Here is a 142,441-nt window from a genome sequence, read left to right as displayed (position 1 = left end):
ACAAGAATAGGTATAGAATCATAGCTATGGAGATCATTTGGAAGTTTATCAGGTAGAAAGGGGAAGGGGAAAAATGGAGGAAAGGTGTAGGCATTCAGAATCATAATTTGTAGGTATAAAAATAGACAGGGGGATGTTAAGAATAGTATAGGAAATGGAGAAGCCAAAGAACTTATATGTATGACCCCTGGACATGATCAAAGGGAGTGATTGCTGAGGGAAGGGGTATATCAGGAGGACCAGGGCAAAGGGGGAAATATTGGGACAACTGTAATAGCATAATCAATAAAATATACTTTAAAAAAATAACAAAAGATTAGTACACAGGTATACAAAAATAAGTCCTATAAATCAATTTGAATTCCAATACAGAATAGACAAAGGCACAAATAGTCATTTTTACCATGAGAAAATATTAGTGGCTTGTAAATATATGAAAAGATCCTCTAGACCATAATAGCAAGAGAAACATAAATTAGGATCATAGGAGGTATCATTCTAACCTCCTGTATTTGCAACCCCTTAAAAGTGTGACAACATCCAACATAGAGGAGGATAAGGAGCACTGGGAAGACACATTCACGGATAATAGAGACATAAATCGGTGCAGCCACTTTGGAAATGTTTGGTATTTCTCAATAAAGTTGACCATGTGCATACTTTATAACCCTGCAATCCCACACTTGGGCCAATATTCTGAAGCAATGGTTCTCACATATTAATGTGTATTGGAATCACTGGGAGGGTTTGTTAAACACAGATTGCTGGACTCTTCCTTAAAGTTCCTAATTCAGGGATTGGGGCCTAAAAATCTGCATTTTTAAGAAGTTCCAGGTAATGCTAATGGTCTGAAAAGATGCTATAAATTAACTCTTGTACTTATACATCAGGACATGTACAAAATATTAATAATGTATTCCCTGATAGGAAAAATGAAAAACAAAACCCAAATATCTTTTAACAGTAGGATGCACATACTGGCATAATCGTACACTGAGATATACAGCTATGAAAACAAAGGAGATCATGAAGAGGCAAACAGGGCTTCCAAGATACTAGTGATGTTCTAGTTTTTAAGCTAGGTACACATTTTCACAGGTATTTTAATTACTCTTTAAGCTGTTAAAAAAGAAAACTGTACATACATTTTTACATGTTTATTTGTTCATATATTTCATCACAGAATCATTTAAGTTGTGCTTCCACCACCTACTGGCTATTTTTCTATAGCCTGGCCCAACACAGCACACGTCACCTCAGGACTTGAGTAAAAAGGGAATAGTTACTGGATCTCATCTCTGCTGACACTAATGGCATACATCACCCCCCTACACACACACACACACCAGTTGCTTTAAACTACTTCTCAAGATATTTTGCATCCCCTCAAATTCCTCATCGCTCTTCCTTGACTGCAGGCCTCAAAATCAACCACCAGAAGTGAATACAAGGATCCCCTGTGGTCTGACAGGCAATTTATTAAAAACTACCGCTGGCTACCAGATTCAGTGTAATCTAAATAAAAAGTGTGTTTTTGCAATGGTATCACACTGGTTACTCATACTGACTTTGCCTTATCTACTAAAACTTCTAGTGCTTTTTGATACATGATGTTAAAGATATACATCATAAAGATGGCCTTTGGACCAAAAGAATGGGCTTAATTTTATCCTAGATTCAGCCCTTATGCCTTCTTTAGATAGGTATGTGCTTATTCTGTCATCCATTATGAGGAGTCCTCTGCATTTTACACTTCATAAATTGAATGAGTCATCAATGATATATAAATCACTTACCAAGAATTGAACAAGATTAAGTCTTTCTTCCAAGTTAATCTATATCCAATAATGTACCATTTAGTTATCTAATAATTCTCTCACATATTCCCATTTTCCACAAGAATATTAAAAGAAACTGTTATAAAGTGTATCACTAGCATCTAAAAAAAACAAGTATCTAGCTCTCTCTGGTCTTTCAGTCCAGCAACACTATTAGAAGAGTGTCATCTTGGGCCATGATGATGATTCCCTGGGAATGACAGAATGGGGAATGGAAGGAAGCTGCTTCCCAGCAACTTTGGGGAGCTGCCACTCTGCCCCGGGGCTGCCTACTGCCAGAACTATCAACTGGATAAGAAATAAACTAGTTTGTATAAGGGAAAAAGGTGGTGGGGTACTACTCTAATCGACTAAAGTGATCCTAAAAACCAAGAATCCACGCCTGGAGAGAATGAAGCAGGCCAAACAACAAGGTATTATTATTTTCCAAACATATTTAATTCTGTTCCAGCCCCAAAGAAGGGGATAAACCTAAACTTTAAAAATAAAAATAAAAGTTGCTCAAAAACCAAGCCATTATAAAATTAAGCCTCCTCCCTTAGCAATAAATACTGAAATGATATATACACATGAGGCTCAGGAAGAAGGCAAGAACAGGAACCCTGGGGACTCTGTCCCATGGCAAGATCCCAACACTGTGACCAGTGCCATGCTCTTTACCTAAAACATAGAAGAGCAATGAAAGACACAGGAGTATGTGGCCCCAGAGAGAGCTAGAACCTGTTAAGAGGAGAGAAAGAAAAGAAACACAGCATCTTTCAGGGCAGAGGAAGGGAAGGTCATCATCTAACAGTCCCCCATTCTGGGTGAGTCACTGGCTGTGGCTGGTCCGGCTGACAAGTGCCCCAGAGCTTATCTCCGAGCCTCCACTCCCTCTTTCGTTTGCACGGTAAGTAAGGTCATTCACACTGTGGCTGTGAGGCCACTGTAGCAGCAGCCTGGCTGCTGGAGCCCTGAGGCTTCCCATTCACCACCAGCAGGAGGGGTGTCTCCACACGAACACTGAAAAAGGAATAGTCCTAGAAAAGACAAACATACAGAGCTGTTCATCATATCATAGACCCTAAGATGGAACAAACTCCCACATGGGGGTACACCACCTGTGGCTTTCCCCTCCTCTCCCCGCCACCAGCACTACCACCTTACCTCCATCTCACATTCAACAAAGCTGAGCTAAGAAAAGGGATATAATTTTCCCAAAGTTTTCAATCTTCAGAAAGAAAATCTGGGGCAGGTAGGGTGCCAGTAATGTCACTACAAGAATGAGACAATTCTCTAATTCAAAAAAGACAAGTTCCTGGCACTGCCTAACAAAAGGGTGCTGCCAGCTCTCACAGAACCTGCCCTTCCCACAGTGCTGGCTGTCAATTATAACTAGATGCACATAGCAGCCAGCCAGGTGGAAATTCTGCAAAACTCTTAGTCCAAGTGTTTATAAGGGCCTAAATTAACCTGCAAGCTGTAAGTTAAAGTTACTTCTCCCTTTATATCGGAAGAAGAAACAGAATGTGTGGTTTAGACATCCTCCTCATAACAGAAAACGTATCAGCTCCCTTCATCAGTTCAAATGTACTTTAAGTTGTAAAAGATGTTTTTAAAAGATCTTCATCCAAAAAATATTGTCCCACTAGGAGTGTCCCACTAGGGAAGAGGCTCATTTAAGTCACATCAAAGAGATAAATTAAAGAGTTCTCATAAATCAATCTTTTAAAATATCCTAACAGTAATATAGGCAAGTGATTAAAAAAATGGCAATTTATAAAAGGAATATAAATAGTCCATAAACATACGATAAGATGTTCAACCTCACCAGTAATCAAGAAACCAAAGCCAAACAACAGTGATGATATATTTTTCACATAAAATCAGCAAATAATTTTTCAAAGGTTTCTATGCTAAGTTGAGAAGAAAACTACAGGGAAATAATTACTCATATCCACTTTTGGTAATAATTGGTACAACCTTCCATAAAGTTATTTGGCAATACATATCAAAAAAAATCTAAGAATTCTGCACACCCTTTAGAGCTAGGATTGTACGTCAGAAATTCATTAAGGACATAATCATGGATATAGGCAGATAGAAAAATATCTATTATGGTGCTTTTATAAGAGTAAAAAAAAATTAGGAATAATCTAGGTCAGGGGTCAGCAAGTTTGTTCTGTAAAGGGCCAAATAATAAGTATTTTAGACTTTGTGGGTCATATGGTCTCTGTCACAGCACCACTCAACTCTAACACTGTGGTGCAAAAGCAGCCACAGACGACAGTAAACAAATGAGTGTGACCTTGTTTCAAAACAATTTACTTATGAACACTGACATTTGAATTTCCTGTAATTTTCGTGTATCATAAATTATTCTTTTTCTGATTTAAAAGTATAGAAGTTATTCTTAACTTATAGGCCACACAAAAACAAGCAGTTAGCCAGATACAGTCAACAGGCTGCAGTTTGTCCACCCCTGACCTAAATGGTAAACAAGTGGTTAAACATACGATAAGATGTTCAACCTCACCAGTAATCAAGAAACCAAAAACTCTCAGAGAGTTTTTAGGAGGATTAACTGAGCCAGTGCAGGAAGTAAAACTTAGCAGTGTCCAGCAGTCAGTTAAGTGTTCAATAAATTTGAGCTATCATCATAATTTTCATCACCAACTCTAAGTGTGAATTTGGAACAATGTTGTAAAATCCTTAAAAACACAGGACATGTTCACAATGTCTGCATATACTATTTTATTCATAATTTAAACTATACATATAAATGTGTGCATATGTATGTATGAAAAAGAAAAAGACTGGAGGTATACATATCAAACTGTTACCAGTAATAACATCTCAGTAACAATATTTTAGTCCATTTTTTAAAATTTATTTTTATTGAGATAATTGACTTATAACAGTGTGTAAGTGTAAGGTGTATAACATGTTGATAATTCATATACTGTAATATGATTACCACCTGGTTTTAGCTAACACCTCTATTGTGTCACATAATTACCCTTTCTATTTGTGGTGGGAACGATTAAGATCTAGTCTCTCAGCAACGTTGAAGTTTATAATACCATTTGGTCTATAATCAATCACTGTGCTATGAATTAGATCTCTGGGACGTACTCACCTACTACTTGGAAGTCTGCACCCTTAAACAATGCCTCTCCAGTTCCTCCACCCCACGGTAACCCCCCATTCTATTCTCTGTTTTCTACAAAGTTCAGCTTCTTTAGATTCCACATATAAGTGATCATGTGGTACTTCTTTGTCTGTTCACTCCATTTTCTCATCCATTCTCTTTACCAGTAGTTTCCCTATTTAGTAAAAATTACATAAATATAAGTGTTTATATATATGATATCATACACAAACACATAAATGAATTTCTTTACATATTTTTTAAAAGAGATAAAGTTGGACCTACTTCCAGAACCTGTAAGTTGAAAGAGAATCCTAGCCACCACTCACCTTTCCTTTATGCTGAATCTGGTGAAGCCGAAGGCTGGGCTCAGGGATGGCCACAGAGTCGCCAATGAGCACGCCCCAGCTCTGCACCATATTGTACACCATCACTGCATAGCAAGGTCCATCTGAATCTACCAGGCCAAATGTACTGCCAAGTTAAAATACATTAAGAGAAGAGGGGGGAAAAAAAGGAAAATGGGCAAGAAAGATAAGTAAGTGCTTTCTTAGTAAAACTCATTTAGAAAACCTATGGCAGGTACCATCATCCACTGTGGACATCTGAGTCCTCCTTTGTTTAGCACACATGCACACTGAGACCATTCAACAATTATTAAAAGTGAACTAGCTCAAAATGCTGCTGCTGAAACATTATTCCCGGTCTGTCAATTTAACTATCACAACCTTCATCAAACTCTCTAAACATAACTGTCAATTTAGTTTAATTCCACAAACTTTTGCTGAACTTTGCATCAAGCATTGTGCTCAGCAGTGAGACACCAATCTAGCTATGAATGAGCTAACAGTCTAGCCAGAGTCAGACAGCTAACCCAACACTTTATACAACACAACTGTGACAGGTGCTAGAATAACTCTTCTCTTGTGCCAAATTCAGTAAAGCAAAGGTTAGGCACGGAAGAAATATCCAGATCAAAATGCAGGAAAGGTTTCCTTGAAGAGACTAAATATTAAAGGAATGAAAAACAGCTGGGTCAAAACAGGAAAACTAATCCTCAATGGGGGGGACAAGAACAAGGACTGACTGCAAAGGAGAGAGAACTTTCTGGAAGTGAGTGAAGGACTAAGGAATGATGGCACTGATAAAACCCTAATTTTTCAAGAGTTAAAAATTTTCTAAGTGATTATTCTTAACTCATTTCCTCTGCTAGACTATAAGCACCTTTTACTTGAGTCCTGTACATTTCTCTCTTCTTACTCCCTACAACACATATAGCTGATGTTTAATAAATATTTGTTGAAACGGGGAAAAATGGGTGGTAACAGAATCTACAGAGATTGTTAGACATCACCAGCTCATGAGACAGTCACAGAAGGGAATCAGAACTCACTTATCTGTGACCACTAATTATGTCTTTAACTGTCAGGGAAAGGCCAGGAAGGGAGAGCAGTAGTTCAAAAAGATAAGAGGAAATTCGGCAAGAGAAACTCACAAGGGGACTTTCTCCTCTGTGGTAAGGCTGAACACCACCTTCCCCAGGACCACTGTACCACTGTTCACACCAGGCTGCAGTGCACTCAGCGGCTTGAGCTCCAGGGTCACCTTCTGCCCAGAGGCTGACTGGTAGCGCCCATCACCACAAGGACCTAGATGAGCCGGGCGCAAGTTTCCCAGCATGCTCTGCAACTTTTTGGTCTTCACCTTTCCCTGCAAAGGAAGGGGATATAGATGAGAAACTGGAAACTAGTCACTCCCCCTTGAGAGTGTAACCCTTCCCTCTCACCTACCCACTTCTTAGGGTCCCTACTGCCAAAGCCTATTCTATTCTAATTTGATAGATGTACAGCAGCATAAAAAAGCAGGATTCAGCCTTTAGACATCTTTACCTTGCTCTCAAGGAGGCTGGTTAATCTATTCAGGAATTCTAAGAGTTGTTGCTCTCGTTGTCGGGGCTCTGGCCAGGCAGGGTCCAGTGCTGCCGCCCGAGAGAAGCCCTCCAGGGCCTCCCCATAATTCTCTTCATATTTATGTAACTGCACAAGAAGTCACCAACACCTCCAATTACAAGTATATTTAACACAAACTATGCTGGGGGCAGGGGTGGGGGTGGTGGGGGAAGTAATGGCACAATGGATTAGGACAGTGTTTTCCTGTCCTACAGTGAACATCCTAAAGAGATCATAAACACCTTAACATCCTGGCCATGGCGATCACAACCCCCAAAATGGAGTCATTTCAAAGAAGCTAATTTCCAAACTCTAAAATAGTTAAGTTGCATATATCGGGTCATTCTACTTTTATATTTGCAATGAAAATTTCAGAAAGTCTTCTAAACTATCCCACCCTAGCCCCTACGTACATTCCCTCACCCTCAACCCCTTCTCCTCTCCCTCTAATGGCTCCACCAGATACTGAAGTTAAACTGAGCTAGTTCTTCATAGAAGTAATTTTACATTTCTCTTACCCCGTCCTGCCCCTATGAATACTCAGCTATCCTCACAGGCTAAGACCTAGATGTATTAGACTTGCAGACAACCCCCCTCTCCCCACAGGTCTTACCGTTGCCCTGTTCAGATGAAGATCAGGATTGCTGGAAGCGGTCCTGTCAACCTTCTCCTACAGCAGGAGAAAAAGATCGCCAGTGCATCCTGTCTCAGCCTTAAGGATGGCCATGCCCAGAGTGTCCTGAACTTCCTCTCCCTGAAAATACTCAAGCTTCTTCCTTGTCAACACGTTACCTACACCCACACTGATGTACAGTGTGTGGTATATTACACAGTCCCTGAAAACTCAAGAATGCTAAGGGTTTTGTATGTGCATGAAACTTTAACATATGATTATACTTTATCCATTCAATAGTACAAAGAGAGAAGAAGTGTGTGAAAGCATTCTTATTTAAAAAATATTTTAATAGGGAATGATGGTGTATACATTAGGAGAGACTAAGAAAGAACTGATGTCTTTATGACCACAAAAGGCCCCACATAGCAACAGTGATGCTGAGAAAGATAAACAAAGTTGGACAAATCATTCTACCTAATATTAAACTACACTATAAGGCTATAGTAATTTAAACAGCATGGTACTGGCATAAAAACAGCCACATAGATCAGTAGAACAGAATAGAGCCCCAAAATAAACCCACACCTTTATAGTCAATTAATATTCAACAGAGGAAGCAAGCACATACAATGGGCTAAAGATAGTTTATTCAGTAAATTGGATATATTAAAATTGGATATATATATCCAATTTTACACCACACACAAGAATATATTGGATATATTAAAATTGGATATATATATCCAATTTTACACCACACACAAGAATAAATTCCAAATGGATTAAAGACTTAAATATTAGACCCTAAACCATAAAAATCCTAGAAGAAAATATAGGCAGTAAAATCTTGGGCATTGCTCCTAGCAATATTCTATCTGATGTATCTCCCCAGGCAAGGGAAACAAAAGAAAAAATAAATGAGACTAAATCAAACTAAAAATTTTTGCACAGCAAAGGAGAACACCAACAAAATAAAAAGACAACCCACAGAATGGGAGAACATATTCGCCAATATACCTGATAAAGAGTTACCAAAATTTATAAAGAACGTACACAACTCAACACCAAAACAAAAAATCCAATTAAAAAACGGGCAAAGGACCTGAATACACACTTCTCCAAAGAGGACATACACATGGCTAATAGACACATGAAAAGATGCTCAACATCATAATTGTCACAGAAACACATATTAAAACCGCAATGAGATATCACCTCACACCTGTCAGAATGGCTATCATAATAAATCAACATAAAAGTGCTGGTGAGGTTGTGGAGAAAAAGAGAATGCACTGAGAACCAAGATGGCGGCGTAGGTAGACACACTGCGCCTCCTTGCACAACCAGAACTGACAGAAAATCGAACAGCAAGGAAGTCCGACACCAAGTGGATAAAAAAGAAACATACATGCAGACCGGTAGGAGGGGCGGAGATGGGCAGCCAGGGCAGAGAGGACTTGTGTTGCCGTGGTGGGACCGAGACTGGCGGAGTGTGGGATGAACAGGTCAGGCAGTCTGACCACTGGCAGACCCTGCGGCCCCACGTTCGCACAGATAAACCGAGAGGGCCGGACTCAGAGTGGCAGAGTGCGGGGCAGGCAGAGCGGTGGGTAGCACCCCGTGGCCCCACATTCACGCACAGATAAACCAGGACGAACGGCGGGGAGCGAAGCAGACCACGTAACCCAGGGCTCCAGTGAGGGGAAATAAAGCCTCAAACCTCTGAGTGAAAACGCCCGTGGGGGTTGGGGCAGCAGCAGGAGAGACTCCCAGGCTCACAGGAGAGGTCGTTGGAGAGACCCACAGGGGCCTAGGGCGTGCACAAGCCCACCCACTTGGGAACCAGCACCAGAGGGGCCCAATTTGATTGTGAGTAGCACAGGGAGTGGCCGAAATTGGTGGAGAGTGGAGCGGGCGCCATTGCTCCCTCTCGGCCCCTCCCCCACATACAGGTCACAGCGCAGCGACCAGGGGTAACCCGGGGAACACCTAAGGCTCCGCCCCTTTAAGTAACAGACATGCCAAGACAAAAAAAAAAGCCCAAATGACAGAACACTTCAAAGCTCCAGAAAAAATACAACTAAGCAAGGAAGAGATAGCCGACCTATCAGATGCACACTTCAAAACACTGGTTATTAAGATGCTCACAGAATTGGTTGAATTTGTTCGAAAACTAGATGAAAAATGAAGCCTATGCTAAGAGAAACCAAGGAAAATGTACAGGGAACCAATAGTGATGCGAAGGAAACTGGGACTCGAATCAACGGTGTGGACCAGAAGGAAGAAAGAAACATCCAACCAGAAAAGAATGAAGAAACAAGAATTCGGAAAAATGAGGAGAGGCTTAGGAACCTCCAGGACATCTTGAAACGTTCCAACATCCAAATTATAGGGGTGCCAGAAGGAGAAGAGGAAGAACAAAAAGTTGAAAACTTATTTGAACAAATAATGAAGGAGAACTTCCCTACTCTGGTAAAGGAAAGACTTCCAGGAAGTCCAGGAAGCTCAGAGAGTCCCAAAGAAGCTGGACCCAAGGAGGAACATACCAGGGCACATCATAATTACATTACCCGAAATGAAAGAGAAGGAGAGAATCTTAGAAGCAGCAAGAGAAAAGGACACAGTTACCTACAAAGGGGTTCCCATAAGACTGTCAGCTGATTTCTCAAAAGAGACCTTACAGGCAAGAAGGGACTGGCAAGAAGTATTCCAAGTCATGAAAGGCAAGGGCCTACATCCAAGATTACTGTATCCAGCAAAGCTTTCATTTAGAATGGAAGGGCAGATAAAGGGCTTCTCAGATAAGGTCAAATTAAAGGAGTTCATCATCACCAAGCCCTTATTCCATGAAATGTTAAAGGGATTTATCTAAGAAAAAGAAGATAAAAAATATGAACAGTAAAAATGACAGCAAACTCACAGTTATTCACAACCACACCTAAAACCAAAACAAAAGAAAACTAAGCAAACAACTAGAACAGAAACAGAACCACAGAAATGAAGATCACATGGAGGGTTATCAATAGGGGAGTGGGGGGGGAGAGGGGGGGGAAAGGTACAGAGAATAAGTAGCATAAATAGGTGGAAAATAGACAGGGGGAGGGTAAGAATAGTGTAGGAAATGTAGAAGCCAAAGAACTTATAAGTATGACCCATGGACATGAACTATAGGGGGGGAATGTGGGAGGGAGGGGGTGGGCAGGATGGAGTTGAGTGAAGGGGGGGAAACGGGACAACTGTAATAGCTTAATCAATAAATGTATCAAAAAATAAAAAAAGAGAATGCACTGTTGGTAGGAAAGCAAACTGTGGTGCAACCACTGTGGAAAGCAGTATGGAGATACCTCAAAAAATTAAAAATGGATCTGTCTTTTGACCCAGAGACCCCACTTCTAGGAATATATCCAAAGGAACCCAAAACACTCCTTTGAAAGAACATAAGCACCCCTATGTTCACTGCAGCATTATTTACAATAGCCAAGATATGGAAGCAGCCCAAATGTCCATCACTAGATGACTGAATAAAATAACTATGGGGCATTTACACAATGAAATACTACTCGGTCGTAAAAGAGTAGAAAATTATCCCCTTTGCAACAGCATGAATGGACCTGGAGAACATTATGTTAAGTGAAATAAGCCAGTCAGAGAAAGACAAATACCATATGGTTTCACTTATACGTGGAATCTAACGGAGAAAATGAATTAATAAGCAAAACAGAAACAGACTCATAGATAGCAGGATGACAGGTATTGGGGGATCTAGGGGGTGGAGGGATTGAGCTAAAAAGAAAAAGGACACATGGACAATAATGTGGTGATTGCAAGGGGGGGGGGTGTGGGGTTAAAAGGGATTAAATGTAACGGCACAAGCACAATTAAAAAATTTTTAAAAAGAAAGAAAATAGAAGAGAAATAATGTTGATTTAATACTTTTCCTCTGGAGCCCAGCTCCAGACAGAGACAGAATCATGTTTTATACACAAGCCCCCTTAACACACACATGGAAAGCCCAGTTCTGATTCTCTAATTTAAACAGACGGCCAGAATCCACATGATAGTGCAGACCAGTGTGCTGTGAAGAAACTGCTGGTGACATTTATGGCTTATGGTCATTTCATTTTTTTAAACTCTATTCATTGCCTGGCACATAGCAAAAGCACAAACAACATGAATTAATACTGTTTAAATGCTTGGCTCAAATATATTTAAAATGCAAGTTTGGATGAAGAAATTCAGGGTTAAATTTTAGCAGAAGCCAAATATAAAATTTTAAAGGAAGTACAGTATACTATTCTTTAAAGTATAAACATTAATCAAATTAAGAAATTAGAGTTAAATATAATCCCTCTGCCTAAAAGCTCCCTGATTGAAAAAAGGACAGTTCCTAACCTGCAAATATGAATATAAAGTAACTACATTCTTTATTCTGCCACACAGAGCAAAATGAGTAATGGTAAGTTAAAAAGCAACTTTGTGTCAAGAGAAATGAGAAAGCAAATGAAGAAAGGTGAATATAAGGCCTAAATAAAAAGTGCTCAGAAGGCCAGTAAGTATCTTTTAATAATGAGTAACCAGGCACTCACAGCCTGAAGGAACCCCATGCAGGTGGTCACTGACACAAACACGGCCTGAAAACCTAAGCAAAGCTTGAGGTCCAGTGAAATAATTCCTAGAAAGTGATGCAGAATGAGTTATATGCTATTTTCTATTTTAGCCTGTGGGAAATCCAGAGCCATAGTATGTAATGGTTAATCTGGGGATAGCACCTAATTTATAATTAAGTATTAGTTTTCATTTCTTTTAAAATATACACACAAATATTAATAAGCATTACTTTAATACAGACTTTTTCCCATTTAAAAAGATGAACATGTTGGCACAGGCTCTGTGATTTGGATACATGCCTATAACAAAATCTACACAGCTCAAGTTGCTATCTAGCACTGAGGCACCGCACTGCAAGGGGTTGCTAATACACAAGCAATAAGGAGAAATAAGTCACCTCTGTAGACACAGCTTTGCAAAACCACACACATTAGATGCCAGCAAACACTGCCATCCTGCTTGCTAAAGAGCCACAAGGAAGACTGAATGACACTCCTGCTTCTGTTGCTGCCTCTACTCATCTGGCCAGGGCAACCATAAATACTTACTGCTTGGGCATAGGCACTGAGGGCTTGCTGGGAGATCTTAGGGTTCTGGCCAGTATTGAAGTACAGAGAAAGGTAAGCATTCCCCAGAATATCTGAAAGAGAAACACGGGGTTTACATTATACATGTAAGGAGCCTGGAAGTCACCATGCCATCCTAATAAGTAAAGAGCAGAAGTGACTACAAAAATCACAACTCTTCTTGGATCTGTTACAGAGGGGACAACAGTGGGCAAACCACTGCCCCCAAAACTGGAGGGACAGACAGGTAAATACTAGGAGTTATGGCTTATCAGAAAAGAAATGCACGAGCTGCCACAGAAAACAGTGCTGGGGCATGAAAACCTGAACTGTAATTGATGAATTACTGGAGGCTCAGCATGGACATGTCTGGAAGTTAAAAACTGCAGGGGTCCCAGTCACAAGGAGGCCCCCACAATATTATAAGATCAACCTCCAGAAGATCAACCAGATCCCCACAGCAAATATCAGAGAAAAAAAATTCCCTTGTTATTCCAGCAGAAGGATTGAAAATAGGAATATTCTGAAATATGTTAGAGCACTCTGTTCTTAACAAAAGTGAACAAGGCTGCCCTCAGGGAACTAGTTAACCAGGACCTAGCCGTAAAGGGAAATAACTAACTCCACTCCACTCTAGCCATCTTGTCCCACATACAAGAGGAGAAAAAAATGAAGTAGTGGGGGATTATCTCAGAGCCCAAGTTCAAGAAATGACCTATTCTGGTCATCCTGAAAAGTCTACTAGAAGGCCTGACACAAACTACTGATGACACTATATTTAGTGCACAGCACATTCCACTGGGATAAAGAGGCAAACATGGACCTGAAGGAAAAAGCTGAACAGACTATACACAAAAGCCCTGCCTTGCTTATGTGAAAACATAAGCCTCCTCTCTTGAATGAAAAGATCGAAGAGTTCCTAGAATAGTGGTTCAACAAAATATCTTTTGGGCTTCTTCAAAACAAAGATGCCCTTCCCTGACCAGTGTGGCTCAGTAGGTTGGGCGTCACCCTGCAAAGCAAAAGGTTGCAGGTTTGACTCCTGGTGGACACATGCTTGAGTTGTGGGTTTGGTCCCTGGTTGGGACATGTACAAGGGGCAATAGATCAATGTTTTTCATATCAATGTTTCTTTCCCTTTTTCTCCTTCCCATCCTTAAAAATAAGCAGGTAAAAATCTTAAAAAAAAAAAAAAAAAAGGTGCCTGGCTTTAGAGACAGACTCTAGTTGGGCTCCAGATGACTCTGGTGTGTGCCAGAAAGATAATGGCCATAGTCATTAAATGAGCTCTAAAAACCAGTTAGAGATTTTTGAGAGCACTCACACCAGGAGCGGCCATCGTGGATATCCATCTGCACAGCCAACTTAGCCTGCCGGACGCTGTCCATGACATGGCGAGAATGCTCATCGCCAGAGTCAGTCCGCAGCTGGCGAAGCACCATTGACAGGTTCTGAAGGGAGACTTTGTTCTTGCACTGCAAATGGAAAAGACATATATACTCAACCTTGCTGGTTCAAGTTCCCTTTTCCAGATCTATTCTATCCCCATCTTCTTCTAAATACAATTTATCACCTTAATTCTTACTGCCATGTGTATATTAGACCCACATCTACAAGCACCAACTTGGTGACTAACTTTTCTTCACTTTTCACTGCCCTTGAGCCTGATCCCATCATCTTCCTTTCTCAGTCCCCTGACCCTGTTTTCTTCATTCAGTTCTGTTCCCCTACCCTTCTTCCCTTCTAATTCTTTTCTCCAAGTCCCAACACAGCTCTACTATGATATTCTTATCCCAGAGGGGATAGTGGGAAGCTCACATGGGTGAGGGCTCCTGAGAAGCAGGTGTGGGCAGCTGCAACATCCCCTTTCTTCCAGTACACCTCCCCCAGCTGGTTCCAGGCTTCCACCAGCTTGGGCTCCAGCTTCACGGCCTTTGACAGAAGCTCCTCGGCTTTAGGGCTATAGTCAGGAGTCACATTCAGTGCCTTCCCAGTTAGCATCAGAACCTGGGCCTTGCCCTGAACAGAACCTAGGAGAAAGGGGAAAAGATACAGGAGAGTGAAATAACCCAGGCGGTCTTCCCGATAAGACCAGGACACTTTCTCTCAATGAATAACCCCATGTCAGATCTAGAAACGAAATACCTGAGGAAAATCTTTATGGCCGAACCACTTATTGAAAGCCTACCATAGGCAGAGAACTACGTTAAGAAATGGGGTAACAAAGAAAGCATTACCCCTACCTTTGAGGGGATTACAGTCTAGTGGAGAAGACAAAGCATATACATAGACAATTAGAACAACAGTGAAAGAGACCATATGCATCTAGCCATGAATGGGCTTTAAAAAGCGCAAAGGAAAAAAAAGACAAGACCCTCCAGGTAGAAAAATGATGTAAACAAGGACAAGGGCAGAAAACATGTGGCATGTTCATGGGAGAATGCATGATCCAACAGAAAATGGAGACCTGAATACCAGGTTAAGGGATTTGGACTTTAACCACTCAATAATAGCCATCTTTGACTTGAGCAAAGATTGCAAAGCAATCAATACTTGAGAAAAGAGGCAGACAATAGTATAAAATTAAATGCTTGAAGTAATGATTAAGAAAGATAATGGCCACAGTCATTACATAAGTTGATTTGGAAATAAAAGAAACTAGAGGCAGAAAGGTCAGTTAAGAAGATTATTGTAATAGTTCAAGCAACAAGTATGCTCTTTTATTTCATGGCATTTGCTATACTCAAACTTTAGAGAAACTACTTTAGAGGACTGAAAGGTTGCCATCCTGCAGAAGGGTCCTGAGAAGAAATACTCTGTTGCACTGTGCTGTAGCAACCACAAAGAGGACAAAAGAGGATACAGAGAGAGAAAAGCTATCACATTTCAGTGATGAGCAGGGGGTTGCATGTTCTTTTGGAACTCATACCCACTACTTCCTTCATCTGCTGCAAGGTCTTCTCCATCTCCTCCTGCACGTCCTGTTGCTTCCTCCCAGCATCCTCAACACTATGTGTCTCGAAATAGCACTCTCGAAATGAATACAGCTGATCCACCAGTTCCTAGGAAGCATAAGGATGTTATCATTAAGTGGACAGAATACCAGACAAGAAAATTTGAGACTGGCTAGCTATACCAGACCTTGCCTAAAAATATTGATTCTCTATCTCTACTAGGAATAACACAAGAGGCAAATAGACAGGTCTAACAAAATGCCACAGATCATAAGGGGCAACAGCCAGTATCCCAGGCCCACTCTCACGTTGTTCCATGCCAGTCTCTGCACCATGATGATAGTTCTCTCTCTTCCAGCCCCAGCAGTGCTTCTAACGTGGCTTAGCAATTCACATACCACAGTCAAAAAGTGGGAAACACTTTGCAACTTGAGACAAGATAAAAGCTAATAAGTTAATCCTATCTGATACTGGTTCCCAAAGTATAAAAGTTTTAAATTTACCTTAAAACTGGACTTCTAACAAAAACATTCTTATCCCTGATAACTTCCTATGCTAGCATCTGTAAATATATGACCTCTGTGACCTTGATAAAAAATGTGAGAGTGGTTGGTTCCCAATGACAAACAGACCAATTTAAGTTTGATAACCTTGGTATTTTTGCAGGATTTTGTTTTGTTTAGTATATGTGTTTTTCATTGTTTTGTTTTGTTTTTGTCAAGTCACCTTCTGGATCCCTTGCATTCTTTCCAAGTAAATGTTCTCTCTTAAATACTTCTGTCTCTGAGTATCCCTGTGACACCAAAGGCTTCCCATTATCTAGTCTTTCCTAAAACTAGATTTATGTATTCCTGTAACAGAAATATACACTGTATTTCCCTGTATAATGCACACCCACATTTTTGTGCCCATTATACATGGGATTATTATACCCATGGTATGTGTTCATTATACCCATGCATAATGCACATCCTTATTTTTCCCTAAAAAATTTGGGCAAAAAAGTGCATATTATACATGGCGAAATTGGGTAATACTATTCCATCAAGTCTTAACTATCTCTACAGCACATCCTAAATCCATCTACCTGTTTCCATCCCACTGTGACCATCCTGGTCTAAATCAGCATCATTACTTGCCTGCACTAGTGCAATAACTTCTTCTTACCTGGTCATTTTGCTTCTACTCTCTCCCATTCTCCTCACTGTAGTAAAGAGTAACCCTACAAAAATGCACTTCATATCACTTCAGATAGTTTCCCACTGTAGATAGAAGATAGAATAAAATCTAACTCCCTGCCATGGCCTAGATGATTGTATGACCTGACCTCCTACTACTCACCCTGCCACAAACTTCACTTTTTACCACTCTCCCTCCTACAAAACTCAAGTCGCATGGACTTTTTTATTCAGTTTCTCAAATCCACCAAGCTCAATCCTGCTTCGGGGTCTTTACACATGCTGCTCCCTGTGCCTGGACATTCTTTCCCCAGATCTTTGCAGGGCTCATTCGTCATCATCATTTAGATCTCAGTTCATATATCCATGTCTCAGAGAGGCTTTCCCTGACTACCCAATCTAAAGGACCCCTTCCTCCTCTGTCCACTAGTATATCGTGCTCTTATTTTTCTTCATAGTACTTATCATTTGAAATCCTGTGGCCTATCATTAACTGTCTATAATCTGTCACCACCATTGGAATGTAAACTCCATGATGGGAGGGACTTAATCTGTTTAGTTATACCTGAGCACCACAACAGGGCTTAGGACATGACAGGCTCTCATTAAATATGTTAATTGAATGAATTAATTAATCATCCCTGTCTCTAACAAATACTTATGTCCTACACTTAGTTTAAAATCCTACCCAAAACGAAGAGAATGGACTATCACCCTATGCAGTAGTGCTTATCAAATTGTATTGTATTTCCAGGACCTGGCCTGAAGAGATTCTCATTTTAGTAGTTTCAGCAAAACTCAAAATTCTGCACTTTAAGAGGCACTCTATAGATGACTGTAATAAAAATAATCTGTAACATACACTTTGAGAAATATACTTTTATACATTACTTGTACCCTAAGATGTCTATAAGAATGAAATCACAGCTTGCCACCATTCCCATGGATAGCAACATCACTATTCTTTCCCTCTCCTCTATTCTATTCCTGCATCTTCCCCATCCACTCTGAGATACTCCAAGCATCCTCTACCTAGCTGCTTAGTGCATCTACCACAAGTGAGCCCAGGAAGACACCATTCTCAGCAAAAATTATAACACCTTTCTTTTTCCCTACAATCAGCATAGGTGCAAATTAGGAGTTTTAGAGAGGGTCTTATTTATTTGTTTGTTGTATCTGTTAAAGCAAACATGCAAGACATTGCTTGGTTTTGTTGTTTTGCTGGAATGAACATTTTTAGTAACTTTTGTCTCATGACTATATATCTATAGATAACTATATAGGTATATAGTTAAATTTAAGTAGGTACATGTAAAAAATACAAATAAAAGAAATGCCTCATCACCCCCAACAACCTCAGGGATAACCACTATTTAGTATACATTTTTAGGTTTTCATACATATATGAATTATCATTAGTGTGTATAGATACATACACACACTAATATATATGTATATATAAACATATACACACTACTATTTCTATATTTCAGCCAGCCACACTAGGAAATATAATTAAGTTAATCTAAGTCTACTGGAAGTGAAATAAAGCTTACATTCTAAAAAGTGTTATTTTAATCTGCTCCAAAAAACCAAAATCTCATCAATGTTTAACTTCTGTATTAAAAGTCTTAAACAAGTTACCAGCCTGTCCCAGGTCTAATGTTTAAATTCCAGGCTGTCTTAGAAAACAAAGAACTGTTTCTGAGATTTAAGAAAAATATGGGGTCACTAAAAGAAAGATAAAGAGCCGAGCCAAGGAGTTGGCTCCTACCTACACTGTACAAAACACTAGTCCTAGCCAAAACCGAAGTCAACTGTGGACTGGGTGGAATCTGGTCTCCCCTGCATCAGACCCTCAACTGGGATTGCGCAGTGTGCAAAATATTAATTAATTAATTTAAAAAAACTGTTAAGTCCTAAGGGAGTAACTAGGACACATGCGGTGCAAGCCATTACTGTGATTGTTGCCAATTTCAAAGCAGAGGAATAAGGAAGAAACGGCCTTTGCGGGTATAAAAACAACCTGTAGTAACAACTCCTGGAGACCTGCCATAAACATGTGTATGCAATCTGTTATGAGTGAATCGAGGGGAAAAAACTTCATAAGAATGTGCAGGAGTAAAGTTAGGAGCAACAAACCCTCTAGCATACAGGGTTGAAATTAGGTCAGGTCCGCAGCAGGAGGTCCCAAAACACAGAGAGGCTGCGCCCCCGCCAAGGCCAGGAGGCTGCCGGGGCAGGCTGAGGCAGCACCTTTGGAAGTTGTTATAGTAACCGCACGGAAAAACGCTGTGTCCTCCAAGTGCCAAGGAACTCACAGGTACTGCATAAAGTGGGTTCCCTGCTTCTCCTCGATAACAAAATAACATACAGGTTTTAACCTACGGCCCCCACCTGCAATTTCTGCAAGATCCCTTCGACTTCTCCGTCTTCATCAGCCATCATTTCCCAGGCACTCTCACTACTCCGCCCCCAACTTCATAACCAGAGAGTCTCATCCCTACCCTCACCATGGACCCACAGCGACATCTAGGGCGCCGGAGGCTTACTTGCGCCTTAGAAGAGAAGCTGGTTTTCATGGGTTATTGCTCCAAACCAACTCAATCAAAGGAGATGCTCTATAATCACTTGAGTTCATAAAGATGTCTATTCCCAAAATCCTGGAAACAAGATGTTCTCAGCTTAATTGTATGTATATTTTTGTCTCATATTTTCCTACTTTCTTATATCAGGATTATAATATCCCCCCAAAGGAAGACAGCTTAAGACAGTGGATGCCTGTGTTACAAGTTTAAAATTTGAAGGAAATGTAGTACAATGGTAAGGGAACTTGCCTGAATATTCTCCAAACTTTACAGTGATTCCCTGTGTATGAGGGATTTTATCATTCTGAACACACTATGCTAATAAATCTACTACACTTGGGGTGGTATTATGAAAGCCATCACTAATACACTAATAGTATATAAGTACACTAGTAATACTTATTAGCAGGCAGTATATATGCAGGTTACATAAGAAACAAAGTCTCTGGAGAGGGGAACAGGGGGACTGAGAGTTGCTGGTGGGCAAAGAAAATTTTCACTGTGTACACTTTTGAATTTTTTATTATGTATATGTATTAGCTACTCAAAAATAAGCATAGCCCTGACCAGTGTGGCTCAGTTAGTTGGGCATCACTTTGTAAAGCAAAAGGTCGCTAGTTTGATTCCCACTTAGGGCACATGCCTGGGTTGCATGTTTGGTCCCTAGTTGGGGTTTTGTGCAAGGAGCAACCGTTGATGTTTCTCTCCTGCATCGATGTTTCTCTCCCTCTCTCTCTCCTTTTCTTCCCCTGTCTCTAAAAATCAATAAATAAAATCTTTTTAAAAAATAAGCATAATCTCTAAATAAAAAAAATTACTTCCACATAGACTATCTCTGAAAAAGACACAAGACACTGACAGCAGTAACTGCTTCCAGAAAGGGGAAGTGAGTGGCTGGGAGACAGGTGCCTTTTCTTCACTTTATGAATTTATACCATATGAATATATTAAATATTTCAATAATAAGTAACTTTCTTAAAAAATAGCATGTAATAGTCCTAACATTTCTCTTTACTTTTTAGTTTTAATTATAGCTTACTTGTACTCCAGACTGATTCTGTGAACTTAAAGGAAGAAACAAAAGTTCAAGAAAGAAATCATGAATGTACATAAAAGATCCTCACACCATTTTCCAACAAAATTTAAAATTGTGTATGGAAGAAAAATACTTTGTACTGTAATCTATAAAAATCTGTGTGATTGCTATGAAATAGGGAGGGATATTTTAGAAGTTTTAACTCAAGATTTTTCATCCTCTTTCTCAAGCATGTCAACCAATGGTCTTTGGCCCCAGTTCAACACCAACAGGAATCCCCAATATGGGATGTGGTGAAGAAGGAAACTTTACTCAGTGAAAAACAGCTGAATTGTGATATAGCACATTCATGAAAATAGCACAGTTGTAAGGCAGCCCTGGGGTCAGGCCCCTCTCTGATTAGACTTCTCTGCTCTGACCTCACTGGTCTGCTCTGCCCTGTGCTGGTCTACTACACTATGCTCTAGGGAGACATCTCTGTTTCAGCTCCAATGTAAAAAAAACAACTGGAGCTAAAGTCTTTAGTGCAAAGGGAAAGTGCGCTTCAGAGCCCCAGGTGAACTGGATAGAAGTCCCACCCCTGGTCCGTGATTGGTCTGTCTTGATGCAAATGAGGACTCCAAATTCTTAGTTTGATTGGTTCAAAAGGCATTGTTCTGATTGGTCAAAATTGAGCCATTCTGATTGATCAGTGAAGAAGCTGATGGGGATATAGCTCTGCAGCTCCAAGGGGACAGGGAAAGCCTCAGTCCTATTGGTTGAAATAGAATTCCAGGAACTCCTTTATAAGGGCTGGCTCAGATGGTGGAAACACAGTACAGGCTAGCAGTTCAAGCAGAGGCAGGTATTTAAGCAGGCTTCTCCCTAAAGTGCAGTTTGTGTGAAAGGTAAATGGCTGCTAGACTCTGGGTTTTTTTTTTCTTTTTAATTTGCGCCCAGTTAGCCACCAGGAACCCTTCATAGTAGGCATCTTCTTTTTCAGGGTCCACAGGCACAATATTTGGGGGGGGGGGTTAAAGTATATTTTATTGATTATGCTGTTACATTTGTCCCAATTTTTCCTCCTTTGCCTCCCTCCACCTGATAACCTCTTTCCTTCCAATGATTCCACCCCGTTTAGTTCATGTCCATGGGTTGTGCACATAGGTTCTTTGGCTTCTTCATTGCCTATACATCCCTCAGCCTATTTTGTACCTACAATTTATGCTTCTAAATCCCTGCGCCACTTCCCCATTCCTCCCCTTTCCCCTCCCAGCTGATAACCTGCCAAATGACCTCCATATCTGTGATTCTATTCCTGTCCTGCTTGTTTGCTTGTTTGTTGTTGTTTTTTTAGATTCAGTTGTTGATAGTTGTGTATTTGTTGTTTTAAGGTTCATGGTTTTGATCTTCTCTTAAATAAGTCCCTTTAACATTTCATATAATAATGCTTGGTGGTAATGAGCTCCTTTAGCTTTACCTTGTCTGGAAAGCGCTTTATCTGGCTTTCCATTCTAAGTGATAGTTTTGCTGGATAGAGTAATCTTGGTTGTAGGTCCTTGCTTTTCATCACTTTGAATACTTCTCACCAGTCCCTTCTTGCCTGCAAAGATTCTTTTGATAAATCAGCTGATAGTCTCATGGAAACTACTTTGTAATTAATTATATGCTTTTCTCTTGCTTTTAAGATTATCTCTTTTTCTTTAACCTTTGGCATTTTAATTATGATGTGTCTTGGTGTGGTCCTCTTTGGGCCCAACTTATTTGGGACTCTGTGCTTCCTGTACTCATATGTCTATTTCCTTCACCAAATTAGGGAAGTTTTCCTTCATTATTTTTTCAAATAAGTTTTCAATTTCTTGCTCTTCCTCTTCTCCTTCTGGCATCCCTATGATTTGGATGTTGGCACTTTTGGATATGTCCCATAAGTTCCTAAGCGTCTCCTCACTTTTTTGAAATCTTGTTTCTTCTTTCTGTTCTGGTTGAATGTTTATCTCTTTCTTATGTTCCAAATCGTTGGTCTGAATCCCAGCTTCCTTCCCCTCTCTGCTGATTTCCTGTGCATTATTCTTTATTTCACTAGTGTAAATTTTATTTCCTCCTTTATTTTTTTACCATACTCAAGCACTTCTCCGAGCACTCTGATAACCAGTGTTTTGAACTTTGAATCTAATAGATTGGTTATCTCCATTTCTCTTATTTCTTTTTCTTGGGTTTTGTTCTTTCATTTGGGCCATATTTCTTTGCCTCCTCAATTTAGCAGCCTCCCTGTGTTTGTTTTGTTTATTAGGCAAAGCTGCTTTCACTCCCTATCTTAGTAAGTAGGTGGAGCCTTAGGTAATTGCCAGGGTGGGGAACCCCCTTCACTGCTTTGTGGCTATATGCAAACAGCTCAGGGAAGGGACAATGGTGCTGCTGCTGGGCTTCTGGTGGTTAACTTGGAGCTCGCCCCTTTTCCAGTCATTTCATCCCCTTCCCGTGTGTGACTGGTGCCCTTCCAGCTGCTGTCCGGGTGGTGAATCCCAGAATGGGTGGGTTTGCATACATTCTAAGATTGTGCTGGCCCTTCAAGCTGTGAAAATACACTTTTAAAGAAAACATTGCTTGCTTGCTATTCAACTATGTAAAGCAAGGATATTCACTGGCCTTTCTACAATAACTAAATATAAAATATTCTCAAATTATTTCAGTAGGACTTTGTTACCTAAAAACAATGGGATTTGACATTTAGGATAATTCCATTGTCATTCCTCCCAAACCAATAAAAATAGATCCTAAAGTTAAGAATTACAAAGGGCTTACTAGATAATTTAACTCAATCATTTTATGGATATAGAAACAAAAGCCCAGAAAATTTAAACTCAAATTTGTAGAACCATAAAAGCCATAATTAGAATCCAGATGTTCTATCTCCCCAACCAATCTTGCCTCTAATAGAACAAAGTTACAGAAAGTATCCTTCAAATTTCTTTTATAAGTTTTTTGTCAAAAAGATGCCCACTATTTAATATAGAAGAATAGGGAATAAATCTTTAAAAGTATTTTAATATAATCTCTTGGGATCAATAACATATTGAAAGTTTTCTACAGTGGAAGTACATTCCTAAATAAGTAAACCCAAGATAACAGCTGGCAAAACAGTAAAGAAAGAGCAATTTTATTTTTAAATAAATGGTCAAAAATCATCTTCACAAAATAACTTTTATCAATGTAAACTATTTTTAAATAGAAATAAGGACTGATCATATGTATATCAAAGTGTACTGTCATTCACTGACATAAGCACAAACACTCCAAACAAGCTAATACAAGGGCAAATACATAAATATATAGAAATAAATGTATAAACACAAATAACAAACTACAGACACTCCTTATCATTTCCTGAGGCCAAAATCTTCACATAAATATATTGGCAATATAGCAAAATATCAACATAAAAGAACACATATATAGGCATAAATGCCAAAACCCAAAGTGACATGTATATATATGATATAGGTGCTTTTATGCATATGCATAAACATGTAGCTCAGTCAGAAATAGCTCAGACAGAAACATATTGTGATCTACAAAATATCCAATAATATTGTGACCTTTCCACTACTAGTAAAAACTCAACAGTTCCCAATGAAATTGAGTTTCATAAAATGCTCATGCTCTTAAATAATGGAAACAGAAAAAGAAATCAGACTGTAAAGCCATCCTCAGTGCCACTGAGTTTCTTAAAAATGTGAAGACAACTTCAAAGACTTAATAGCTCAGAGAAGTTGGTGACTCCTATCTAAAATAAAGATTGTTTGCTAAATGAAGTCACTGAAACTAAACAGGGAAACAATCTGTAAAGTGAATTAAATTCTTTTTACTTTAAAGGCCCTGCTAGAGACTTGTTGCTGCTCTAATTCACGACTTGGGGATGCAAAACTAAAAAAGTTGTTGCTGGGTTCAGGTGCTGTGGGAGAACCCACAAAAAATGGTCTGAACTGAAAATCTCCATCTCCACCACCACGATTTTGAACTGGTGTACTGTCCAAAGGAAATTTGGATTTGTTCCCTAGAGGAAAAAAAAAAGAGAGGTAAAAACTTAAACATCTATTTACTTACAGATATTTAGGGCCAAAAGACAAAAGTCATTCAATAGATATTTTAACAGAACTACTCATACAAGATGGATAAAATATAAAACTAATGTTGGATCAAGAAAGGACCATTAATGGCCCCCAAACCCTCTCCCTGACCACAGGATATATTATTATACCTTCTTCTGTGATGCAGTTTCTAATTATAACCATCACCTCATCACCAAAAGTAATTTGACACAATGAAATATGTTTTTAGTAGAGCTAGAATTTACAATAAAATAATTTTATTTGTTATATAATCTAGTTCAAAGGAATAGAATATATGTGTGTATGTGTGTATATAAAATCTTTTGTCCCAGGTTCTTTAACAGTAATTTTTTTTAAGATTGCCATAAATACTCCAGAAGATATATGACAACTTGAAAAACTGGCACATACTCATGACCTGAGATCAATTGGAATAGCCTTAAGAAAAATCGGACAATATATCTGATTAAATAAGCATTTAACAACTTCCACTGGATCCCCCCTGGGTTTCCACAGCTTTTAAAAGGAACACATAACTAAAGGAGAATGCTGACTATATCTGCTTCAAGCCAAAAATGGTAGAAAGAGGTGAAAGTAAAAAGGTAAGTGTGCACAAAAAGAGGAACAGAAAAGAACTGGTGAATATGAAAGAAATCAAAATAAATGTGGATAGTGACAAGGAAAAAATAGACATACAATGCCCATATACAATAATATTTGATTCACTGCATCTGCAAAGGCACCTAACAGGCAGAAGAGGGCTAATAGTATCACTTTAGAATGTGCACTTCCAGAGGACACGAATCCTATCTGCATAATCTTTACATCCTCATTGCCTAGAATTATTCCTAGCAACCTAGAACATAAAACATGTTTGATAAATAATTGATGAATGGATGACTAAACAAAAAAATCAACCCAACAACCCACAATAACTTAAGAACTGTGCAATCAGCATTACCCTGCGAAAGCAAGTGAAACATGGCCTTCTTGGTGGATCACAAATGGTTAAAAGTGTGGGCTCTGAAGGGAGCTCTGTGACCTTGACCAATTTATTTAAACTTTCTGTACCTCAGTTTTTTTATCTGTAAAATAGGGATGATAATAATATTTACCCTACAAAATTATTTAAATAACATGAATACATATAGAATTATAACAATACCTAGCACTTGGTAAGGAATCAAAAGGCAGCAAATACTATTATTATTACTACAACTAAATAGCTCTCATTTAGAGTAACAATTTACAACATTTTATTTTGAAGAGATATACTCTCTGAAACTGTGACTTAAACATAAGCGAATGCAATAGATAAAGCAATGATGTACAGAATGAGACATAGATGAAGAATCCAGAGTCTTTGAAGTCTCCATTGACTACTTGGCAACATGCAGAACACAATGTAAAAAATCACTGATTTAAAGAACAGATGATAGATAATTAATTACATGTCTTTCCTTACCTAATGGGAAGCCAAAAATACCAGATTGTGAAATCATGGATGGCTCAAGGGTACCTTCCTGGTTAGCAATAGTGATGTTTCGTAGCCTAAGGCTATCATAGAGGCCTTGGAGCTTTTGATACTGACGATTTCGCTCCATAAGTTTCTCAGAGATGTCACTGAACTTTTTCTTATATTCTTCGAGCACTTTCTTCATGGAGGTGACCTCTCCTTTCATAGAGGTCAATTCTACATCCTTGCTCTGTATTTGCTGAGTATATATCTTCTCGATCTGCTTCAGATGGCCCTCAGCCTTGCTGAATTTGTATTCTTGATAGAGACGCTCCTGATGTACCTGTCCCAAGAGAGGGAAAAAAAGATTTTTAAGGTAACAAAACAAAAGTTCTATATTGTAAAACTTTACACAAATGCAAAAAGAAAAAAATGCTTATCCTGGAGTATAATTAATGTTTAGAACCAGGTTAAGAAGGTTAATCAGGATATATAATAGGATGATTATTATAGAAAATAATACCTTATGTCCCTAAATGCATAGGAGAAAATCTGGAGGAATACTCTGAAACCACTACCATTACACCAACAAAAGAAGTGGGTATTTGTCTAACCTCAGCAAGTGATATATAGTCCAAAAGTTTTTAAGAAATACAATCCTATGTTTCAAGTAAACCATACTGTGGAGAACAGATTATAAGTATTATCCAATTCCAATTATCCCTGCCTCTTGGTACTTATTCTGCCCCCCCCCCACCAAGAGTGGATGGGACCTGTGACTAAAACACAGAAAAAAAATGACAAATGTCATTTCATGAATACATTACATAAGAATATAAGATGTGTCTTACTAGCAACCTCTTTCTCTTGCTGGCCTTGTGGAAGCATGCAACCAGCTGGGAAGGCCAACAAGGCAAGTAACTGAGAGCAGCCTCTGAGCAATAGCCAGCAAAACACTGAGATCATAATGAATCTACTCATAGATGTTACACCCTTCATAAAATTAACTCAAAATGGATCACAGACCTGAATATAAAATATAGAACTATAAAATTCCTAAGTGATAACATAGGTGAAAATCTAAATGACCTTGGGTCTGGTGGTGACTTTTTATATATAACACCAAAAGCAGCATCTATGAAAGAACTGATAAGCTGGACTTTATTAAAATTAAAATTTTCTGCTCTGTGAAAGATAATGTCAAGAGAATAAAAAGACAAGCCACAGACAATAGAAATACTTGCAAAAGATATATCTGGTAAAAGACTGTTACCCAAAATATACAAAGAATCCTTAAAACTCAACAATAAGAAAATAACCCAATTAAGATGCACAGATGGCAAATAGGAAAATGAAAAGATACTACACATCGCCTGTCACCAGGGAAATGCAAATTAAAATAACAATAAGATACCATTACACACCTACCAGAATGGCCAAAATCCAGAACAATGACAACAAATGCTTGTAAGGATGTGGAGCCAAAAGAACTCTTCATTCATTGCTGGTAGGAATGCAAAATGTTACAGCCACTTTGGAAGAGTTTGGTGGTTCCCTGCAAAACTAAACTTACTCTTACCATTCAATCCACCAATCATGTCCCTTGGTATTTACCCAAAGGAGTAGAAAACTTCTGTCCTGTATACAGATGTTTACAGGAGCTTTATTCATTAATTACCAAAACTTGGAAGCAACCATGATGTCCTTGAGTAAATGAATGGATAAATAAATTGTGATGCAATGGAAAATTACTCAAAGAAATTTTGAGAAAAAGAAACTGTCACACCTTAAAGGCTTATTTCTAAGTGAAAGGAGTCAGTCTGAAAAGGCTACAAACTGTATGATTCCGATTATATGACAGTTTAGAAAAGGCAAAACTACAGCGACAGTAAAAAGATCAGTGCTTGAGGGTAAGAAGGGATGAATAAGTGGTACACAGAGGATTTTTAGGGCAGTGAAACTACTCTGTATGATATCATCATGGTAACATACATGTCATTATACATTTGTCCAAACTCATAGAATGTATAACACAAAGAGAGAACCCTAACGTCAACTACGATCTTTGGATGATAGTGATATGTCAGTGTAGGCCAGGAAACGTCTGAACCTCAATTTTGCTATGAACCTAAAACTGCTTTAAAAATAAAGTCCATTAAAAACAACAACAACTGAGTCCCTCAGTCTAATAATCCACAAGGAAGTGACTCTTGGCAACAACCACTTGAGCCTGGAAATATATCCTTCCTGAGTCAAGGTTCACAGACTGCAGCCCCTGTCAACATTTTGATTACATGTCAGACCCTGAGCAGAGTCCAAGCCTGAACTCTTGATCCACAGATACTAAGATAATAAATGCATGTAATTTTAAGCCACTAAGTTTGTTACATAGCCAAAGACATAACCAAAAACAACTTACTACACATAGAAACCAATTTTGGCATATCTTTGGATTCACTATCCTTTTAAATATTGAAAGAAAGTGAAATTTGAATGCTCTCCTTTTTTTTTAACCATTTGAATTTGTCTATTTTATATAGTTGGATATAACTCCACCAAGTCTGGATTACTTGTCCCTACTATGTGGTCTCACAGCACTCTATACTTCCCTTATTATTGTAGACATTAAAAGTATATTGTAAATGTCTGCTGTTTTTTCTTAATGTTCAGCACCACCAAACTGTAGCATTCTTGAAACTCACGCTTTGTTCACTATTGTATACCCAGCACTTAAGAAGGTGCATGAAATATAAATGTTTCAAGGGACTCAAAAAATATGTTGAATGACTAAATAAAATAAATAAATAAATGACGTAAAGAAAATTCATTTCTAGCTACCTTACTAACCCATTCACTGGTTTCCTCCATATCTGAAATAATGGAAACAGTATCACATGTACATGTTCAACAAATACTAACCCCCAAATACTAATCTACTTTAATATACAAGGTCTGTTCATTCAGTCAACTATTTACTGAGACTTAAGACCAGTAACTATGATAGTAACTGAGGACCCAGTGATATACAGGAATTCAAACCTAACCTAAAGAACTCTCCCAACTAGAGGAGATGAACAAGTATGTAGGTAATTATAATATAGTATTAATAATACAATAAAGGTAACCATAAGATGATACAGGAATATGTAAGGGACACATCTTGCCCAAAATAATATAATGAAACTATTTACCTCACAGATGACAAATAAAACCTTTAAGAAGCATTATTATAAATACACATGAAAGATATAAAAATATAAATCAAGGATATGGTTAAAGTTCTCCATTTCTTTCTCCAAGGAAGGTTTTTCTAAGGAGGCACCAAAGGCAGATATCATAAAGGGAAAGAATTACAGTTGTGAATTTGATGACAAAAATGATGATACACCATTTTAATAACCTAGAAAAAGTATAATATAATACAATCATTAAATTATGATTACATAGAGCCCTGGCAGCTGGCTGGTGTGGCTCAGTGGATTAAGCGCCCACCTGCAGACCAAAAGATTGCAGATTTGATTCCCAGTCAGGGCACATGCCTGGGTTGCAGGACAGGTCCCCAGTTTGGGCACATGCGAGAGGCAACCAATCAATACTTCTCTCAGACATCAATGTTTTGCTCCCTCTCTTTCTCCCTCCTTTCCCCTCTCTCTATAAATAAATAAAGTCTTTAAAAAAAAACATTGAAATGCCATGAATTTGATGTTAAGAATGTTCATCATGCCCTGACAGATGCAGCTCAGTTGGCTGGGTGTTGTTCCATAAAGCAAAAGGTTGCAGGTTCAATTCCTAGTCAGGGCACGTTCCTGAGTTGTGAGTTCAGTCCCTGGTCAGGGCACATATGATCAATGTTTCTCTCTCACACAGATGTTCCTCTCTCTCTTTCTTCCTCCCTTCCCATCCCTCTAAAAATAAATAAATAATATTTAAAAAGAAAAGAAAAATGCTCACCACAGCATTTTTTAATAACTTGGAAATAATTTATGATATAATGCAACCATTAAAATTATGATCATAGAAAATTTACTTTAAAATATTCAATACAATTTTCATAATATGCATAATATACAGTCAACTTCTGGCCACAAAAACAGCATGTGTGGTATTATCCTATTTTTGTAAAGACAAAAATATATAATTATATTTTAAATACAGAAAAAGTAAAAATACACAAAATATCAACAATGTTATCACTGAGTGATGGAATTATGGTTTTTTAAAATGTTCTTTCTTTTGGATTTTCAACAATAAACATTAATTTTGAAGAAAACAATTTATTAACAAGAAAGTTTCCCATTGATTCATAAAAAATAAATACAAAAACAAGTGAAGAAAAAAAATTGGAAATTTCCACATATGCCTCAAATCACACTCTCCAAAGAAACTAGCCTAAGCACCAACCTGGTATGTCCAGAAGGCCAGTGCTCGGGAGCTAATGTCCAACACAATTTCAGGTCGGAGACCGGCCAGTACCATGGCTTTATATTCCTCTGATGGACTGAGTTCCGTGCGGACAATATCTAGCTTTCCAGAAAGGGTACTGTTGCAGGCAGGGCAGATAGCTGGTGAACGACTAAACTCACCACTGCCATGCTGATCACAGAAAATGTGAGAGCAGGCAGTGACCCATGCATAACCAGAGAGTTTGATGCGACATTTTCGATAATTACAAAGCAGCATGTCTTCACACAAAGACATAATAGATATCGAGGTCCCAAATTCTGAAATGAATCCTAATAAGGAGTAAATGAAAACATCAAATAAATCAAATTGCAGTAAAAAATATATAAGCAACAAAGAAAGTTCTAATTTTATGATAATAATGCATATTTGTTTTTGCATGATAATTAATATATTATTAATATATTGATTTTAGTCACTCAACCATATTAATGGTACTCCTTTTTGCAAACCACTACAAAGGTCTTGAAAAAATTTTAATGAAACAGTCAAAGACATAGGTAATTCCAAATCTTAGTAAAATCAAAAATAATATGTACATGGGGGAAAAATGTTTAGGAAAGTTTACAAGGAACAAACTAATAAAAAATTAAATTAGTGCTTTTTATCATTCTCAATACATAAACAAAAATCCAAATTTATTACCCATTCATAATTTGCAAGAATATTTTAGTTTTACTTCTCACACTTGGAAGATATAAAAGTCCAGGAACTGATTTCAGCATTCTTCTGTGAAAACTATTTTAAGGTTTTTCATATATGCTGATTTCTCAGATTCTTTACCTACATAGTAGTAGTAACCCTATAGTATTAAATGGAAACTAACCTAATTCATCTAAATAATTGACCATTATGTAGCATGAAAATCTGTATAAAAGCAGATGTTTTTAAATCATGAGATCAACAATTCATCTGTTAATATAAATACTATTCAACACTATGCGTCTATTTAAAATATTTGTAAAACCAAATATACTCTTGATAAAGTTACTTTTCAATTATACTGTCTACTCTCATTGGAATTTTACTAACTTACACCAGGCAGCAATCTTCTGGATATACTAAAATAAGACATATATTATTAAAAATATATACATATTTTTAAATATATAAAATACACACACACCCCAATTAGACACCAAGAAAAAAAAAAAAGGGTTCGTTCTCAAATGAAAAATTCTGTCAAGAATGTTGGCTAGGTCATAGGGATGAGCAAAGACGCTGTGACACCTTTACCCCAAATGTCCCCGCACTGTGGGTCTCCAACACATACATGGCACCTGCAGCCTTATTATGAGGCCTATTTTACCTCCAGAAGGGTAATGGGCAACAGGGAAGCAGAAGAGCTGGAAACGGTTTTGAAGCTGAGACCCTTCTCAGGAAGAGCGAGAGGTGCAGCTCATTCCAAAGTTCCCACAAGACGAAGGAAAGAGGCAATATAGTGAGCTGTGCAAACTTATGGAGAGCCAAATTTTTGAGGCCTAGATTCACAGCAACATCATTCTGAAATTCTCAGCCTGTTTTCTGCACTAGTCAGAGGAAATAATTCTAATTACATACCTAACCTGAGGCGCCAAAAAAAAAAAAAAAAAAAAAAGGCGGGAAAACGCGGCTGCCTCCACAACTCACACCACCAGAAAGAACTCACTCCGCTGCTACGTAAGAGAGCGCATGCGCAGAGTCGCCCCGGAGCCTGCTGGGAGGTGGGCACGAGAGTTCCAGCCGCTCATGATGCTGGGACTTGCCTGCTGTGGCACCCTGACTTGGGCCACACACCTACTGGGCATGCGTGTTTCAGGCGCTGTGCGGACACGAATCTGACTGACCCTGGTCTAGGTTTCCCAATTGGGAGCCCCTCAGACAGTCATTGAGTGCCCTTTACTGCCCTCCACCTTAAATTGGGGTGACATTTGATGTCAGTCTTCTGAAGGGCAGAGGCGACCAGTTAAGAAGCTAACAGCGCTGCCTACAAGTACATGCAGGTGTTTGTCCTGGGAGAATGTGCGGAGTAGCAACTGGCCAGCACAGGCTTTCTTAGTTTCAGAATAAATTCCCCTAAATTGTGCCATACCTAAAATTGGCCAGCTATCACTCCGTGTTGAGGTAGACTCCTGCCATTTTATTTTTTGTGCATCTTGAAAAGGACATCTTTCCAGCTCTTACACAACCACTATATAGATGTAAATAAAATAGAACTTTCCTTGATTGAGAATCTGCATTACAGTTTTTATACAACCTCTATACAGATGTAAACAAAATAAAACTTTCCTTGATTGAGAACATTCATTACAGCACTTGAAATGAAGCAACAGGATCACGCACTAACAGCTGTTTTTGAGGTAACCTGCCTGGACCTGCTTGTGATTCTTTAAATGTTGGTACCTGTATGACCCTAATGCTGTTACCTGTTACTTTTCCTGATCTGTATTAACTGCATGATTTTAACTGAGGAGGGGTCCTCCAGATATAGGCTTTAATGCTGTTTTTTGTAGTCATCTTTCCAGATGATGTGGCTCCAGTATGAATTTGTAAGATGCAATCCAATGAATCAGCAACATAATGGATACCAAGCCCTGCAAAGCCTTTATGGGCCGTGAATCTGTAATACTAAACCTTTCTTCTTCAAACAAAACCCCATCCTAATTACATAACTTTCTATTACTTTTCTTTCTTTTTTTACACTTCCTAAAATGTCTATCTTCTGAAAATTTAGGGAGGTAACTCAATTTAGAGAGTGGTACAAATTGGATTAAAAAAATTGACGTTCATGTGTAAAACATGTAACCCTTTGGTTATCTGAGCCTTTTGTGCATTTTCTGGAATTGACTATGCCAAATGTACAAATATTAAAATACAAAAGGATACAATGCCATTTAAAGTCATAAAACACAAAGCATCCAAATCTCACCAACACAAGTACCTAACTTTGTGATCCTAGCCAAGTTACCTTTGTTCTGCAATATCCCTTCCTAGTTCATTAAGATTATTCCACTGATTCTCAAAACCTAATGTTCTCCACACCATTTTCTATTTCCTCTTCTCAACCCATTAGGCCAGAAGCCTGTAGGAGTTTCTCTCTCTCTCTCTTTCCCTCTCTCTCTCTCTCTCTCTCACTCTCTCTCTCTCTCTCTCTCTCTGTCTATATATATATATATATATATATCCATATATAGATATATATATCCATATATAGATATATGGACATAGATACACACACACACACACATACATCTATATAAAGGGGGCCCTACAAAGTCTTAATATCACAGTAGTCTGTAACACTAGGAACTAACCTGCTTCTTGTTGGCATGTGTCCTGTTCCCTCACAGCAGAGATAAACCCTTCACTGGCTTGTTTCTAGGAGGCTCCTAGAGATAAGACCACTGAAATCAGTCAAAGCTGAGATATAGAGAGACCCATTCACCAAAGTTTTTAATTTTTTTTCATATGTTTATTGATTTTAGAGAGGAAAAGAGAAACATCAATGCGAGAGAGAAACAGATTGGTTGCCTCCTATATGTGCCCTGACTGGTAATTGAACCCGCAAGCTAGGTATGTGCCCTGACTGGGAATCAAACTCCCAAACTTTTGGTGTACAGGATGACACTCCAACCAACTGAGCAAGGGCTCACACTAGCAAGGGCTCACCAAAGTTTTTAAAACATCAACTACTAAATAGCAAGCATATAAAAAATGTACGCATGACCATCACTAAGCTTTAATAAACCCCAACTTTTCTCACTTCTGATGCATTTTAATGAACATATTACAGATACAATTGAAGGCTTCCCTGTGTATTACTAAACCACATTTTCTCCTACCACTCCAGAAGTAAAACAAGACAGACTTGGGTGCTTACCATTCTCATACATGTTTTTACACTTCAGTATATGTGTACATATCAGTCTTTGTTTTCATGTTCTAACTAAACATGAAACAACTAAAATCTTATCACATAGCACATATTACTTGGCCATTTTAACTCGTTGTTTTTGAGATGTAAAGTTAATACACATATTCTGTATTCATTTTAACAACCAAATACTACAAATATACAATTTATTCATTTTCTAATGGACACTGGTCCCCAGTTTTTACAGTTAAAAACAATACTGACATGAATTTTCTGGACATGTCATCTTGAGCACACATGCCAAGCATTCTTGTAGAAACTAATACCCAGAGACTGGGTTAGTGTATAAGCATCTTCAAGTAGACTAGTTGTTGCCAAACTATACTCCAAAGTATGACTTAAATTTTACTGCCACCAGTGAAGATGAAAGCCCTTTGCTCCAGACCCAGCAGCACGTGGAAGGGTCAGATTTTCTGTTTTACTTTTTGCCCATCTGATGGCAGTGAAATGGTTATCTCAGTGTTGTTTTAATTTGTAACTGATTAGTGAGATTAAGCATCTTTTCATGTGAACTCAGGAGTCCTCATCTGTGACATTTATATCCTTTGATTATTTCTTTGATTTATATGGAATCTTTTGTCAGTTACATGGCACACAAATTTATCACTTTCCTTTTTGTGTTTATGTCTACTCCAATGTCATATCTTTGCTTTTCTATAAAGTTCTCCTTTTGTTCTTTAATGCAGTTTTTTTAACATAAGGAGTCTGGATAAACTTACAGAACAAGTTGTGCTTATACACCACTAATATCATTTAATTTCAAGTTATATTCACCTTTAAAAAATGATATTTTTTAAATTTTTATTTATTGATTTTAGAGACAGGAAGGAAGAGAAAGATATACTTGTTGCAGTACTTATACTTATGCATTCATTGGTTGATTCTTGTATATGCCCTGGCTGCAGATCAAACCCACAACACTGGCTACCAACTGAGCTACCCAGCCAGGGCCTCAACATGACATTTTTACCAGAAGCTTAATTTTAATCTTGTGTAGATATTCTAAGTACTTATCAGCTATATTATGAGATAATAATTTTCCTTCCCATTATCTTTGAATCTTAGACTGTTAGCATCATCTACTTTAAAACTAATTTGATACTTTTACTGGAAGAATTTTAATCTAAAGAATAGGTTTCATATTCTAACTGAATTTATCAGAGTTACAGACCATTTGCATGCTTCCAGTATAAGTATGAGTATTAAATTTCATTCCAAAACACAATTAGGTATACCAGACTTCCAAAATTTGAATGTGTACTTTATATACTTTGCATGTTAAATATACCTTCATGGATATAAGTACAGTATATAGGGCAAAAAATTCCCTGTACTTTATCTTAGCCAAAACAACTGAGAATATTTCAACACTAAATATAAACCGGAAATAATGACTTTTTAACCATACTTATGTGCAATTTAAACCAATGATAAAAATCCACGTAGTAAAGCTATAAAATGTTCATTATAAAAGATTTTCTATTAAATATCAGAAAGTTTTTATATATCTACTCCTCCCATACATAGGGTGTTTTCACAGCCATTCTTTATTACCTCTTAAAGGATCAAACACCATAACCAGACATCAAGAGTTTTAAGTAGACTTACTGGTATCCTGATAGTTTAATGTACCTATATATACATTTTACATAAGAGTCAAAATTTATAGCCCAATTATTCCATGTAAATGTCCTGCTGAAATCTCATTAAAATGGTTGCCATTTTCCAGGGATTAAAAAAATAATAAAATCAGTGGAGATTTTGATTCATTTCAAATATTTTTTTGAGCATTTATTCTAGGCCAGGTGATAAGGATAAGGAAGTTATCCTGCTTTCACAGAGTTTACAATCTAGCAAAGAATCTAAGGATGATAAATGAAAATATTTTACTTTTTCCTTTGTTTGCAGCCTGTTATATTTTTGCAAGTTGATTCTGTAAATGATTCTGATGAGAAAAGTCAGCTTCCCTCTTTGAAGAATCATCTTCATCTTCATACTGCAAAAAAAGAGTGTTTTTAATATTGCCCTGAACATGTGAATAATCACTCAGTAGAAAACTGAGTAAACCATTTAAAATTTAAACATGAATGACTTCAGTAATTCACTAGAGCTCTTTCTTACATAGCCCTAGGTCAGTGCTATTCAAATACTACTGCAATCACAGGGTTCTCTATAAACTGTATCTTCATGTCACCCTGGCTGGTGTGGCTCAGTGGATTGGGCACTGGCCTGCAAACCAAGAAGGTCACCAGTTCAGTTCTCAGTCAGGGCATTTTTCCCAATCAGGGCACATGCCTGGGTTGTAGGCCTTGTCCCCCGCTGGGGGCGTACAAGAGGCAACCCATTGTTTCTCCTGCACATCGATGTTTCTTTCTCCCTTCCCTTCCCTTCTCTCTAAAGATAAATAAATAAAAGTTTTAGAAAACCTATATCCTCATGTTTTAAAATTAATTTAGTTTTTTTTAACCACAGGTAAATTTTCTTAATCCAGCATTATCACCTGCTTTGTAATTGTTTGACTCTACAAAAATCAGAAGGCACTAATAGACAGCCAACCTATCCCATGGTGCTCTGAGTGAAGACAAGTCAGCTTAGAATATATGATGGACTAAAATCCCACTACCTAAGGCTCCAAGCAGTGAGAAGAACAGCCATCAAAGCTTACCTCCAACCATTTTAACAAACATTTTAATAAATGGTCTCAGAAATAGTTTTTAAAAACATCACATGACTCATAGGAATCACTTGATCACACCTAAATTTTTAAAGAGTCAGTCAAGAACTAAAAGAACCATTAAATATCAACTGGTCCAGCTAGATAAACAAAATGAAGAATTAGATGATAAATTAGTGGCAAAAATGATTAACCAAAGAAAATGTTATCTCACCAATTATATAGAGATACACACTATAGTCCTTGCTACCATATTCACTTAATTTTAGAATCAAATTAGGCTTTAAGGTAAAAGATAATGAGGAAGAGGCCAATTGGAAGATGCACATAAGCAATAAACAAAGAATCTCCAATGTGTTATGCAGATATAAGAAATTTCCAGGTAGTGTAAAATTTAAGATAAATATACACATGAACAATGATAAAATAGCAAGCATCTATTGAGCATTTACCATATGCTTAACAATGTTCTAAGCCCCACACATTATGGTCTAATTTAATCTTCAAATTCAAGAACTATTCCTTTGAGTCAGATACTAGTATTTTCTTCTTCTAAGACATAAAGAAACTAAAACACTGAGGTGTTAAGAAATTTGCCAAGGTTACATAGCTGGTTAAGTGATAGAGGAAGGGTTTGAACCCAGTTTGACTCCAGAACTCATGTACAACTACTATACTATGCTACTCTCAATGTCTTTAATTCACTTTTTAAAAAATTAAATTTTTAGCACCTTAGCAGAACCAGCCATGTCAAAGGTGAATTTTCAAAGATTCATATGTATGTCAAAGCATCTCAATTTTAACATAAGCCTTACCATAAAAGAAAAATGTAGTCAGCATCTATTGTATATCCAGGATTTATAGCACCCAAGAGTTTCAAGGCTGGGAAAGAAGTTTCTAGAAAAAAACTGATATCCAGTTCTGGCCTCCTGAAATTTCATTTCTGTAAAAGACATAGCCAAAAGCTAAAAAAGTATTGCAAGTGCTGAGGTTACTTGGAATTACTTGTATTTCCTATATTTCACCCTCATATTATACCTCCATTCTCTGCTGAAACATGCAGGCACAGGTTAAAAAAAAATACAACCCTGTCCCATACAGGCTGCTTAAAATAACTTTTGAAATTATAGAACATACGAATATAATAAAGTCAGAAAATACAGGTTAACAAGATTACCTATAGGACCCAATTCCAGAGACAATCCCCAGTATTTTGAGTATATCCTTTCAGATGATTTCTTAAGTAAATAAGTATATGCAAAAGTTTAAGCAGAAAAAGGATTATGTGTATTGCTCTGTAACTTGCTTTTAACATATTATTAATACCCTTCCATTTCAAGCAAGGTAAAACTGTATCATAACTTTTAAGTGACTGGATAATGTTGCATTATATGATCTTCACAAACTGATTTAACCAACTCAGGGATTCTCTTAATCTTAGACTAGTAAGGGCTTGGTGATGATGAACTCCTTTAACTTCACCTTATCTGGGAAGCACTTTATCTGCCTTTCCACTCTAAATGATAGCTTTGCTGGGTAATCTTGGATGGAGGTCCTTGTCTGTCGGGGGGCTTTAACGCAGCCCCCCCCCACCCCGGTTCCACCACGGATGAAGAAAAAGACTACCAAGACACGATCTGCTTGGGGAGGAAAGGTGGCCATTTCTCTCAGGGGGAGAAGGGCCCCGAGCCTCTCTCTACAGGGGCTTTTCTTAGGTTCATTCGCATAGGAATACAGATAAAACTCATCAATCATTGTCAGCCAGTAAGGGTTAAACAATACAAGATTTACAGAGAACTTTGAGGGCTTATTCTGAGTTACAGCCAATTAGTTAGAGGGCCATAAAACTTTAGGCGCCAGACTCATCTCAGGTCTGGACCCTTATCTCTTAAACTGAGGGTACAAATTAAGTAGGTTTCACAAGAATGTATGTATTTTTGTTAGGCCTGATTCCCCAGGGAATCTGCCCCTCCCAGCACAGGACTGCACTGCCCTCTGTTATTGCTTCAGGCTTAAGTCAGGCAAGGGAAGTAAGGCAGCCAAGAGATTAGGAGACTTCTTGCAGACAGAATGAGGACTCAGGCTATTTCAAAGCCGAGGGGCGAGGATCCATCACCCCCTTTTTCCACAGCCCCCCCGAGTCCTTCCCTGCGGGCCTCTTCCGTGACCAGAGCCTGTCTTAGGTTGATCCTCCCTTGAGGATTCTTACCCGTCATGGCTAACTGGCCAAGCTCAGGACCAAGCAGGGTGAAGTGGGCAGGGGTGGCACACCTGCCAGGGAGACAAGCTTTGTCTCCTTAGTGGCTTATGGTCCCAACTCTGACTCAGCCTTAACCATGAGGGGTTACAGCCTCTGAAACCAGGCAGGGCGGTTCCCAACACTTGTCTTTCATGATTTCAAATACTTCTTTCCAGCTCCTTCTTGCCTTCAAGGTTCCTTTTGAGAAATCAGCTGATAGACTTCTGAGAACTCCTTTGTAGGTAACTGTGTCTTTTTCTCTTGCTGTTTTTAAGATTCTGTTTGAATTTTTTGATGAAAGATTCTTGACCCTAATTCTGTGTATCTCAAAAAGATCTTTTGGTCAAAACATCAAAGCACAAAGGAGTGTTGTAGCATCAAATTTATAAAGATTTAGGAATTACTTGGGATCATGGGATAGATCCCAGTAAGCCTTCCAAGACACAGAATACAGTTCAAGTGTCTGCCCTAGCTTTAGTCTACTCAGAGCATGTGTTTAATCAGGATGATCAGCTGAAACACAGACTTAACATGCATTTCATCATAGCAAACTGTAAATGACTGGTGAAGGGCCCATCCCTTGTCCCTAATCCAGGCCAACTCTCTTAATGTTAGAACTAAGGCTCTTTCAACTACCAAATTTTAGCCACTAAGAACACTGAGCCCTAAAACTTGCTAGGTGATTGCAAATCCAAATGAGGTAAAAATGATGGTTTTTCTTTCACACTTACCTCTGGTATTAAATGAATCCATCTTCTAGTGTATCTAGGAACAGAGTCAAACTATAGGATCTATCAACTACCTAGCCTCATCTGTGCAAAATAAAAAATTAAAAAATACATAAAGGTTATGATTATAAGACTTGAATGCACACCAGCCTATTCCACACCCATACAGCCTCAAGGGAAATTGTTCATTCTTTATTTGAGTTTCCATTCAGTAATATAAATGGACCTATCTATTCGCAAAATGCCATCAAATACCCAAAGTTAACATTAGATTAGGCCAGAAATTCTACACTAGCTCAGCTTTTTCTATAAATTTAAAAGTTCGGGCAAAATTTAATTCACATTACTTGGAGCCCAAGTTGTACAATAAATCTAACCAACTTCTGAAAGGTTATAACAGTCAACAATCTCACAAGGGAACAGGTGTGCAAAGGGAAGGAGTCATGTGCTGGCTGCAGAGCTAGGCAGCCATGGGAAGAAACACATGGAAGATGAGGCATCAGTGGCATGGGTTATAGCCAGCCTGGCAACTCTACAGGTGTGTTATTGCAGAACACATGTAACCAGTCATTAAATTCACAAAAATCCTTTAAAAAGTGTGTGTGGAGGTGGGTGGGGGAGAGAAGCTAAGATTCAGACAAATGAGAAAATAATCCAAAATAATCAGTTTTTTCAAAGCATGTTTCAATTTCATTTGAGCCAAAAATTGACTGTATTTGACCTTTATTATTAGTGAACTTACCCTCACAATAAACAAAAGAAAACCTTCCATTTACATAGCAAAATTAAATTTGCATCACTTGGAGCCCAAGTTGGCCACAAGATGACAATATAAGAAATTTTAATTTCCTCTTCCAGAGCTTGAGTGTTATCTGAACTTGAAAGGGAAACAGACTGGGCACAAAGTTCATCATAGCAGACCACCTTCAGACTGTTCCCTATTTTTCACCCAATTATTAACTAGAATTTTTTTCTGTTATACTTAATGATCATTTAAAACTTATTAACTAAAATTACAACAATTATATTTTTATCATGTCCCTTTTCACGCAACATTGTGGAAATGAAAAACTTTAGAACCTCACCCTGACTGGTATGACTCAGTAGCTTGGGCATCATCCTGCAAACTTTGGTTCAATTAAGGTCAAAGCACAGGCCTGGGCTGTGGGCCAGGTCCCCGATGGACAGGCAACCAATCGATGTTTCCTCTCTTTCTCCCTCCCTTCCCTTCTCTCTATAAATAAATAAATAAAATCTTTTAAAATAAATAAATAAAACTTCTTAACCTCAAATATAATCTAGCTGGAAAAATAGGACTCATGAAAATTAATGTCCATGGTGAGTACCAAATAAGTGGTGGAGAGATGAAGTACTATCAGGAAAGAATCCTTGGGCAAGGAAGACTGCATGAAGAAAAATGTAGGTCTTAAATGAGCCTTAAAATTGCACTTATAATACTGTATTGTATATTTGAAAGTTGCTGAGAGTAGATTTTAAAAGTTCTCATCATAAGAAAAAAAATGTATTAACTAGGTGTAGTGATGGATCTGAACCAGATTTATTGAGATGATCATTTTGCAATAATACAAATATCAAATCATGTTGTACACCTGAAACTAATATTATATCACTTATTTCTCAATTTTTTTAAATCGCACTGTCCAGTAGGTTATACCACACAGCCATGTACATTAAAATTCAATTAAAAATAAATTCTTTGCCCTGGGTGGTGTGGCTCAGTGGATTGAATGCCAGCCTGTGAACCAGGGAGTCACCAGGTCAATTCCCAATCAGGGCACATGTCTGGGTTTCAGGCCAGGTCCCCAGTAGGGGGTGAGTGAGAGGCAACCACACATTGATGTTTCTCTCCCTCTTTTTCTCCCTCCCTTCCCCTCTCTCTAAAAATAAATAAATTAAATCTTTTTAAAAAAATTTATAGAAATTCTTCAGTCACAGCCATTTTTTAATTGTTTAATATCCACATTTGGCTAATGGCTACCATATTGGACATTACAAATATATAACATTTCCATCACAGAAAGTTCTTTGAGACAGCAGTGTCTTGAATGGTAGGAATGACTAAAATAAGCTGATAAAACTATAGAAATTGTTTTACTCAAACTTCACAATGACCTATATTTATAAGAAAATTTGAGGCTCAGAGAAGTTAAATAAATTTTCTAATGTCACCTAGATATTAAAAGCTAGTATTTAAATCCAATTCTGTCAAAGCTCCCTATTTTCACTTCAACATGGCATAAGAAGCAGAGCTACTGAAGATGGTTTGCTTTGGAATGCAATAACGTACTGTAGGTTGGAAAGAAACTGAGGGGTTGCAAGTACATCAGAATGCTTTAATTATATAAAATATTTTCAGATCAGCAGCATTTGAGATTAACTAAGGGAGCATAGACAGGAAGCAAGACATGAAGTCAGAGGTTTCTATAGTTTTAATGTCTACCTCAAAACTCCATGGATCCAAATATATCTTACAGAAGAATAATTATAGATTTAAAGGTGCAACTTATCTATTTGTCTCATCTCACAAACAAAACCCAGATTGCAAAGGGGTCTTAGCACAGAGCGCAAAGCCTAGCACATAAATCCCGATGTGGCACATCCTAGCACATAAATCCTGCATGGAGCATTACACTTTGGGAAGTCATGCTTCAGAAAGTGTCATTCTACCACATAAGGCCACTTCATGTTTACTGACTATTAGTATAAAGTAGTATATTTTGCCGTGTGAAACACACACTTTCCTGCCCAAATTTTTGAGGGGAAAAATAGGGATGAACATTATACATGGGTAATACTAATTCCATACCTATGTAAATGTTAATTATTTTATTTATACTTATGCATTAAAAGTATAATTCTAGAAAGCAATAATGGTAGCCATATGCAAAATACTACCCTGGAATACAATAATCAGTTTTGTTTCTAAATAGAAATAAATAAATAATTGAATTAAAAATTAAAACAAACGATTTTCCTGAAAGTTTGGGCCAAAAAATGTGGGCACTCTTATACATGGCAAAATACAGTAAATATTTTGTAAAGAGCCCATAAATAATCAATGACCCACTCATTTTGTTTTCTGTGGGAAGTGGTTCAAAGTACTGGTGCTTATGGCCAAAAGGTTCATTTTACTTGAACAGATGATTCATGAAGGTCTGATACAAACTAAAAACTGTTCATACTAAATCAACTGATGCTTCTGTTTTATTATACTACCACTCAATTTTACTCAGTGCCTACTACGTGTCTAGCAATTTGGGTTAATACAGTAACTCAAAGAACCTCCTATCTCCTTTAGATAGAAAAGACACATATTCCTGTGACAGAGAACACTGTAAGGCATCATATCTTGGTCAGAATCGAAGTACTTGCCTTGGGACCATCAGCCTGTAACTATTCCTCCTGAGAATGTCCAAATCCAAGCCCACTTGATTTTTAAGGGGTCTGTAGCAGATGTAACATAGAGGCTTTCACAGTGCCACTTCTGGGGCTAGCACACAGAGTGATGAAAACCCTGGTCTTTTTTCTCCAGTGGATTCCATCTTTAACCTGAAGCAAAGGAAAATACAAAACTTTGCAGAAGAAGTATATGCTAAATTGGTTGCTTGGCAATAGTTCTCTTTTACAGATAGCTCTACAGGGCACTACTAACAAACAAACTCCCAAGTTTGGTTCCCCAGCCACTGTCAGCTATTTTAGCCAAGAATAGTGATTGTTTAAACCTTTCAGTGCAGGACAAATTCACTCAGAGCATGTGAAATAAAAGTATTGTGAACAGAAACATGACTAACCCATGTAGTTCACCCCAAGAGACCACCATTTCAACCAGTCACATTGCTGGTAGAGCAAATGAAATGCTTTGGGTCAAAATAGCAGGAATTAATTTAACTAGAAACCTGGATGCAAGAGGAAGTAAAGCCTTCTACTCTGTTAACTTGATATTTTACCTACTTCATACTTTGCCTATCTTAGAATATATAAAGCACTTTTCACATATCTCATTTTGCAAGTACTATGTCATCTCCATTTTACAAATAATGTAAGCAAGGTTAGTGACTTAATGGCAGGTAACTTAGCTCAGTGGTTAAGATAATGGATAAGTTGGACAGAACTGGATTTGAATCTTGGGTCCCCTATATATTTGCTGTGACTTTGGGCAAGTTATGCAACTTCTCTCAGCCTCAGATACCCTTACTATAAAATGAGGACAAATACCACCTACTTCTTATAACTGTTGTGAAGATTAAATGAGGTAAAATATAAAATACTTTAATATGTTTTTTCTATTAAGTGTCCAAGTTCGACCACCTAATAAGTAGAAATGCATATATTCTGCCTAAAAATTTCACATTTTTCATAACAATCTTGAAGCCAGGAAAGTCATTCATACACTTATAAGGTCCCTTCCAAATCCAACATTTGGCATCTTTTAAGAAAAAGAATTTACTTCCTCCTTTCCCTCATTCCCTACTTAATAGTGAAAATTCCAATGTATCCTATGGAAAGTTACTCAACAACAAAATCATACTTCCACCAGAAAGCAACTAATTTTTCTCCCAATTGGCAAGGCTTCCTAACTGAAAAACTAGATGTTTCACAAGACATGATCTTAGCCTTCTAAGACCTTAAAAATAGCTTTGGAGGAATTCCCAGAGGCTTCAATTTTTTTATTTTGCATATTTATGTCCCCAAAAACATTTCTGTTTTTCCTAACAATGTTAAGATCTGAGTTTATCATTGAACACCATAATTTCAGGAAGGTATCAGCACACATTTTGCTAAGTAAGCACTGAACCCATGCTCCTTCTGCCCTTGTGAATACAAAGACCACGTGTTTTCTTTGGTTAATGTTACCATTCCTTCTCAGCATTAGATCCCTTAAACTGAAGTGGGCAAAGAGGTACTCACATAAAAGCCATCAGCATAGTATTGCTTTTAATAGAAAATTCTTTAGTGCTCAGTCAAGATATTTACGGTGTTGGTTTGTTTCTAGTCATCACTGTGTGTGCACAAAATAAATATAAGTAACAGGAAGCAATACACACTGAGAGTCCTTACAAACAAGTATATAGCATCCAACACAAATAATGCCTCTTTTTTATACAAAAGCATAAGCACGTAATTCTGTAACATAATGATATCACACTCAAGAACACCATATGACATTTTAGGTGAAATGTTCAAATTAAAACTATAAATTATTACCATATTATAACCCTACCAACCACACTCAAGGCCTTACTTCTGACAGATTCCGTATATCAAAACCCAACTGAAATGTTTTATGTGACAACTGACTTATGTATAAGATTATTCATTTTGGAGGAAATAACAAGACTGTAAACTACTTAAATGTCCAACAATAAAGATTAAATAAATTATGGTTATATACATACATTAAATGACTATGTAACCATTATAAAGAATGTGGTCACTCTTTATTTATTCATTTGGAAATCTTAGGCAGAAAAAGTAAGGTACATGGCAGAGTATGTATGTAGAAGAGGAAAGGGTAAGTGCATATATTTGCTTATATCTGCATAAAATAGCTCAGGAAGGATACACAGGAAACTGCTAACACTTATTGGGGAGAGGAATCAGTGGGCTTAGCGGACTTCATTTGAATATACTTTGATCCCTTATTGAATTTTGAACCACATGAATGTATTGCCTATTCAAAAAATCACATTAATTTAATAAAGCTTGAAAATGATAAAAAATTATGGGAGGCCTTGTACAATTAGCTATTATTACATTCCATACACTAGTTTACGTCTTTCTCATACCTTCTGCCTATAGGGATAACAAAAACAAACATTTTATTCAAACTAACGTATATTAAAGAGAAAAATGGGAATCAGGTGAAATTACACTCAAGGTCACTCAGCAAAACTATTTATGAGAAAAAAGACATACTAAATAAATGAATCACTTACTTTTAAAAGTTACCTAATATTTATTATATACCAACTAGTGCCTGGCCTTCACATATTTTGACCTTCAAAAGCCCTCAGAACAAGGTCACTGGAATGGTAAACTGAAGCACTGGAATTTGGCTTAGCCTTGCACTAAGCTAAGGCCCCTGACCTTTTTTAGTACATCTTAAGCTTTTTAGGGCACCCTCACATTAAAACTGGCAGTTCCTCTTAGGGCTCACTAAAATCATCTGATTTCAGAGTTTGCTGCTTAGTCTGTCTAAGAAAACTGGAAGGCTCTGAGCAAAGACAACATCCCCTGCAGCTTCCGCGGGCCCAGTAAGGAGCTGGGCCCTGCAGACACAGCAGTCTGAAGTCCTCCCAAGATCTACCATCTCACTCAGGGAGAAATAATTCAAAATAGGGCTGGGCTAATAATAACACTTTTTCCAGCAAGTAAAATGAATCCAGGCATTATCCAGGAACACATGCACTGTGTACATGGAGCAGAGTCTATTGTTCCTAGATCACCAGCTCTCATAAAGGAAGGCAGACCCAGTATTGCAGGAGCCCACGTGGAATCAAGACAGGCAGAGCACTTCACAGCCTTCCGCCAATCTTCACCAGCCAAACTTAATTGCCTTATGACTAACACATACACCCCAATGCTGGCTTGAGATAAAGGCCTGCCACCAGGACCCATGGGTCAAATGGAAGATAAATTCAAAACAATTAGGGGACAAAAGTAAGGGCACACTTACCACACCACCACTAACTGGGGAGAAAGCTGAGAAACAGGAAGTGGCTTTAAGAAGTGGCCTCAGAGCCTGATTGGCTTGATGAGTAAAGGCAGATTCCCTCCTCCTCTACCTTCAAAGGTATTGAAATAACCCAACCCCCTCATTATGTGTTAATGAACCATTGAGGCTACCTGCACTGTTTTAGGATGAACTTTTTAAATCAAATTTTCTTTTGAGTTAATGTACCTAGCACAAGCAAACACAGCTAACTCAGGCTACTTATGTATATTCTTGTTTAGGTGGGCCTACTGAAAATAATTTTCGTTCCTTTAGGATATTTTCTTATCCTTTGTGACCTCAACAAGGTTAATTTATGCAAGATAATTTAAGCAAGGTTTCATTATAAACAGTCTAGATCAGTTCAGGTATCATTCAAGTTAACAGGCTTAGTGGATAAAAGGTTAGTGGTTAAAGGCTTAGCTTTGAAGTAAAATTTAGCCTTATAAACAAACCTTATTAAACTTACCCTTTTCTTTCTAGTTACTTTTCCACCATTAATTACCCCTAGCTCAAACCCCTTTGACTTGTCAATTTTTTACAAATTCATTATTGCCTAAAGGATATAAAAGCTTCCTGCTCTAGACACTTCTTTGGGTCTCCATTCTCTTGTGAAATCTCCCATGTCTGTGCAAAAGTTCAATAAAATTTGTATGCTTTTCTCCTGTTAATCTTTCTTTGTCAGTTTAATGTTCAAGTCCAACCAAGGATCTTAAAGGGGTTGAAGAAAACTGTTTTCTCCCTTACAGTAGCAAATGAAAGGTAGCACTTCTATTTCAAGGTGCTGCACGAGGATATTCTGGGATGTGTTTCATGTGAATTGTGATCATTTCCAGGATACTTTCTAGCTGCACAATCTGGAATAAATTTCTTAAACTCTCTGAGACTAAATTTTCCCCGTGAATCATGGTGATAGTGAGGCAGGATAGTGAAAAGCTAGAGCAAGTGGAATAAGGGGAACTGAGACAAAATAATTAAACACGGCCAAACAATTTGGTAATTTAAAGTTCCCTAATGAATCACAAGGTTTTATCTTCCCTAACCAAGGACACTTAGGAGCATATGGTTTACACATTCCAGACCGTCCCAGGGCAGACCAGACTTGGTCCCGGTCCCTCTTCAATCATGTTCTTTAAAAATAAAACTAATCATCGCTTCTCCGCCTTTTGGCTAAGATCAAGTGTAGTATCTGTTCTTATCAGTTTAAAAATGAAACTAACCAAAAAATAAATAAATAAATAACCCTGATCCCTTTACACACTTTTGATGAATCAGCATATTGAAGGACACACCTGAAAAGCTAATGTTAAGACCCTGCCCCGAGACCTCCCCTAGGATTTCAACAAGCCAAAGAAAAATAAAAACCCTCAAAACAAAGACCCAGTATGGGCTCACTCTAGATAATGCCGAGGCCCGTTCTCAGGCATAAACTTTTTACTTTCCTTCTCCTAAACCCACACGAGACTTGCAACCAGGGGAACAGCAGGTTGCGGCAGCTCATCCTGGGCTTACCCCTGAACCTGCCTCCAAGGCCCCCCTTTTCTCTGACTTCCCAGTGAGCTAACTTCTTTTATTGTAACTTCTATTTCTTAGAGAGCCAAAACAGCCCTGCCTAGACTCTCTCCTTTCGCTTCTTCTATCTCAAGCCCTTCCTTTGTTTCACTGTCCCTAGCTTTAATAACCATAGTCTCAAAGTCACCTGGACTCTGTCGTGAAATCTTTCCTGCATGAAGTCAAGAAACCACACACTACCCATGGGCTGGAGGCAGACCCACTCCAGACCAGACCCTGTGCAGTAACAATAACCTACTGAGGACCTGTAAGAACTTTAATATCATAAATTGTGGCCAAAAAATTGGATTTTTGCTGCTTGAGCTTTGAAGTTGATTGCAGAGCATAATGTTATATTTTGGGGCTCTAAAGTGCCTTCAGAGCCAGCAGCCCTCACCCTGTGTTGATTGTACTGTTCGATAAATTGTACTCCTTGCATCATTGTTAAATGATATTCCCTGTACTATAATTGTGTGCTCAAAGACAGCCTTATCTTTCTACAGTCCTGGACTGAAACTAGGACTTGACAAATGCTTTATTATATATTACCCTTTGTTCTCACCTCACAATCCCACTAGCTTGATCACTGAGTCAGCCAACCATTTAAAGTTCAGCTGCCCCCACCAACAGAAAACAAATGATGTAAGTTTACAGTCTTGTTTCCCCCAGCAATCCATCTTTTGATCAACAGCTCCTTCCAACTTTTGCCTTTATAAACCCTGTCCTATTCCCTCCACTTTGCAAAATAGGCTTGGTTCAAACCGAGGACTCCGTGTCCCTATTTGCAAATCATTACCTGAATAAACTCTTCAAATTTCTTTAAAAAGATAGCTCCAGATTTCTGTTACACTATTTCCCTAACATATATACAAATATATGAAAGCATCCAGCATAATGACTAGTCCATAGTACATGCTCAATTCATATTCTCCTTCCTTCTTTGCTCATCACCCACTTCTGTGATTAGCAGAGATGAAAAAAGTAAATAAATGCTTGCATGAGTTTACTTATACTATTCTATTTGTCTGCACATCATACAACTCTTTTTGGATACAAGTAAAGCAATGAAAATCAGTTTTTGCTCCTAAATTTCACGTGGCTACAGATCTACACTCACCCATGATTTTCTATGTTAGCACTAGCAAGATTACCTTGCAGATTTTCTTTTCTAAAGAGAAGTGTGCCAGTGGATCATTTTGGAATCCCAGAGCAAATGGTTTACACATTCCAAACCGGGCTCCCTGAAATCACTGTAGGAAAACTAGTTTAGAAAAGAGCTTTAAAATACCAAGGTAAGATATATAGGCAGAGATTCATGGACCCCACGTGTTCTAAGTGTTGAAAAGGAAAAGCTGCCCAATCTCTAAAGTAGATTCTTGGAGAGAGGAAAGAAGAAAGGTTGGATTGCAGATGCTGAAATTAGCTGACTCTGCAGTGCTATAGGGGGTATTAAAAATGTGTGAGCCCTGAGTGGCTCTAAATGGGACACTTTTGGCCAGGCTTAGCCCTAAATAAAGGAGATCATCTGCCCTCAAAGAACCTTGCTGACCTATGCAAGGATCTACTTGAACAAGATGATGACTCTGGGATGTATTCAGGAGTCAGGCTGCCCCTCCCCAAACCATAGGTCTAAATATTCTTACAATTCAGGGGAAGAGAGAGGTGTATCTTGGCAAACAACAGTCTCCTTACCCTCCACACACACCCTGAATTTGCAGAAGAATTCATTTTGATTACATCTATACTCAACAGATGATATAAACATTATACAGCATCACAGATTTAACCCATTATCCCAAATTCTCGATGGCGCCATTATAAACAAACAAAAAAAGAGCTACAGAAAGCAAAACTCCCCCCACCCCACCCTGTGAAAACACCCTTTCATCCCTTTTTCTAATTATCTCCCACGACAGCTACTCTGTTCATCTCTGCTGGTCCTGCACTTTTCTCTTCACCTCTATTCCACTTCAAGTCTTCCTTAGGGCTCATCCTGTTGCATATAGTCCCTGACCTTGAGATACCTGGGATCAATTTTAGGTCCCTTTGTTTTAATCACAATCCTTCTTCACCAGGCTTTTTGGCTAACTCCTTCCTATTTCTCTGGACTTATAATTCTTTCCCCTTTCCCTCTTATCCCATCAGTACCTACGCTGATAATTCTTCTCTTTCCTCCCCATCGATCAGGCACTGGGAATCTCCTGAAACTTGGCTACTATTTTCCTTTCCAAAAATTGAACAAATATATGATGCAATGCAATATGAGTATTACTGGTAAATCCATGGAAATGGTATCTTGTTTTAATGTGCTTTATAAATTTTAATAGTCAAAAATTTTTAATATTTAATTACAATCACAAATTTTAAAATATCAGATTTTTTCCTAATGATTTAAGCTTTAAAAAAAATACAAATATAATGATTAAAAGGCCAAGCAGTAAACTCACATTTATACTCTACAAATTGTGAATGAAAAAGAGATTATGCAATAAAACTGACAAACTCAGAGGGGCCACATGGCAGGACTGACAAGTTCAGTGACCAAAAGTAACCACACAGGATAACTGATCAGTTTCCTAACTGGGCAGGTCATAGCAGATAGTCACATCCTAGGCTAATGGTTTCCTTAGCAAAAGTCGATCTTTACCTTAAGTGAGCTCTATCTATGGTCCTTACGTATCTAGGACAACATACCTTTCAGATATCAGAGTAATTTTTCTTCTGTCCCTCAAAGTCCCAACCAGCGGCATCAGACTCAAGACCACCAGAGCATGGGACCACAGAACCCCTCCTTGTTTTCTTGTTCCCTGCATACCTTCTCTAAATGCTGCAGATGTTAATTATTAACTATCCTGTACCCACCAATATAAAAGAAGTATGTGTTTCTTCATTTTGCCTTTTATCTAGTCCTAAAGATTTCCCTGCTATGCTTTCTTCTGTCCCCTTAATCAACCACCAAAGGATTGCGTGCACCTTCTTTATGTCTTCTCCTTTGATTGTAATTTATAAAATAAGCTGTGAAACTGCCATTCTCCAGAGCATCTTCCTCCCTATGCATTCTCCAGAGCATCTTTCTCCCTTCCTCCCTAACATATGTTGTTATTTTGCCTCCAATAAATTCATAAAAATTTTCTACATGTTTGGATGTTTCTTAGTGAACTCAATGGTATTTAATTTTTTCTCTTCTTTTTTCCCTTTCTCTTCTCCTTCTCTCTTCCTCATTTTCCTTCTGCTCCTACTATTTTTCATTATTTTATGTATTATAAGCTTTCAGAAACTTTACTAGAAAAAAATTGTATACTTTTTTGGGACCCACATAAAAAATATATCTATTTATGGATTGCTTCAGCCACTTGAGTTGAAACTAGATAATTCTTTATCGGGACATGGGTGCTACTTTCTCAGTCCAATGTGATACAAAGCCAACCAACTGGTCATTAGGAAGAATCCCTATTTTAAAGACCTATTTGTTTTCATAAATCCCTGCTTTTCATAAATTTTACTTTTTGAAATATGAACACTTTCCCAGTAATTATGTGCCTGATTGATCCATTTCCCTGTCATTTTAATATGTTGATCTAGACCAGGGATTTTCAACCTTTTTCATCTCATTGCACGCACAAACCAATTCCTAAATGATATTTTTTGCCAAGCTGACTAAAAGAAGGTATAATTTTGATTCATTCACACTGGATGGCTGTTGCTGTGTGGGCTGTCATCACTTTATTTTATTTGACAACCTAAGGGAAGATTGGTCAGTTTCTCTGACTAAAAAGTCAGGTATTGCATGTTTTAAGAATTCTTGGGCACACCAGTTGAAAAATCACCAATCTAGACAGATAATATAGAAATTTGAATAAATCTTAGGACTATTATAATCAGTACTCAGTGATCCCACCTAAAAAGTTCACTTGTCAGTGGTTATTTTTTTTTCCGTAGATGTTTAAACGTTAGTCTTAAAGCAAAATAGGACGGCGGGAGAGTAGTCTGAATTGGGTTATGAGGCCACCCTCTGCTGGGGGTACCTCACCTCAGCCATTGAACTCACTTAGCCGGCCGTGAGTCTGTTCCAAGCTCCGGTTAGGGGGGCATCCGCGGGGTCCTTCCGCAGCGGAGGACCCGTGGCATCTCCTGCCCAGTCGGCCCTCGCACGGAGGCCCGTTTTCTGGGAACTCACCTCCCTGCAGCTCAGGGAGAGCCCTGTTGGGGCCGCTCATGGCCCTTGTCTCAGACCTTCCCAGGGGACAAGTAGTAGAGTGACTTAATGCACTCAGTTTGTAGCCCCACCGACGAGCTTCTCTCCGCCCCTTAACTCAGAGAATGATCGTGAATAAATATGGGGCCCAAGTCTCAGGAACTCTTTTGGTTACGGTGATTTCCCACAATACATAGCGACATGCAAATATAGTGGGGTGCGCTTCCACAGTCCTTTGCGGACACCGTCCAGCCCGTAAGCGCTCGCTGTGTAGTCCCGCCTTTAGACTCCAGGTGAGCGAATCCTGGGAGAGGGTTGCTGACGTCGACATTCGGCCTCCATGGCGGCTCGGCGGCAGCGGGGTACTGGAAGCGGTCGGGCGCGAGGTTCGGAATTCATTGTTGGGGGACAGAATGCTGGGGGGGCGGGATGTCGGAGAAAGGAATGGCGCCCTGCACTCTAGCCTCTCCCCTCTCTTACCTTTCCGTCGCACCCTGACTTACATTTGGCTACCAAACTAGTTTTGGTAATACTAACTTGGTAATACTAGTTTTGTAAATAGGGGTTTTTGGATTACAGAATTGTGGACCTGTAACAACTAACACGGTGCCAGCACTATTGTATACCTTTAATGTCACCCCATTAAACTAAATCTAAGGAGCATCATTATTTTATGTGCCACTACGAAAGGAAAAACGCTTTCATTTAAAACGTGATTCATTGTTTGCATCCGTGTTTCAGAGCTAGTAAAGCGCAAGTCTTAGCATTGATGAGGTTTCTATTCTCTGTATCGTTGACTGCATGTTCTTAAATGCACAGGTCTACCCTACAGATTCAGTATTATTGACATCCTGTGGGTTTTACAGTTGGGACAACCGAGGTACATAGATGAAATAACTTCTGCCAGGTTCCACAGCCAAAAGACAGAGCTGGGCTCTAAGCTCCATACAAGACTCTAGAGCACTCTAGTTAACCATTATCTCATACTAGCGTAGGTAGTTTGGGGGGGGGGGGGTGGTTAGGGGCACAGGTAAAACAAAACGGATAAGCAGGATAGGAGACTCATGCCTCAAGCTATGAACTCAAAAGAGCCCTGATGCTCCATTTTACTTTTTTTAAACAACTGATAGTCAATTTATTAAAAAGTTTGATTTTAAGTATCTGCAACGGTGACTTCAGCCTTGACTCCGAGCTCAGTACTGATGAAAATAATCTGTTTAACAATCTCTGAAGGGCTGTGCAAGTCAATGAGTTGATTGTGGATCCTCCTCATCCGAAACCAATCCCAAGTGTTAGAGCCCTCCCCACAGGGAGTTTGTCTTGTACTGGTTATCGGAGTCTTTGGTAAACATCCAAAGTGGTCATTTGCCTTTGAGATTTTTTTTTCCTGTGCACCTCTGACCAAGTCCGCACACACCTTCTCCAAAGACTTTACCTTGCAGCTGGTTGGAGAGAAATTCTTTTTCCGTGAATCACCACCTCTGGTTCCATGGGTGACTTTCTGGTATCTTTAAAAGCCGTGGCTGTGGCAGGGCTTCTTGATGGACTTGTTCCTCCATTAGAGCCAACAGCAGCGAGTCAGGAGCGGACAGGATGGAGCTCCCCTGCAGCTGCAACCACATCTTCCTCAAAGAGCCTTTCATTTTATTTTATTTTATTTTATTTCAATTTTTGGCTAGAATAGCAATTGCTCATACTGTTATTAAGAATTGTTGTCATTTCTTGTAAACTTACAAAGCCATTCTAAACCATTTCTTTAAAAAGATAGTGTTTTTCCAAAGTAGGATTATATTTACTGTGTACTCATTCTTTGTTTTGCCTTTTGTATGCCCATTCTTGCCCTTAGCTTCTATAGCATCAAATAAAACTGACAATACAGTTACAGATGACCCTCCTCCTGCCAAGAAAACTCGAAAGTGCCAGAGGCATGGGGTGAAAAAGGAGCCTGTGGCTGGAGGAAAGGCTGATAAGGACAGAGAGGAAGACAAACAAGGTCAGCCTAGTGTGGTAGGCCAAAGAGGACATGGGCCAGCAAGAAGGTCTCTGGAAGGAGTAAGGGTGGAGGATATCTTGTTCATTCAACTCTTACTTCTTCCTTCTTGAAGCCACAATAACTTTCTCTCTTTTGGGCATACCATTTTCTTGGAACCTTCAGTTTCATGATTTGAGACAGACTGAGGCTGAGCAGATGAGGATTGGTTGGGAGGGGCAAAGTTAATTATGACAGGTTTCTAACTTGGTTCCCACACAAGTAGACATAGTACATGTCTGCCTTTCTCAGAGTCTGTGAAGACCTTGCTGTTAAAAGGCAAAGTTCCTGTGGACCCGGAGTGCACCTCCAAGATGGGGAAGGTGAGAGACTCCTGAACCCATTGGTTTCTCAGAGACCAGTGTTGTATAGTTATTAGGATTCTCATCTGGAGCATTGCTAGTATTTTACAAATCCTTGCCAAAATATTACTAGTGATTAATTTTCTGCAAAGCTAAGAGATGGGAGTGATGGGGTTAGGGGTTCAAAATCAGGATATTTTCAACATGGTAAACTTCTGGGGTTGTCCTCATCTTTCTATACCTCATTTTCTTTCTCAATTAGAAAATTGTATCATTATCAAGGAAGAAATGAGAAACTATGCCTTGGTATGGCATGAGTTGCTTATGAATAAGAAAAGGATTTGAAGAATACAAAAGAGCAGGGGGTTTTTTTTAAGTCATGATCTTATTTATTTATTTATTTATTTATTTAATCCTCACCCAGGGACATGCTTATTGATTTTAGAGAGGGGGGAAGGGAGGGAAAGGCAGAGGGAGAGAAACACCCATGTAAGAGAAACATCAATTGGCTGTCTCTTGCATGCACCCTGGACTAGGGACCAAACCCACAACTCAGGCACACCTCAACTGTGAATCGAACCTGTGACCCTTCAGTTTATGGGAACCTGTGACCCCAACCAACTGAACCACACCAGCCAAGGCAAGGGCAGGTTTTCTTTAACTGACTTAGAATTATTTGTGTTTTGGTAATTACAAAAAGGCAACATGTTTTTTATTATAGGAATGACAGCTTATGTGTGAAAGAACCCACTTTTGCATTTCTTTCCCTGGAAGATGGATGTTGGTAGTGCTGGAGAATGACACCTTGAGATATAAGAACATTTAGAGCCTCACTTAGGATCTCATCAAGACTATACAAATGTCAATTTCTTCTTTTCTCTCTAGGCCCATATCTACTGTGAAGGGAATGATGTGTATGATGTCATGCTAAATCAGGTAAGGAGAAAACCCATTTATCAGAATTTCTTGTTGATATTTATTGATGACAGTGTCCCAATGACTAGATCTTTAATTCTGGAGTCTGTTATAATAGCTACATTTTCCCTAGCACAGCCTACTTAATAGTGGAGTCCTCAATAAGAAGCAGATCTTTTGCAGATATCTAGTCTTTTATTGAACCTATGAACTCACTGTTCATATCATTTTGCACATTTTCTGACAGGTTGTTGATCTTTTTCTAGGATTCAAGGAACTTGATATAATATAGAGTATAGTCTTTTATCTGTAACAGCAATTTTCAATGTTTTTCATCTTATGGCACACATAAACTAATTACTAAAATTCTGCAGCACACCAAAGAATGTATCATATATTTTTGCCGACCTGACAAAAAAATAGGTATTATTTTGATTCATTCACACCAGATCGCTATTGTTGTGTTGTCTTTTGTCATTTTTTCTTATTTGACAGTCTAATGGAAAAGAGGTCAGTGTCCCCAACTACTTAGGTAGTGCATGATTTTTTTTTTTAAGATTTTATTTATTTATTTTAGACATAAGGGAAGGGAAGGAGAAGGGGAGAGAAATATCAATGCGTGGTTGCTTTTGCTTCTTCCGTGCCCCCTGGCCTAGGGACCAGACCTGGTCCACAACCCAGGCATGTGCCATTACTGGGATTCAATCCAGCGACCCTTTGGTTTCACTGGATTGGCCAGTGCTCAATCCACTGAGCCAGGCCAGCCAAGGCTACTTGTATGTCTTAATACCCTCACTTCACCCATTCCCATAACCCCCATCCCATCAGGCAACCACCAAAATGCTCTCTGTATCCATGACTCTGTCTCTGTTTGCTTAATTTATCTTTTAGATTCAGTTGTTGATAGATATGTATTTACTACCATTTTATTGTTCATGGTTTTGATCTTCTTCTTAAATAAGTCTCTTTAACATTTTAATGGTTTAAAATATTGTATAATAATGGTTTGGTGATGTTGAACTCCTTTAGTTTTTTCTTGTCTGTGACGCTCCTTAACTGCCTTTTGGTATCTTCTCTGGGTAGAGAAATCTTGACTGTAGGTCCTGTTTTTCTTGACTTTGAATATTTCTTGCCAATCCCTTCTAGCCTGAAAATTTTCTTTTGAGAAATCAGCTGACAGTCATATGGGAACTCCCCTGTAGGTAATTAACTTCTTTTCTCTTGCTGCTTTTAAGATTCTTTGTTCTTAACCTTTAGCATTTTAATTATGTGTCTTGGAGTGGGCCTCTTACACCCATCTGGTTTAGGACTCTCTGTGCTTCCTGGATTTACATGTCTATTTACTCTACCAAATTAGGGAATTTTTCTTTCGGTATTTTTTCAAATAGATTTCCAATGTCTTGTTCTTTCTCTTCTACTTCTAGCACCCCTATGATGTGAATGTTGGAACGCTTGAAGTCATTGCAGAGGCTGCTTACACTGTCCTCGGTTTTCGAATTCTGTTTTCTTTTTGTTGTTCTGATACGTTGTTTTTTGCTTCCTTATGTTCCCAATCATTAATTTGATTCTCAGCTTCATCCACTCTACTGTTGTTTCCCTGTTAATTGTTCTTTATTTTAATTATGTATCCTTCATTTCTGACTGGATTTTTTTATTCCTCTGAGGTCCTCATCACTAAGTTCCTTGAGCATCCTTATAACCAGTGTTTTGAATTCTGCATATGATAGATTGCTTATCTCCATTTTGCTTAGTTCTTTCTCTGGAGTTTTGATCTGTTCTTTCAGTTGGGTCATGTTTCCTTGTCTCCTCATTTCAGAAGCCTCCCTGTGTTTGTCTCTATGGTTTCTATGTATTAGGTGGAGTTGCTATGACTCCATGTCTTGGTAATGTGGCCTAATAGGGTAGTAGGTGTCCTGTAGGGTCCAGTGGCAGAATCCCCCCATGACCTAAGCTGGGTATTCAAGGTGCATCCTTTGTGTGGGCTGAGTACACCCTCCTCTTGTAGTTGAGCCTTGATTGCTGTTGACTAGTCAATGGGAGGGATTTACCCAAGCCAGTCAGCTGCAAGGACTGGCTGTGACCACTAACCACCAACCTCCACCCTCCGTGGAGGATCAGCTGTGCAGGGCCAGGGTGGTGGTGCTCCAATGTGGTCTGTAGCTATTCCCTAACTACATTGGCCCTGAGGTTTCCTGGGTGGTATAAATAAAGGTCAGTCCCCACCTGTGTTCTGCCTGAGGCCACCCTCCCTGAGCTATAAAGCAATGTGAGATGGCTGCTACTTATGCTGGGCTTGGAGATTCCTAGGCAAAGCCAAGCTGTGAATCTAGGCTGGCTGCTGCTAGGGCTAGGCTGGGGACCTCTTAGCAAGAGGTATGAGGGCTGGGGGCTCACTGAGGCTGGCTGTTGCTTGTTTGATAGAATTTAGGAAGTTGTGAAGCATGAGCCAAGAACAGCCACTCATATGGAAAAGTCACAGTTAACAGTTTGGGTGGGCCCATAAGTTGGGTATGACAGAGTCTCAAGGGATCTCCAGAGTGGGGCAAACAGTGTTGGCCACATTGATAGAGTCTCAGATATGACATCCTCCTGCCAGCTTTGTGGCTCTGTTGAGGGGAGGGCTGAGAAAAGGGACATGATCTCTGCCCGCCTTTCTGTCCAGGAGACAGCTGTCCTCAGCTCCGACCTTGATGCCAGACACTTCAGTTCCTCCCCATATTGCTACTGGTGCCTTTCAAGTTGCTTTCCTGGTAGTAGAACTCAGAGGGATGAGTCTGAATATGTCTGTGTTTTTAAGAGGAACTGCTTGGGACTCCAGAAGTTTCTTCCATCGGCTCAATCTGCATTGGTTTTTGGAGCCAGAAGTTACAGGGACTTATTTTTCTGTTCCTGGAACCCTGGGCTGGGGGCATGGTGTGGGGCCGGGACTCCTTGCTCCCAAGATATCCCTCCCAATTTTATCCACCACATGTGGGTATGGGACATCCCATTCTGCATATTCGCCCCTCCTACCAGTCTGGATGAATGTGGTTTCTCTAATTCTGTAATTGTCAGACTTCCATTCAACTTGATTTCTGACAGTTCTGAGTGATGGTTGTTCTTTATTTTAGTTGTAATTTTGATGTGGTTGTGCGAGGAGGCGAGCCATATCTACCTATCACCTTTTGATTTTCTTTATGGTATACTTTTTGCCCTTATTGAACTTTTAAACTTTTATGTTAAATCTGTTAATTTTTTCTTATTAATTAACCTTTTGTTTGTTTATCTTTATTGTTTTGAATAGATAATACATTTGCCTGGTTAAATTATATATCCTGAATATATATCTTCATATTTGAACTTCTTGATCCATCATATATAATTTTAACAGCTACCTGGTGCTCCTTTGTTACTACTTCTTTCACATAATATATCACAAGCAGATTGAAAAGATCTTAAGGACCCTTTTTTTGTATGTGTCCTGACTGGGGATCAAACCTGCAACTTTGGTGTATCAGGGTAATGCTCTAACCAACTGAGCTACCTTGCCAGGGATTAAAGCCCCTTTCTATTCTAACATCCTATCACTTTATAATGTGAACAGGCAGAAGGTAGGAAGGGACAGCTCACTTAAAGAAGAGGGCCTGAATAACCAGGACTCGACCTTGTAGCTCAAGCTGCTATTCCTTATCATGGACTACTCCCTCTCTTCACTCTGAATAAGTTACTTACAAGTATACCTCTTTTAAGATACTAATCACATTGTCTCTGGATGTCTCCAAGTCATGTCAGGTGAGGTATGGGACCCATGTGGCACTGGTTACTGCCTTTCCTCCATCCCTTCCTAATATTGTCCTGCTCTCAGCTCATTGTCTAATTGCTGCAGCTGACAAAACAAAGCTGTAAGTAGAACTATTAAACAGTAAATTGTATATAACAAATAAGCATCATAGTTACATACCTCTGAAGCATCAAAATTATTTTCATTTGAAAACTTAATTATTGGGAATGGCTTGGGAGCTGGAAAAACACTTATGGCCTAAGAAGTGTGTATGGAGGGAGCTGAGACAGGAAAAAACCAGAAGGAGCCATTCAATATAGGATATTTGAGTTTGGGTGGAATGTTTTAGGAAGCTGCCAAGCTACATTTTTAATTCGTAGGGATCCAAATTTTAATACAGAAATCCTAATCCTTCTTTAAATCCTTAGTCTTACAGGAATCTGATTGCCTTGCCCCATGCTCTCCGTTTCCTTATAGCAGTTACTGGCACTTCTGACCAAGGAAGAGTCATTGGTTTATGCAGCTTCTATTTGCAAATCTCTGTTGTTTTATATTTGTCTCACTCATCATAGACCAATCTCCAGTTCAACAACAATAAGTACTACCTGATTCAGCTGTTGGAAGATGATGCCCAGAGGAACTTTAGTGTTTGGATGAGATGGGGCCGAGGTAACGACTTTTACTATGGATTTTCTGAGTTCTCATCCAGAAAGCTAGAAGCAACTCAGTGAGAGTTAAACATGGTGGAACGCAGGCTCTGTAACCTGAGAGGGGCTTAAGAATCAAATTGTGCTTTCTATAATTGGGGAATGGCAGGCATTTTCATTAGGAAGTTACCACTGGAAAAACTATGAGCAGCCTATTGAGAGTCAGAACTCTCTGTGATTGGTCTGCTAGTGCTGCTCATGGACTGTGACAGTTAGCAGGTAACTAACATCAGTAAAACAAATTCTCTAAGCCTTTCTCCTTTTTCTTCTCCCCGTCTTGCCCATTTTTTAGATGCTAAGCATAGACCTTAGACAGCTGGCTTGTTACTGTTAGAGTATGCTTCTTGGATTAGGGGGCCAAGCTTATGTGTGGAATTTACTTTGCAGTTGGGAAAATGGGTCAGCACAACTTGGTGGCTTGTTCAGGGGACCTCAACAAGGCCAAGGAAATCTTTCAGAATAAGTGAGTGCTAAGAAATGAGTAAAAACAAAATACTCTTCTTCTTCTTGGATGTATTTTTAAGACTTTTATAAATGTGATTTGGCACATGTGATATTTATGCAATGTGATATTTATAAACATGATATTTAGCACATGACCAACAATTAGGAAATTTGGAGAAAGTGGGATGACAATATACAGTTAGACTTTTAAAACAATACTTTTACCATTGATGGATGAAGAACTTTCTGGAGTCTCTAGAAATGTTTCTTTCAGAGAAGGGGATTGGATATGGATCTTGTGTTTTACATCTCCAATGACTTTTGTGGTGTTCCAGGGCCTTTGGGAAGCCCAACTGTCCTTTCCCCCTTTATTTTGGTTCCCTTTACCTCCAGAGCTTTATGATTTATTCAGGGTCCTAATTTAGAATCCAGATTTATGGAAAGTTGATATGTAAAAGAGCTGTGTTGTGGGAAATAAAATTTGGAGATGCTCTAAGGAAATAGTTGTAAGCCTGTCCCTAGTAGTAGACCCTTATTGGTAAGATTTTCTTACCACCCTGTACTCTACAGATTCTTCGACAAAACAAAAAACAATTGGGAGGATCGTGAGAAGTTTGAGAAGGTGCCTGGGAAATATGATATGGTACAAATGGACTATACCACCAATACTCAGGTAAACTCTGACTGTACGTTTGGGGGAAAAATTGTTTCCTCTTAGCCAGGGTGAAGTCCGGCAGAATGACTTAGGTTAAGTCCTAGACCAGAATAGGCCAGAGCATCTTGAGTCTTGCCCGTTCCTACCTAAGAAAAGATTATAGTTCCCTCAGGAGTAACTTTTACTCATCTTTGTAATATTCTAGGGACTGTAGAATGAGGATAAATATGCTTTTCTAGTATCTGTTATTCACTGTGGTTCTTATAAAATCTTAGGTCCTATTTCCAGAAGTTTAATGCTATATCAGTCAAGGGAGGAGTAATAAATAGTCAAAACGGATAAAACAACACTGAAAGTTGTCTTCACTTCTGGTTATACAGGATGGAACAAAGCAGGCTGACAGTTGTTGGTATGGAAAATAATACAATAATTAGTAAACAATAATGTGAGAATAAACTGTTTCGTGTATTCACAACTGTAAACCTACTTTTGCCCCACCCTATATACAACAGTAAAAGCAATGTAATCAAACCGAAGTGCAAACAGGATGTTGAAAACTGTCCTGGAGAAATCTTAAGTCTTTTTTTTTTTTTTTAGATGTTATTTATTTTTAGAGAGAGGGGAAGGGCAGGATAAAGAGGGAAAAAAACATCAATGTGTGGTTGTCTTTTGCACGCCCCCTACTGGGGACCTGGCCCCAGTCAGGGCACCTAGGCATGTGCCCTGACTGGAAATCAAACCAGTGATCCTTTGGTTCCCAGGCCAGTACTCAATCCACTGAACCACACCAGCCAGGGCAGAAATCTTAGTCTTTTTAAGATGAGAAGATAAGACATAATAGCTATCTTACATACTTAATGATATTATCAGGTGGGCTTTTAAACTTATTCTGAGTGTTTAACTATGGGAGGCAGAGTAGGACTAGAAGGTGGAAGTCATATTGAGTACTCTAACTAGGGTAATAATGGAATGGCCTGTGTTCAAGCAGAGTCTGATGTTCACCTGCCAGGGATATTGTAGAGCCAGTCCTTGCAGGGAGCTTAAAAGAGATCCTTTTAGATTTTATTATTTATTTATTTATTGTCCATAGAATGAAGAGGAAACAAAAAAAGAAGAATCTCTTAAATCCCCCCTGAAACCAGAGTCACAGCTAGATCTTCGTGTACAGGAGCTGATAAAGTTGATCTGTAATGTCCAGGCCATGGAAGAGATGATGGTGGAAATGAAATATGATACCAAAAAAGCCCCACTTGGTAGGACTTCAGGTTTTGTGCTACATACTGTCTTCCTATTTCATAGTTCCTTTAACAGGATCATTCATCACCATGATGACTGAAAACTTGCTGATAGTAATGAAGAAAAAGAGGTTTGGGTGACGGGTTGTATGGAGGGAGGAGGAACTATTTTGAAAGCTGAAAGGTGAGAGTCTGTGTTGCACAAGACAGAACTACAGTCTACATGGTGTAACTTCACGTAGTTGTGCAGGCTGATCTCTTGCTGGGTCTGCAGGGAAGCTGACAGTGGCACAAATCAAGGCGGGTTACGAGTCTCTAAAGAAGATTGAGGATTGTATTCGAGCTGACCAACAAGGACGAGCCCTCATGGAAGCGTGCAATGAATTCTACACCAGGATCCCTCATGACTTTGGGTACGGCCTGTACTGTTACTTCACTTTGGTCTTCTACCCAGTTTATCCCTTGCATCACTCCAGCAACTATAATAATCTTTTTAATCTTTCAATTCTGTGTCATCTGAAATAGATATAGAGCCAAAGTAATTTATGGATAGCCTAATTAATCAGCTTACAGATATGGAATGTATTCTCCTGGCCTGATTACAATCCTATTCTCTGACCAAGTGGAAGTCACCAACTCAAGAGAGAATGGGTTTAGCTATCTAACCAACAAGTAAAACACCTTCAATCATGTCACCCCTATTTCCTGTTTTTTAAAGGAACTATAACCACACTAACACCATTTCTGTGAACTCAAATATTAGGTATATAAATTAATTTATCTACCTGATTCTGTATTCTTGTGCTTATTTACTCCTTCTATTGCTTTATAGAGCTTTGGGAACTAGAAATAACCCTCAGTGGTCTACTTCTGCTTCTAGACAGGACTATACTGAAACCATTCCTTATTGATGGCAATGTATCTTATTTTTTAAAAAGCATCCCATAAAAAGGAATTTCAACTCTAGTCTTAATGTCAAAAGCTATATAATATAGTTTGTTTTATGCTACTCAGAGTATATACATCATATCTCCATATGTTTGGAAGTTAAAATCTCTTTACAGATCTCTCTCTCTCTCTCTCTCTCTCTCTCTCTCTCTCTCTCTCTCTCTCTCTCTCTCTCTCAAGGAAAACCTCAGTTTCTCATACCTTTTCTAAAGGACCTGTCTTTAGTCTGTTGTTTTTAGTCATGTGCTACATGTAAGAGACTTATTACAGGTTATACATCTGTCCTTAGACTCCGTACTCCCCCATTAATACGGACAGAGAAGGAACTGTCAGAAAAAGTACAACTACTAGAGGTGAGAGATATGTGGATTGGGAAGTATTAAATCTCTTGTCCCAGGTTCTTCCCATATGATTCTATTATCTCATCTTGTCAGGCTTTGGGAGACATTGAAATTGCCATTAAGCTGGTGAAGACCGAGCTGCAAAACCCAGAACATCCCTTGGACCAACACTATAGAAAACTACACTGTGCCTTGCGCCCTTTAGACCATGAAAGTTATGAGTTCAAAGTAAGACAAAGGATCATTTATTTTCATATCTTTAAGACCTACCCTTCCCCACCCCGCTGTTCTCTGGCTACTTCTGGTTAAGAGCAAACTTTCATATAGGGCAGAATTTCTATTTACTCGAAATTTGGAGAGGTAGAGCTCTTTCTAACTGCCTTATGAGACCATTTTGGAGCAGAAAGGTCTGCCAACTTATACCAGAGGCCCTCAAATTCTTCAGCTTAGCTTGGTCTCAAAGAGTTCACATTGGCCATTTCTTTCATTCTTTTTCACAGGTGATTTCCCAGTACCTGCAGTCTACCCATGCTCCCACACACAGTGACTATACCATGACCTTGCTGGATGTTTTTGAAGTAGAAAAGGAGGGTGAGAAAGAAGCCTTCAGAGAGGACCTTCATAACAGGTCTCAATTTAGCTTTGGGTTTGTCTTCCTTTGCCTGAAGTGCAGTTATGGAACTTAAGAAAAGGATGGCAGAGACAGCTGTTTTATGCTTTCAGCCTATTTTTGCAGGAGAGCAAGAGAGACTATAATAATAATGGCTTTTCCTTAGGATGCTGCTATGGCATGGTTCCAGGCTGAGTAACTGGGTAGGAATCCTGAGCCACGGGCTTCAAATTGCCCCACCTGAGGCTCCCATCACAGGTTATATGGTGAGTAGGAATTGAACCCTGGAAGGAAGTACAAGTGAAAAGGATACAATAATTTCCTGTCCTTTTTTTCCTTTTTTCCCCCCTAGCTTATGATTAGTGGTACCCTTCCCAAGCATTAAACTAGCTCACTTTTTTACTGTGTCCCTCTTTATTTAAATTCCTGAATATATCCTTTCTTTCCCCCCAGAAAGCAGAGATTCACCAATGCTTCTAGCTTCTCCAGAACATAACTATGAGGGGAAATGGAAAAGAATCTCTGTTGTGTTTAAGATTCTAGAAACACGGGGTCAGTGGTATGAGCCTCCCTTCTAAGGCAATAGGTTAAGCAGCTGACCTTGGTGTTTGTTTATATATTTCAGTTTGGAAAAGGAATCTACTTTGCCGACATGTCTTCCAAGAGTGCCAATTACTGCTTTGCCTCTCGCCTAAAGGATACTGGACTACTGCTCTTATCAGAGGTAAGGCAGGAACATATCTATGATCTCTAGTTATTTATTCCTATTTTTCCAAAGAAAAGCTTGACTGCCAGAGTACTTAAGAGGGGAGTCAAGTACAGTTTCCACTGCATTAGAGGAATTAGATTCCTCTGCTGTACGGGCAGAAAGTACTGATGGGACTTTCTGTTGGCTTTAGAGCCATCCAATTCTCAGCAGGATGTGGGCATTCAAAGATCTTTTTCTTTACAGGTAGCTCTAGGTCAGTGTAATGAGCTACTAGAGGCCAATCCAGAGGCAAAAGGATTACTTCAGGGTAAACACAGCACCAAAGGGCTGGGCAAGATTGCTCCCAGTCCTGCGAGCTTCATCACCCTGTAAGTACTCAGAGCTTTCAGGACCAGAAAAGTCCTATTTGCTAGTAGGACTCTACTTTCTCTATTCCAACTTCTGAACAGAGGCAGATGTTGACATATTCTCCTCCATTTGGCAGGAATGGGAGTACAGTGCCCTTAGGACCAGCATATGACACAGGAATTCTGAATCCAGAGGGTTATACCCTCAACTACAATGAATTTATTGTCTATAACTCCAACCAGGTCCACATGCGATACCTTCTGAAGGTTCGATTTAATTTCCTGCAGCTGTGGTAACTGATATTAGATAAACCAGAGAAGGTATCTTCAAGCAACAAAATAGGCGATGTACTTTGAGCTTTCTTGTATTTTATGTAATAAATATAGTATAAATCTACCACTGACTTCTTTGGGTTTACTTCTGCAAGCACGTATTTCTTCTGATGTTAATGTGTCTTTATTTTTATTTTTTACTGATTTTAGGGAGAGAGAGGAGAGAAGAGTGAGAAACATCAGTTTGTCGTTCCACTTATTTATGCATTCACTGGTTGCTGCTTATATGTGCCCTGATCAGGGATTAAACCTGCAACCTTGGTGTATTGGGACAACATGCTAACCGACTGAGCTACCTGGCCAGGGCAAAGGTTATTTAAATGAAAACAAAAGCCTGTAACTTTTTAGAGACCAGACTACCAATATCTATCAAAATATAAAATGCACATACCCTGCCCTGGCCAGTGTGGCTCATTTGGTTGAGAATCATCCCATAAATTGAAAGGTCGTGTGTTTGATTCTCAGGGCACATGCCTGGGTTGCTGGCTCAGTCCCCAGTTGGGGTGCAGCAAGAGGCAACTGATTCTTGTTTTTCTCTTGTATCGATGTTTCCCTCCTTTCCCCTCTCTCTAAAATCAGTAAGTGTGTCCTTGATTAAAAAATTAATTAATTTGCTGGTGTATCTCTCTGCACTATGCACCTCTCCTTTCTTGGAGAGTGAATAAAAACTTTATTCTCTACAAAAACATTTAATTAATTAAAAAATATAAAATGTATACACCCTATAAAAATTACAGATGTATGTACATGTTTATATAGATGATGTCACTATAGCATTGTTATATGCAAAAAGGTCCATAGATAAGGAACTAATTAAATATATTTATCCACTGAAAGACTGCTGCTTTTAAAAATGAGTAGACCATACTTTTCCAAAAAGTAGAAGAGAAGGCAGTATTTTCTAACTCATTCTATAAGGCTGTATGAAACCAAAATCAGATAAAGATATCACAAAGAAAAACAAACTATATACCAGTATCTCTTAAGAACATAGATACAAAAAGAAATATTACCAAGGTTAAACCAGCAATATATAAAAAAGATTATACACCATGAGCAAATGAGATCCTGGGAATGCAACGTTGGTTCAACAGGTGAAAATTGACCAATGAAAGACATAACCATCCTATTAGATGCAAAAAGGCATTTGGCAAAATCCAACACCCTTTCATGATAAATATTCAACAAACTAAGAATGAAGGGAACTTCTTCAACTTAATAAAGGACATCTGTGAAAAACTCGCAGCAAGACTGAAAGCTTTTCCTCTTAAGATCAGGAGCAAGACCAAAACTGCCTGTGCTTAATACTTCCATTCAACATTTTATGGAGTTCTAGCCATAGTAATTATATAAGAAAAAGAGAACTAAAAGGCAACCAGATTGAAAAGAGGTAAAACTATATATTTAAGATTATAAATCTAATATATACAAAACGCCCTAAAGAGTACATATACACAAAAAGAAATTAGAGGTAATAAGTTCACCAAGGTGGCAGGACACAAAATCAATATACAAAATTCAATTTTCTATACATGGAATGAATGATCTGAAAACAAAATTAAGAAAATAATTCCACTTACAGTAGCATCAAAATATAAAAATAATAAGGAATAGAGTTAACCAGAGGGGCGTAAAACTGGTACACTTAAAACTATAGTACATTGTTGAAAGAAATTTAAGACATAAATAAATGGAAAGACACTGTTCACAGATTAGGAGACTTAATATTACTATGATAATACTCCCCAAAGGAATCTACAGATTCCATAAAATTCCTATCAAAATTCCAACAGCCTTCTTTGCACAAATGGACAAAAAACCCTAAAATGCATGTGGAATTACAAAGGGACATGGAATAGCCAAAACAATCTTGAAAAAGAACAAAGTTGGAGGATTCACACTTCTTGATTTCAAAACTTATTACCAATACTATAGTGATCAAAAGTGTGGTACTAGCATAAAGATGACATATTAACTAATAAAATTGAGAATCCAGAAATAAAACTATGCATCTGTGATCAACTGATTTTTTTTCTTTTTTTGTCACAAATGGCAATATTTTATTTCTTTTAATGGCTGAGTAATAATAGTCCATTGCATATATGGACTATATACCACATCTTATGTTTTAATAATGATTTTTTATATTGTTCAAGTATAGTGGTTTCCATTTTCTCCCCACCACGCCATGCCCTCCACCCCACCCATCCCTACCTACCACCCTCAAACCTACCACCTTTGGCTTTGTCCATGTGTCCTTTATACATGTTCCTTGTTGGCCCTTCCCCTATTTTCCCCCATTATCCCTTTTCCCCTCAGATTACTGTCAGTGTGTTCTTAATTTCAGTGTCTCTGGTTATATTTTGCTTGCTTGTTTGTTTTGTTGATTAGGTTCCACTTATGTGTGAGATCATATGGTATTTGTCCCTCACCGCCTGGCTTATTTCACTTAGCATAATGCTCTCCAGTTCCATCCATGCTGTCATGAATGGTAGGAGCTCCTTCTTTATGCTGTGTAGTATTCCATTGTGTAAATGTACTATAGGGTTTTTTTAATTAATATATTTATTGATTATTCTATTACAGTTGTCCCATTTCCCCCCCCCCTCACTCCACTCCATCCTGCCCACCCCATCCCTCCCACATTCCCCCCCTATAGTTCATGTCCATGGGTCATACTTGTAAGTTCTTTGGCTTCTACATTTCCTACACTATTCTTACCCTCCCCCTGTCTATTTTCCACCTATCATCTATGCTACTTATTCTCTGTACCTTTCCCCCCCTCTCCCCTTCCCACTCCCCTATTGACAACCCTCCATGTGATCTCCATCTCTATGGTTCTGTTCCTGTTCTAGTTGTTTGCCTAGTTTGCTCCTGTTTTTGTTTTAGGTGTGGTCGTTAATAACTGTGAGTTTGCTGTCATTTTTACTGTTCATATTTTTTATCTTCTTTTTCTTAGGTAAGTCCCTTTAACATTTCATATAATGAGGGCTTGGTGATGATGAACTTCTTTAACTTGACCTTATCTGAGAAGCACTTTATCTGCCCTTCCATTCTAAATGATAGCTTTGCTGGATACAGTAATCTTGGATGTAGGTCCTTGCATTTAATCTTGGGTAATGTAATTATGATGTGCCTTGGTGTTCCTCCTTGGGTCCAGCCTCTTTGGGACTCTCTGAGCTTCCTGGACTTCCTGGAAGTCTATTTCCTTTGCCAGATTAGGGAAGTTCTCTTTCATTATTTGTTCAAATAAGTTTTCAATTTTTTGTTCTTCCTCTTCTCCTTCTGGCACCCCTGTAATTCGGATGTTGGAACGTTTCAAGATGTCCTGGAGGTTCCTAAGCCTCTTCTCATTTTTCCGAATTCTTGTTTCTTCATTCTTTTCTGGTTGGATGTTTCTTTCTTCCTTCTGGTCCACGCCGTTGATTTGAGTCCCAGTTTCCTTCGCATCACTATTGGTTCCCTGTACATTTTCCTTTGTTTCTCTTAGCATAGCCTTCATTTTTTCATCTACTTTTCGAACAAATTCAACCAATTCTGTGAGCATTTTGATCACCAGTGTTTTGAACTGTGCATCTGATAGGTTGACTATCTCTTCCTCGCTTAGTTGTATTTTTTCTGGAGCTTTGAAGTGTTCTGTCATTTGGGCCTTTTTTTTTTTTTTTTTTTTTTTTTGTCTCAGTGCATCTGTTACTTAAAGGGGTGGAGCCTTAGGTGTTCACCAGGGTGGGGTAACTCTGATCGGGCGTTGATGCTGTATGTGGGGGAGGGGCCGAGAGGGAGCAATGGCGCCCGCTTCACTCTCCTCTGGATTTCAATCTTTCAGTCTGCTACCCACAATCAAACTGGGCCCCTCTGGTGCTGGTTCCCGAGTGGGTGGGCTTGTGCACGCCCTAGGCCCCCCGCTGTGGGTCTCTCCAAGGACCTCTCCTGTGAGCCTGGGAGTCTCTCCTGCTGCTGCCCCAACCCCCAAGGGCGTTTTCAGTCAGAGGTTTGAGGCTTTATTTCCCTGCGCTGGAGCCCTGGCTTACTCGGTCTGCTTCGCTCCCCGCTGTTCATCCCGGTTTATCTGTGTGCAAATGTGGGGCCGTGGGGTGCTACCTGCCGCTCTGCCTGCCCCGTTCCCCGCCACTCTGAGTCCGGCCCTCTCGGCCTATCTGCGTGAATGTGGGGCCGCAGGGTCTGCTAGTGGTCGGACTGCCTGCCCCCTTTGTCCCACACTCTGCCAGTCTCAGTCCCACCACGGCCACGCGAGTCCTCTCCACCCCAGCTGCCCCTCTCCGCCCCTCCTACCCGTCTGGATGAATGTTTATTTTTTATTTCCTTGGTTTTGGACTTCTTTGCCGTTCGATTTTCTGTCAGTTCTGCCTGTGCGAGGAGGCGCAGTGTGTCTACCTACACCGCCATCTTGGTTCCGCGTACTATAGGTTTTTGATCCACTCATTTACTCATGGGCACTTAGGTTGCCTCCAGCACTTGGCTATTGTGAATTGTGTTGCTATGAACATTGGGGTGCATAGGTTCTTTTGGATTGGTGTTTCAGGATTCTTAGCATATAATCCCAGCAGCAGAATTGGTGGGTCAAAAGGCAGTTCTATTTTTAGTTTTCTGAGGAAATTCCATACTGTTTTCCACAATGGCTGCAGCAGTGTGCATTCCCACCAACAGTGTACTTGGTTTCACTTTTCTCCAAAACCTCACCAGCACTTATTGTTTGTTGATTTGATTATGATGACCATTCTCAACGGTGTGAAGTGGTATCTCATTGTGGTTTTAATTTGCATCTCTCTGATGTCTAGTGATGCTGAGCATCCTTTCATATGTCTCTGGGCCTTCGGTATGTCCTGGAGAAGTGTCTGTTCAGGTCCTTTGTCCATTTTTTAATTGGGTTGTTTGTCTTCCTGGAGTGGAGTGTGAGTTCTTTATATATTTTAGAGATCAAACCCTTGTCTGAGGTATCATTTGCAAATATATTTTCCCATACAGTTGGTTCCCTTTTCATTTTGCTGATGTTTTCTTTAGCCATGCACAAGCTTTTTATTTTGATGAAGTCCCATTTGTTTATTCTTTCCTTTATGTCCCTTGCTCTAGGGGATGTATTGGTGAAAATATTGCTGCATGGAATATCTAAGACTTTCCTGCCTATTTTCTCCTGTAGGACTTTTATGGTGTCACAATTTATATTTAAATCTTTTATCCATGTTGAGTTTATTTTGGTGTATGGTATAAGTTGGTGGTTGAGTTTCATTTTTTTGCACGTAACTGTCCAGATCTCTCAACACCATGTATTGAAGAGGCTATTTTTACTCAATTCTATGCTTCTGCCCATTTGGTGAACATTAATTGACCATAGACACATAGGTTTATTTCTGGACTGTCTATTCTGTTCCATTGTTCTATGTGTCTGTTCTTATTCCAGTACCAGACTGTTTTGATTACAGTGGCCTTGTAATATATAGTTTGATATTAGGTATTGTGATCCCTCCTACTTTGTTCTTCTTTCTCAAAATTGCTGCAGCTATTTGGGGTCATTTATGGTTCCATATAAAATTTTTAAATGTTTGTTCTATATCTGTGAAATATGTCATTAGTATTTTAATAGGAATTTGCTTTGAATCTATAAATTACTTTGGGTAGTATGGCCATTTTGATGATGTTAATTCTTCCAATCCATGAACAGGATATATGCTTCCATTTATTTGTGTCTTCCTTAATTTCTTTCTTCAGTGTTGTGTAGTTTTCTGAGTACAAGTCCTTTATTTCCTTGGTAAGGTTTATTCTTAGGTACTTTATTTTTCTTGTTGCTATAGCAAATGGGATTTTTTTTCCCCTGATTTCTGATTCTGATATTTCATTGTTGGTATATAAAAATACCTTCGATTTCTGAATATTGACTTTGTACCCTGCTGTTTGGAGAATCCAGAAATAAACCCATGCATCTATGGTCAACTTACTTTCAATAAGGATGCTAGGACTATTAAATGGGGAAGAGAATTGTCTTTTCAATAAATGGTGCTTGGATATCCACATACAAAGTAATCATTTTGGAATACTACCTCACACAGTATGCAAAAATTAACTCAAAATATGTCAAAGACGTAAATACAAGAGCTGAAACTATAAAATTCTTAGAATGCACACAGAAATCTTTGTGATCTTGGATTAGGAAATAGTCTCTGAGATACAATACCAATATCTAAAACAACCAAAGAAAATAATATATAAATTAGTTTCCATCATAATTTAAAACTGTTATGCACCAAAGACACTCTCAAGAAAGTGAAAAGACAATCTAAGAATGGGAAAAAATGCTTGCAAATCATAATCTGATGAGGATCTAGTATCCAGAATATAGAAAGAATTCTTATAATTCAACAATAAAGAGAAATAATCCAAATTAAACCCAAAAAGAGGAATTGAACAGATATTTTCCCTAAGAAGAAATACAAATTCCAATAAGGACATGAAAAGATGCTAAACATCACTAGATATTAGGGAAATGCAAATTGAAATCACAATGAGATACCACTTGACACCCATTAGCAGGGCTATAATAATAAAGACCAACAATAACAAGTGTTGGTGAAGATGTGGATGAATTAACTCTAGCTGGTGTGGCTCAGTTGGAGCATGGTCCAGTAAACCGAAAGGTCACAGTTTCAATTTCCCAGTCAGGACAGATGCCTAGATTGTGGGTCTAGTCCCTGGTCAGAGCACATATGAGAAGCAACTGATTGAGGTTTCTCACATCAATGTTTCTCTCCCTCTCCTTTCCTTCTCCTCTAGGCTCAATGAGCATATCCTCAGGTGAAGATTTAAAAAACTAAAAAGGATGTGGATGAACTACAACCCTCATATATTACATGAGAATGTAAAATGGTGTGGCTGCTTTGGAGAACAGTTTGGCAGTTCCTCAAGAGAACTGAAAAATGTCTACACAAAAATTTGTAGATGAATGTGGATAGCAACATTATGTAAAATAGCCAAAAAGTGGAAATAACCAGATAGTCCATCAAGTGAATAAACAAAATGTGCTATATATATACAATAGAATATTACTCAGCCATAAAATGGAATAAAGTACTGGCATATGCTACAACATGGATGAACCTTGAAAACATTATACTAAGTGAAAGAAGCCACATAAAAGGCCACATACTGTGATTCCCTTTATAAGAAATGTCTAAAATAGGCAAATCCTAAGAGGCAAAAAGTAAATTAGTGATTGCCACTGGCCACTAGAAGAGGTGAGAGGGGAGTGACTATTAATGGGTCCAGTGTTTCTTGTCAGGGTGATGAAAGTGTTCTGGAATTAATGGTAAGAGTTGCCCAACATAGGAACATACTAAAAAACCACTGAATTGTGTACTTTAAAAGGGTAAAAATGAATGATATGTAAAATATATACTGAATTTTTGTGATATAAATATATATTTTCCTATATAAACATTGGCCAAAAGTGTTGCACTGAAATACACATGCTATGACACTTGAGTATTAAAATTCAAGAGGCTTCCAAAGAGTAAAATAGATATCCATAAGTCCATATTAATGTAAGCAAAGGAGTCAGCAGATTAAAAGATGGGGAAGGGATAAATATTGCTTTCAGAAGAATTTCAGTTAATGTAGAAGGGCTGAGAGAAATAGAAAATCATCATTAGAAAGCCACAGTAATAAATTGCTGCAGTCAGGATCGATGGATGAACACTAAAATTAGTTTGTGAAACAGGGTATTTGCATAGTCTCAAAAACCTACCTCAAAGTATATGGATTACTTTGGTGATTTTAACATATGACCAGAAACTTTTTGATACCTCTCCCTCCCTCCTGGAGTTTTAATCCCCGACCCCCAACTTGAGTGTGGGCTGTACTTAGTGACTTGCTTCTAACAGAGTATGGAAAACGAACAGTGAAAAAAACCTGGCTAACATCAACTTAACCTTAAAAGTGGTCAAAGTTAATATCAACAGTAATAAGTCATGTTGAGATCATGTGCCTCTGATATGATGGAAGAAGAACACATCTTCTCTCACATTCTTCCCTTAAATCCATATTCTCCGTCCATTCATGAGAAAACAGACAAAGCCAAACTGAGGGACATTCTACAGAACAGCTGACCAGCACTCTTCAAAAGTGTTAAGGTTATGGAAAAACTGAAAAACAGAGGAGACTAGGAAAACAGAAAAACTAAATGCAATATGGTATTCTAGATTGGACCCTGGAACAAAATGAAGACCTTAGTGGAAAAATGGGAAATCCAAATCATGTCTATAGTTAATAATACTGTACCAATGTTAATTTCTAAGTTTTGATAAATGTAGCATGGTTATATAAGGTGTTAACATTTGGGGAAACTGGGTGAAGGATATACAGGAAAACTCTGTAGTGTGTTCGAAACTCCTTTAAATCTTAAATGATTTAAAAAAAAAAAAAAAGAGCCCTGATTGGCATGGCTCTCAGTTGAGCGTCATCTCACAGAGAAAGGTTGCTGGTTCGATTCCCCATCAGGACACACGTCTGGGTTGCAGCCCAGTCCCCAGTTGGGGTGCATGTGAGAGGCAACCAATAGATGTTTCTCTCCCTCTCTTTTTCCTTCCCTTCCCTTCTTTCTAAAAATAAATACATAAATAAAATCTTTAAAAAGAAAAAATAATTAAGAGCCACTTTATTGGAAAAGCATCAACACAGATAGGTTCTTTTGGGGGTATAACTGTATCTGGTTCCTGGTTCTCCTTCCAGATATAAGGTAGGAATTGATGATAATTCCCTCTGACATTAGGTAGAGCCATGTGATATGCTTTGCTACTTTATTTCCGGGTAGAAGATTTAGAGCCAGTTTTTTTGTTTGTTTGTTTTTTGGTCGGGGGGGTTGCCACATTTCCTTTTTCTTGCTTTTGCAGTCACTGAAAGTGGAGCACAGCCCCCTCACTGACCCTCACTGGGAAAATGGCATGAGTAAGAAATAAGTCTTCGCTATTTCAAGATTCTGGGATTGTTACCATTGTATAACCTCAATATCCTAGTGAGGTTACTGTACTGGAGAGAATGACTGATTAGGTATCTGAAATAATATCAGAGATACATATATAAGAGCTGAATAATTCAGTTACAGAATCCATCTGACTGAAAAAATATATACCAATAAGCAATACATTTTTGAGGAAGAATAACAGGGTGATACTTACACTATTGGATAAATGAAAGAACAAACTAGCACTTACTGAACACGTACCATGTAAGTCTCAGCTACTGTTCTAAGTGTTTTACACATCTTAACTCACTTAATCTTCACAATACCCCCATGAAATAGGCACCATCATTATACCTGTTTTACAGATGGGAAAGGGAAGCATGGATTCAGGTAGTTTTGTTCCAGGTCCATGCTAAAAGCCACTTTGTTACCCCGTCTCTCTAGAGTACTGCTTCTCGAAGCATCTGTGTTGAAGGACCAGTTGTTTTCTTTATTTTAATTTCTGATCTGTCAGGAACCAATACTTTTGTAAATATAATTAAAATGAGTTTCTAGGAAAATGAAATAAAAATCATACAAAATACAAGCCTCAATTTTTATTAAACTTTTCAGATATAAGATTACTTTTCAAATTCCTTTAAGTTTCTAAATACCTATTCACAACTTCTACACTTTCTCATCGTGAATGATTAATAATTTGTGGACTGGTACTAGACCAAAAACCAAACTTTGAGTGGCTCTGCTCTAGATTTCAAAACCAGATTGTGCATAGATGTGGAAAAACATATGTATAAAAATTTGGCACATGAGAAAGATGGCTTGTGGATGGGTAGGAGAGGACTGTTCCAATAGCCTATGATCTTACCATCTGGTGACTAATTGTGGAACTCATCCGGGCACTGGGAGACACTGAAATTCTGTTTGATAAGAACTCAGAAGATATTTAATGTAAAACCTAAATTGATTTTCCTTTCATCTCCCTTGTGTACATATTTACTTTTTATCTAGTCTTTTCTTATCTTCACTCACAGCAACTATACTCTGACTTCACTCTACATCTCCAAGATAAGACAGAAAAGAACCTTCAAGTGGAACCAGCCAACAAGGCTGAGACTACTGAGCAAGTCAGCATTTGCTTAATTTTCTCCATCTCCATTTCTCCAGCCTCAGCTGGGGTATTTTTATAGAATTTTTAAGAGCACAGGAGGCAGACATCTAGGGCTTCTTCCTGTCCTTGGCCCATGCTTTCAGGGGAGCAAAAGGCAAAGGACCCAAACCAGCGACATTTAGGATGATGCCATGCCATGGTTCTCTGTAGCATTTCTGGGTAGAATTATGAATCACAAATTTCAAATTACCTTACCTTAGACTTTAAGTCACAAGATACTTGTAGAGGAGGTAGTCTAGATGGTATATTAAGAGCCCCTGAATGAGGCACATGAGAAAAGACAGGAGCATGACCTATGACTAAGACTTGAGATCCTTATGTCTTTATCCTTTGGGTGAGGGAGACCAGGAGGCAGTGGTACAAATAAGGTAAAGTCCCTCAGGTGACTTCTCCATGTAAAATCTGGATTCAGGGTGAAGTAAGAACAAAATTCTCCCCCTCAACTCCCCAAGTCCTCCAAACTCATTTCTAGAGCAGAGTGCAGTGGTATTTCTCTGAATCACCAAACCAGGAAAACATCCTGTAATAGCTCCGGCTTATCACATTCAAGTACTTGGATTCTTGGACAGAGAAGACCCTTAATCCTTTTTTAACCCTTAGAAGGAAAGGGCCTCAGGTAACTTCCTCTCCCATACGATAGAAGTACAGGAAAATAAGGTTCTAGAACTTTTACTTAAGAGGATCAAAGTCCATGAAAAGTCTGTAAGTGAAAGCTTTCTGCCTTTTTATTTATTTAGTAATATATTTATTGATTATGCTATTACAGTTGTCCCATTCCCCCCCCTCACTCCACTCTATCCTGCCCACCTCCTCCCTCCCACATTCCCCCCCTATAGTCCATGTCCATGGGTCATACTTATAAGTTCTTTGGCTTCTACATTTCCTATACTATTCTTACCCTCCCCCTACTTTCTACCTACCACTTATGCTACTTATTCTCTGTACCTTTCCCCCCTCTCTCCCCCTCCCACTTCCCTGTTGATAACCCTCCATGTGATCTCCATTTCTGTGGTTCTGTTCCTGTTCTAGTTGTTGGCTTAGTTTGCTTTTGTTTTTGTTTTAGGTGTGGCTGTTAATAACTGTAAGTTAGCTGTCATTTTTACTGTTCATGGTTTTTATCTTCTTTTTCTTAATAAATCCCTTTAACATTTCATAGAATAAGGGCTTGGTGATGATGAACTCCTTTAACTTGACCTTATCTGGGAAGCACTTTATCTTCCCTTCCATTCTAAATGATAGCTTTGCTGGATAGAGTCATCTTGGATGTAGGTCCTTGCCTTTCATGACTTGGAATACTTCTTGCCAGCCCCTTCTTGCCTGTAAGGTCTCTTTTGAGAAATCAGCTGACAATCTTATGGGAAATCCTTTGTAGGTAACTGTGTCCTTTTCTCTTGCTGCTTCTAAGATTCTCTCCTTCTCTTTCATCTTGGCTAATGTAATTGTGATGTGTCTTGGTGTGTGCTTCCTTGGGTCTAAGTTCTTTAGGACTCTCTGAGGTTCCTGGACTTCCTGGAAGTCTATTTCCTTTGCCAGATTAGGGAAGTTCTCTTTCATTATTTGTTCAAATAAGTTTTCAATTTTTTGTTCTTCCTCTTCCCCTTCTGACACCCCTATAATTCGGATGTTGGAACGTTTCAAGATGTCCTGGAGGTTCCTAAGCCTCTACTCATTTTTCTGCATTCTTGTTGCTTCATTCTTTTCTGGTTGGATGTTTCTTTCTCCCTTCTGGTCCACACCGTTGATTTGAGTCCCAGTTTCCTTCGCATCACTCTTGGTTCCCTGTACATTTTCCTTTGTCTCTCTTAGCATAGCCTTCATTTTTTCATCTAGTTTGCGACCAAATTCAACCAATTCTGTGAGCATCCTAATTACCAGTGTTTTCAACTGTGCATCTGATAGGTTGGCTATCTGTTCGCTACTTAGTTGAATTATTTCTGGAGCTTTGATCTGTTCTTTCATTTGGGCCTTTTTTTTTTTTTTTTTTTTTGTCTCGGTGTGCCTATTATGTAAAGGGGCAGAGCCTTAGGTGTTCACCGGGGTGCAGTAACACTGGTCGCTGAGCTGTGACACTGTATGTGGGGGAGGGGCCAAAAGGAAGGAATGGCACTTGCTCCACTCTCTGCTGGGTTTCAGTCACTCCCTCTCCTACCCACAATCAAACTGGGCCCCTCTAGTGCTGATTCCCGAGTGGGTAGGCTTGTGCATGCTCTAGGCACCTGTGGGTCTCTCCAACAACTCTCCTGTGAGGCTGGGAGTTTCACCTGCTGCCGCCTCAACCCCCCCGGGTGTTTTCAATCAGAGGTTTGAGGCTTTATTTGCCCCGAGCTGGAGCCCTGGGTTGCGCAGTCTGTTTCGCTCCCCCGCGGTTCCTCCCAGTTTATCTGTGCAGGAATGTCGGGCTGCGGGGTCTGGTAGCGGTTGCACTGCCTGCCCCACTTGATCCACAGTCTGCCACGGCTCTGGGTCCAGCTGTGTTGCTGCAAGTTCTGTCCGCCCCTGCTGCCCGTCTCCGCCCCTCCTACCAGTCTGGATGAATGTTTCTTTATATCCTTGGTTGTTGGACTTCCATGCGGTTCAATTTACTGTCAGTTCTGGTTGTTTTTTGTTTTTAAATTGTTGTTTTGTAAATTGTTGTTGTCCTTCTTTTGGTTGTGCGAGGAGGCGCAGTGTGTCTACCTACGCCTCCATCTTGGTTTTTCAACTCATTTTAACCTTAGTGAACTTTCATATGAAAGAGAGACACTTAAAAAAATTTTTTTTTATTAATACACTTTTATGATCTCTTCCAAGAATGCAAATTACTATACTGACTCATGCAAGCCAAGTGGCAGCTGCTGCTCTGTCAGAAGTGAAATCCAGAGGTGAAACTAAGTCTGCTTTCAGTGCTCATTGGGGCAGTTAGTTCTGAGTACATGGGACTGTGTCTCTAAGAGAAACCTAGTGTTTTCCTACTTCTATACCAGTTCTTTCTAAAGGCCCTGACTAGGTGCACTACTGACTCACTCTCGCTTCCCTTATCCCTTCTTGACCAAGTGAGAGGTCTCCAGTTCTCCATTCAAATTCAGTGCGGGCCAACATCACTTTCATTCCTCCTCATGGCAGGAGTGGTATCTTTGACTCCTGGGCCCAGCAAATGACACAAGAATTTTAAAACCTAGTGTCAAAGAATATCTACTGAAGATCTGGCTCACTTTCTTGCAGTTCTGGTAAAAATTAATGTTAAATCAGAAAAAAAGACCTTATAACATCCATTTTCTTCTCTCTTGGTCCAAATCCACATGAGAACACAGGCAAGACTGCACTTGAGATTTCCTGACACTTTATTATTTTATCAAGAAGTCACCACTGATATCTTTAGGCTTGCACCTCTAGCTCAAACAGTATCTTTGGCCTGAGGAGTGTGCATCTTCATTCCCAGGACAGAAAGTACACATTGCCCAGTGTGTCTCCCACTGCGAGCTGCAGGGTAGAGTTGGGCCCCAACCAAGGTTCCAGGCAGCTCACAGCCCCTTCACATCGGAACAGGCCCAGCTACAATGGGAACAAAAAACAGGGGTCTCCTTACTAACTTGTTTTTCTCTCACATTAATGTCTTTTATTTGGAACAGTTTAGTCACACATTATTTCAAGAAGAACAGAAGAAAACAGAATTTTGATCTTTTAAAATTTCTTATACCAAGCTTGCTCTCTTGTGACAACCCTTCAGCCCTCCTTGCACACACACACACACACACACACACACACTTACCAGTTGCATACTGGGTCTCTCCCACAGCTTCACATCTCTGTCCTTTGAAGCTGTCACCAACAACTCTGGCAGCACATGGAGGGCTGTGACAGAGTCCAAGTGAACCTCAGAGAGGAAAGATAAGAGTCTGGTGGGTCCTCTTTAGTGGAGAAAGCATCAGGGTCAGACCTAGAACCTCTTCCCCTATCTTTGTGACCCTTCCCTCAAACTCACCTTTCTATACTGCCGTGTCTTTAGCTGTGGGGTTGTTGGCCAGCTATACATACATGAGTCTGCTTCTGAAGTTTGGGTTTCAGGCATTTGTACTGTTTCCTGCCAGATGTTACCTGTGGTCCATTCTCCTTCAAGGGTGCATTTGGCTAGGTTCCAGAGCATCCCATCAGAGCTGGCACACACAAACGAGGATTCTGCCATTTCAAGGGCAGAGTCAGAGATAGGTCTCAGGCTTTGAAGCATCCACCATCCTCCCCTAAGCCATCTCTGGATTCCTTGGGTCCTCCCACCACCACTCACCAGATTCAGGTTTGGCCTGAGTTACTGATATTAAGGTCCCACTAGGATTCTCTAAGTTCAGAACAAAGTTCAGGTGCTCTTCAAACTCTCCAGATTCCTTTTGCCTCTGTGAAAGGACAGATCATTTTGTTTAGCCTACTTGTATCACTTAACCCTCCCAGACAACAGCAACTCTTTTCTTTTCTGGAATGGACAAAACTTTTCCTTTTTTAACTCTGACCCAGGTATGTAAAGTAAAATGTGCATCTCCATGAATTTTTACACATGTAAAATTACACATGTAATTTTTGTCCATGCAATCATTGCCCAGATCAAGACATAGAACATTTCCATCACCCTGGAAAATTACTTTTGCTTGTTCTTAAACTTCACTTAAGTGAAATCATGTCATGTGCACTCTTCTGTGGCTCACGTCTTTCGCCCAACAGAAAGTCTTTGAGATACGTCTGTATTGCTCCAGACACGAATACAGTGGTAAGACAAGAGAGACAAAAAATATAATTGAGAAAACACCTAGATTTACAGTTTCCCATCATTTTCTTTAACACTAGAATCGTTTTTTGCATCAATGAAATCTTAGAAGGAAACCCAATATATAATACTCTCAATTATAACTGCTCCAGCTGAAAGAAGAGAAGGGGATTTGGAACCAGTTGCCTTTCCCTTTCTTTTATCTTCCATCATTTCCCCAAGGTTTTAAAATATTGATCTGGACAAATGTTTCTTTTAACACCCACCCAAACAGGACTTACTAAGACAAAAAGATGTCCAGGGGCCATTGGCTCCAGAGCAAACACACCATAGTCCTGATGGGTAGACAACATCATAGGAGAGTTTGTATACATATTCCTGGTTTATAAGAAGGAAAGAGACTTTAGAGGACTTCCAGCCAAACTGGAGGCATAGGCAGATATACTTCACTTCCTCACACAACCAAAAGAAGGACAACAACAAATTTGAAAACAAAAAACAACCAGAACTGTCAGAAAATCAAACCATGTGGAAGTCCAACAACCAAGGACTAAATAAAAAACATTCATCCAGGCTGGTAGAAGGGGTGGAGACAGGCAGCCGGAGCAGAGAGGACATGTGGCAAAGCATCAGCTGGTGGACCAGGTGGTCTGACATTCGAGTGCAGATAAACTGGGGGGAACAACTAGGGAGCGAGACAGACCACGCAACCCAGGATTCCAGCATGGGGAAATAATGCCTCAAAACCTCTACCTGTAAAATCCTGTGGGGATTGTGGCAACAGGAGAAATGCCCAGTCTCACAGGAGAGACGGCTGGAGGGACCCACAGGGTCCTAGAATGTACACAAGCCCACCCAACCAGGAATCAGCACCAGAAAGGCCCAATTTGCTTGTGGGTAGTGGGGGAAGTGACAGAAAGTGGGATGAGAGCCAAGCAAGCTGGCAAGTGGCATTGTCCCCTCTATGATCCCTCCCCCACAGACAGCACCACAACACAGCGATGTGGGTTGCCCCACCTGGTGAATACCTAAGGCTCCGCACCTTATAACGTAACAGGTGCTCAGAGAGAAAGAAATATGGCCCAAATGAAAGAAGACATTAAAGCTCCAGAAAAAATACAACTAAGTGATGAAGAGATAGCAAACCTATCAGATGCAGAGTTCAAAGCACTGGTAATTAGGATGCTCACAGAAATGGTTGAGTATGGATGCAAAATAAAGGAAGAAATGAAGGCTATACAAAGTGAAATAAAGAAAAATATACAAGGAACCAACAGTGAAGGGAAGGAAACCGGGACTCAAATCAACGATTTGGAGCAGAACAAAGAAATAAACATTCAACCAGAAAAGAATGAAGAAACAAGAATTCAAAAAAATGAGGAGAGGGTTAGGAACCTCCTGGACAACTTTAAACATTCCAACATCTGAATCACAGGAGTGCCAGAAGAAGAGGAAGAGCAAGAAATTGAAAACTTATTTGAAAACATAATGAAGGAAAACTTCCCCACACTGGTGAAGGGAATAGACATACAATTCCAGGAAGCTCAGAGAATCCCAAAGAAGTTGGACCCAAGGAGGACACCACCAAGGTACATCATAATTAAATTACCCAAGATTAAAGATAAAGAGAATCTTAAAAGCAGCAAGAGGAAAGGAGTTACCTACAAAGCAATTCCTATAAGACTGTAAGCTGATTTCTCAAAAGAAACCTTGCAGGCAAGAAGGGGCTGGAAAGAAGTATTCAAAGTCATGAAAGGCAAGGACCTACGTCCAAGATTACTGTATCCAGCAAAGCTATCATTTAGAATGGAAGGGCAGATAAAGTGCTTCCCAGATAAGGTCAAGTTAAAGGAGTTCATCATTACCAATCTCTTATTACATGAAATGTTAAAAGGACTTATCTTAGAAATAGAAGATCAAAAACTTTGAACAGTAAGATGACAACAAACAACTATCAACAACTGAAACTAAAAATCAAAAACAAACTAAGCAAACCAGTAGAACAGGAACAGAATCATAGAAATGGGGATCACATGGAGGGTTATCAGTGGGGAGGGATGGGGGAGAATGGGAGAAAAGGTACAGGGAATAAGAAGCATAAATGGTAGGTACAGAATAGACAGAGGGAGGTTAAAAATAGTATAGGAAATGGAGAAGCCAAAGAACTTATACATATGACCCTTGAACATGAACTAAGGGTGGTATTGCTAGTGGGAGGTGGGGTGCAGGGTGTAGGGGAATAAAGGGGAGTAAAAAATGGGACAACTGTAATAGCATAATCAACAAAATATACTAAAAAAAAAAAAAAAGAAAGAAGAAGGAAAAAGGCTGAACCCAAGAACACCTCTCTATAAGACCCCAGTGTTAGTTTTCCATCAGACCCAACCTCAGGGTAACCACTCACCCCCCTTTCCTCTTTGTCCAGCTTGAGAGGAAACCACATTTTGGATCTTACCAGATTTTGGAGGGAGGATCCCCTGGCTTCAACTGCAGTAACTGCAAATCTGCATTGGCCAAGATGAGTGAATGACCATCAGGGGCCCGGCTCACACCTGTCAGGAACCCCAAGTCCTCCTGCAGAACTCGGTTCAAGTGAAGACTGTACCTCAAAAAAGGCACATGGGCAGAGAAAGATCCTACTTTAGTCCACCTCCCTCAGTCCCCTCAGTCCCCCATAAATTCCTCAGAAGTGAAGTAAAAAACAAAATGTCTTATCTTACCTACAAATTCTGTTCCTTCTTCTGATTTTCTTATATCAGTATTCATTCATCAATATCATCCCCTTACTTGCTCAAACTAGGAATCTCTAACATTCTTGTCTTTTCCTTCCCTCCTGACCTCCAACTGATTAAAAAGCACTGTGGATCCTATTTTCAACACATGCCTAAATCTGTATCTCTCCTTCTCATCCCCGCTGTCCAGATTAGGGTCCACATTATGTCTTCCCTGACTAAAGGAACAGCTATAAAAGTGGTCTCCCTACTTTTAGTATGTCTCTACTACTACCCATCCTCCTATTGCCACCCAAGTTCTCTTTCTAAAATTCAGATCAATATTCTTTTCAAAATTCTTAGCACTGTACCCTCTACAGCCTGGCACCTGTTAATCTTTTCAATCTAATTCCCCGCCCCCACCTCCCACTAAGAACCCAAAGACATGGCTATATGTACTCAGAATACACCATGCACTCTCATGCCTTTGTGCCTTCTGTTAATGCTGCTTCCTCTTCCTACAACTCCATTCCCTTCTGTTACTGGTCCAGAAAACTCCTACTCGTCCTTTAAGCCCAACCTCAAATAGCAACTCTTTTGAAAACTAAATTTCTCTCTTGCTTGTGTGGCTCAATGGATTGAGCACCAGCCTGCAAACCAAAGGGTCGCCGGTATGATTCCCAGTCAGGGCACATGCCTGGGTTGCAGGCCAGGTCCCTGGTGGGGGTTGCATGGGAGGCAACCACACATTGATGTTTCTCTCCCTCTCTTCCCCTCCGTCTAAAAATAAATAAATAAAATCTTTAAAAGAAAATTAAATTTCTCAAATTCTGCAGCCCCAGTAATTTTATTTTTATATAGACATGCATATATATGTGTGTGTATATATATATATATATCTTTATTGTGGCACTAATCACTCGGAATATTGTTGACAGTTTACTTAGATGCACCCTCCTCTACTGTGAGCTTTCTTAATTAACAAATTAAGTTCACACTGCCTGGCCCAGAGTTTAACATAAAGTGGGCACTTGATAATTATTTAAATTGAGACAAGGAGCAGAAAACAGTTTCTCAGGGACTTTTTTGTGCTTAATAACTAACGTGCTATTGACCTAGTTCATAAGTATAGGTGCAGTGATCTCAGTAAAATCTTGGGTGTAGGGAGACTACCATTCCTATCACATTAACCCAGTTGCTTCATTATACCTGCAATTTCTGGATATAGAACCCTTCTGCATTTCCACTCGCCACTCGCTGACTTTTTCATTAGCACTGACAACAACCAAGGTGTTCGCCAAGGACCAGATTAGAGCACTGATGCGGCCTGGAGCCTGGTATATACAACAAGTTCATTTCAGTATTTCTGAGAAACCAGGATTAAGCCACTTTCCTCTCCCAGGCATCTATGCAACCTCCAACCTGGGTATGTACCATTAAATACATAACTGGGGCAGAATTTACATCGACAAGATCTGAGGTTGCTTCCGCTCACCTGTACTGTTGCCACTGCCTTAGCTTCCTGCCATAAGGTTAGTTCCCCAGCTTGATTCCCAGACACTGCCACAGAACCATCTGGAGCCCAGGCCATAGCAGTGATGGCTGCAGGACTCTGGGGTGTATTTGTGTCATCTGGAGAAAAGAGAAGTGATACTCATTAGGAGCTGGGCCACTACTGGGATACAAGAGGGGATATCAGGCTACCCCTGACTTTCGTGTTCCAAGTTACACAACCCTCTTTCATAGTTTACCTCCCTCCATACCTCACTCACCTGCTTCCTTAGGTACCTGCCAGAGCCGTATGGAACCATCCTCTGAGATGGTCAGCAGGAGGCCTGAGGCCTCTGAAACAGCAGCTGCATTGATTGGGCCACTGTGTCCCAGGAGGGTGTGTGTTTGAAACACCTAGGAAGAAAGAATGGAGAAGGGACAAGAGGGGGTTGAAACACAGGTTATCCTGCTATATTTTTTCCACCTCTGCCACCCCAGTCTTTTCAGGGAACTCACCAAGAGTGGATGCCACAACCGTGTGGCCCCATCCAGTCCAACAGTCAGCACCAGAAGCTCTGAGCCAGGCTGGCCAGCTGATAAGACACAGAGAATAAGCGAGAAGAAGGGGAGAAGCAGGAGTGAAGGGAAGAGGCAGTGGGGAAGGGAGGTAGCTGACTCTTATCACCTGCACGGGGCTCCAGGGCAGCTGCACAATGGCTGATGGGTCCTGAGTGAGCAGGGATGCTGGTCAGCTCCACACCCTGATGGTCCCACACTTTCAAGGTTCCATCCCGGCCCACAGACACCACATGTTCTTCCTGCCTCAGAGCAGAGTCACACTAAGCAAGACATGGGAAGTATGACTCCAACCACAGAGGTATGGGCTGAGCATTAGGGGCTTAGATGATGTCAAAAGTTGAGCAGAACTGAAGACATAAAGCCAGAGGGCTCAGGGCTGCAATCCCCCCACTAGGTCGCAAATCTAAGATGCTGTGTTTTCATGATTGCCCTCCCCTCACACCAACCATCAGCCTCAACACCCTAACCTTGCTCTAATCCAGGCCCAATCACCTTAATCTTTATGCTTCTTTGCCTTTGGGATTCAATACCCAATGCACCCAGTCTCCCAGAGCACCCTTCCCTAAGACCCCCAGTGAACTCTGTATCGCCTTCTCACCACGGCCACTATGGTGCTCACAGCACTCTGATGACCCAGGAACTGACCAAGCTGCTGTCCCAACTCTGGGTCCCACAGCCCCACAGAGCCATCACTGGAGCAGGAGACCTGCAGAGTCAGAGGTCAGAGGAGTGGGATTATCAGCATCCCTCCAGCATTTTTGTATGCTTATAATGGAAGGCAATACATCTTGTGACTAAGAGCATGGGCTGTCCAAGTTTAAATCCTAGCTCCACCATTCATTTCTTTGTGACCTGGGGCAAGTTCATCTCTCTCAGCTTTAGGTTTCTCATCTATTCAACCGGGATAATGACAGTACACCTGTCTGCATGGTTGCTGTGGGGCTGAGGCCACTACAGATAAATGATCTAGCACAGCTGCCTGGAGTACAAATAGTAGCTAGTGTCCTTGTTATTAATATAATATCAGTCAAAAAACCCAAACAAAGGCCGAAATGTCTGCAATGCCAAGGAAAGATCTGGCTGCCTAGAAGACAGGGAGAGGACAAACTCTGGCAAGTCTATTCAACTTACTCTCACTCCTTTCTCTTCTCTTTTTGAGAACAACATGGGGACCCTCCATTGGACAACTAGGTTTCATCAGCCTCAAGTGCATAACATGAGATTCATTTTTTGCCTTCAAATAAAGAAATAACAGTAGTGCCCTTTACTGCAGGGACGGGGCATCCTAAGCCCTTGGGAGACAGTTTTGTGTCCTTGTCAAGAGCATGAGCTTTCTTATCAGAAAGTTTACTGGCTCTATCACTTACATGGCCTTGGAAATGGTCTTTCATCTATCAGAGTTGAATGTCCTTGTAGGTGAAGCACAGTTAAGAATAGTATCTACTTTACAGGGCATTCTATAGATTAAATGACACAACATATGTAAAGAGACAATGCCTGACACATACTAACTGCTCCATAAGTGTTAGCTATTACCATTATAAACAGGTGTCAGAAAAGGATCAGATGGGAAGTGCTTTCCTTCCCCAGGAACCCTCCTGAGCTTTGTACCACTCCTCCTCTTCACTCACCAGTAGGTTGTCTTTGGTCCAGGCACAGCCCGTGACCCAGTCACGGTGACAGGCAGGGAAGGAGCAAATCAGAACAGGGGCTGTGGGTGTCCTCACATCCCAGTAGAGAAGACTCTGGATAGTTCCCAACAGATGGAGGAGTCAGGACCATGGGAGGGAGGCAGGAATACCAAAGTCATTACAGACAGAAAGTTTCAAGGAAAGAGGGAGTATCAAGAAAGGGAGGGTGGGCAAATCAAAAGGCCCAGGAAAGCAAAAGGAATTGAGCTGCTGAGGAATCCAGGAACCAAAGGGGCTGGGGACCCAGGGAGAGCAGGGTCTGGGGTTTGCATCCTTCTGCAGCTCACCCGATCTCTGCCCCCACTGGCCAGTCGGTTTCCATCAGTACTGAAACTACAGCAGTTTACAGGGCCCGTATGTCCCTGGAGTTCAGTGCCACAGGGAAAGTCTTCTGCCTTTTGTGGCAGTGTCAGCAACTGCCTTGGCCACAGCCGCACTGTGAAATCCTCTGCATTGAAAATAAGGAGAGAGCAAAATTCCCTGAGAGGGGAAGCAAGACAGGCCTTGAGGCCAGAGACAAAAGCAATCAAGGAGGCTAAGGATTGAGGATATGTCTAAAGGCACAGCTCCAAGGGAGGGTAGCAATGAGTCACAGGCTGTACAGAGGCTCTGGACAAGGGTCAGTCATCATTTGAGTCACAGGACAGGATGGCAGGCACTCCCAGTACTGGCTCCGCAGCTGTCCCTCTCCAACTACTTACCACACCTCCAGACCCTCCTCTGCCCAAGCTTTCTGCCTAGAGAGGACTGTGGCCACTCTGCATTTTCACTTCCACATCTCTCTCACCTCGAGGGAAACCCATCCCTTAACACAGAAAAGTCTCCCACTGGGAAGAAACTCAAAAGACCATAAAAATTACAAAGAGGTCCCAGAATCAGGGCTAGGGAACAAGAAGAAACACTGTAGATTGATTGCACAAGATAAATGTATTTAAAAGGACTTTGAAAGTTGTAAAAAAAAAATTTGAGTGTGTATTTTCAATGATTCACAGCCCTGCCCACAGCCCAGCAGTACCTGAGGCAGAAGCCAAGAGTTCCTGGGAGGTAGCCAGTCCCAGCACAGGCTTCTGGTATCTGGACAGGAGCCAGAGGGACTGAAGGGAGCATTCCTTGAGGGCCCAGCCCTGCAGGGACCCATCTTCGGCACCACTCACCAACACCTTAGGGCTTAGCCAGGCCAGTGCAGTCACTGCCACATCTAGTGCTTGACACTGAACCTCCTGGGAACCTAGAGAATGAGAATAAACAAGAGAAAGACAGACACTTGGAAAGAGGAGGCCTCTTTCCAAAGGCTCAAACACCCCATCCTTTCTCCCTTTGTACCTGAAGATATTTTGTAGACCTTGATGCCATCGGCTCGGTAACCGACAGCCCCATGATCACCATCTGGGCTGAGAGCCACAGAGAGGGCAGGAGAGAGAGAAAGGGAACCTAGGTACCCCCTGGGCCGACCCAGAGACCCGGACCACACCTGAACCTGAGGGACAATAAAAGGGCTTAAAGATACCCCACTTCCACCTAAGTTACAGCCACCCTGTTAAAGTCCTCCCTCCAGACACTCTTCTGAGAGGTGTCTGCGTGCACACCCACATCCTTCTTCCTGAAGCTCACACCAGCCAAGCTACTGCATAGTCCCCTCAACAAAGGCCCACCCCCACCCAAACATTCCCTGCCTTTGCTACTCCCTCGCCATAACCCACCACTAGGCCCCCTGTAACCTGACCTTGCCATCCTCTCCGGCAGTCAGTAACTGGCACCCAGCACGCAGGAAAAGGGCAGCAGCCACAAAGCCATGGTGGGCAGGGAAGGCAGTGAGCCGTGCCCCCTCCTGCCAAGCCCACAGCTCTACCATTCTGTCCAGCCGGCCCACGGCCACAACCCGCCCAGGCACATTGAAAGCCAAGGTACGGATAGCAGCTCCAGGAGCTCCCAGTTCCTACCAGGGGAGGTAGAAATGGAAATGTCAGGGCCTGCTCTCAACACAACCCAGTGACACAGAACATGGATGTCCATCATTCCTCACCTTCCACTGCTACCCTTCTGTATTCCTCCCCCAGGACCTCTCACCTTGGTGATTTTGAGTCCATCCACCTGGAAGAAGCTGATGCTGCCAGCCCAGCTACCTATGGCTATTACCTGCCCTTCTGGGTGAAAAGCAACACAATTCATGGGCTTAGGAGAGGTGTGCTGGAAGGCCAGCTGCCCTCGGACTGTGTCCCACAGCTGGAGGAAAAAAGAAGACGAATCAGGTGCTAAAGACAGATGCCTGGGTTCCTCAGTGCCACAGCTTCAGGGACCACCTTATCCAGTCCCCCACCCCCAGCAGGTAAGGTGTCTCCAGGCCTAGCAGTCAGCAGCCTCTGCCACATTGACAGAACAACCTCCCAGGCTGACTCAGTGTTTAACGGCAACTGTGACTTCCACAGTCATTACCTTCAGGCATCCCCCTAGGCACACAGTGGCCAGCAGCCGATGGTCTGGGCTCAGGCAGCAGCCAGTGATTTGGTACTGGTGAGCCTTGGTCTGGAGCACCCTATCCCAGGGACACAGAGTTAGGCCCCAGGCCCTCCGGCCAGAGGCTTCCCCTCATTCCCCTCTCCCTGGGCTTCCCACAAACAGGAAAGGCCCTCACTCTGAGACATGGAAGGCCCCTTACCGACAACCATGCAGCAGGTCCCAGAGCTCGAGGAGCCCATCAAAAGCAGTAAGAAAGAGGGCATTGTCCGAGAGGAACGAACAAGAAGAGACCCCATCACAGCCACTCACCAAAGACTTCTCCTCCTGTGAGAGTGAGCGGGGCAGCACGCTCAAAACATTCCCTTGACCTCCCCGTGTCCAGCCACTCCTGGCCCCAACCAAATGGGAGGCCATGGCAAGAAGGGCTGGAATCCTTGGCTTTCTGCATTCTTTACGTAAGTTTCAAGGGGTGGCTCTCTGGCCCCACATTAGGAACATCTGTTAAAAGTCCAAAGCTTGGGGTCCCTCTCTAGACCTAGGCCAAGCTCAGGTCTAAGAGGGGGCCTGGGATCCAAGTGGGGCCATACCTTGTTCTCCACTCCAAATGCCATACATATCCCCCAATCACAGAAGACTTTGAGGGGTTCGAGTAGGGAATGAGGTTACACGTATGCATATATATGGAAGGCATGATATGGGTAGAAAAATGAGAGGCCCACCTTTCCAACTTTTAAGTACCCTCTGCTGCAATCATTCCCACAATTTACGGGAAACCTTCTCCCCCCATGTCTTTGCTCAGGCTCCTCCTCACTCAAACTGGGAAGCCCTTCTCTGTCCTTTATCCTATGGTCACTGTGCCACTAAACTCTGATCTATGAGACGCAGCTATGTTTTGGTTCCACTTTATCTGCTGTCTCTTCTTTTAACAAAACTAACCACTTGGCAGGCAAAGACAATGTCCTAAGCCCCGAGTTCCCTGCAATGCTTAAAAACAGTGCTTTGTTTGAATGGAAGGTATGTGGCAAATATTTGCTGTATGATTAATTTTTGGCCAAGCCCTTTTGATCTGATGTGACGGAAATAAAGTGGCTGAATCAAACAGTGACAGCAGGCAGACTTGGCCTGTCTAGGGCCTCAGGGAAGGCTGTGAGGCTTTTCTGAAGCTACACTGCCCCACCTTCAGTGTCATACCTGCCAGGTTCTCAGGTCCAGCAGGTAAACTGTTCCATTGACAGTACCCACAGCGGCTCTTTGCCCACTGGGGGAGAAGGCCACAGCTGTGGGGGATGAGGAAACTGCCAGGGACCAGCTGGAGCTAGAGACAGAGCAGGAAGAAAGGGAGGAAATGAGGAATGAAGGGAAGGAAGCAAACAAGAATTCATTTCTGCATTTCTATGCCTGAATCCCCCTCTCCACAGTCTGATCTCTCCTTTTTTCTCCAGTTTCAGAAAGGGCTGCAGCTTGCTCTTTGGTGGGTTTACCAGAGTCTTGGATTAAGGATCTTACCTTTGCTGGCCCCCAATGGTGTGGGGCTTATTTAGCCATCGTAGCATGCGCTGGAGGTGCCATCGCTGGGACAGCTTGGGGGCCTGGTGGCAAAGAGGTGAGTCTGGAGGTTGGTTGGCTGCCTGCTGGGGCAGGAGCAGGGGGTACTGACCCAGGATGGGAGCCTGTTGCTTCAGGAAGGTATGAAATACAGCAATGTCAGCCTCAGGAAGCTTTTGTTCCTCTTCAGGGACTGAGGAAGCTAGGAAGAGATGCAGAGGGTCAATAGGAAGCCAGCCTGGACCCCTATGACTCCCAGCACCAAATACAGTTACATGTGTACCTGAAATGGTAAGTCTCCAAGTGTGGCCCTCTGGGGCATCAGGAACATCTATTAAAAGTTCAGATCTCTGGTCCCCACTCCATACATTAGGTAACCAGAATCTGTGGACCCAGAGCTCTTCAATTTGAACAAGTTTCCCAGGTAATTTTAAGCCCATGAAATAGTTTGAGAACTATCTAAGAGATTTAGGCAAAAGATCTCCTGAGACTCACTTGCTGATCCTCTTGGCATTTCCCACTTGGAATGGAAATTGGATTGTTCTTTCCATTATACCTCCCTTTGAGCAGGCTCCCTACAGACACACCCAGGGACCCCACATTTCAAAGAAGCCACAGAGTAACTGTGTCTCACCATAGAGGGCATGGGCTTCCAGAAGCTGAGAGATCAGACCCAGTTCCAGGTGTGCAGCCATTACATGGACACTGGTGAGGAACTTTGCAAGAAGGCTGCGGTTCCCGCTCTGGAGCTGAGAGGGCCAGAGTGGATTCATTAGGGATGTGAAGAGGCTGGTAAGGAGGGTCAGTCTAGTCTTAGACCCTCCTATGCAGCTGGGACCTAGATCTAGGAGCTGGGACAAAGGACCTGAAAGAGGAGGGCAAGAAAACCAAAAGCAGAAAAGTAGAGGGAGCTTGAGGCAGGTAATGGCAATGGTGATAGAGGTCATCTAGGGAGAGAGGGGTCTCAGAACAGTCAAAGTAGTTGCTTGGGAGAAGGTGCCTGTGGGATGTGGGGACTAACCAGGTGGTAAGGCAGGTCTTTCAGAGCCTCAGGAGGGCAACTTCGGAAGGTGTCTGAGGCATCAGGGTCACAGGTCTTCCAGAGCTGAGCTGGAGGTATGGGTCAGAGGAACAAGCATTGAGGTCATTTCAGACCTGAAGCATTTCCAAAGATCACACCCCTCAGGCTATAGCAAGCCATCCACCCACTGAGGTGGTAGGTGAGGAGGCCAGCAGATACATAGAGAGCACTGGTGGGTGGTCCTGGACTTTGGGCCCAGGGCCCACACTCAGTGCCCGGGGCTAATCTGGGCTATAGTTACCTGCTAGGAGGATGTGCACTGTGTGCTCCAGCTCCAGCCTCTTCCCATATCGACACTTAACTGCTGTCCTTAGGGGTCCATCAGGGAGGCAGAGCCTGGCACCAGGCCACTCCAGGGGGCCCTCCCCTAGCAAACTGTCCTCATGTGAGGGAGAGAAGGAAGGAGAACAGAGGGAGTAGGCCCATCAGTGAGCATCCTGGCATGGCTGTGGGCTCCCATTCCCATCTCACACATTGGTAAGTTGAGTGGGAGCCATCCAGGGTCTGGGAGATAGGTGTCAGTAGCCACACAGAGGGAAGGGTGAGGTGAAGAAAAGATCACATGAGGCCCTGGTTCAAAGATGGGAAGACACAGGAGGTCAGCTAGGGTCGTCTGTACCTGCGTAGACTCTGGACGAGGTAGGCAAATGGGCCCATGGGGTAAGGGTCCCCACTATGACCAGCAGCCACTGCTTCTTCCCAGGTCTTGGTCCCTCTGGGAAGAAACTGCCATGCACTCAGCACTCCATGCAGCTGGTCCACAGTAAGACCTGAAAATGCAAGCTGTCTGAGGCTCTCACCAAACCACACAGTGTACCCACCACCAGGACACCTAGTCCCTCCTTGCACTGCTCACAAAGACTCCTACTGAACCAAGGTCAACCAACCACTGAGCCCTTGGCCTCCAAATTCTCCCCAAACACTGACCGCTACGTGTGACCTCAAGCGTGGTCAAGGCTTGGGGAAGGATCTCGGGGCCATGCTCTTGCTCCAGGGTGCCCAGGATGTGCTGCAGCAGCAGGGGGACAGTGGCGGGCAGAGTCCGGAGTCTCTCAGACACCTGGGAGAGGAGAGAGACAGGCTTCAGTCAGTGCAGGGAGAGGGAGAGGCAGCTTTGGTTGCAGGGAGGGGAGGGGGCAGCAGAAGAAACCATGGGAAGGGATAAAAAGGAAAGAAAATAAGGTGGGAGAAAAGTAGGGTTGGGAGCGAGGTGTGGATGGGGAATGGGTGATCACAGATGGCAAAAGATGAGGGTGGGAGAAGGCGAAAGATGGGAGTGAAAGAAGCTGAATGGAGATGGGAGGTGGGATTAGGACTCAGAAGATGAGGACTGGGGGTTTACATCCTCAACCAACCTGCTCATAGAGTGTGAAGAGCCGCAGGTGATCAGTGACCAAGCGCAGGTAGAGCGGCAGGGCTGACCCCCGCTTCACCAACAGCAGCCTCATCTGATGAGAGACTCAGAGGACTCAGCATGGCTACCAGAGAGCCTGCCCACAGCCAGCCCTCCACCCCCTGCTTTCCAGTCCAGCACAAAGTCCATTGCAAGGCAGCTCGTCCTCTGAGAACCCCCAGCAGTGGCAAGGTCCACAGTGTCACCTAGGGGCACCCCTTCCCTATGCTGCTCTGCCCAGCTGGCCTTTTTTCTGGAATCCCCTGTGGCTCAGTCCACCCCATCCAATAACTGCAGCTTCACTCCTCCCCTTACCCAGATGGGCCCTAGAGAGGCCATTCACCAGGGGAAAAGGCTGGGAAATCAGTTATCTCATTAACAACTTCCCCTGGCACAGAGTTCCTGAGAAAACGAGAAACAGCTGGTCTGCGAGGGGAAGCTGGCTGCCTCAGCACCCTGATCCTCATAGCTCCCAGACCCACCCCACACATCCACCAGCCCTGGCCTCAATCCAACCTGGTTGTTAAAAGGTGACTCTTCCAGGCGCTTCCCGTAGAGAGCGAGCTCCTCTCTCACCAGCCTGGCCCGGGCAGATGGCTCCAGAGGCCCTAGGGCCACCACATGGGCACCTTGGCTCTGCTCAAGGGTCTCCCCTAGGCTCGCATCACTGGACACACTCAGCACCAGGTGCACTCCCTGTGATATTTGGGCAAAAGATTATGGAGTTAGAAGGAAAAGAAGAACAAGGTTGGAGAGGCCCCTTTCCTCCCTGCTGCATCCCACCCCTACCTCCTTCTCACACTCACCAGGGGAAGGGTCTTTGGGATCCAGTCTGAGATCAGTTGCCCATGCTGGCCCACCAATCTGTCAGCCCCATCAATGATCAGCACCAGGGTCTGGCCAGACTGCAGGGACTGGGCAGCCTTGGGCAGCAGCCTCTGCTGCAGCTCCCACACCAATCCCCTGTATGTGGAGGGGAAGGACCAGGGTCAGCCAGAGATGGAGATGCAGGGATGGCATCATGCAGTATCAACAGGGGAGGGGTAATAGGGAAGATGCACACCGGAAGGTATGGGGGAGGGCACCCAGCTCTTGCACTTGGCTACGTAGATAGGCACAGAGGCGTCTAAGTAGGGTGAGGGCCAGACCCTGGTCAGGGCGGGCTCCTGAGAAGTGGAAGAAGACTAAAGGGGCCACCTTGGCCCCACTGGGAACCTGCAAAGCTGACACAAGAGATGCCTATATGGGAAGGAAACAGAAAAGAGGGTCACATTTTACATGCGCAAACTCCCTGGCCCTACATCCTCAGCCCTCCTTAGCCCACACAGCCCGCCATTCCTCCTGCCCAGGCCTCTGAGACTCTACCAGGAAAGCAGTCTTGCCCTGTCCCGACTTTCCAGTCACGAGGCTCAGCCTCCCTTGGTGCAGCAGCAGCTGCTGCACTGTGTCCTGAAGAAGGCGAGGCCGGGCAGGACTCGGTGGATTCTGCAGCTGCTGAAAGGAGGCCTGGACCAAGTCATCATCTGGGATGGGCACTGGCTGCTCCAGCTGGGCTCCAGGCTGAGGGCACATGGGGCCATGACTGTATGTCTATGCTCCTCAGGACCCCAGGACTACAACTCTCAGAGCTCCCACAGTTACTTCCCACCCAGGAATATCCAGAACACCCTAACCCCTCTCCACTCCCAGGCCACCAGTGCTCCCACTGACCTGTAGGTAAAGCTTCTGGATGATATTCCACACATCCTGCAGAACCAACTGCCCAAACTCCTCCAGACCCCCAACATAGGGCCAGCTGGCTACCACACCCCCCCACTTGCAGGAGTATCTACGGGCAGAGGAAGCACAGAGTCAGTACAGAGATCCCCTCACCACATCTCTGTGCAGGGGCTCTCCTCTCCCCCAGCTCACCTGCGACAGGTAACGCCTTTCTTTTTGTTCAGGTAGCTCTTTAGTTCTGAGATCCGATGTACAGCCTCTTCAGACTCCGGAATAAAGTCAGATTTCCAGGCATCTGGCACAGAACTGACCACGCAAGAAACCCCAAGAATGCTGCTAGAATCAGACTCCAGCCTCTCTCTACCCCCAGCCACCAGGGCTGGCTGTTGGTTCCCCGAAACTCCTCAAGTAGAGACCTCCCGACTTCAAGGCTGATCTGGTGCTGCAAAGGCAAGCCCTCTGAGCCCTGTTTCTTCTAGCTCCCCTTCCTCTACTCTGACTATGGGAAGAAGAGACATAGCACTGAGCCTGTCTGGCCTTCTGTGACGACCAAGGCCCACAGCCCAAAGAAGGTACCTGAGGAAGCTGGAATCCCGTAAGTAGATGAGCCCTTGGGCGGAGGGCTGTAGGCGGAGGCCTCGATTCAGGAACTGCATCACCTCCATCTCTGTCACAGAGCGACCTGAAGGGTACTGCTGGGCCTGAGGGAGAGGGCAGAGAACAGGTGGGTTCCGTTCTAAATCACACTAACCCCTCCCCTGAGACCTGCCAAGGACCCCAGAGCTCCTTCCTCTCAGTAATGTTCCTCCATCCCTCCAGACACCAGCCAATAAACTATAGCTAACAGCTAACATTCATTGAATGCCCATCATGTACTGAGCATTTTTTGATAGATTTCTAATTCTCAAAATAACCCAGCAATGTAGATGTCACTGTTTCTCTTTAGTATATGGGGGAATTGAGGCCAGATTAGGATGAGCTATTTCCCACAAAGCCACACAAGAACTGAAGGGAGAACAGAACCCAGATCCGTCTGATGGCAAAACCTAAGCAGACCTGGACTCTTAACTTCACATTCTTTGATCACCCAGGGGTACTTCTCAAAGGAATTCCCTCATCTAGGACTTGGCCACTCACAGAACCTTCTGTCTGTGTTTCACTTCAAGTCTCAATGACCTGCTTGTGTACAGTCCCAGGGGTCTTGACAAACCATGGTTTCTCCTCACTCCTGCCCCAACCTTTGGTTCCCCATGCAGACCTTGCTCCAGTCTTGTCTGCCTTACCCAGAGGAAGTGAGGATGGTCAGGGAGGTTGTAGGTGGGGGGAACGTAGCCATAGCGGGAGCCCAGAATCCCCACAAACAGCTGCGAATTCTCCACCTCCCCGAGGCACACTTCCAGTTGTCTGCAGGCATGGTTATGGAGAGTCATATCAGGGAACACAGGCACAAATGGAGAGCCAGGGCCCTGGCTCACAACTGAGCAGCATAAAGGCAGGCCACTCTTGTTAGCACACTAGGAGCAATCCACTGCTCTCAGCCCTCAGGCAACCTTACAGCCCCAAGACTGCCCACCTCAGTGCCACCACTCCAGTCCTTCACCTAGCCCTTCTTCTCTGTGGTCACCACACCTGTTCCTACGGGTCTCCTCCTCAGTGATGCCCCAGCGCAGGTCAATGGCATGAAGGCTAATGCGGTGGGGGATGGCTCGTGCCTGCAATGCTGGTAGCACAGACCTCAGCAGCAGGTCCCGCTCCCCGTGCATGTCCCGGAAAGTAGAGGAAATGAAAAGCCGGATGCTGCGCCACCTGGGGGGTAAGTAGAGTATTGGGCTCAATCTGGGGATCAGCTCCACAATCCAATTCGACAGACAAGGCCATGATCACCCTTCAGCACGAGCACAAGCCAGGTACAACAGCCAGCAGGAGGGTGTCCAGCAGGCCTTCAGAGAATAAGCTGTAGCCCCAGCTGCAGAGCTCTGGACATTAAATCCCACTTGCCATTTCTCATGCACCCCTCCTTTGTCAGACAATAATTATGATGCACTTACTATCTGCCCAGGGAAAGCTCATGACACCACCATGAGATAAACAATCATTATCTCTCGTTTACTGATCAAAAAACTACAGCTTAAAAAATTAAGCAACCAGCAGCCCAAGATTCAAGCTACTGTTTGGCAAATCCAGGGTAAGAAAGCCAGAGCCCATGCTCCTAAACCCCTTGCTTGAGCCTTGGCTGTATGCTGCCCACCTCACATTCTGACTCCCTTTCCCCAACAGAGAAAGGAGCAAGCTCACAATCTGACAATTTCCTGTGTTAGAGTCCCCTGCCTGAGAAAACAGAGGCATACTGCAGTGAATAGAGCAAGCAGCGTTTCAACAGCCAGAATTTCAGTCTCCTGAGTTTCTTCAGATTTTGAAGGCAGCCCCATCCAATACACAAAGGCACAGAAACATAGACTAACCCATGCTGGGAAATAGAAGACAAGGGGCTTGGAGTATTCTCCTCCAGTGGCCGGAGAGACAGGGCCCCTGTCTTTCCTGGGGGAGGTGGAATCTTGAATATTCTGTCCATTTGGCCTACATGTTCTAGAAGACGGGAGGCCCCACGCTCTGCCATGAATCTGAAATAAATAGTGACCAAAAAAAAAAAGAAAGTAGAACACCACAGTCAGAGTCAGTAAAGTTGTCCTGGCTGGTGTAGCTCAGTGGATTGAGTGTGGGCCTGCAAACCAAAAGGCCACCAGTTTGATTCCTGGTTGGGGCACATGCCTGGGTTGTGGGCCAGGTCCCCAGTGGGGGTACGAGGAGGCAACTACACATTGATGTTTCTCTCCCTCTGTTTCTCCTTCCCTTACCCTCTCTATGAAAATAAATAAATAAAATCTTTTAATTAAAAAAATGTATGTCTTCTAAGGGGACAAGAGACAGAGATATGGATAGGTTAGGTCCCCCAGCACTCCTTAAAAAGAGGATCATAAGCAGTGATTGTAGACTTAAAACAAATGAGGGTGCAGAACCCCAGGAATGAATGAAAAGAGAAACCCCCAGTTTTAGTCTCTTCTGTTATGCATGGTTATCATAGCCTTTCTGTTGGGCCAGGGGAAACTGGGCTGGGCAAAAGAATAAAGATGAAGCCATCCTAGTCAGAGCTGGATCAGCTCTGTACCAGCCTTGAATGCTCCTTGAAGAAGGAGGAATTGCATGAGGCTTACTAATAGGAATTGAGGCAATAGGTGACATCCAAAGGAAAAGGCAGGGAGGAAAACATGTAAATGAGAAGACTAAGCATAGACACAAAAAAAGTAAAAAGATTTCTGTAAACTTGGCATAAATAACTAACTATAGCATGTGATTTCTTCTGGATCAAGAATGGAACAAAACACTACTGGCCAAGATGGAGGCATAGGTAGATACACTTTGTCTCCTTGCACAACCAAAAGAAGGACAACAACAAATTTAAAAACAGAAAATAACCAGACCTGCCACAAAATCAAACTGTATGGAAGTCCAACAACCAAGGGGTTAAAGAAGAAACATTTATAGGAGCTACTATAAAGGACACAAGGACAAAATCAAGGGGGAGGGTAGAGGTGGGGGAGGGAGGTGGGACTGGCTGGGGTGGGGTGGAGGGATGGGGAGAAAATGCAGACAATTTTAACTGAATAAAAATAAATAAATAAATTTAAAAAAAAACCAAAATAAAAAAAGGAGAAGAAACATTCATCTACACTGGTAGGAGGGGCAGAGACGGGCAGCCAGGGCCAAGAGGACACGCAGCAAGGCTGCAGCTGGAGGACCCAGTGGTCCCACATTTGTGTGTGGGTAAACCAGGAGGAACAACTGGGGAGCGAGACAGACTGTGCAACCCAGGGGTCCAGCATGGTGGGAAATAAAGAATCAAAACCTCTGGCTGTAAAACCTGTAGGGATTACGGCAGCAGAAGAAACTCTCAGCCTCACTGGAGAGTTGTTTGAAGAGACCCACAGGATCCTAGAATGGACACAAACCCACCCACCTGGGAATCAGCACCAGAAGAGCCCAATTTGCTTAAGGGTGGGGAGGAAGTGACTGAAAGCCAGCTGAAAGCCAAGCAAGTGTTCCCTCTCTGGGTCCTCCCCCAACATCCAGCAGCAACATGGGCTGCCATGCCCTGGTGCATACCTAAGGCTCCATCCCTTACAAGGTAACAGACCCGCCAAGATAAAAAATATGGCCCAAATGAACAGATCAAAGCTCCAAAAATAGAACTAAGCGATGAAGAGATAGCTAACCTATCAGATGCACAGTTCAAAACATTGGTAATCAGGATGCTCACAGAAATGGTTGAGTATGGTCGCAAAATAGAGGGAAAAGCGAAGGCTACGCAAAGCGAAATGAAGAAAAATTGACAGGAAACCAATAGTGAAGGGAAGGAAACTGGGACTCAAATCAATGATATGGAGAAGGAAGAAATAAACATTCAACCAGAACAGAATGAAGAAACAAGAATTCAAAAAAGTGAGAGAGGGTTAGGAACCTCCTGGACAACTTTAAACATTCCAACATCCGAATCATAGGGGTGCCAGAATGAAAGAGAAAGAGCAAGAAATGGAAAACTTATTTGAAAAAATAATAAAGGAGAACTTCCCCAATCTGGCAAAGGAAATAGACTTCCAGGAAGTCCAGGAACCTCAGAGAGTCCTAAAGAACTTAGACCCAAGGAAGTACACACCAAGCACATCATAATTACATTACCCAAGGTTAAAGATAAGGAAAGAGCCTTAAAAGCAGCAAGAGGAAAGGAAACAGTTACCTACAAAGGAGTTCCCATAAGATTGTCATCTGCTGTCTCCAAAGAGACCTTACAGGCAAGAAGGGGCTGGCAAGAAGTATTCCAAGTCATGAAAGTCAAGGGCCTACATCCAAGATTACTGTATCCAGAAAAGCTATCATTTAGAATGGAAAGGCAAATAAAGTGCTTCCCAGATAAGGTCAAGTTAAAGGAGCTCATCATCACCAAGCCCTTATTATATGAAATGTTAAAGAGATTTATCTAAGAAAAAGAAGAAGATCAAAAACTATGAACAGTAAAATGACAACAAACTCACAATTATCAACAACTGAGCCTAAAAAAAACCAAAAACAGACTAAGTAAACAACTAGAACGGGAACAGAACCACAGAAATGGAGATCAGTGGGGAGGGGAAGGGGGGAGAATGGAGGATAAGGTAGAGGGAATAAGAAACATAAATGGTAGGTAGAAAATAGACAGGGGAAAGTTAAGAGTAGTATAGGAAATGGAGAAGCCAAAGAACTTACATGTATGAACCAGGGACATGAACTAAGCAGGGGGAAATGCTAGTGGAAGGGGTGTGCATGGCATAGGGAATAAAGGGGAGGAAAAAAAGGGAAAACTGTAATAGCCTAATCAATAAAATATATTTTTTAAAAAGAAAAGAACAAATAGAAGTAATGTGACCAACTCTTGAGTTGTTCACTTAAAAGCGAACAGTGCAATCTCCCATGTCCCTTTTTCCTCTTTCCCACTAGATACAATACAAAAATGATGGCTGGAGCAGTCATTTTGTACCATGAAGTGGAAGCAGAACATTTGAAAATGGTGGAGCGATGAGACAAAAGGTGCCTGGGTCTCTGTAACACAGTGTCACTGTGCTGCCTCGACTGCTGTAGAAGAGGAATTCACTACTATTTTCCTTGAAAAAAAAAAAATACTAAATGGACTAGAGACCACAGATATCACCAAAAAATGCTCTAACAAACCCCCAACGCTTTCAATGCCCAACCTGTACTCACTTCAGTATCCCATCAGTACAGCCTGAGAGCGTCACTTCATTGGGATTCAAATCTGGTGGTCTGACAAAGGAAGAAGAAGCCACTACCAATCAAAAACAGTGCCAGGAACACAGTCACTGCCCCCTAACACCCTAGGATAGACACCCCACCTCTGCGTTTTTAATAGGGTTATGTGCCAGCCTGGGGCTAGGGTGGACCCTCACAAAGGGGTCGAGCTAGGCAGAAAACTTCAGAAAAGTTTCTTGCATCTAAAGTGCAGCAGACATAAGAGGCAGAGCTGGGGAGGTGCGTGACAAGTGGGAGGGTCCCACACCTTAGTAAGGTAGAAATAGAATCACTACCCTCTGACTCTGGGCAATCAATGTGTGTGAGCGCCCTTACATGCACCATGTCCATCTTAGGAGAACACCAACAAAGAGGCACTTGGAATTCACATGCTGCCAGATAAGCTGTTTGGCCTCATTTACCAGTTTGTCATCCAGAGCCTCTCCAAAGACTACGACCCTGTCCACCTGTAAGATAAAAGGGGAGGGGCTGAGCCTAAGGAACAAAGGAACAGAAGACAAGCTAAAGAGATCAGGACATCAAGAGATCTCTGAGAACTGGGGGAATTTGGAGAATTCTGAGCAGGAAGATAACTGCCTCTCCTGAGAGCACTTTGGGCCAGGCAGCCATTGTACCTGACTGGGAGGGCATCAAAGCAGCGGTGGGGGAAGGGGCACTGGTGTGCAGTAGCTGGCTCATTCGGACTCCTGAGAGCTGACTACCAAATATTTAGGAATTTTGTGAGCAAGTTGTTAAACGTGGCCACTATTAAATATTAAATTGTATGAACTTACAATTAAATAAATTATCTTAAAAACAAAGGTTAAATAAAAACTCATCACTTCCTAATTATTTTATTGTGTCTTACCATTATCTAGTCTTGATCTTACTTACATGTACTTTATCTGTATTGTAGAAAGACTACACAATGGTGTGATACTTAGTTTCTCTTCCTAACTCTGAGTTCACTGATATCTTGAAGTCAATCACGGAAGGAGTATTTACACCATGGAAATTGGCTACCCAAAAATCCTACTAACCAAGACTTATTTTTCACAGATTGCTGGCTGTTAAACATTTACCAGCATAACACTGGTTAGGGGATTGCAGCCAGCAGGGAGCTAATCTGGGTACTGTACATGGTTTAAAATGTCAGTTTGAGGAATGAAACACAATAGTTGTGGAGGCAAATGCCAGGGAAGGGAGGGTTTCTCAGGGACTCAGCAGTACTCACAGGAACCCTCTGGGCAGCCAGAGACAACAGGTACTTCCCAAAAGTATGGAGTGACCATTCATCATTTCCATCTAATTCCTGAAGGAAAAAGCCTCATGTTACATGGTTGCCTGAAGATCTTCAGAACTGTACATACCCAAGCCTTTCCTGACTAGGCAGGCTGCTCCCAGGCCTGTGTCCATTCATATATTTTTGCATGGTGCGAATGGGTGACTGACCTGGACTTGAGCCTGGAGTTCCACCACTGTCTTCAGGATACCATCTTCTCCCTTAATCACAGCAGTCTTCACGGTGCCCCTGCCGCACAGCAAGAGATCCACTTGCTCCGACCGAGCAATCATCATTCCGATCAGCAGCAACACATAGTTAAGGGCAGGCTGATTGGACAAGCAGCAGGGTGAAATAAGACTCCCTTGATTTCAAATCCACTCTAGTCTATGCATCCCTGAAGGCCAAACACATTCACTGCTTGGGGGAAGGGACAAAAATCCCAAGATAGGAGGGGAGCGCTTTCAGCAGACCTCAGGAAGAGCTGCTGTGAGGGAGGTGGAGAGAGGCCAGGATCCCCGCCCAGATTCAGCACTTGGATGAAGGGAGGTAAAAGTGAATATTTGGGTGACAGAAATTTAGAGATTATATATTAGCCAAATGTGAAATGTTAGTATTATAATCCATGAACAGGCTTGAGACCACATTCTAGGAATTACCCCTGGGGACTAAGGTCTGACACTGGGAAGCAATTGCAAGTCCTTTGTTTCACTTTCTTATGCCTGCTTGCTTATGAGAACCAAGTCTGCGAACAGGATATCTCTGAGAAGCCCCAGCATCCTATCAACCCCCCATTTCTTTTATTGTTTTTACCCCTTGTGGGTTGCTCTTGGGACAGAGCTGGTCTGCACAGGCATCTGTTAGATAGACCAAGAGGGTGCGGCCTGGCAGCGGGGGCAGGCTGTGCTTCACAGAGAGGTTCACGGCTGTCTCCAGGGCCTGTCGATACCGAGCCAGCATCTCACCGTCATACTTCCACTGTCTGCAGGCAGGACAGACACAAACAGAAGGACTTAGGGGTTCCTCTGTTGGCCACATTAAGGTAGATGGGAAGACGAGAGCTTGCCAGTCATGTTTTGAGTCTTCCCCATCCCACAACCTTCCACAGCCCTCCTCCACTGCCAGAGTAGAGAACACTGGGACAGAGCTTCCCTTTGCTGTCATTCTACGGGACTCTCCCAATCCATTACCATGGCAGGAGAGAAGTCATCTGTAGACCCACTCTCTGAAATCACTTGTTATACTTGCTTCATGAGGCAACATTTAACTGCTACATATTTTTAAATTATATTTTAAAGAACAAATACAGCTTCCAGTCAAGATGGCGACAGGCAGACACGGCTCACCTCTTCGTACAACCACATCAAAATTACAGCTAAAATATAGAACAACCATCACTCAGGAATGTCAGAAATTGAGTTGAGTGGAAGTCTGACAACTATGAAATCAAGTTGAATGGAAGTCTGACAACTACAGAATTGAAGAAACCACATACAGCAAGACAATAGCATGAAAACAATTAAAACATTAAAAGAGATTTAAGAAATTAATAGCCAAGTGTAATGTGTATGTTTGGATCCTGACTTGAATAAAACTGTGAAATAATATTTTTGAGACAAGTAAAAATTTTTAATATGGACTAGATTATAAATGATATACCAAGGAATTTTTTTCAGTTTGTTAAGTATATTAATGACATTCTGATTATATAAATGTCTGCTTTAAGAGACACATGAGTCCTGGCCAGGTGGCTCAGCTGGTTGGAGCATTGGTCTCATACACCAAAATGTCATGGGTTTGATTCCCCGTCAGGGCACATACCTAGGTTGTGGGTTCAATCCCCAGTTGGGGTGCATATAGGAGGCAACTGATCACTGATCAGCGTTTCTCTCTCACATCAATGCTTTTCTCTATCCTCAGGTGAGGATTTAAAAAAAGAGAGAGAGACACATGAGAAGTATGGAGGGGTGAAGTAAAATGCATCATATTATTGGACATTTGTTTTTTGAAAACATATTCAAAAAAGGAAAAAGAAAAAGAAGAAAGGGATCAAGAAAGGAAGTGTGGTAAAATGTAGATAATCACTGAATATGGCTAACAGTTTTATAGGAGTCCACTAAAGTATTCTCATTACTTGTGTGCATGTTTAAATTTTTTCATAATAATTTTCAATCTTTAGAATTCAGTAGTTATTACCAGTACTATGCAATAAAATTAAATTGCAATTAATAAAATTAAAATTAAATTAAAATTACACACACATGTAATTTAAAATTTTCTAGTAGCCACATTTAAAGAAGTACAAAGTAACAGAAGAAATGAATTTAATATTACATTTAACCTAATACATAAAAATATTTTCATTTCAACATGTAGTTAATACAAATATTATTAGTGAGATCTTTTACACCCTTTTTTCACACTGTCCTTAAAATCCAGCACATCTCAGTTCTAACAAGCCATATTTCAAATGCTCAAAAGCCACACATAGCTATGGCCAACAAAGGCACACTGTTTGGACTATAGCCTAAGCTTGACTCTTAATGAACTGTATTCAACTGGTCACTGATTCAGGATATTCCTGGCCACTGAGTTCTACCAGAAGGTTAGATGATCCCTGCCTTTGCCCTGAATGAAAATGAATAAAGATACTGTTGAAGCACCTGAAAGGACAGGGTGCTGGGATTTAGGGAAAGTTTCATGTCTATGTTTGAGCCTGCTTTATGATAACTATATCTGTGTCAAAAGAAAAAGGAAAGTGAATGGATCAGAAAATACAGAGAGAAAGAGAAACAAAATGAAAAACAGGTACCACAGAGAAGGAAAAGAAAGAGAACTATGAACCACAGCAGAAGCAAAGAAGACTCTAGCATGCATAAAGAGAAAGGGAGATGCTACACAAACTCACAGAATCCATGGAAACCAATGAAACAATCACAAAGAATAGAGCAGAGGCCCAAACATAAATTTTGCTTCATGATCTCTCTAGAGATCATGAAACAATGTTAAAGACAAGTTTTGCTGTGCAAGAGAAAACTGAAACCAGGGAAGTCTGAACCATTGGGATGACTGCCAAGCATGTCTTTCCAGAATCAAAGCTGGGATTCTCAGATGCCTCCCAAGCCTTGTCAAGGTACCTTTTATTACCCACCCTTTGCTTCCAGATAAAATACACACACACACACACACACACACACACACACCTGGTTCTGTATATTTTCAGTTTCTCCCGCTTGAGTTGCTCATACAACACAGGCATCATCATTGCTGCTCGAAGTTTCCGACGATTTAGGTCGCAAAGTTCCCTGTTATAGGTATGCCTCTTCACAATTTTTGAGTTTCTAATCATTATCTGCTTCATCAGTTGTGTGTTGGAAGGAAATGGCAATGCTGTGTGGCCACAGATAAGTATTTGAGTCAGGAAATTTCTGTTTCCTCATCTTGCTTTCCCATCAGTACCAGTCCAACACCCCAACCCCATCTGACTTCTGCCCACCCCACACCCTGAGACTGGAAGTCAAGAGACTGAAATATACCAATGCTGCTGCCTCATCTATTCTCAGACAGAAGAGACAAACTTGAGTTGGAAGAAGAGAGATAATACCTTTAGTTTTCAGTTGAGCCTCAAGGTCATTGATGGAATCATGGGCATTAAGGAATCTGAATGGAAATTGCCGACTGTGGATTATAGACTTCTGGAAAGCAAGAGAAGGGTCATGAGTATGAGGGGCATTAGGGGCCTCAGTGACCAGGAACTTGACATAATCACTCTAGATTTGTGGGAAGGTAAGGAAAGACAACATGAACATTAGAGAAGAGATACAGAGAAAGGGAGAGAAGATTAAAAAGAAAGGCATTATGTGAGAATATAAGAAGAGGTAAAGAAAGAGAGGAAGTAACAGAAGGAGCTGTCTTTGTTTTATAACAGACCTCCTCTGAGGTCAGTTAAATTACAGAAGTACCTCCTCCTAGTAAGTCACTGATCTCAGAAAATAAAAAGGAAAGTTCTAATTTCTCAAAGGGTCGGTGAACCCCCGGACCTATCTTCCCCAACCTATCTGTATCTGCACACCTGTTTTCAGCCCACATGGAAATAGCTTGGCAGCCATAACCTTCCCCAGCCACTAGGAAAAGCCTGGCTTTCAAAGCTGCAGCAGCATCTCCACACCCTCCTCTAGTGGCTGGGCCACCCAGCTCCCTGCCCCTCGTGAATACCACTTGCTGGAGTCTCTGTAGTACAAGCTCATGGTGGTGGGCACTGATCCCAACCCGCAGCAGGTTGCACAGATTCCGCAGCATGGCCATGAAGGGAAGCTTGCCATCATCTGTGGAGTGGGGCAGAGGGTGAGAAAAGCAAAGAAAGGATGCGTGAGAGAGGTCAGAGACCAGAACAAGAAGTTCAGAGGTCATGTAGAAAATTCAAGATAAAGGGAGTGAGGTATTAACATATTATCTATCTGACTCAAAACGTTTTAAATGTCCGCAAAGAAAAAAAAAACACGGGTGGCCTGAAGTTCAGAGCAAAATTTATACAACACTGTTTATGGGATAGCTGTTTCAATAAACAACTTATGTTTATTGTCAACAACTTTGTCTATTGGCTCCAGCCTTCAGACTGGGCTCAACTAACAAAATATATTCTCTAATTTGGAGTAATGATTTCCAAACTTTTTAGATAGCTAAAAGAGAAATTTCCTAGTGTAAGATTTGTTTAATTTATAAATTGTATACATGTAGTACAACCATTACTTAATATTTCAAGGCACCATATACAGTTAAGGTAAGGTTCATCATTATGATGGTGAGTGTAAATTCCTATTTCAAATATTGAAATAGTCATATTGATATTTTTTAAGTTTTCTGGCAAACTTCTTGTAAGGACTGATTAAATAGTCATTGTTTTTCACTTATGTACAGGTGAAAAAGACTTGCAATGAAGCACAACTTCACCTCTGTCACTAGCTTATTGTTCACTTGTCCCTGTGACATTGGTATCATCTTCAAGTCATAATTTCTGAATAATAATCTTTTTAAGGCATGTGTCCATTTTAAAGGGTTAGTTTGGTTAATAACGAATAATAATTCTAAGTCCATTTATGATTCAAAGATAAGTTGCTATGTCACATTATGTAGAAATCAAAAAAAGATGGTGGGGGCACCAACAATGCCCTCATACTGTGGACTCCTCTTCTTCCTCCTACACCTCAACCATCATACACCATACACCATATGGACTAAGCGACTAGTATAGATAAAAAAATTCCTTCTATCTTTTACATAAAGGTAAACATAAGTAAGTGGTGTGATATTTTTCCTGGGTAGCCCCACTTTAAAGACCAGGCCTGTCAGCCCCCAAACCCACTAACCTGCACTTACCAGCAGCTTTCATCAGGAGAATAGAAAAATAAGGTTGTATACACAGTATAAGTGATGTGTGCCAACTGATGAATTATTGTATCCTCTGTAAAGTCATGAGCTTTTATCAATTGTTGCTATATGAAAGGTTTTCTAGATCATTTTGATAATAACTTAAGTCCAAGATCATATTTATGATACTAGAAAATAAATTGAGTATTTATCCTATAGACTGAGAAATTCACTGATTTCATTCCAAAGAAATTGTTAATAAGTTAATGAACCAGTGGTCTCCAAAGAGGGGTCTGTATATATAATTACATTTTATCTTATATTTTATACTGATGTTGATAGATTTTAATATTTTGTTTACTTATATTTATTTTTACATGTATATTTCAAATCATTGTATTTTACGTATTTCTCAAAGCACATTAATTTATTAGTGTATATACAAAATTTTTTAAAATACAGGTTGGGACAAAAGTAGGTTTACAGTTGTTCATATGGAAAATAATGCAATAATTAATAAATAATAATACAAGAATAAATTCTGTTTTGTGTACTTACAACTATAAACCTACTTTTGCCCCACCCTATATGTATGCATATATTCTGCTATATTCCAATTTTTTTTTGCAATATATGATTTAAAAAATACTCTGGAGAACAGTGGATTGGACTATGGGCATTTGTCTCAGCCAAGAAAAATGACAGTTTTCATTTTCAGGGGCAGAGAGAGAAAGTGGAGATGATACACACTAGAATCATCTGCACATACTGGCTGCCATCCAGGCCTCTTTATTCTACTCCATCCAAAGTTGAGTCAATATTGGGGAAGAGATTGTCAGGCATGTGTGTATTTGTGTGTTTTAATTCCCATGTGATTCTAATGCAGACATCAGTGACAATCACAATGTGAGAGGAATACTAAGCAGCTGAGCAATTCAGGTGGCCCTGAGTATAATCTATAACGGTAGATCACAGAGAAATAAGGTAAAAGCCAACATGATCTTCTAAAGTTCTAAAATGTGAAGTCTACAAAATTCAAGCAGACAAAAGGTCTAGTTAGATATTTCTCAACAGAAAGAAGTTGACTTTAAATTTTCCAACATGAAAGAAATAAAACAAAATAGAAGAGAAAGAGCCTTCTATAGTTAAAAATAAACAACAAAAAATAAAACAGAGAAAGAGAAGATTGAGAGGAACTTGTTCCTCCCTGATTTGAAGTTTTTAAAATCAATATGGGCATATTACCTAAAATGACCATGTCCTAAATATAAATTTCTGCAGAGATTCTACTATGCCATGTGCCAGAAAGTTCCTACCTTATTTGGATGAGTTACACAGATATTGCTATAAGTGCAACCAGAGAGAAGTTGCCGCTTTTGTCATGTGTTGATAAAGACTTATATATATCACCTAACCATATCTGGAATAACTATCTACAATGTCAGTGAAAGCAGGCACCACTGTCCACTTGGGTGTATCAATGGCAGACCTGATAAGCCCAATCAACAAGTAACAAAATAACTGCATCATATATGAAAATCCTCTAGTCCAAAATGGAGAGACATAAACAGGGAAGAACAGAAGAAGGTGTGATGGTCAAGGTTACTGTACCGATAAGTTCCTCCCAAACAGAAGCTTTGTTCCCCCACAAGCTCAGTTCCCGTTCCCATGTCTCTGGCTGAGACAGCTTCATCCGCTTCCCAGCTCTACTAGAATCCCATGGTCCAGGGAGGCGACTTTGAGAAAAGGCCTGTAGGTTGGATGGGTATCTAGAACAGAGGAGGAAAAGCTTATCATCTCAAAGCCAGCTGAAAATAACTCAGGAAAGGAAAGGTGAGCCAGTCAAAGCTAGTCAGTAATGTCTACAGGCTATGTCTGCCCAAACTAATGTTGCTAAGGACACAACTACAGGGACTGGGGCCATGGATGTTGAAAAGTCACGGAGTTGCCCAAATGGAATGGATGGTCAGGGTGTATCTTCTCACCGGTAGCCCAGCAGGGAGTACACGTGCTGGGCAGGCTCCCGGATATGCAGTCGCTGTACCAACTTCTTCAGGGTGAACCTTGGTGGCTTCTTTTTCTCTGGCACTGCATTGTAGGTCTTCTCAAACTGTGGAAATGTCCCCAAACCCCACAGGGGCCATTTAATCTATGATAATGGTCACTTTCTTTAGAAAGTAGAATCTAAGACCAACCTACACTTCTGAGATCATTTCTTTCCCCAAAGTAGATTTGGGCAAATAGTAGGAATAGGGGGGTAAAACTCTTTAGCAACAAGAACTCCAGTAGCAAGCATAAGCTAGCAGTGTTCTGGGGTCACTGTTTTATTTACACAAGACTGAACTATCAATGGTAAAATGGAATAATTGCCTTGTGAAAAGCAAGATGGGAGAGAACACCTTCTTTTCACAAGGAGGAAGGAGAAACGTAGCTCTTATTTAAATCACGGAGACTTAGAACAGGTAAATGGAGGCATCAGAACAATGCAGGCTGTAAGGAGTAAAAAAACTGAAAGAAGTTTACCTGACCAGAGTGGCTCAGTTGGGCAACATCCAGGAAAGTGAAAGGTTGCTGGTATGATTCACAGTAGGGACACATGCCCAGGTTGCAGGCTGGTCCCCCATCAGTGTACATACATAAGGCAACCCAGTCGATGTTTCTCTCTTACACTGATGTTTCTCTCCCTCTCCTTCTCCCCCCTCCCCCAACACTAAAAATAAATACATAAAATCTTAAAAGAAAAACTGAAAGAAGTTGCTTTTCAGAATCTTCTATGGTGGAAGAGATACGTTTAGGATGTATTAGGATGAAAAGAAAAAAAACAGCTGACCAACTGAGAATGTGTCTTCTTATAATGCTTATATTTTCCTAATCTGTTTTTTTAATATATTTTATTGATTATGATATTACAGTTGTCCCATTTCCACCCCTTCACTCCCCTCTGCCCTGCACACCCACTCCCACCCACATCCCCCCGCTATAGTTCATGTCCATGGGTCGTACATATAAGTTCTTTGGCTTCTAGATTTCCTATACTATTCTTACCCTCCCCCTACTTTCTACCTACCACTTATGCTACTTATTCTCTGTACCTTTCCCCCTTCTTCCCCCTCCCACTCCCCTGTTGATAACCCTCCATGTGATCTCCATTTCTGTGGTTCTCTTCCTGTTCTAGTTGTTGGCTTAGTTTGCTTTTGTTTTTGTTTTAGGTGTGGCTGTTAATAACTGTAAGTTTGCTGTCATTTTTACTGTTCATAGTTTTTATCTTCTTTTTCTTAATAAATCCCTTTAACATTTCATAGAATAAGGGCTTGGTGATGATGAACTCCTTTAACTTGACCTTATCTGGGAAGCACTTTATCTTCCCTTCCATTCTAAATGATAGCTTTGCTGGATAGAGTCATCTTGGATGTAGGTCCTTGCCTTTCATGACTTGGAATACTTCTTGCCAGCTCCTTCTTGCCTGTAAGGTCTCTTTGGAGAAATCAGCTGACAGCCTTATGGGAACTCCTTTGTAGGTAACTGTCTCCTTTTCTCTTGCTGCTTCTAAGATTCTCTCCTTCTGTTTCATCTTGGCTAATGTAATTGTGATGTGCCTTGGTGTGTGCTTCCTTGGGTCTAAGTTCTTTAGGACTCTCTGAGGTTCCTGGACTTCCTGGAAGTCTATTTCCTTTGCCAGATGAGGGAAGTTCTCCTTCATTATTTGTTCAAATAAGTTTTCAATTTTTTGCTGTTCCTCTTCTCCTTCTGGTACACCTATAATTTGGATGTTGGAACATTTAAAGATGTCCTGGAGGTTCCTAAGCCTCTCCTCATTTTTCTGAGTTCTTGTTTCTTCACTCTTTTCTGGTTGGATGTTTCTTTCTTCCTTCTGGTCCACCCCGTTCCCTTCTTTTGAGTTCCCGTTTCCTTCCCATCACTGTTGGTTCCCTGTACATTTTCCTTTGTTTCTCTTAGCATAGCCTCCATTTTTCATCTAATTTGTGACCAAATTCAACCAATTCTGTGAGCATTCTGATTACCAGTGTTTTGAACTGTGCATCTGATAGGTTAGCTATCTCTTCGTCGCTTAGTTGTATTTTTTCTGGAGCTTTGATCTGTTCTTTCATTTGGGCCATTTTTTTTTTTTTTTGTATTGATGCACCTGTTACATAAAGGGGCTGAACCTTAGGTATTCACCAGGGCGGAACAACCCACAGCCCTAAGCTGTGATGCTGTATGTGGGGGAGGGGTCCAAGAGGGAGCAATGGCGCTTGCTCCATTCTCTGCTCATTTTCAGTCACTTCCCCCGATATGCACAATCAAATTGGGCCCTTCTGGTGCTGATTTTCCCAGATGGGTGGGTTTGTATACGTTCTAGGCCCCTGTGGGTCTCTCCAACAAACTCTCCTGTGAGGCTGGGAGTTTTTCCTGCTTCCGCCTCAACCCCCACAGGTGTTTTCAATCAGTGGTTTGAGGCTTTATTTCCCCACGCTGCAGCCCGGGGTTGCACAGTCTGTCATTGGGTCCGCCAGCTGCTGCCTTGCTGGCCAGCTGCAGCCTTGCTCACTCTGCTCCACAATCCACCACCTCGCTGGGTCCGCCAGCTGTGGTCTTGCCTGCCCTGGTCCTCCAGCCATCACCTTGCCAGGAGTCCTCTCCACCAGGCTGCGCATCTCCACCCCTCCTACCGATCTGGATGAATGTGCCTTCTTTATCTCCTTGGTTGTCGGACATCCATACAGTTCGACTTTCTATCAGTTCTGGTTGATATCTGTTTTTAAATTGTTGTTGTCCTTCTTTTGGTTGTGCAAGGAGGCACAGTGTGTCTACCCATGCCTCCATCTTGGCCGGGAATTCTTAATCTCTATTGTAATGATGATGATGGTAATAGCTCACACTTATTCAGTGCCAGGTTACTACTGGTATTGTTAGAAATACCAGAAATATAATAACTGATTCAATCCTCACGAAAACCCAATGAGAAAGGTACTACTATTATCTCCGTTTACATCTGACGAAACTGAGGCAAGAGAGGGTAAATCATTGGCCATTGTCAGGTAACCCGGAAGTACTGGTGGTGGTGGGATTCAACCCCAGTCAGAATCCAGATTCTATGCTCTCAAACACTAACTGCAATGACTTGTTATTAATGCAAAAAAACTTTTTCGGTTTGTTTTTAAAACTTCCTATGGAAGGTAAATATTTCATGTCTTTAACTCATTTATCCAGGTGGATATGCCATGGGTGGCGGGGAGGAGCCTTTCCCTGTGCTTTCAAAACCGGATCCTATAGTCACAGCTGAGAATTCCCCAGCTAGAAAATTGGCATGTACCTATCATATCCACTATTGGTATTTCTTTTTTTAATGAAGATTTTATTTACCTATCTATCTATTTACTTATTTATTTATTTTCAGAAAGAGAGGGAGAGAAACATTGGTGTGTGACACATCGATCAGTTGCCTCTCACAAGCCCCCAACCAGGAACCAGGTCTGCAACCCAGGTAGGTGCCCTTACTGGGAATCAAACATGTGGTTTGCAGGATGATGCTCAGCCCACTGAGCCCCACCAGTCAGGGCTCCACTGTTAGTACTTCTAACCCAAATGGAATTGCATTTCTAAATATTAGTTGAGAAAATACTGTACATGTACATATAGAACCCCAGAACAAGGCACTCACCTTCTGCTGTTCAATTTTAAGAGGCTTAAGGTACCTTGGAAGATATGGCTGTGTCTCAGAAAATGGACGCTCCTCCTTCTGTTGGGACAGGAGAAGCATTCAAAAAGGGAAATGGAGGTTCTCCCTGGAGAGATCCATTCCAATAGCCCCAAAGGCCCACCTCTACCGAAAAGGAAGCCAGCTAGGAAAGAGGCAGGCCCTGCCCTCTCTGCCCCTGAGCTCTACCCAGCTCCTCTCCATATTTCTGACTCTGTTTGTTCCTGATGATAGGAACATGTCAGATGCTTAGTGTGGGGTCCCCCAGGGTCAGCATGTTCCATCATTCTTCCTTTTCTGGAGAAAATGGACCTGGGCAGTAAAAGACCAGGGTTGAGCAGGGACTGACCGGAGGGCGGGGGGGTCGGTGGGGGTATCTCTTGGCCCGGTGCTTCCGAGGGTTGTACTTTGCCAGCTGGTACTCATCAAACTGGGTGAATTTGTCAGTCATAGCAGCACGTAGGCAGGCAGGAAGAGGTACCAGCTTGTTCCCCTCTCCTCCAGCCAGACTCTGTCAGAGAGAGAGGAAACCATCAGGAATGAGAATGAAACAAGCCCTCCAAAACAAAACAAGACTCTTCATAGAGTTAAATCAGAATAGGGAGCAAGTTCTCAGCCCCAGCTCTAAAATTACAGTTTCTGTGTTACTGGGCCTCTCAGTAGACTTCTGAGTCTCGTTTTCTTCATTGTAAATAAAAGGTCAAGAATAAAACCAATTTTTCTCAAACTGAGGTCCAGCCCTTCTCAGTTGTATTCTCCCCGTTGGCAACCCAGCTTGGTACAGGGAGATGTTGTCCTGTCTCGGCACCAAGGGGGAAGACAGAAGAGGGGAGCCCAAACTGTCTTGAAAATATTCTCCAGGGATGCAATGAGCAACCCACATGAAGGCCAAAATTCAAGGAAGTGAGTGTCCTACCTGGTAGACCTCGGCTACCTGGATCCAATCAGAAGGCAGCTGGACAATGGCACAGAAATATCGTCGCACATAGGGGCGGCACTCTGGCAAGAAGGCAGCAATGGCTAACACTTGGTTGGCCACATCCCGGATGTTCAGCTGCTGCCTGGTGTACAGAGATGCCTAGGGTACAGGGAGGGGAGGGTTGGTATCTCAGCCACTTCTCCCAGAGCTTCTTGCCCTAAACGAACTTAAATCTACCTGCATAAAACCTTTCCTGAGCCCTCCATTTGGTCTATAATCTAGTCGGTATCTAGTCGGTATCCACCTTTATTTACAGCATGTCTTCCAGGTCTACTAATCACCTCCCAAGTCAGCCAGGCCCTGTCCCTCTTCAGAAGACCTCCCACCATCAATGTCTACCGAAGACTTACCCTGGATTCAAAGTGCTGATGAAATCTGACATCTTCCAAAGTCTCAGAGAAAACATTTTCCCCCCTTTCTCTATTTCTGAAACAGTCACTTATCTACTACACCATTTGCATTTACATATTTGGAAGTGTTCTGCTGACCCAACAATACCATAAACTCCTTCAGAGCCACACATTGTTTCATTCTGTTGATATGGCCCTCAAGATACTGTGTACTTAAGACTGTGTACTTGCTAAACAAATGAACTCCAGTATCTCCTTCCCAATCCCACCTTCCCCACTCCTCAGAGAACCCCAGGGACCTGGTCATAGACTCACCCAGAGATCCTATTCCCTTCCCAAAGTGAAGCTCCTTCTACCCACAACACAAAGCTAGTCATCATCCCCCTCACACACATTCTTGAACTCCCAGCTTCCGACTCCCATCGACTCTCTCAAGTCACAATACCTTGAGGATAAACTCAGGCTCCAGTCGGGCAAGTTCAGTACAAACTCCCAGTAGGGAAGTCTTCATCCAGTCGACTGCATCTTTCATGTTTACATCTGATACCACAGTGGAGCACAACAAGTTCATTAGAGCCATCTGGGGATTGAGAAAGAGAGGGAAGGAAGGAGGAAGGAGGTATAAGGACCAACTTAAGCATCCCACAGGCCAACTTACAAAGTCAAGGACAGAGAGGATGGACCCCAGATTCAGGAAGATGTTTGTTCAACCAAGAGGTTAGAAAAGGGGATCAGAAAGTGCTGGGTAGTGCCCCCTCCCTCTGGTTCGGCCTTTGAGTACCACTCCTCCCACCCACCCATGCCCTTCCCTCCACCACCATCAACCTCTCCCCCACTCTGGAATTTTTACCTTCTTTTGCTGCAGAACCTGGACAGTGAGCTCAGACCAAGACTCGGAATCCCCAGAGGTGAGCTTCAAGGCCAGCTTTTCTACCTCCTCCTCCTCTCCAAATCTTAGATTATAAATAGGCATTTGAGCCTCTGCCCATTTCTTCTCTTCTGAAGAGGACCAACAACCCTGGGGATAGTGGCAGTTATTAATCACAGCCCCTCAAACACAGATCTGAAGGCAGCTCCCCAGGACAGGAAGCATCCGCATCTAACTTCTAGCACCTGAACTCCTCTCCCTTCACACCCAGCACTGATCTGTCCTGTCTGACATAGGGATCTCTCACTGTCACACACACCACCTTTCCTGACCTAACCTTCTGAGCCTTTGCTTAGGTGTTTTGTGATCCCCCTTGCTTTCATCTCCTTACCGATGTCACAGCCTAGGAGCCTGGGGCACCCCCTACAACACACTTCCTATGATTCTATTAAAGTATTTTGGAGTCAAAAGAAAAAGGGCCACATCCCAGGTCAATCCCCCAGCAACCTTGGGCTGCTTAACCTCTGAACCTCAGCTTCCTCTTCTTATTCCCTACCACTTGCCTTATGGGGCTGTTAGATTAAGTGGGTTAATGCATATATGACTCTTCACACATTGCAAAGCCCTAAATAAATGTAAGATGGTGGTAACTGTGATCCTGACAATGACTCTGTGAGGCAGATTTTCAATGATCTCATTTTAAAAATGAGGAAATTAGCCCTGGCTGGTGTGGCTCAGTGGATTGAGTGCAGGCCTGTAAACAAAAGAGTCACAGGCTCAATTCCCAATCAGGGCACCTGCCTGGGTTGCCAGCTGTATGAGGCAATCAGTCGATATATCTCACACATCAATGTTTCTCTCTTTCTCCCACCCTCCCCCTCTCTAAAAATAAAAATCTTTTTAAAAAAGATAAGGAAATTAAAGCTTCAAAAAGTTAATAGTTTTGCCCAAGGTTGGGCTTATGATTGACAATATAGGGCTCAGATTAGTCTTTCCCTCAGTCCAGGTCTCAAGGCTATACAGAGGAATGTGTGATTGTATACTGATTCTGACCTGTATATTAAATGTGCTCATATATACACATACAAGTAAACATGTGTTTATACATGCAGAGAGAGGTGACTGGGACAGGGTATAGCAGATATGTCTCATGCCTGATATAAGACCTCGAAAGCACTTGATTGATTACGCTACTGCAACATCTTGATGGCTCCCCTCCTGAGCAGAAGCTTTCTAAGGACACAGCCTGTTTTTGTTCTATTGTCCAGAATGTCTGAACTAGATATGTAATGAGAGTAATGATGCCGATAAAGGCAGCCCTGGAGTAAAGGGCACCTCAGGAAGAGGTTTTGAGGAGAAAAGGTACAGACACAGAGCTGCACAGAGAGACACCGGGGCACTAAAAGCTAGGGACTAGAGAATCCAACAGACAAGGCTGCAGTCAAGACGAGTGCCTGGAGCTATTACCAAAGCTGTTTCCTGAGCTCTCTCTGTGGCAGACATGGACTCCAGGGCCTTGGGGCAGGTTAGAAGGCCTCGTCCCTCAGAGAGACACTGAGCCCTCCAGGTTGGAGGCTCAGAGAGCAGGTGGTTGCTGGTGTTCAGGCTGTACCAATCAGCTTGAGCCAGCTGAGATATCTGGAGACACTGGAGCAAGGGACTGGCAGACATAGTGCTCTTTAGACTGGGGAGGGTAGCCAGGCACCGGTTCCCCAAGGAGAGGATGTCTGGGTGGGCAGACACATGCCCATGTGGTTTCTCCATTGTCTTCAGGTCAGGAAGTGTTGCCAGGCACCGGTTCTCCAAGGAGAGAATGTCTGGGAGGGGAGACACATGCCCATGTGGTTTCTCCATTATCTTCAGGTCAGGAAGTGTGGCCAGGTACTGGTTCTCCAAGGAGAGGATGTCTAGACGAGCAGACACATGCCCACATGGTTTCTCTGTGGTTTTCAGGTCAGGGAGTGTGGTCAGGCACCGGTTCTCCAAGGAGAGAATGTCTGGGAAGGGAGACATGTGCCCATGTGGTTTCTCCATTGTCTTCAGGTCAGGAAGTGTGGCCAGGTACTGGTTCTCCAAGGAGAGGATGTCTAGACGAGCAGACACATGCCCACATGGTTTCTCTGTGGTTTTCAGGTCAGGGAGTGTGGTCAGGCACCGGTTCTCCAAGGAGAGAATGTCCAGGTGGGCATACACATGCCCATGTAGTTTCTCCATGGCTGGAGCCCAACCAATATATCCTAGAAAGAGAGAAAGACAGGTGGTGAACACCTGGCTACACTGAGAGTATATGTTTCCTATAGCCCTCCTGGTAATGCCAGTGACCTGCAGGCAGAGAACAACCAATGTTTTTTTCCAGGACTGGGTTCATTATAAGGATGTATTCTACAGAAAGAATACAGGGAGTATTCTGAGGGAGAAGAGTAGTGAAAGGTAAGGAAGAAGCTTAAGGACAAGGAAGTTGTTTTTTGTTTGTTTGTTTTTTTAAAAAGGACAAGTCTTTTCATGAAGAGGTAAAGGAGACCCCCAGGGCTATGGGTGTGATCTCAACTTAGTTCAGAGGCCACATTTGTAACCTGGACTCTGGATTCTTAGCTCCAGAGAAACATTTTAATCAGGCTGTCCACATTCACCACCTCAACTTCCTTGCCTCCTACTCACACTTCAACCAACTAAATGGGATTTTGTCCCCACTACCCGCTATCCTCTTAGGTAACTAATGGAATTCTTGTTCCACAAGAACAGACACATCTGGGAACTTATTTTACTTCATCTTTCAAGTACAATATGATGCACCTGATCACTCACTCATTGAAACTTTTCCGTTGGTTTCCACGGTGCTACTGTCCTGGTCTTCCTTTTTGAGTTTATTTAGCTCATTAGATTCCACATATAAGTGAAATCATATGTCATCTGTCTTTCTCTGATTGGCTTATTTCACTTAGCATAACACCCTCTAGGTTCATCCATGCCCTGATTTTCCTCTTAGAGCTCTGACCACATCTTCTTGGGGGTTCTTTCGCTGTCATTCCTTGAATATGAATGCTCCGTAGAGTTCTAATCATTCTGTATACTCTCCCAACATGGTCTCACCTAGTCTGTGGCTCTAAATAACACTTCTGTGCTGGCAACTCACAAATTTATTCCTTGAGCTTATGGGCAGGAATGTAGGATATGTCCAAGGAGATATGAATGGATTGACAATCCAGGACCAGAAAGGACAATGGATAGCTCACTGGACATTGGTGTGGGCAAATTACACCAAGAATGACGGCCTCTGTGCCCTGTATACTTCCTTCATATCTTTGTACTATACAAGCCCCCAGGGAAAGGAGTGGGGAAATCTCAGAATTAACTCAAGATTTTTTTTTAAGTCTCAAAGTAAAAATTAAGTTAACAGAAAAATACAGTTAAATATTTTTTGGACCCTGGAATTTGTGAATGGAGATTCAGCTGTGAAGTACAAATGAAAAGTCCTCACCCCCCTATCTCTAGTTCCATTCTCCAAGGATAAGTTTTATATGAATAGTTTCAGACACTTTCTAGGCATGTACAAATATATGTATATGCCTCCTCCCTTTTTTTTTTTTTCTTTGCACAAAGAGGATCATACTTTAGACACTATTCTGCACTCAGTATGTCTTGGAGACCTTGTGTTAATACATTTAATACCCACCTCACTTTTACAAAAGTTGGCTGTATGATATTCTATCCTGTGTAAGTGCAGCCCAGGTTTCTGTTATTACAAACAGTGCTCATACCACTTTGTTTGTGACAGCTACTCTCTCCTTCCAAGGAGCTCACAGCAAGGAAGTAAATGAGACTGATTCTCCCTCACTTGGTCTCTTCCTCCCTCTTCTGTGTCCTTCTACGCCCTGCCCCTTCCTGTCCCTCACTCTTCTCAGCTGGCCTTCTCCATGTCCCTTTTACATGCACACACTCCCCTCCCGGACGGTCACACACAACTTTCTCATGTGGCCTCACTGTCCTTACACACACACGCACACACACACACACCCTCCTGGAGCTACCGAGAGAAGCGGGGCAGACGCACCCCACTGGCGTCCGCCCCACTGAGCCTGGACAGCGCTCAACCCTTCCCACAGGCTCTCAGTACCGAGCCCAGCGCCCCAGACCCCGGGCCGGGGTGGCTTCTACCTGCGCTCTCACCCAGCCCACAGCCAACTGGGGCTGGAGAAGCTGGCTGCCCAACGAGGGACTTGTCGATTCACGGCAACAGGAAGCAGCAGGCGGGCTCTGCCCGCAGCGAGACGGAAGAAAAAGAGCGGGAGGAGGAGCCGGGCCGGGCGCGGGGAGGGCACTGCGCGACGGCGGAAACGCGGCTGCAGCTGGGTGGTTGCTGGGGGTGCGAAGCCAGAGCCGGGCACCGCCCACCGGATGGGCAGATCCTCGGCTGGCGACGCAAATATGCGGAGGGCCTCAAAGCCTGTTCTCGGGCCTGAGTTTGGTACTCCTAACCCCACTTTTTCTCCTTCCTGGCCCTTCTTTCTCCTGTCCGTCAGGCTTCCCTTTCTATTTAGGTCCCCTCTTTTGCTAAATTCACTCTCCTTTCTCCTGTTATCTTGGAACACTCTCTTGAAAAAAGATTTTGACATGTTCCCTAACTTGGGACACCTTTTTTCCTAGTGTCAAAAGTAGTTGGACTCTTACCTCATCCAAAATTTACTCTGTGAAAATAGAAATAAAAGGAGACATAATATGGTGTTATTATTATGGCAGGGCAAACTCAGAGCAGCCCGTGTCCCTCTGGGGGAGATGCGTGGATTACAAAGAATCTATTTGGAGCCGTTCTGAATGGCTAATACGAGCTGTTTCCCCGAAGGTGTGACCAGGCTCGGGACAGAGACCGACGACCTACCGGTAGGATGGTAGTGCTAGTGCTCTTTTATAAAGAGCAGTGCCAAACAGTAGCAGAAGAAATATGCTTACCTCGTGTAGAATAGATTATCTGTTATGTGGGAAATATCCCTTTACTCAGGAAAATGTCCTTTTGTATAGGGAGGGACCCTTCACTCCCTGGTAATAACTGAGCTTCAGCTCAGAATTGGGACCATCGAATTCATTCAGCCGGATTCCACCTTCCTTCCTTAGATGTCTCCTTTACTACCAACCCATCAGTCTCAATACTCCCTTTTTATAACAAATATTTATGTACCCATTATCCTCCTGAACCAAAATTCATAAATAGTGTAATTTACGTATAAATACATTTTTTTAAGTAACGAAATACTCTAAAGAGGTGGAAGGGAAGGTAAAAGGAAGGTGGTTTATTATAAATTACTATGTATATAATGTTTTGACATTATAGAGAACACAGTGTGGTGCTCAGATGCATGCATCTCTATGGAATTGCCTTAAAAACACCATGAATAGATTTGCTTATGTGGAATGATTTTCCAAAATGATAAATAATTTTTGGCAAATTTTCTAACAAAACAAAGTATGATCATCCCATGATATTCATGGTGGTTGCAGTTCTGGAAAGTTCAGTATATATTAAACTATGCCTAAAATGCCTCGTGTTTTTATTTAAAATTCTTAGACCCTAATTACAGTGGGTTTTGAGCTACATGTGTGACTGGCAAGTCATTCAGAGCTGTCAAAGATGCAGGAATGTCCCTCATTGTGTGGGACGGCTGATGAGAGCATAGCAGGGTCTGAGGACCCTGTCCATTAAATATCCACCCTTATCATTCTGAGAGCCCTCCCATGGCACCCCACCTCCCAAAAAAAGCTTCCACAAATTTCTGAACCACCCCCTAGGGGGCAATAGCCCTTGAAGGTCTGTCTAGAGGAAGAGGAGGAGTTTGGGTAGGAACACAAGACCTAGGACACCTGAAAGAAGAGGCTGTGCAAGGCAACTGGAGTAGGGGTATATTGATGAGAAGGAGGTAAGAAGAGAGGGGCTCTACTTAGGACTTTACTTCCGAAGTCCTAAATCTGTAAAGCTACTCTCTTGAGGTGAAGCAACCTTTTTTCAGATTACTATCATTGATTCAATCAGGGAGTTTTGCCAATCAAATAACTATACCAGGGTTGAGTAGACATTCTGTTTCTCATTGGAGTAGCTCTCCTGGAGCTTATTTTTCTTACTTGCAAGTTCTTAAATTCACTTTCTCCTTCATACACAGCCCACACCCCTAATTGTTGATCAGTGGCATTGAGCTGCAATGTCTAATTGGTGAGTGTAGTGTCCAGACTGGTTCTTTCTGGGGCCAAGGATGCCATCCTCTCAGCCCATAGAAGCCCCTTTATTGAGGCCCTACTGCCTGTTAAAAATTGCTCACCTCTTTTAGTTACTTTAATCACACATTTCTTATCCTCCCCCATTTTGATTCAACAAACATCTGTTAAGCACCTATCAGGTGGGAAGAATAGTGGGTAAATGTATAAAACATGCCTCCTTCTGAAGTCTCCATGGGCTCACAAAGGAGACAGACATATGCAGAAGTCACAAAAATGCACGGTGGCTTATGAGAAGTGCTATATTCCACTAAGGTACAAAATACAGGGTTATGTGAGGGAAGGATCTTGAGCAACTTCCTTGAGGGATAAGCTTTGAACTGGGAAGGGCAGGCTTCTGATAAGAAGTGGAGAGGAGAGTGAGAGCCTGGGGAATATAAGGCTAATAGTTCTACCAGGATTTTTTTCCCCTTTGTGAATAATTACCTTTAGATTCATAGCTTGTGTTTCTGTTCAGTCTAACCACTGACAACTTCAAAATATTGCACAAGCTGTGATACATGAACAAGCACTTAGTAGCACTTGACATCCCAAAGGAGCCCTTCTGTGCCATGGGAAAGCCCCAGAAGCAAATTAGCACATTAGGTAAACTTCAAGGCTGTCTCCCTTCTAATTCTTCTGACTCAAAACAACCCTGCATTTTGTCTCTGGCCTACTGACATTTCCTAACATCTCCGTTCACCTTCCTTCAAGGGTCATGTTCCCCCATGAGCCATCCTTCCCTGACTAGTCTTCTTTACCAGATACGGTAGATTAAAAGGAAGCCACGTAGTCTTTGCTTCTCTTCCCATTGAAAAGTGGAGTCTGATTTTTCATTTCTTGAATCTGGACTGACCTAGAGACTTGCTTAACCAATATACTGGCATAACAGACATTCTGGGACTTCCAAGGCTAGGTCAAAGGAAACTTCTTGGGCTTTCCACTCAAGATTCCAGAATACGCCCTCTGGGAGCCTTGAGGTGCCAATTAAGTCCAACTACCCTTAGATTGCCATGCTGAAGAGACCACATATAGGTGCTTCCATTAGTCTCGGCTTTCCAGCCACCCCCACCAGGGCACCTGACAGGTGAACAAAACTGTCTTGGGCCCTTCAGACCAGCCCATCTATACCAGTCTAGTACAACCAAGAAATTTCCATCAATGAACATGGAACAAAAGAGTCATCTAGCTGAAGTGTGTCTAAATTTAAGTGAAAGCAATGACGCATAAGATCATGAGAGATACAGTAAAATGATTGTTATTTTAAGTCATGAAACTTGGGGCAGTTTGTTATGCAGCATTAGATAACTGATGCAACAGACCTGAGGTTGAATGCTAATTTACATCATTAGATTACCTTTTTGTCATCCCACTCTCCTTAAACCTTTTAAATCACCTAATCCCCAACACACTGGTACTGTGCAATAGTTTCATGTGTTGGAATTGCTCATTTTGGGAGGCAGGTTAGCTGAGATAGATGCCAACTTATGTGTCAAATATATCTGGATAAGGAGACTTGTATCCGTGGAATTGGTTATACTCCCTTATCATTCATTCAACAAGTATTTGTTAATTGGTATTGCCAAATTAATTAACATCCAAACCAATCCCTAGGATGTATGCAGTGAAGTCACATTTGCCTAACAGCTGTACAGCCCCAGGTTAGGGTCAACAAGTACAAAGAAACACTGTAGTGATATATAAGGTTCAGTACTCCTACCCACCCTGATTTCCTAGTTATCTGGTCTTTGTACTCAGAGAAATGGCCCCATTTCTCAGCCCACAGAGGCATTGGAAAGAGGTTCTGACACAAGACAATGAACACATTTAATATATTGTTCTCATATATTCTTCTGTGTTTTTGCATAAAATTTCATGCAAAATTTCCCATGCCCTCTTGGGACATTTACTAAAAAGTATTTGTACTTAATAACCGCTAAGGTCTAAAACTCAGTCAACAGCTAACTTCAACACTTGCTCCTTGCATATTAGCAAACACGTGTTTGTACAGACAAAGTGGTCAGAGGCCATTTGGGGTGGCAACATTGTAGATTTGTAGCCACAATAGGAATTTATCTGAATTAATTGCAGAAGTTCCTTTGGCCAGGCACTGTAGCCAACCTCCTAATCAGAGCCCTATCTTCTGAGCTCCCTTTCTTAAGCACACTCTGGGTGCTGCTGTGAGACCTGCTGGGACCTATGCAGTCATTTAGGTGATGGGGGGCTGGTATTGTTGCTTTAGGTTTTGGCCAATACGTCAAGAGAGAGTGAAACTATCTGGTCTATAGTGGATGGACTAGAACACACATTTCCATCAGATAATCTCTTAGCACTGCCTCTTGTGAGGGCCTGAGAAGAGGAGTTTCATGCTGTGAACTAGTGAGCCTAGGCTCTAAACATCCCCTGAAAAATCCTGCCTATGGCATGCTAGACACATTTTAGCAGGTGGACACAAATAGCTGCTATCACTTTAGTAAGTGAACATTCATTTTTCACTGGACAGTTAGTCCAAAGGGTTCAAATGACTTTCTCAGGTTGGACAGCTGGTTTCTTGATTCCCAGTCTAGTGCTTGGCCACAGTAGCACCTGCTCCCTTTGACTTTTTTTTTTTAACGTATTGCCTACATAAGGCCACAGTTAAAATGAGCTCTTGCCCTGGAGGCCTTTTTCATGAACATATCAAAGAGTATATCAGCAGTTCAAAAGCCCTGGAAGATAGGGCCTGACTGAGGAATGCCAACTTGTGTCAAAAAGTAATCATAATAGAAACCTGATCAGGATACCTGATATCACATAGGATTTGAGTGCTGCTCCTTGGGTAAACAGAGCATTTCAAAGTAAACTTTTACCTCAAAATAGTGGACTTGGAGGAACATTTTAATGGCTGGTAGGAATAATGAAACAAAATATGTGGATTAAGAGAGTCCCAGGAGGACTGGAATACTTGGGCACCATGTTAGAGTCATCTAAAATGGGGGTGGAGATGGCATACTACAGTTTAGTAATTATGCATGCACTCTGGAGTTCAGGAGATATGTGTTAAAACCTTGCTCTGCTATTGATGAGCTGTGAAATGCTGGGCTGCAGAAGAAAATAAGGTAGATAATCTCATAAACCCTGAACAGAGCAAGAGACTGGTTCTGAGTCTACAGTAAGACCAGATGATGTTGATATAGTAAAGAGGCCAGTCACAGCACTTCATTTGAAAAGTTTCACCTTTGCCCTAGTGGTGTGGCTCAGTGGATTGAGTGCTGGCCTGCAAACTAAACAGTTTGATTCCCAAATTGCTGGTTGGATTCCTGGGTTGCAGGCCAAGTCCCCAGTAGGAGGCACTTGAGAGGAAACCACACATTGACGTTTCTCTTCCTCTCTATCTCCCTCCCTTCCCCCTAAAAATAAATAAATAAAATCTTGAAAAAGAAAAGAAAAGAAAAGTTTCACCTTCTCCCTCATGCCCTGACCGGTGTGACCAGTGTGTGTCTCAGTGGGTTGGGCATCATCCTGCAAAGCAAAGGGTCGCCAGTTCAATTCCCAGTTGGGACACATGACTGGGTTGCAGGCCAGGTCCTTGGTTGGGGGCATGTAAGAGGTAACCAGTGGATGTTTTTCTCCCTCTCTGTCTCCCTCCCTTCTCATCTTTCTAAACAAAGGTGGGGAAAGAAAAGTTTCACCTCATGTATCATATTCATAACAATCCCTGGCTCACACATTCTAATAAAGAAAACTATTGGAAGGAGGGACCTCTTACTCTGGTTGAGCTTCTTTGAAATTCACACCTAGTATGTTATAGCAGTTGGATGTTAGACTCCTCAAGACCATGTTTCTAAGCTTCCAATGCCATTTATACCCTTTAATTGCTCCTACTAGTATGAGTTTCATGAATTAAGGCTGCCACCTCCATGCAGATGGATCTACACTGGAGAGGTAGCATAATTAAAAAAAAAATTTTTTTAAGTAGACTCTGAAATCCTTCTACCTAAGTTTAAATGCATGCTCAACATTTACAAACTGTATGACCTTGGGTGACTAAATTCATTCTTCTAAGCTTCAATTTCCTTATCTGTAAAATGGGGATAATAATAGCACTCACTTTTATAGGTTGTATTGGCATTTAAATGAGATAATGTATATAAAGCACTCAGCATACTGCCTGGCACATAGCAAGCATTTAAATAATATGAGCTACAACCTACTTAAAAGAAAGCAGTTCTTTTGAGAGTTGGCTTTCATTAGTGACAGTTTGCTTGAAAAGTACGTATTGGGGCTCAGCTTGCCTATGGCGATGAGTCAAACTGCTGTATAGTTAGAAGACCACTAGCTTCTTAAATGCTTTGGACACAGCTGGAGTCCAGATGAACCCACACCCCTATCTGAGGAGAAATGTGAGGCTGGAGTAGCTGGGGATAAAGCTTGTAATCCTCTGCGTAGCCCTCATGGTCTCAGGAGCCTGTCACCACGGCACACTGGCCACCTTGCTTGGCGTCATCTTGCTTGCTGACCTAAAGGATGTGGCCTGGGAACTTGATTTACAGACTACCAGGGCACAGTTTTCCAAATGTGTGTAGAGGTGCTTAGGACTATCCCGAGCTCTGGGCTCATGACTACCATCACACTATGATGTTTATGGTACAGGTTATTATCCCTATTTTATGGATTAATATACTGGTATTCAAAGTGATTAAGGAACTTACTCACCATTACCAAAACAGCAATCATTTGGGGGCTTGAACCCAAATTCTTGATTCTAATTCAACATACACTTTCAAGCTATATGTACTTTTTTCATTATTCGAATCAGAAATATGGATTATTGTATCTGAGCCACCAGTGATAATAATACTACCATGAGCATTTGGCTCTCAGAGAAAAAAATTATAATCTCACCACTAATGAATGATATATGTTACATGTATTCATGAATATATAAGTATATGTTGTGGGGAACCGTTCCAAGCGTGGGAAATGTGGCTCAGCCCCCACTCGGAAAACCAGTGGGGAGCGAAGTTGGCTGGCAGGACCCACGTCCATGGATAAGTTCTCCAGTGGGAAATCAGGCCTGCATTGTACTTAGACTGCTATGAGACTTGCTCTTGCTAAAAAACTCCCTCACCCTGAATTGAGGAAGCAAATGTTTACTGAGTATCTTTATCTTCCCAGAATCTGGGCTAGACCCCCCAGGTATGGGACAAAGCCTTTTCGACCATTTCTCCTTTTACATTGCAAATATCCCCCTTTGATGTATTCAGTGACTTCCTCTCCTGTGTCTGCAAAGATAACCACCCCAAACAAACCTATGAATAATAAATGAGGACCATCTTTGATGTAGGAGGCCTAGAAAAACAATAAAGCCTGTCCAGGTGGGGGTGAAGGGGTCTCTCTCTAACTTGGAGAGTGGCCACGTAGCCCCCTTTCCCCCACCGGATTTCTATAGTCCGTGTGTGTGTGTGTGTTTGAATACTGAAACCTCAACAGCAGATCTTGCGGACCGAGACCCGCGTCAATATGTAGGTACATAACTGTATATATATATACATACATATATATAATTGTGTGTGTGTGTGTGTGTGTATGGTTGTATTACCAGGAGTTTTGATAAATTCACACTTTTCCACCTATGACCCCTTGATTTCAAGGGCTTCCCAGGATTCGAAATTTAGTTTATATCCCTGAAAGAGTAATTCTGACTGTCCTGCCCATAGAGCTAACCTGTGAGGTTTGTCCCAGTCGGCCTCTTGGTCCTTATGTACAGTTACATCACCTGGAGAATGCACTCATGAAAAGCCTCCCTCTTCATTATTCAGACTGCCACATGCCTTGGCTTTCTATGCTGTATAAGGAAGGGTTTGAATTACATGGTCTCCAAAATCTCTTCATACTGTGATTCTATTAAATCTTTCTGTGCAGTTTTTTACTCTTCTGGTAAGACACTGTTGCTTCTACAGCTCAGACGGTCTGTCCGGGTACATAATAGTAGTTGGTTTTGCAGCCAGTAGGACTTTCATGTGACTTTTTTACCCTCGGGTGGGTTTTTTTCATTTTTACACCTTTTCTGCTGTCACTTTTCCAGGTGTCTAGGACATAATACATACAGTGAATTTGACAGAGAAAATTTTGGAGACAGGTTAAGTTTCTGTTTCAGTAGTTCAGAATTACATGATGAGTCAAGGGAAGAAAAAGATAAGTGGAGAAGAAACTCAAGATGATTACAAAGATTCATGTCTAGGAAAAAGGGGAAATGATAGCGCCAACAAAGCCTAGTGAGTTTGGAGTGTTGATAGTGTTATACCCAAGTGGAGGTGAGAGCTACTGAAAAAAGTCAGCCTTAGAACCCAAGTGAGTTATTAAGCCTTGAGACTGAGGAGAGGTGAGCTTTCTGAAGAGGAGCATAAAGCAGGGTAAAAGAACAAGGACAGCCCAGAATTAGGCATAGGAGTCAAAGGGCAGTTACAGTTCAACACACTTATGGTACTAAACATTAACCTATAAACCCAATCTATCCAGTTCCTGGGTCAATCTTGGAAACATGGAAGCAATAACCGAAAGTCTACCCTCACCCATAAAAGAATTTGAAGGATAAGTGTGGAGGAGCCAGAATGAAAGAATCTAAAACACCTTGGCTCATTATCTGATTTAACAAAGATAAGAATCCTGGGCCTCTACACACTCACCAAACTGTAGCCTAATGCCTGGGTTGCCATGATTTCCCAGTCTGTATGAATGGTTTCTGCCTCAATCTCCGACTCTCACTGTACTTCCCTTCTGGGCTCAAAATCCTACCCTGAATCTCAGTGCACTTGGTTAGGGCCCCAATAGGACTATGTCAGGTTCCTCTCAATTAAGAGTGGACCATTGACCAGGGTCCTCTTTTTTTTTCTTCAGGTTTTAAAACTTTTTATTTGCATATTTAAAAATTATGCATTCCCAAAATTGAAATCATTTTAACAAAAAATAGCATTCTGATTAAACTGCATTTTACAGCCTGCAGGACACCTTGGACCAGCTTGGTTTTTACTCTACATTTCACTGTTGTCCCACCCAGCTTCTTCCTCCACCAGCATGCAAGTTCTTTTCCTTCCCTGCCAGCCAGAGAGGCAGATGGGAGCGACAGGTATGGCCTGTATTGTCAATAGTTCTCTGATGTGAAACGGGGCAACACAGTCATTTAAACTGATCCAACCTCTTTGCATCTTGCAAAGTTAAATAGCTAAAAGAAGTGAAATAAGAAGGAATGCTTGTGGAATGTATAGTGCATATAATGGCGGTGCAGGTCTCATTATGATTCACCTGCTTGCTTCTCCTGTTCAATCATTTCTTTGGAAGGCAGTGGATTTTTCTCTTGCATTTCTGCCTTCGATTTTGATTTATTGAATTTCTTAGTCTCGACCATATCAAGTTTGTCAGAAATAGTTGTGGAGGAAGTGGAATGAGGTGCAGTGAGCAAGAGGAGTCTGATTTTGGTGAGTGACCGCCCCTGAGTCGACCAGGATCCTTTTACAAATCAGAGACCTCCTGCTCTCTTCTAAATCCATCCTCAGCTTTAAAACTAAGTAACAAAAGCCAGCGACCTCTACAGCTAACTGCTTCCATCATGCCATTGGCTGCCAGCTCCTCCTGGGACGGAGCCATGCCCTCTTGGACACTATGATTTGGCTTTCTGTCACCTCTTTGGATTGGAAAAGTAAGAGAAGGCTGAGGACGATGTGCTACATCTGGAGCTGGGTGGGGGGGATATTTTTAGAGTAACAGCCAGTTTCAAGCCAGTCAAGTCCCGCAGAAAGATGGAGAATGAGAATGCCCTTAGAACATTTGATTTGGTGAGAAGTAGGTCACAATAACAGTGAGAGAGGATAGCTTCAATAGTGTGATGGAGATAGAAGTCAAATTACAAGGACTTTTAAGTGCTTTTTATAATAAAGAAAGTTAGACAAGAATGATTCAATCATGGGGAAACTTTTATTTAAGCCCATTTTTGTGTACAGATCATAAAAGAAAGTGTTCACAGTTCACTCTAAAGACTCAATTCTTATAGTTTCTTGATGCTTCCAATTTCTTTCTTCCCTGTCTTCTTCAATCTTTCTTCTTTCCTCTTATATACCTTACTTACCCTTCCTCATTTTCAACTATGTTCCAAAACAGAATTAGGAAAAAAAAACCTTAATAAAATAATGACACAAAAAATATTTTTTCCAAGTATGTCTGGGGCCAATATGAAGAAAAGTACAAGAGAGGTTCCTTCATCTCACCCTTAAGAGTGTGAGAATCTTAATAAACAATGATAAGAGAAGATTGATCTATACAAAGAATTTGTCTTTCTTTGCCCTAAGCTACTCAAGGATCAGAAATGGAAATATCAGACAAAGATTTATAGGAACTGTGGAGGGAGGGCATATACAATCATTAAGTGAAAGCCATTGTCTTCAAAAAAGCCTCCAGAGAAAAGAATAGGTTGGCCACAGCAGCAGAATTCTCTGAAGACCCACTGGAATTTTGACTTCCCCTTTGCTATGGAGACACAGGGCACTACATTCCCCACTTGCTTCCTTTCCCTGACAGGAATGCCTTCCTCCTTCTCTGACTGGCAAGTCATATAGCCTTCAAGATCCAGTACACCCATCTGATAATGATGTCTTCCATAACAGATGCCTTCTCTGGGCACAGTTTACTCCTCCACTTCCATCCTCTGGGCTCTCATAGCACTAAGTACAGTACAATATATATGAGAGGTAGGAGGTAGGAGGCAGTTTATGCATTGTAAAGCACTTCTAAATCCACTGAAAAACTTGTATTTGTTTACAAGTCTGTCTGCTGGTCAGGAGCTCTCTGGCTTTTGTATCCTTAGTGTCTCATACAGTGCCTGGCACATAGTAAGAAATTAATAAGTATGAGGGAGAAATGAGGAGAGAAAAGAAAGAAGAAAAAAAAGGAAGAGCAGGGTGGAGGAAGTGAGAGAGAAAGCGTCTGGCCAAGAAAAAGGGAAATTGATTCAGAAAAGCCTGGAGAAAAGGCACAGAAAGGAGGAAAACTAACTTTCCAGGTCTTCTCTGCCTCTCACTCTTCTTCCTACCACTTCTTCCCACAACCTCACACGACTGTCCTTTTTTCAATCCTAATCCCTCAACTCACCCCAGAAGGCAGGAAAGAAGCCAGGCAAGCTTCTGACTTCATCCACCCCACCCCCTCAAACCTCATATCATCCCTTTTCCACCATGGCACCTCCCCATTTTGGCTCTGTCCTCCTCATCTTCCCCACACCCTGTGCTGTGCCAGGTCCAGGTGGGGACTAGGGCCTCAGACTGAAAACCAAGAGGCTCTTAGGGGCATCCTGTGGCATCTGGGCTGAGGAAACACTAGTCTGGACCTACAAGTTACCTGAGAAAGAATATTGTCAAGAGCGTTCAGGTGTCCAAGGGACTGGAGGGTAGAGAGGAGCAAAGCCTGGGAAAAGGAAGGACTCAACAACTGCATTCTTCCCTTCCGACCCCTCAGACTCATTCATAGATGGCCTTTCCTTGTTTCTCTCCTTGATTCATGGGTTAGAATCATCATTTGTCCAGCTCTCTTCTCACGGCCCCTATACCTTGGCTACTGGAGCTTCTTAACTGTCTTTCCAGTTAGATGTACTTTTCCCACTAAGAATAGTACCATGCTCCCTAAATCTTGTAGAGTTGCTCCTGGGTCTCCTCTCCTTGTCTAAGTAATCCGCTGCTCCCCTTTCTTAATGCCCTTTCCCCAGGAATTCTGGAGCCATATTTTCTTCCATGGACATCATATATTCAAAAGCAGTTTGAGTTGTAAAGCATTGTACTAAAATAAAGTATGTACTATCATGAATAAAGCCTTCTCTTTATCCCCACCCCCGTCATCTCTGTCCTCTCTCATGATGTGTCTTCTCCCTTCCTCCCCCATCCATTACTGCTGCTCTCCACCTCACCCAGCAGGTTTGGTTTGGTGCTGTGTGGGACCTAAAGCTATGTGCTGCACAGTGGGCCGTGTTAGGATGCAGGCAGGCATCTCAGCCCGAGGCCTTGGCAGAGTTCCTAGGCAGAGCCATCGGCCCAGGCCAGGACAGTAAGCATGGACAAGGTAAGAGAGGGCATAAGTAAGGTGACTGTAGCCCCCCAGCACCAGGAGTTCCCCCTGCAGCACAGCGCCTGCAGCTCCCACATGTGGTGAGGGCAAGGGTGCCAAGTGAGTCCAGCTATCAGTCTTTGGTTCATAGGCCTCAAAGCTCAGCAGGTCACCAGTCTCACCTAGCCCACCGGCAACATATAACTGCCCACCCAGAGCAGCCATGACATGACCAGCTCGAGGTATGCCCATAGGGCTTAGAAGTGTCCCTGGCTTCTCAAGTTTGGGATCATACCGCAGCAGTGAGGCCAGGTATTGGCCAGCCCCATTGCAGCCACCGCTCATGTACAATCGGCCCTCCAAAATAGCTGCTGCATGGGCAAAGCGTGGTGTTGGAAGTGCAGGTGCTGGCCTAAGGGAGAACAAGGCACATGATCAGGCAACAGTCATCCTCAATTCTCCTCTTCCAAGTCTCCCCGTCATTCCCTGATGCCTAGAGCCACACGCCCTTCCCTGCTTACCTCCAGACATTGAGCTTGGGGTTATAGGTCTCCACAGAGTTTAGGACAACACCATGGGCTCGTCCACCCAGGGCATAAAGTAGTCCATCCAGTGCCACCAGAGGGAAAAAACTCCGCGCCTGGTCCAAAGGTGCCACCTCCTCCCAGTCCTCTTGACTGGGGTCCCACCTGTACACAGTGTGACAAGAGATGGGAAGAGTGACTCTGGGAGTTTGTGGTTGGCTGGGCCAGCAATTTTCCTCAGCTGCCCACCTTGGGGGTCTACCTCTTTTATTGGAGGGGAGCATACCTGAGAGTCGAAGCCAAGATGTTGAAGTCGCTGTAGTAATCTTGTCCCCCACACACATAGATTTCATTTCCTGCTAGGCTTGCAGCCCCATGTCGGAAGCGTCCTGGGGCAGGTAGGGCAGGCAACTGCCCCCACTCCACATTCCGAACCAGTCCAATGCCGCAGCGGAAGGCCCGGGCCCACCACACTCCTTGGGAAGGCTGTGTTCCAGACAAGTCTGATTTGAGCCTGTCTCCTCCAATCACCACCAAAGCCTGGTCAGGCTCCCTCCGCCTCTCTCTACCTGGAACCTCAGACTCCACTATCAATTGATGCAGCAAGTCCGTGGAAAGGGGTGGAGGCAGCCCTGCTGCCCGTACTTTCCGAAGCTCTCTGGTGGACATACGGCCAAAGCGGACACATTGAAGCAGGGCCTTGGCCTCTGACTCCTGTGTCTCAGGGTTGGCAGCTAGCCAACACCGGGCAGCCACAAAGGCTTCAAACTCCTCTTGCACATGTAGCTCATCGCTATCCAGGAGTTTGGCCAGGCAAACAGCTGGTAAAGAAGGGAAAGTGGGGCACGAAGCTACAGCAGGCAGGTGAGTGAGCAGGTATTGATGAGCTTTGCTCCAGAGCCTCTCTAGTCCAGGGGCTTCAGCCATGGGGAAGAGGGCCAGGCAACGGGCAGGGCTGAGGCTCCGTCCCAAGGCTCTCTGGCACAGAGCCAGACAGGAAGAACTCTGATACTGCAGAGCAGCCTGGGCAGCTCTCAGCAGTCCTGGCCATCTTGCCCGCACAACCCCAGAGTAGGCAAAAGAGACGAGCAGTCGAAGGTCCTGGGCAGAGATGGTTTGCAGAGACACCTCTGTGCCCTGTGATTCCCTCATCCCACTCAGGAGCATGGCCCCAAAGAACTCGCTGCCACAGGCCAAGGCTGCTCGGTGCACTGAAAGAGGGAGAAGCAGAGGGGTATCCAAAGTTGTGCAAACTGCAAGGCACTACCCCAACTTCACAGCCCCAACTTTGAACCAAGTACCCAAGCCACCAGCCAAACCATGGTGTGCATCAGAATGCCATAAGGTGCTTGTTAGAGTGAAGATTTCAGGAACCCACCCCTGGAGTTGCTGATTCAGCATGTCTGAATGGAGTTCTTAGGATTGTGTATTTTAACATTCTCAAGTACGCTGCATAACTCTCATGTTAGTGGCCTAAAGACACTTTGATGAAATTTCTTTAGTCTTTTTGATCAAGGTCAATTAGAAAAAGTCTTAAAGGGTCAAGCTGAGAAGATGCTATAGACTGCATTTGCTAAAAGGGGACACAAAATAGACCCTGGCCAGGTTGCTCAGTTGGTTAGAGCATCGTCCCAATAAGCCAAGGGTGCGGGTTCAATCCTCCATCAGGGCACGTGCAAGAATCAACTGATGAATGCACAGGTGGGTGGAACAACATATCGATGTTTCTTTCTCTCTCCCTCCCTCTCTGTCTCTCTGTAAGATCAATAAATTAAAAAAGAGGGGGCACAAAATAGACTGCATAAAACAATGTGCAACTTATATAGGTCTCTCTATATTGTGCACAGAGTAAAATTATTTCTTTTACAATTATAAAAGCCACTAACATCAGCCATTCTGTTAGTCATAACACTTCACTCAGAAAGTGTTATGACACTTAGAAATGGTTATGTGCCAACCTACTCAGACTGCCATCTCCTCTTGCCCAAGATTTAGTGCTTAAGATTTCCCATGTGTTCCAGCTTTCCTCTGCATGCCCCCACTTGGCATCTTGGTATAGTTTATGGAATCAGGATATTTTAAACTGGAAACATTCAAAATCATCTAGTTCAATTAGTCTTTTCAAGACAAGAAAACTGCATCCTAGGGAAAAGAAGTGATTTATTTTCTACTGAAGTGGCTCTCTGAGCAGATCTCCACCATCCACTGTCACTGATGTCAGGCTGCTCTGAGCACACTTGTGTACTGATACCCTGCTTATCCGCACAGCCCTCAGGACACTGTAACTGTCCTGTTAACAAATGCTGCTCAATAACTGGCTCTTATTTGCTTTCTAATGTAACTCAACTTGAGGTGCTTGTCATCACTTACAGAGTACTCTGACCAAAATATTTAACCTAGATCTAATCAAGACTTTAGCTGTAAATTCAAGTTTATAGGAAATTGAGAGGCTAACAGAGCAAGTTAAACAAAACCATGAGGGGAAAGGCATACAAACCTAGAAAATGGAGTATGCTATAGGGTAACTAATCTTATTCCTTCCATAAGTCAAGTCATAAAAAAAGAGCAAGAGTACTGTACACGACTAAAGGAACCTTAAGAGATATACATCTGAGTGCAGCACAGTCCTTGCTTGGCTCCTGGGTTGAGAAAACCAGTTCTAAAGACATTTTTTGGACAAGCGGGAAAATTTCAATGTGGACTAGGTGATATCAAGGAATTGTTGTTAATTTTGTGAGGTTTGATAAAGATATTGTGGTTATATGAGAAAAATGTCCTCTTTTAAAGAGAAACACACCCAAGGATTTTATAAGTGAAATGACACAGATTTACAAATATATTAAAATGTTAATTGTTAAGGTATGGGTGATGGGTGTTTGGGTTTTCATCTTAATATTCTCTTTACTTTACTATGTGTCTGAAATGCTTCATAACAAAAAAAGAGGGGAATGCTGCTAGAAGACCCCTCAGGCACGTGACACGGGGCCAAGCTCCCAGTGGGGCTTATGAGCCTCCCGCTGCTTTGACCAATTGTGGCACGTTTGCCTCTCTCCAAGGGGAGGTGATGTTGATATGGCTTTCCATTGCCTTTTTTAAGCAGTACGTAGTGGCTCCCCAAGTGGTAAACATCAACAACAGCTTTCAACTATAATATATTGCCTAGGAAAATCTGCCTTCCCTGAAGCAGATAAACCATCTCATCTCCTATATCATAAGTTAGCTTCTAGCTCAGAGCCAACTGTGAGAGAGTGCACAACCATTTGTATTCCTCCTCTTATTCATCATCAGTCTCTAGAATTTTAAATGACAGGTTCCCATCCTTAAGTTGGAATGTATCTTAGAAAAATGAAAAGTATTTGAATTCTAAACCCTAGGAGGAATTTTATAACTCTAAAATTTACATTCCCCCTCCATCGACTGCATCTAGTGTTATTAGAAATGATAACAAACACATTAGAGATCTGCTGTGGACTGAATGTTTGTGTCCCCAGCCCCAAAACTTATATGTTGAAGCCCTAATTCCCAATGTGATGATATTTGTAGGTGGGGCCTTTGGGAGGTAAATGAGAGTACAACCCATCTCTGTCTCTCTCTCTCTCTCTCTTTCTCTCTCTCTCTCTCCCCACCACCCCCCATGTGAAAATACAGTGAGAAAGTCGCTCTCTGCAAACAGTAAAAGGATCCTAACCAGAACCTGACTATACTAGAATCCTGATCTTAGATTTCCAATCTCCAGAACTGTCAGAAATAAACTTATGTTGTTAAACCACCCAATCTATGGGGTTTTTTGTTACTGTTGTTGTTATTTTTGTTATAGCACCCCAAACTAAACAGGATGCTTTTCCTTCTGGGAGTCCCAGAAGCACGTTAGGTCCCAGTCATTCCTCTAATGAACAGTAGCTATGTATGTGATTTTGGTCACATCTTAAAGTCTGATTTCTTTATCAATGAAATATAAGAATTGAACTAGATAATCTATAAACTAATCCTTTTTATTTTAAGTATTTATGTGTCTGCATTCCAATTCCATTTGCCAGTTCCTACATGCCTTTGGTTTGGCTGCATAGGAGGCAATGCGTGGCCTAATGAGAGTAGGCTGGGCTACTGGATATAGACTTGTATCCTGGGTCTCATCGGTTAACATCTCTTAGTTGAATGTTCTTTATCTGCACCTAGGAATAATGGTACCCACCTCACCACTTTTCAGTGAGAATTAAAAGTGATGGCATATGTAACAATTCATGGTACTCAGTACCTCACTAAATAAAGTTAGTAGAATCTGAACTCAGCTTCTTCAACCCTCCTTAGCTTTCCTGATGATGAGCAGAATTAACTTCAAAATGCCATGGCCTGGAAGCCTTAAGATTCTGGCACAACAGTACAAGACTCTGATCATTAGCTGTGGGACCACCGCGGCCATGGTGTCAAGCACACTTAGGTGAAAGGATGCACTGAGTTTTTCCACCATATCCCTCTGCCTTTTCCTGTGTCCTAAATAGATGATGCCAAGAAGAGCCCTTGGTTAATCCCTGTTTGAGTCAATCACTTTCTGCTTGTCCTACTGGCATGGGCTGCACTTTAGCTCCAGCCAGCTGGCTGCTATTCCTTGGTACTGGGCCCAGGAAAAGCCACAGCATGGAGAGTCAGGTTAAATTTATCAGGGCTCCTAGGAAAACAACTCAACTACGCATGCCCCACTCTCAGTGGCTCAGGGGTGGCGCCAAAGACCCCCCAGGGAAATTCGGCCTGCAGCCAGAATCGAAACCACCGTGGTAGCGATCAAACCACCTGCTGCTTGCACACACTATTTGGGTAGCATTTGCACCTGCAGTAATGTAATGTCCCACAGGCCCTCACCTGGCAGCCGGCAGCCGCCTGCCTCCAGCTCCAGGTCACACCCGACGCCCTCTTGGTATAAAAGTTCAATGCTGCGCAGGTTCTCCCTCAGCTCCTCTGCCTGGCTGGGCTGTTTTTCGTAGTCCTGGGCTCTTCCAGCCCTCTCGAATTTCCACTGGGCCGCAGCCTTCACCCGGGGCGCTCCCAGGGCGTCTGCGGCGACGAGCACCTCCTCCAGAGGGGCAGGACTCGGCAGCACTCCCTCATAGGCAAAGGTCAGCACGGCCTCCCAGGCGCTGGGGGCCACGTCGAGGCTGAAGGGGCGTCGCGGACCAATGCCACTCAGCAGCCTGCCTCGAAAGAGGCTGCTAACTGCGGCCAAGATCACCCGATGCACCCCATACACTCTCCCCCCGACCGACACCTCTTCATCCAGCAGCAACCTCTGCTCCCGCAGCCGCTGTGCCTCCGCGAAAAACTGACCGGGATGCTCCTCGCTGCACAGCCCCTCCGGCTCCGCGGCGTCCTCTTCGTGCCCATCTTCTCCCTCCTCCTCTAGGGACAAAGCTGGAGAGGGAAGGTTCCCTGCGGCCAGGGACCTGGGGCCAGGTTCTCCCAGAGGAAAGGGCGGCAAACCGGGATCCTCGTCCGGGGTCCGAGGCCAGGAGCCGTTTCTCAGGCTGGGTGAAGGGGAGTAAAGGAGGTCCTTCGGGATTGGAAGGGAGACGTGTCCCGGGTCCGAGCGACGATGTTCGGGGTTCAAGACGCTCATGGCCCAAGTTCGGGGGATTACTGCAGGTGACAGAGGGAAGTGAGGAGGGGATCAGAGCTGAATCCAGAGAGGTCGGAGGAACCCCTGCCTCCAGCCCAGCGCGTCAGTCACTCTCCCTGCTTCAAACTATTCCAACCACCGCCTACCCACCCCCTTGCACATTCCCCCCACCCCGCACCCCACTCCAAGGCTCAAGCAGCCAGTTCACGAGGTGCAGCGAAACGAGCAAGAAGCGTGTGGAAAGATCCAGTAGCTGCGGTGGTCCGTCTGGTCTCCAGCCCAGTACCTACCTTCCCGAAACCCCAGCGTTCCACTTGCCCTCTAACTTAAGCTTGCTCTGCTTCGGGTCGCATCCCGCTCAGCAGCCGCTAATTATAGTCGGCGCTGGCAGGCTTGGGCCTGGGCTCTGGCCCAAGATGACCTCCTACCCCCTTCCACCTGTAGGTCACGTCCTGCTGCTGAGCGAGGCAAATTCGGATGCCAAGGAGGATTCGGGGATCGGATGGAGTGAGCCAGGGCAGAAAGGCTACATTTATCGGAACGTGCAGGGGGGTGGGGGCGGGGAAGCGAAGTCTGGACTGCATAGACCCGCGGAAACGTGGGGCAAGAGGGGTAAAGCTGTTTTGGGTCATGCCTGGGCTTTGACTGTTGATTTTCCTTGCACAATAAACCTGGGACCCTGGAAGATAGAGTACTGATGTGAAATGTAATCGTAACCCCGCTGTGTCCCTCCAGGGTGGAGTGAATGGGGAAGGTGAGGGCGCAGGGGGCAGGGCTAACATCCTAGGTGACCAACCCTGAGTAGGGATTCCCTCCATGTCCCGGGTTAGGGTAGGTGATAAGAGAGCAGAACCCAACCTTGTGTCCTCATAAGATATAGAGGACTCTACCCCTCACCTTGGTGTTTGGGATGAGGACCAGAGAATTTGGAACACGGGTTTGATCTTTGCTGCTGGGGGGACCAGAGTCCTCGACTAGATGGACTAGGGGAGCTCTAGTATTCTCTGTTTGAGGCAGGCCACCAACATTCACTTCCTCTGCCCAGGACAGCACCCCCTTCTCATCCTGAGAACTCTAAATCCAGGCAGTTGCTGGTATCCTCATAAAGAAGGTATTTAGAGAAGAGGGAAGTGATCACCTTTCCGTCCCTTCTGCTGCAGAGGCAGGTCAGGCCAAGGGCTGTTGGGGCTGGCTTCCCTGGCCAATAACATAAAGGGTGGTCCAGGCTGAATAGATTCACCTAACAAACTGATTTAACCAGGGAATGAAGCCAAATTGTTCCTTAAGAATCAGGTGAGCGAGGTGGTGTTTGTGTGTGGGAGGGTCAGGAAGGTGGGTTGCTTTGGTCACAGCGTCGCCTCTGGCTTTCAGAGCTGTCCCTGCTCTCTGCTTGATACTTGGGTATCCCTGCTGATCAGGGGCTGCACTCCCCAAAATGGTTTGACAGAGAATGGCAGCCAGCGATTGTCCTGGCCAGAGAAAGGGACGATAGTGACCAGCCTGTGTACCCTCTCCCCCAGTTCAGACATTTCATGGCCTCTTCCCAATTAGAGGAGGCCAACACACCTTGAGCCCACTCCCAGGAAGAGGGGAAACCAGCAGGTGGAAACATACCAGAGGTCGGCTTCTGCTCCCTCCCCACCTCCCCAAGGACACTAGACCCCACTCTGAGTTCTATGCCAACTCCTTGGTATGGGGACTGAAGCTGCTGCCCTGCTACAGTGAGGCACATGCCCACAGCAAACACCAGAAGTTTAAAACCTTCTTGGATAAAGTTGGATAAAACCCTCTCTTTTGGGCCATCATCTACCCTCCAGTAAAGCCTTGGAACTAACACACCCCACACTCACAGTACCACCAGGTCCATAGTCTTCTTCCTGGCTGCTGATGTGCTGATGTCTTGGCATCTCAGCCTCATCTGTGCTGTCTCAGTCAGGGGTTAGCCTGGCTTCCACCCTCCTGCAGAGAAGCCCCACACCAAGCCACACTCCCAAGATGATGGGAGAATTGGGGGCCAGGCCTGGCAAGGCCCAAGTGCACTTCTGTTGGGTCATGGGAGTCATAGCTCAGGGTTTCTAAAGGCTGAGGATCTAGGCAGGGTAGAGAACCACGTGCCAGAATTCTCAGAGGATGCCTCTTGGGAGGGAGGAGAGGGCTGAGGGAGACCTCAGTTTCTCCTTCACCGTCCTGCTCCACCAGATCTGCTGCATGCTTAGTATCTGGGGTGTCATCCTCTACCTGTGGCTGCCTTGGATCACTGCTCAGGTGGGCATAGGTATGAGCTCCAGGCTCTGCTGGGAAAAAGGAAGGGATTCCAGAACTCAGCACTAGTGAATTAAAGGGGCCCCATTCCCATCTCAACCCCAGTGTTCACAATGGCTCGTTCTCCTATTCTCAGCTCCTGTCACTATCACCAGCCTCTCTATCTCAGCCATCTCCACCAATGGCAAAGTCAAGACTGATGAATCTGTTACCACTATTATCTCAGCGCCCCTGGTCTTGTAAGGAATTACTGAAACTACAGACTGGCTCCTGATCAGGTGACATATGCTTCCTCATCCCATAGAGCTTGGATTCTGGGCTTGACAGTTCCATCAGGATCATCTTTGATTTAACCAACACAGTAGCCATGGCTTTGCACACAGTGGGCTTTTGTATCTGCTCAGGATACTGCCTCCCTTGGTGTGTCCTTTCCTCAGGCCAACTAACCGCCCAGCCTGCACTTTTTATGACTCCAGCCTGGACGACTTATTTTAAGAATTAGATGGAGGCATCAAAACACTCTGTTAAGTCTCCATGCCCCCCTGCCTCTGTGTTTTGCCCTTCTAGGAGCACGGGGTGCAGATGTGGTAAAGGGATCTCAGAAATGAGTTGTGGGTGGTGGACATGGTGACTGTGACTGTTTTTCTGGGCATGAGGGTCTAAGGCAGGTGCCAGCAATTGAGGTAGGGGATGAGGAGGCTGAGGAGATGGTTGTGAGAGCTGGATGGATCCGGGAGGGGCCAAATGTGGGGAGGTGTGTGTGTGTGTGTAGCTGGCAGAGCAGATTTCCAGGGACCCAGACCTGAAACCAGATGGTTTTCCTGGGAGAAACGCCACATGTCAGTTCTTCAAGGGGACAGTAAGGAGGATTCATTCTGAGGGTCTGTTGGGATGAGCACTAGGTAAGAATACAAGATGAAAAATTCTGTTTCTTATTCCCAGATATTTACAATCTTGAGATTCACCCCTCTGGATTGGGAAAGGACCCTGCAGTGTGAGGCAAGAAGGAAAAGGACTCCATTTAGCCACATTCTTTTATGGAAAAGGCTAGTGGGAAAGGCAACTAGAGGATTGAAAAGGAGAGTGAAGATGAGACAGCAGGTGGAGTAGTACCAGTAGTACTCCTTCCTTTCCATTCACATCTCTCTCTCTCTCTCTCTCTCTCTCTCTCTCTCTCTCTCTTTTATTTTTATTTTTTGGTTACCCATGGTATTCCAGTTCCAAATTATCTTCTTCTGTGTCCTCCTCTCTTTTATCAACTACCAGTTTGGGACATTGCTCCCCACAAACCCCAGCAGACAAACCACTGACTTCTTTGAGTACCTAGATGAGATAGTGGGAAGACTGAAAAATGAATAATGCATTAAAGGGAGTGAATGGCTCAAAATGTCCCCTTGAGCAGGGGACCTCATTAGTCTAAACCTCCTCAGAAAAGACCACTTGACTTCTGATTCTGAATATCATTTGTAAATTGACCATCAAACCACTCAGAGTGTCCTATTAAGTCCCTGGGCTGGCTAGTTTGCAAAATTCTCTTGCTCTTCCCAGACTCACCTAAGTTACTGATACTAATCTGGGTAGAAGGATAATAATCTTCACTGAAGGCCAGGAGCTGCTACTCAAAACCCCATCTTTTCTTTCTGTACTTCTATGCAGAAAGCATTTTCTTGGAAAATAGTGGCATGGTCCAGAGGGCAGTTTTTTGGAGGAAGATACCCATCTCCTCTTTAGTGATGGGGTATTCCCCGGTACCAATAGTGTCTCTGGGGACCTCAAGGTGAAAAGGATGTCCAGGCAGGGAGCACACTCTCTCTCCCCATTAACTTTTGTTCCCAGGACCCTGCTACAGCTATTCCCTAAAGGAACCCTCCTTGCCATCATGTGGACCACACTTTTTCCATTGCTGCCACCATTGATTGGTAAGGCCCTCCACTCCTGACTTTCATGCAGAATAACCTAGCACCCTGGTTTCTGCCTCTCTGA

General features: G+C 42.1%; 6 protein-coding genes, 2 non-coding genes and 2 pseudogenes across 21 annotated transcripts; 2 read left to right on the top strand and 8 right to left on the bottom strand.

The window, feature by feature from the left end:
• Nucleotides 1-2,254: 2,254 nt before the first annotated feature.
• On the bottom strand, nt 2,255-19,334 carry TTC5 (tetratricopeptide repeat domain 5). Of its 4 annotated transcripts, none has more exons than XM_024567887.3 (10): nt 19,237-19,334; nt 15,637-15,769; nt 14,526-14,737; nt 14,032-14,182; nt 12,690-12,781; nt 7,531-7,587; nt 6,858-7,004; nt 6,464-6,678; nt 5,298-5,442; nt 2,255-2,857 (listed from the first exon to the last, which is right to left on the bottom strand). In XM_024567887.3, exons 1-10 carry the CDS (start codon nt 19,285-19,287, stop codon nt 2,738-2,740), a joined length of 1,323 nt encoding a protein of 440 aa, XP_024423655.1. In that variant the 5' UTR covers nt 19,288-19,334; the 3' UTR covers nt 2,255-2,737. The 4 variants fall into 4 exon arrangements, with proteins under 4 accessions (XP_024423655.1, XP_024423658.1, XP_053784581.1 ...); XM_024567889.4 differs by lacking the exon at nt 2,255-2,857 and adding an exon at nt 2,873-5,143 and having other exon boundaries at nt 19,237-19,310; XM_024567890.3 differs by lacking the exon at nt 6,858-7,004 and having other exon boundaries at nt 19,237-19,310.
• A 4,207-nt stretch (nt 19,335-23,541) lies between these two features.
• CCNB1IP1 (cyclin B1 interacting protein 1) lies at nt 23,542-46,748 on the bottom strand. 5 transcript variants are annotated; one of them, XM_045201810.1, is made up of 7 exons: nt 40,026-40,108; nt 37,871-37,998; nt 36,272-36,377; nt 33,762-33,836; nt 30,409-30,740; nt 26,017-26,350; nt 23,542-24,496 (listed from the first exon to the last, which is right to left on the bottom strand). In XM_045201810.1, the coding sequence occupies exons 5-7, from the start codon at nt 30,703-30,705 to the stop codon at nt 24,294-24,296; spliced, it is 834 nt and encodes a 277-aa protein (XP_045057745.1). In that variant the 5' UTR covers nt 30,706-30,740; nt 33,762-33,836; nt 36,272-36,377; nt 37,871-37,998; nt 40,026-40,108; the 3' UTR covers nt 23,542-24,293. The 5 variants fall into 5 exon arrangements, with proteins under 5 accessions (XP_045057745.1, XP_045057744.1, XP_045057747.1 ...); XM_045201809.1 differs by lacking the exons at nt 33,762-33,836; nt 36,272-36,377; nt 40,026-40,108 and adding exons at nt 43,416-43,592; nt 46,720-46,748; XM_045201812.1 differs by lacking the exon at nt 33,762-33,836.
• LOC112312120 (small nucleolar RNA SNORA79) lies at nt 36,891-37,038 on the bottom strand. Its single transcript, XR_002975562.1, has one exon. It is a non-coding gene; the product is annotated as a small nucleolar RNA SNORA79 (small nucleolar RNA).
• LOC112312122 (small nucleolar RNA SNORD126) lies at nt 39,771-39,847 on the bottom strand. The gene has a single exon (XR_002975564.1). It is a non-coding gene; the product is annotated as a small nucleolar RNA SNORD126 (small nucleolar RNA).
• Nucleotides 46,749-47,905: 1,157 nt separating the features above from the next.
• LOC112312145 (U2 spliceosomal RNA) lies at nt 47,906-48,009 on the top strand (annotated as a pseudogene).
• Nucleotides 48,010-52,796: 4,787 nt separating this feature from the next.
• On the top strand, nt 52,797-74,527 carry PARP2 (poly(ADP-ribose) polymerase 2). 2 transcript variants are annotated; one of them, XM_024568147.4, is made up of 16 exons: nt 52,797-52,887; nt 54,348-54,494; nt 54,783-54,853; nt 55,718-55,768; nt 60,080-60,176; nt 60,602-60,677; nt 61,229-61,331; nt 62,404-62,566; nt 62,823-62,961; nt 63,786-63,849; nt 63,931-64,065; nt 64,338-64,465; nt 64,614-64,713; nt 65,073-65,171; nt 65,400-65,524; nt 72,623-74,527. In XM_024568147.4, exons 1-16 carry the CDS (start codon nt 52,842-52,844, stop codon nt 72,645-72,647), a joined length of 1,569 nt encoding a protein of 522 aa, XP_024423915.2. In that variant the 5' UTR covers nt 52,797-52,841; the 3' UTR covers nt 72,648-74,527. The 2 variants fall into 2 exon arrangements, with proteins under 2 accessions (XP_024423915.2, XP_024423914.2); XM_024568146.4 differs by lacking the exon at nt 72,623-74,527 and adding an exon at nt 65,641-66,215.
• On the bottom strand, nt 53,655-54,079 carry LOC128781340 (small ribosomal subunit protein uS10-like; annotated as a pseudogene).
• Nucleotides 74,528-78,718: 4,191 nt separating the features above from the next.
• On the bottom strand, nt 78,719-120,043 carry TEP1 (telomerase associated protein 1). Of its 6 annotated transcripts, none has more exons than XM_053927892.1 (55): nt 119,912-120,042; nt 117,224-117,993; nt 115,739-115,906; nt 115,334-115,468; nt 114,476-114,637; nt 113,909-114,070; nt 113,524-113,601; nt 109,847-109,971; nt 109,473-109,630; nt 106,710-106,819; nt 106,099-106,189; nt 105,698-105,884; nt 103,308-103,476; nt 102,665-102,823; nt 102,447-102,524; nt 101,549-101,679; nt 101,168-101,227; nt 97,837-97,995; nt 97,004-97,180; nt 96,658-96,778; nt 95,951-96,075; nt 95,567-95,680; nt 95,366-95,483; nt 95,021-95,215; nt 94,719-94,894; nt 94,462-94,618; nt 94,172-94,351; nt 93,618-93,710; nt 93,190-93,322; nt 92,882-93,032; nt 92,504-92,637; nt 92,203-92,291; nt 91,816-91,930; nt 91,143-91,383; nt 90,828-90,951; nt 89,836-89,960; nt 89,613-89,712; nt 89,247-89,402; nt 88,903-89,115; nt 88,503-88,656; nt 88,195-88,407; nt 87,467-87,627; nt 87,120-87,233; nt 86,087-86,194; nt 85,595-85,748; nt 85,426-85,502; nt 85,191-85,323; nt 84,914-85,050; nt 84,628-84,752; nt 83,163-83,312; nt 80,989-81,085; nt 80,237-80,342; nt 79,937-80,130; nt 79,724-79,828; nt 78,719-79,506 (listed from the first exon to the last, which is right to left on the bottom strand). In XM_053927892.1, exons 2-55 carry the CDS (start codon nt 117,968-117,970, stop codon nt 79,384-79,386), a joined length of 8,067 nt encoding a protein of 2,688 aa, XP_053783867.1. In that variant the 5' UTR covers nt 117,971-117,993; nt 119,912-120,042; the 3' UTR covers nt 78,719-79,383. The 6 variants fall into 6 exon arrangements, with proteins under 6 accessions (XP_053783867.1, XP_053783868.1, XP_045057333.2 ...); XM_053927893.2 differs by having other exon boundaries at nt 83,163-83,306; XM_045201398.3 differs by having other exon boundaries at nt 85,595-85,727.
• Nucleotides 120,044-129,269: 9,226 nt separating this feature from the next.
• LOC112311102 (thymosin beta-4-like) lies at nt 129,270-129,622 on the bottom strand. Its single transcript, XM_024567331.3, has 2 exons — nt 129,575-129,622; nt 129,270-129,467 (listed from the first exon to the last, which is right to left on the bottom strand). Exons 1-2 carry the CDS (start codon nt 129,620-129,622, stop codon nt 129,270-129,272), a joined length of 246 nt encoding a protein of 81 aa, XP_024423099.3.
• A 308-nt stretch (nt 129,623-129,930) lies between these two features.
• On the bottom strand, nt 129,931-138,567 carry KLHL33 (kelch like family member 33). Its single transcript, XM_024567821.4, has 5 exons — nt 138,487-138,567; nt 137,446-138,216; nt 132,875-133,799; nt 132,586-132,753; nt 129,931-132,476 (listed from the first exon to the last, which is right to left on the bottom strand). Exons 2-5 carry the CDS (start codon nt 138,194-138,196, stop codon nt 131,924-131,926), a joined length of 2,397 nt encoding a protein of 798 aa, XP_024423589.1. The 5' UTR covers nt 138,197-138,216; nt 138,487-138,567; the 3' UTR covers nt 129,931-131,923.
• Nucleotides 138,568-142,441: the final 3,874 nt, after the last annotated feature.

This window comes from Desmodus rotundus, chromosome 7 (assembly GCF_022682495.2).
Source record: "Desmodus rotundus isolate HL8 chromosome 7, HLdesRot8A.1, whole genome shotgun sequence".
In the NCBI taxonomy this organism is placed as follows: Eukaryota; Metazoa; Chordata; class Mammalia; order Chiroptera; family Phyllostomidae; genus Desmodus; species Desmodus rotundus.
The sequence above is the reverse complement of the archived record's forward strand: the minus strand, read 5'-3'. Positions and strand labels throughout refer to the sequence as shown.

Coding starts and splice junctions, on each gene's coding strand:
- TEP1 (XM_053927892.1), bottom strand. CDS start 117,970: ATGGAGAAACTACATGGGCATGTGTATGCCCACCTGGACATTCTCTCC. Junction 89,713..89,835: donor GACCTGCTGCATGGTTGTCG/GTAAGGGGCCTT, acceptor TCCCTGGGATAG/GGTGCTCCAGACCAAGGCTC. Junction 86,195..87,119: donor GGACCAAAGACAACCTACTG/GTGAGTGAAGAG, acceptor CTGACTCTGCAG/GTCTCCTGCTCCAGTGATGG.
- LOC112311102 (XM_024567331.3), bottom strand. CDS start 129,622: ATGGCTCCGTCCCAGGAGGAGCTGGCAGCCAATGGCATGATGGAAGCA. Junction 129,468..129,574: donor CCAATGGCATGATGGAAGCA/GTTAGCTGTAGA, acceptor TGGTCGACTCAG/GGGCGGTCACTCACCAAAAT.
- KLHL33 (XM_024567821.4), bottom strand. CDS start 138,196: ATGAGCGTCTTGAACCCCGAACATCGTCGCTCGGACCCGGGACACGTC. Junction 133,800..137,445: donor AGGCGGCTGCCGGCTGCCAG/GTGAGGGCCTGT, acceptor TCCCTCTTTCAG/TGCACCGAGCAGCCTTGGCC. Junction 132,754..132,874: donor ATCTTGGCTTCGACTCTCAG/GTATGCTCCCCT, acceptor CACTGTGTACAG/GTGGGACCCCAGTCAAGAGG.
- PARP2 (XM_024568146.4), top strand. CDS start 52,842: ATGGCGGCTCGGCGGCAGCGGGGTACTGGAAGCGGTCGGGCGCGAG. Junction 62,567..62,822: donor TACCAAAAAAGCCCCACTTG/GTAGGACTTCAG, acceptor CTGGGTCTGCAG/GGAAGCTGACAGTGGCACAA. Junction 63,850..63,930: donor AAAAAGTACAACTACTAGAG/GTGAGAGATATG, acceptor TCATCTTGTCAG/GCTTTGGGAGACATTGAAAT.
- CCNB1IP1 (XM_045201809.1), bottom strand. CDS start 37,895: ATGCTGACTACATTTTTCTTTTATG. Junction 30,741..37,870: donor GACTACATTTTTCTTTTATG/GTAAGGCTTATG, acceptor ACTCCTTATTAG/GATTCATTTCAGAATTTGGG. Junction 26,351..30,408: donor TGGCCTTCTGGACATACCAG/GTTGGTGCTTAG, acceptor CTCTTGGGACAG/GTACATCAGGAGCGTCTCTA.
- TTC5 (XM_024567887.3), bottom strand. CDS start 19,287: ATGATGGCTGATGAAGACGGAGAAGTCGAAGGGATCTTGCAGAAATTG. Junction 6,679..6,857: donor CCAGCCTCCTTGAGAGCAAG/GTAAAGATGTCT, acceptor CTTCCTTTGCAG/GGAAAGGTGAAGACCAAAAA. Junction 5,443..6,463: donor ACAGAGGAGAAAGTCCCCTT/GTGAGTTTCTCT, acceptor TTAACTTGGCAG/TACATTTGGCCTGGTAGATT.